The following is a 144,179-nucleotide window of genomic DNA, read 5'->3' as shown; positions in this document are numbered from 1 at the left end:
AGGGGTGAAATATAAGCTGGTTTAAGGTTGGGGGGGGAGGTGTGGTTGTAGGGACAAACAAGCAGTGATAGGAGCAGATAAGCAAAAGATGTCACAAACAAAAGAACACCGAGGCGTTGAAGGTGGTGATATCTAAACGAATGTGCTAATTAAGAATGGATGGTAGGCCACTCAAGGTACAGCTCTAGTGGGGGTGGGGTGGAAAGGTTAGCAGGGCATAAAAGATTTAAAAATAATGGAAATAGGTGGGAAAAGAAAAATCTATATAAATTAATGGAAAAAACAAAAGGAAGGGGGAAGAAACAGAAAGGGGATGGGGATGGAGGAGGGAGTTCAAGATCTATTGTTGTTGAATTCAATATTCAGTCTGGAAGGCTGTAAAGTGCCTAGTCGGTAGATGAGGTGCTGTTCCTCCAGTTTGCGTTGGGCTTCACTGGAACAATGCAGCAAGCCAAGGACAGACATGTGGGCAAGAGAGCAGGGTGGAGTGTTAAAATGGCAAGCGACAGGGAGGTTTGGGTCATTCTTGTGGACGGACTGCGGGTGTTCTGCAAAGCGGTCGCCAGTTTACGTTTGGTTCTCCAATGTAGAGGAGACTGCACACTGCTGAATAAATATCAAATCAAAACACTAAATATTGTTCACAGGAGCTTGAAACATGTAGATGTTACCACGTGCATTGGATTAAACATTGCATGTGAATCCTGACACAATGTAGCGTGCATTTACATGGTTCAGAAGAAAGGAAAAGCTGAACACCTGACATGACTGTATTTCAGTGAAATAAATCTGAATGTCACATTGGTTTACCCACTGGTGCAGTTGTAAATTTGCATGTTATTTGCAGGAGCAACTGTTGAATAAGTGCCTGTTGCACAATAGTCTTATACACTGATCAATGTGTTTTGGTGCCCAAGGGGTTTTGAAGGAAGGGGTGAGCACGCTGGATAGGAATGCACTGGGCCTACCCTTCCTTGCCTACAGACACCATTTGTGTATAGGAAGCAGAGGGCAGTATATTCTCAGGATATATATGAGCCTAAAAATAAACAGTCTTTAAAAACCTAATAGCTGAATTCTGAACAACAGTGCTGATAGTTATCCTGTGTATAACAAACAATAAGACTGATTCAGTTAAACTTCTTGGTTGCTTTATAGGCTGTGCTATTGTTATTTGTCTCCTTGAATCTTAGTGTTTATAAACTTGGCCTCAGAGTTGATTCTGCTAAAGCTTTTACCTGATGCAAAGTTTCTGTAAAATCTTGGATTGTTACAACACAGAAGGAGGCCATTTGACATGTCAAGTCCATGCAAGCTCTCCAAGAGCAACCGAGATAATCCCATACCCTCACCCTTGGTCCATAGCCCTGCAAGTACTCATCTAATTGCCTTTTGAAAACCATGGTTGAATATGGCTCCACTACCCTTTCAGACAGTGCATTCTAGATCCTAACCACGCACTGGATAACCTTAGTTTTTCATTGTGGCGCCTTAAATCTATGCCCCCTGGTTCTCAAGCCTTCCACCAGTGATACCAGTTTCTCTCTGTTATCGATCAAACACTGGAATTCATTAAGCAAGTGGTAACAAGTCGCTTGGAAAATCACATGGTTAGGTGGTGCCAGCATGTATTTTTTTTTTTGAAAGAGAAACCTTTTTAATTCTTTCGAGGGATGTGGGTGTTGCTGGCAAGGCCAGCATTTGTTGCCCATCCCAAATTGCCCTTGAACTCTGCCTTGCTAGGCCATTTCAGAGGGCAGTTAAAAGTTAGCCACATTGCTGTGGGGCTAGAGTCACAAGTAGGCCAAACCAGGCAAGGATGGCAGATTTCCTTCCCTAAAGGACATTAGTAAACCTGGTGCATTTTTAGAACAATCGATAGCTGTCATGGTCACCGTTACTAAGACCAACTTTATATTCCAGATTTATTAATTGATTTTAAATTCCACCAGCATCTGTGGTGGGATTTGAACCTGTTCCCAGAGAATTAGCCTGGGTCCCTAGATGACCAGTCCAGTTACATTACCACGCCATCGCCATTTCCTGGCAAGGGATCTACTAGAGTTTTTTGAGAATGTAACTAGTAGCTGAATAAAGTAGAACCAGTGAGTACTGGATTTGAATTTTCAGAAGCATTCAGTAAGGTACTGCACAAATTTTTTTCACAAGTTAAGGGGCTTATGGAGTTGGAGGTAAGCGTGGGTAGAGGATTGGTTAAAGGACTGAAAGCAGATCAAAAATAAATGGGTCATTTTCAAGTTGTTAGGCTAATATTAGTTGGGTGCTGTAAGCATTAGTGGAAGGCCTCAGTTATTTACATTCTCTCCCAATGACTTAAATGAAAGCAACAAGTGTTAATATACCCAAGTTTGCTGACAATACCAAGCTAGGTGGGAACGTAAGCTTTGTGGAGGACACTAAGTCTGCAAAGGGATGTGGATAGGTTAAATTAGTGGGAAATAAGGTAGAAGATGAAGTGTATTGTATAATAATATTTTGGTAGGAAGAGTAGAAAATCAATATTTTAAACGGTGAGAAACTATTAAATGCTGGTGGTCAGAGGGATTTGGGTATCCTTGTACAAGAAGCATAGTTAACATGCAGAAGAGGAAGCAATAAGGAAGGCAAGTGGTACGTTGGCCTTTATTGCAGGGAGGCTGAGGTACAAGAGTAAACAAGTCTTGGCTGCAATTGTACAGGACTTTTGTGAGACCACACCTAGAATATTGTGTATGCTTTTGGTCTCCATACCCAAGGAAATTTTGTTGTCTTGGAGGCAGTCCAACAAATTTTCACTGGAAATTGTTCCTGGGATGAGGATTGTCCTGTGTGACGAGATTGTGTAGAATGAGCCTGCACTCTCCAGTTGAGAAGAATGAGAGGGGATCTTATTGAATCATATGATTGAGGGTTTGACAGGGTAAATGCTGGGAGGCTATCTTTCCTGGCTAGCAAATCTAGAACTCTGGTATCTTCTAAGGATCAGGTGTCTGCCATTTCAAACTGAGATGAGAAATGTCTTTACTTGGAGGGTTGTAAATCTTTGGAATTCTCTACCCAGAGGTCTGGTTCAAGGGAAATTGTGTTTGACAAATTTATTAGAGTTATTTGAGGGTGTAACAAGCAGGATGTAACAAGGGGATCCAGTAGATGGAGTGTATTTGGATTACCAAAAGACTTTCAATAAGGTGTCACTAAAGGTTACTACACTATGTTGTGGGTAGTATATTAGCATGAAAAGAGGATTGGCTGACTAACAGGAAGCAGAGTCTGGAAAAATAGATCATTTTCAGATTATAACTAGTGGAGTGTGATGGGGATTCAGGCTGAGGCTTCAACTATTTAGATCTATATTAATGACTTGGATAAAGGGACTGTCAAATTTCCTGACAATACAGAGATAGGAAAGCAAGTTGTGAGGAGGGCAAAGGGTCTGCAAAGGGAGATAGATACATTGAGTGGGCAGAAATTTGGCAGATGGAATATAATGGGGAAAATGTGGGAAGTTGTCCACTGTGGCAGGCAGAATAGAAAAGCAGAGTATCTAAATGGTGCAAGACTGCAGAATGCTGCTTTACAGAGGAACCTGGGTGTTCTTGTACCTGCATGCAAGCTTTTTATGATTCATGTACAAGTGATTAGTAAGGCAAATGGAATGTTGGCCTTTATTGCAAGGGGAGTGAAGTATAAAAGTAGGGAAGTGTTGCCTCACCTGTACAGGGCATTGGCGAGACTGCATCTAGAGTTTTTTGTATAGCTTTGGTCTCCTTACCTAAAGAGGGATATAGTTGCATTGGAAAGCAGTTCAGAAAAGGTTCACTAGGCTGATTCCTGGGATGAGGGCATTGTGTTATGATGAAAGATAGGGCCTATACACTTAGAGTTTGAGAGGTGATCTTATCAAAACATAAAGTTCCAAGGGAGCGTGACAGGATAAATGCTGAGAGAATTTCCCCTCCTTGGGAAATCTAGAACTAGGGGGAAAAGTTTAAAAATAAGTTGTTTCCCATTTAAGATGGAAATGAGGAGGAATTTCTTCTCAAAGTCATTAATCTTTGCTCTCTGGGAAGAAATTTCCACTGGAGGCTGGATCATTGAATATATTCAAGGCTGAGTTAGACAGATTTTTGATCAACAAGGGATCAATAGGGTTATGAGGGCCAGCAGGAAAGTTAAGGCCATGATCAGATCAGCCATGATCTCATTGAATTGGAGAGCAGACTTGAGGAGCTGAATGGCTTACACCTATTCCTTATGATTTTTGACTGGGTGCTCAGTTGTTGTATATATTCAAGGTTAAGATCAATAGATGCTTGGAATGTAAAATAATCAAAGGATATGAGGAATAAGCAGAAAGTGGAGTTGAGATTGGCGATTGCCTGTGATCTTATTAAATGGTGGAACAGGCTTGAAAGGTGTGGCCTATTTCTCACATTCCTTATGTTATGAATTTATTCCAATTTTATCTTTTAGGTATTACATGAATCTCTGTCAAGGAGTTCGTGAAGGACCCACAGGTTGCCCTGCATATGCCAGCATGTGCAGAAAGAATACAAATGGTAAAACCCAGGTATTAGGACTTGTTCACACCCAAAAAATGGACATTCAAGGTATGTTGTCTCTTACCTTTAATACACTGTCGTGCAATTAACTGTTCACATATAACTAAATAATTATATTTTCTCCAATCTTGGGGTGGATCAATTACTTCATCATCTCCTGAAGCAGAAAATGGAACCCATTTACTAAATTGTACTGCCTCGGTTTAATAAGAAAATGGATATGCACTGGTAGCATTTATATGCATTGCCTTTCACTATGGTCACAAGATACATTTTTATTGCCCCCCTGACCTCCCAAGTATGGTCTGCTTTAGGCGAAGTCTCTCTAAGATCTGCGCCTGTTGAACAGGTGATGATGCAGGCTATTTGGCAGCTTATACAAGGGGGATAAGCGTGATATTCATTTTCTCTCATGCATTCTCTGTTGTGTTGTCTCTCAGATCTTGCTCACTGGCTCTTTGTGCAAATATCAATTTCTTCCATTGAAGTGCCTCAGAGCCCCACATAAGTCAAATCCTGAAACCTATACTCTATGCAGACGGAAGATTTCACAATTCCTTGACTCAGCCAATTCTAACCTACAGCCATAATGTTGCAGTACATTCTCTTGTATCAATTATGTTGTTTGACTTTGCAGTATAAATATATCTCAAATGGTGGGCAAGAAATGCATTTTTTACTTTGTCATTTACATTCTAAACAGAAAGAAGGGAGATGTGATGTATACTACATGATTGCAGTTTAGCAAATTAATGTTTTACCTGTTTTTTAGATGTTCTTGCATCACACTAAGCTCAGCCCTTCAGTTTAAAAGGTCACATTAGAGGCTATTGTTATGTTCCATTTAAGTGTCTGTTGAAAAAGTATATTATGTTAAAATTTCATAGTGTCTGCACTGTTTTTTGGAATTGCATATTTTGAGAACATGTCTAAGTGGTGCTATCACTTTCATGAGTATTAGGATGCAGAATAGAGATTGTTGGCCTGTAATTTGAGTTCGAGGACAGTGTATCTGTGCGGGGATGGGGCTTACCCCAAAGGTGCACTAGGGAACCCTGCTCCAGAAGTTCCCCGGTAAGCATTGCGCTGCAGTTGCTTGCTAATTGCAAACTTCCAAAGGGTAATTGCCCTGCACTGCAACCATCCAAAATTGCAATTTTTTTTTTTCTTCCGCCCCACCCCCACACTGGGTCTCCCAGACTTCACTTCTCTCCACCCCACCCCCCCTTCAACTTTCTTCCCCCCGCCTCTCAAATTCTACCCACTTAGCTTAAAAACCTACCTTCTCCCTGACTTTAAAGTGGCTGGACATTTTAAACTGGATTTACAGCAGCCAGTGTTGTAAAAAAGGGAGCGTGGCCTCCTTGCATCCGACTCTAAAGCCCTCGACAAGAAGGCCCCGGGAGCACGCTGCCAGGCCTGAGTCGGTAGGCCAGGCGAGAGAGGATCAAAAGGATTTCACAGTAAGAAAATAAGAGCGGAGTGGAAATCCAACTCTGCCAACCCAGGAAATTTCAGGCCCATTGTCTGTCTTCTATTATAAACTCAGTAAGCGCTAATGTGCAGCAGTTCTTGGTTTAATCTATGTTTTAAAAAAAACAACAGATCATTGATTACTCTGGTTATCATGTAAACATGTCAGTCAGCTGGGTTCTGTTCAATTCTCCAAACAAGGGTGATATTTGGTATCATTATAATGGGATCTAGGTTTGTTCTGGACAGTATCTAACAGTTTCATGATATAATTGACAAATATGAACAAATGAACACTGCTTAATGTGACGCATGCTGTAAAGAGTACTTTACATGCTAATTTATCGCAATCATTTGTTTCCAGACACACACCTTTTTGTGGCCTATTCAAATGGCCATTTTGCATGTAGTACAGGCAAACATGCAAAGACTACAATACAAATGCAATGCTCATCAACAAGTGGAGCACCAGAGTTGAAAAGGTGAGGAGACCCTTACTTCAATTATTTAAAATAATAATAAAAATCTGGTATCCAAATTGGATCTCCTTGATTGCATAGATCACTGATGTGGTCTGAAAGATTGGAAGGTCAGACCAAGACAGGAGAAAATGAAGGGTAGGATATTTGAAATGTAAATTAATCTAGACTGCTCATGTACACCTCATAGAAAATGATGGGCATTGGCTGCCCCCCCCCACCCTGAAAAAAATAGCAGTGCCACCCCTACTCAGAATGGCGAAGACTTCCCATCAAAATAATATTTCAAATAAATTTTGTGGAAATGCATTTGAATTGTGAATTCCAGCTCAACATAAATTATCTTGTGTTGTACGATCCATACTCCCTAAAGTTAATGCCCACTCAAGGTGAATAAAGCACTTGAGGTTAGATTTAGCACCCCAGAAACGAAGTCCCAAGTATTGTTTGTCAGTGGTTATGTCTCTAACTGTGATTTTTGGAAGAAATTTGAAGCGAAAACATTTGGGGTGAAGAACAAAAATTTCTAAATATTTCACTTTGCGCATTTTAAATTTTGAGTTGAAAATTGTCCAATTGTATCAAAATTTATTTTGCATGTTTACATTCTTCTGAATTGGACATTTTGTAACTGCTTGACCTTTGCTTCGAATGGTGTGCTTGCAAGTTCCCAGTCAATACAATACTCGAATTTTTCTTCTTTCCAGCTTTGATGAAAAGGAGTGCGAGTTTTTAATCATATGGGAGACTCGTGCAGCTTGTGCCGTAAAACCGCAAGAGGTTTATGTGGTAGATGCAACCATTAAAAGCCCAACAACTGGCCAGAAAGTCAATTTGTCAGCTATTTATTCTAAGTAAGTGTTGGTGCATTTTGACTTTCATATTTTTAATTCAGCTTGCAATTGTTTGCGCACTTGAATAAAGTTCAGAGTCATGTTGCTTTAGTCAGCTGTTGCCCTGAAGAGCTGTTTTGTCATGTCTTGTCACAGAGCCTACTTTCAAAATAAATTAAATCTCTACATCATGAGAGATTTTTTTTTAAAGTTTTCTATCCAGGTAAGTTTCTAAAAACATTCAAATGTTGGAACAAAACTGAGCTCTGAACGTTACGATTATTCTTCATGCGATTGACCTTTTTTACTTGTTTTTAGAGCTCTGTATTTTACAGATTGTTTTTGCTAATCGGGTTTCATACTGAAGGCTACACATTGCACTAATTCAACATATTTCTGCAAATTCTTGCTTTGTGTTGCAGGTTGTACAAAGCTTCAGGTGATATTAGATCAAATGGAGACTCATATATCTACGATATCCAGCTTTCTGGGATCACGGATCCAGATCATGCTTGGTGCCAAGGATCTAATATCTGTCAGGTCAAAACTAGCCAGTCTTACTTCAGACGCATAGGTGTAGCGTCTAAAGCAAAATACTACCTTGAAGGTAAATACTTCATATTCAGTAATTTATTTGTTTTTCTTAATAGTCTGTTTCCTAAAAGATCAGTTTCTGCCATTAACATTAGAAAGGATCTTGATATCATAAAGCAGGGTTGAAATAAACCTGCTGTAATCTTTCTAGAATATTTTCAATCTGTAAAATATCCAGACTTCAGCACAGAATCTATGCTGACACTTGAGTGCAGGATAGGAGGTGCTATCTTTTCAGTTGCCATGCTAAAACCAAGGAACAGTCGCCGTGCTCACCTAGATGTAAAATACCCAAAGCACTATTTTGCAAAAGAGCAGGGGAATTCTCCCTGGTGTCATGGCCAGCATTTCTCCCTCAACTGACAACACTAAAAGAGATTATCCAGCCTTTATCACTGCTGTTTGTGGGGCCTTGCTTGCTGTGTGCAAATTGGCTGCTGCATTTCCTACATTACAACAGTGATTTTACTTCAGAATTACTTAATTGGCTGCAAAATACTTTGGGGTGCCTGAGCTCATGAATAGAAATAAATATATAATGTAAGTCTTTTTCTGTAACTATTACCATTTAATTAAAAGCCTCACCTTGCCTTTGGCGTGTTTGCAACAAGTTTAGCATCAATTTGGGACTAACTGAAAACTCTGCCTATTTTCCAAATATCATTAATTTTTCTGAATACTTCCCTGCAGAAATTGATGGTCTATACATTAATTCATTTCATGCTGCCATTGAGTTTATTTCTCCATTGGTAGTCTCTCCTAGGTAGTGGTTTCACATTTCAAATTGATTGAGATCTTGGGGAAAAAAATGTTTTTTACTCGGCCCTTTTAGTAACTTGAGTCCAGATCTTTGGAACTTGTTTCCACCTCAGCAAGAAGATTGCTGCAGGTGGACAAAACAAAAATAGGAACAAACTGATTTGTTTTTACTTTAGAGAAGGAAAAATATGGGGGAAATAGATTCTATTATACGGAGGGATAGAAGGTAAAAATCAAACTGAAGGACACAACAGAAAATTCTTAAGGTGAAGCAGCATAAAGTTGTGGGCTATTCAGAAAAGATTTGATCCTGGGACAGTAATAATAATGTGATAGAGAATTGAAAAGTACAATCAGAGAAGCAGAAGATATAGATGATGAAACTAAAAAGGGCACCTATGGGGCAGAGCAGGATTGAAGGACATTCCACATGGAAAAGGAAATTCTAAAATATTCATGCAGTGGACACAAGTGGCTTTGTGTAACATGTAGAAATTGACATTGATATTACTGCACAAGTTCACTTTTATTCATTTGTGGGATGTGGGCGTCACTGGCTAGGCCAGTGTTGCCCATCCCTAATTGCCCTTGAGAAGGTGGTAGTGAGCTGCCTCCTTGAATGGCTGCAGTTTATGTGATGTAGGTAAACGTACAATGCTATTAAGGAGGGATTCCAAGATCTTGATCCTGCGGCAGTGAAGGAACAGTGATATATTTGGATGGTGAGTGGCATGGGGGAGAACATCCAGGTGCTGGTGTTCGCATGTGTCTGCTGCCCTTGTCCTTTGAGACTGTAGTGGTGATGTGTTTCGAAGGTGCCATCTAAGGAACCCTGATGAGTTCCTGCAGCTCATCTTGTAGATGCTGCAAACTTCTGCCACTGTGCGTTGGTGGCGAAGGGAGTGAATGTTTGTGAATGGGGTACCAATCAAGTGGGTTGCTTTGTCCTGGGTGATGTCCAGCTTGAGTGTTGTGGGAACTGCACTCACCCATGCCATCACATTCCTGACTTGTGCCTTGTAAATGGTGGATAGCCTTTGGGGAGTCACGACGTGATTTATGCGCTGCAGGATTCCTGGCCCCTGACTTGCTCTTGTAGCCACAGTACTTATATAGCTAGTCCAGTTTGGTTTCTGGTCAATGGTAAGCCCCCCACAGGATGTTGATAGCAGGGGCTGGGGTTAAGTGGTGGTAATACCATTGAATGTCATGGGGCGACGGTTAGATTCTCTCTTGTTGGAGAAGATGATCATCGCCTGGCACTTGTATGGCGCAAATGTTACTTGCAACTTGTCAGCCCAAGCCTGGATGTTGTCCAGGTCTTACTGCATTTGGACATGGACTGCTTCAGCATCTGAGGAGTCGCGAATGGTGCTGAACATTGCAATCATCAGAGATGATGAAGCAACTGAAGATGGTTGGGCCTAGGACACTACCCTGAGGAACTCCTGCAGTGATGTCCTGGAATTGAGATGATTGACTTCCAACAACCGTAACCATCTTCCTTTGTGCTAGGTATGACCACAACCAGTGGAGAGTTTTCCCTTGATTCCAGTTTTGCAAGGGCTCCTTGATGCCACACTTAGTCAAATGCTGCCTTGATGTCAAGGGCAGTCACTCTCACCTCACCTCAAGTTCATCTCTTTTGTTCATGTTTGAATTAAGGCTGTAATGAGGTCAGGATCTGAGTAATAGCACTGTTGATGACCCCTTCCATCACTTTACTGATGATCGAGAATACACTGATAATTGGGTGATAATTGGCAGTGTTGAATTTGTCCTGCTTTTTGTGTACAGGACATACATGGTCAGTTTTCCACATAGCCGGGTGGATGCCAGTGTTGCAGCAGTACTGGAACAGATTAGCTAGAGGCACAACAAGTTCTGGAGCACAAGCCTTCAGTATTATTGCTGGAATATTGTCAGGATGCGTAGCCTTTTCAGTACCCAGTGCCTTCAGCTGTTTCTTGATATCAGCTGGAATGAATTGAATTGGCTGAAGACTGGTATTTGGGGACCTCCAGAGCTGGCTGAGATGGGTCATCAACTCGACATTTTCGGCTGAAGACTTTTGCGAATGTTTTAGCTTTATCTTTTGCACTGATGTGCTGGGGTCCCCCATCATTGAAGATGGGGACGTTTGTGGAGCCGCCTCCTCCAGTGAGTTAGTTGTTCAATTGTCCACTAGTGAATTGAATTGGCTGAAGACTGACACCTGTGACAGTGGGAACCTCCAGTGGAGGCTGAGACGGATCATCCACTCAGCACTTCTAGCTGAAGATTGTTGCAAACACTTCAGCCTTATCTTGTGCACTGATGTGCTGGGCTCCCCATCATTGAGGTTGGGGATAGTTGTGGAGACAACTCCCACAATGAGTTGTTTAATTGTCCCCCACCATTGATAACTGGATGCAGCAGGGCTGCAAAGCTTAGATCTGACCTGTTGGTTGTGGAATAGCTTAGCTCTGTCTATCACTTACTGCTTATGCTGTTTGGCACAAAAGTAGTCCTGCATTGTCACTTCACCCAGGTTGACACCTCATTTTTAGGTATGCCTGGTGCTGCTCCTGGCATGCCTTCCTGCATTCTTCATTGAACCAGGGTTGACCCCCTGGCTTGATGACAATGGCAGAGTGGGAGATATACCGTTCCATGAAGTTACAGATTGTGGTCGAGTACAAATTATTACTGCTGCTGATGACCCATAGCGCCTCATGGATGCCCTTCTTGAGTTGCTAGACCTGTTCGAAATCTATCCCACTTAGCACAGTGGTAGTGCCACACAACACAATTGAGGGTATCCTCAATGTGCAGGTGGGACTTGGCCTCCACAAGGACTGTGCAATGGTCACTCTAACTGATACTGTGATGGACAGATGCATCTGTGGCGGGCAGGTTGGTGAGGATGAGGCCAAGTATGTTTTTTCCTTTTGTTGGTTCCCTCACCACAGACCCTGTCCAGTAGCTATGTCATTTAGGACTTGGCTAGCTTGGTCCATGGTGGTGCTACCAAGCCACTCTTGGTGATGGACATTGAAGTCTCCCACCCAGAGTATATTATGCGCCCTTGCCACCCTCAGTGCTTCCTCAAAGTGGTGTTCAGCATGGTGGATTACTGATTCATCAGCTGAGGGAGGGCAGTACGTGATAATCAGGAGGCTTTCGTCTTGCACCCATCAGGACAATTCTCAAGAAAAAAACCAGTGTCAAGGGAAATGACGCAGACTGTATTAGAAGAGAGTGCTGATTGATTGGCAAGTGGACTGTGAATGATAGAGGACCGCACCAGCTAATGGTGACTGGCAGTTAATTGCCAAGCATTATTTGAAATTTAAACCAGACAGCTTAACTCTGATCAAGACATTGCCCTGAGAAATGACCCAGCAAATGGCTGTCATTTATTTTGTTTAGCTGAAACTGGTACAATGTATGTACATGTTCTTTTTGTCTGCAAAGAACAGGGCCCAGTGTTTTAATATATGTAGCTTCTAGTGCATGAAATGCACCACACTGCGAACCTGACTATCTTAAATTGGTTGCCAGCATAAACACGAAGGATTATTTAGCAAATGTTGTCCATCTGCGGATTCGTATCTCATGTTGGACACTGTTTTGAGTTTTGCAAGCATGGCTGGTTGGGTATAGTCTGTACCTTGCTTGTTGCAAGGAGCTGAAGGGGCATGATGTTTGATATGATCCACCAGTGTTTGGGACGTACGACCTACATACCTGGCGTCACACTGGCACTGAAAGTCATACACCATATTACCTGTTTGTGTGATAGAAGACTTTTTGGCTTGATGGCAGCATCCTGCTAATGGCGAATACCACTTGTATTGCTACTGCATAGTAACAATGTAAAGCAATTAGCCTCACCTGTTGCTCAAAGTTTTGAGACACCTTGCCCTTCCAGGGTTACCTGAGGTAGACTGGGGACTTTTCAGGACTGAAAGTGATAGCTTTGGGCCTGTTCATGAGTTTGCATGATATACTGCGTGAAATGTTCTCATCATGGTAGCCATTATGCCCCAGGATGTCTTTGCACCCTATCTCAGCATCAAGTATGTGAAAAGAAAAAGATTAGTGAAGACAAATGTAGGTCCCTTACAGCCTGAAGTGGGGGAATTTATAATAGAAAACAAAGAAATGGCAGAGCAATTAAACAATTACTTTATTTCTGCCTTCATGGAGGGAAACATAACTTCCCAGAAATACTTGAGAACCAAGGGCCTAAAGAGGAGAAATTGAAAGAAATTAGTGTTACTAAAACAATAGTGCTGGAGAAATTAATGGGACTGAAAGCTGATAAATCCCCAGAGCCTGATAATCTATACCCTCGAGTATTAAAGGAGGTGGCCTTGGAAATAGTGGATGGGTTGGTTGTCATCTTCCAAAATTCTGTAGATTCTGGAACAGCCCTGGTAGATTGGAGAGTGGCAAATGTAACCCCACTGTTTAAAAAAGGAAGGAGGAAGAAAACGGTGAATTACAGACCGGTTAGCCTAACCTCAGTGGTAGGGAAAATGCTAGAATCTGCTATAAAGTATATGATAACAGGGCTCTTAAAAAATATCAGCGGATTAGACAAAATCAATATGGATTTATGAAAGGGAAATCTTGTTTGACAAACCCACTTGAGTTCTTTGAGGACGTCACTAGCAGAATAGAGAAGGGAGAACCAGTGGATGTGGTGTATTTGTATTTTCAGAGCTTTTGATGAGGTTAGTGTGTAAAATTAAAGCACATGGAATTGAGGGTGATATATTGGCATGAATTGAGGATTGGTTAGATAGGAAACACGGTAGGAATATATGGGTGTTTTTCAGAGTGACTAGTAGGGTACTGCAGGGATCAGTGCTTGGGCCCCAGCTATTCACCAATTTCAGTGATTTGGATGAGGGAACTAAATGCAATATTTCCAAGTTTGCTGACGAGCATGAAACTTAAGAATGTGAGCAATGAGGAGGATGTTAAGAGGCTTCAAGCGGTTTAGACGAGTTTGAGTGGGAAAATACATGGCAGATGCAATATAACATGGGTAAGTGTGAAGTTATCCACTTTGATAGAAAACACAGAATGGCAGAGTATTATTTAAATGGTGATCGATTGGGAAATGTTGATGTCCAAAGGGACCTGGCTGTCCTTGTACTTCAATCACTGAAAGAAAGCATGCAGGTGCAGCAAGCAGTTAAGAAGGCAAATGATATTTTGGCCTTCATTGTGAGAGGACTTGAGTACAGGAGCAAGGATATCTTAGTGCAACTGCGCAGGGCCTGGAGTATTGGGTGCAGCTTTGGTCTCATTACCTAAGAAAGAATATGCTTGCCATAGAGGAAGTGCAGTGAAGGTTCACCAGACTGATTCCTGGGATAGCAGGATTGTTGCTTGAGGAGAGATTGAGCCAACTAGGCCTGTATTCACTGGAGTTCAGAAGAACAAAAGATCTCATTGAAACATAAAATTCTGAAAGGGGTGGACAGACTGGATGCAGGGATGATGTTTCCTCTGACTTGGGGGGGTGGTAAAGAACAAGGGTTCACAGTCTTAGAATCTGGGGTAGACCATTTCGGACTGAGATGTGGAGAAACTTCTTCACTCAAAGGGTGGTGAACCTATGGAATTCTCGACCACAAAGTTATGGAGGCCAAGTCACTGAATTGATTTCTGGGCTCGTCATCAAGTGGAATGGGGAGAGCATGGGAGTATGGCACTGAAGTAGAGGATCAACCATGATCATGTTGAATGGTGGAGTAGGCTCAAAGGGCCAAATGACCACCACCTGCTCCTATTTTCTATGTTTCAAGCTTGCATGGTGAATAAATGGCTCGGGCCTTTTTTACAATGTTTCTGATAAAGCCAATCTTAGTGCACGGACCTGTAAGAGTCCCAACGCGTGCATTGACCAGTGAAGTTAGGCTTGCAATAGACTGTGGTAGAGAACCCCCTGGCAGATTTCTCACGAGTATGTCAAGGAAAGGGATTTCATTTGACTGCCCCATTTCATAGATGAATTTGGGTGAAGATTGGCACCCATTAAGACATGCAGAGAAATTATTACATGCTGCTATGAGGTTAAATATAGCAAAAGTATCATCCACCTATCGGAAATATGTCGGGTCCATCAAAGACACGTTTCTCATGGAACCCAATAAACATGTTTGTGAGAGCTGGGCCCAGAGGGGATCCCATGGCAGCACCATCTGTTTGGTTATGCATGGTGTCATTAAAGCTGAACTCAACTGCATGAGCTGCTCAGTGAATACACGCAACGGTGATGGGTCTAGATCGTCACAATATAATGCTGCAGCACAAATATCTGTGGCTTCCTTAAGTGGAACATTGGTGAATAAGCTAGCAGTGTCAAATGAGCACATGGACACAGCACTACTATAGATATACAAGTACTGTATGGTCTTCGCAAATGTGAAAAAATACTTCATGTATCTGGAAAACTTGCTCAAAACTAGTTGTAACAATTTGCCCAACCATTTGGCCAATTCATGCTGTGCCAAACCGGCCATAAATAAGATAGGGTGTGGAGGCATCACTTGTGTGTGCCTTGGGCAGCCCATACATATGTGGATGCAGCAAGCCATGAGGACAACTCCTGTCATATATATCACATGGCAGCTCATTACTCTTACACAAGTCCAGCAAGCATTTTTTAAGCTTAGTTTTAGACTCTCTTACTCCCAACTATCCCCCCCATAAGCCAATGTCCACTGAAGATGCTGAATCCTTTAAAGCACACCTAGCTGATCTAGCACATGAATGTTGCAAGATTACAAACGACCAGTCTGATTTTCACATGCAATGTGAATGTCAACAGCGTTGTGAGGCCTTAAGACCTACCTAGACATACACATCAGTAAACCTGACAAAGGGACGGGGATAATCATCCTTAACAAGTGTGGTTGTATCAACAAAATGCATACCATTCTTAATGACAGGTTCAAATTTGTATCCATTAGACCTGCCACTCAATGTGACCGGGACACCCTTGCTCAAAAGTAAGTTTTAAAAAAAAAATCACTTGCAAAACGTGTTTGAATAATGAGCTGCTGCATGATATATATGACAGGGTGCGTCCTCACGGCTCGCTACATCTGTGGATGTGTGGGCTGCCCTAAACACACAAAAATGTGATGTCTCTTTATGCCCTATCTTATGGTTAGGCAAATTGTTAAATTAGTTTTGAACAAGTTTTCCAGATATACAACGAAGGATTCCTTCATATTTGCAAAGACCATACTGGACTTGCATATCGGTCGCAATGCTGTGTCCATGTGCTCATTTGACATTGCTAGCCTATTCACTAATGTTCCACTTAAGGAAGCCATAAATATTTGTGCTGTAGCGCTATATTATGATGATCTAGACTCATGAATTGGTATTCATTGAGCTTATGAACTGGGCAACTGTTACGATTGAGTTCAGCTTTAATGACCACATATTTGCCCAAATAGATGGTGTTGCCTGAGATCCCCTCTAGGCCCAGCTCTCGCAAACAGCTTTGTTGGATTCCATGAGAAACGTGTCTTCGATGGAATGGCACCCAACTTCCTGCCCCTTGTATATTTCCAATATGTGGATGATACATTTGCTATATTTAAATCCGCAGCTGCATGTAATAATTTCCTTGCATGTCTTAATGGGCTCCATCTTGCACTCAAATTCACCTTTGAAATGGGGCAGTCAAATGAACTCCCTTTGCTTGACATACTAGTTGAGAAATCTGCTGGGGGTTCTCTGCCATGGTCTACTGCAAGCCTACCTTCACTGGTCAATTTACGCGTTGAGATTCTTACAAGTCCACGTGATATAAGATTGGCTTTATTGGCAACCTCAAATAGGGCCCGAGCCATTTGCTCACCATGCAAGCTGGATGCTGAGATAGGGCGCATCAAAGACATCCTGCAGGATAATGTCTACCCTGATCAGATCATTTCACGCTGTATATTGTGCAAACTCATGAACAGGTCCAAAGTCGTCATTCTTGGCCCTGAAAAGTGCCCAGTCTACCTCAGATTACCTTGAGCAAGAGGTGAAGCTATCTATTTCATGCTGTTACTATGCAGTAGCAAAGCGAGTGGTATTCACCACTAACAGGATGCTGCCATCAAGCCAAAAAGATGTTCTGTTTGTCACACAAATGAGTAGTGTGATGCATGAACTTGTGCCAGTGAGATTCTAGGTATGAAGACTATGTCCCAAAGGCTGGCAGAACATATCAAACAGCATGCCCCTGCTGTTTGTAACGGACAAGGTATGGACTGTAGCCGACCAGCCGTGCCTGCAAAACTCAAAACAGTGTTCAATATTAGATTGATTCTACGATTGCACAACATTTGGTAAATAATCCTCATTGTGCTAAGAATTACACTGTCAACCAATTTAAGATTCAGCCGGGCCTGTGGTGTGGTGTGCTAGAAGCTACATATTAATACGCAGGGCCCTGTTCTTTGCAGACAGGCAGACAACATGTTTCAGCTAAACAAAATAAGTGACAGCTATTTGCTGGTTCATTCCCCAGGGCAATGTCTTGACCAGTCAAGCTGCCTGGTTTGAATTTCAAACAATACTTGGCAGTTAACTGTCAGTCACCATCAACTGGTGCATTCTCTATGGCAATGCCTCTCGCAATCAGAGTCCACTTGCCAACCAATCAGCGCATTCTTCTAATACGGTCTACATCATTTCCTCTGACATTGGTGTTTTCTTGCAAATTGTCCTGATCGGTGCAAGACAAAAGGTTTTGACAAATCTTTTTCAGCAATACTCAAGTTCTGTTCTACCAAATGACTAATTATGGGTTACTGCAGCCTCCTCCACCTTTGCTTTCCTTGGGAGTCCAGGAAATATAGAAAATCTCAACGTCAGAAAAGAAAACTGATCTCTCTACTCTGTTCTGTTTATAACTCATGTGTTTCCTATGGTACTTGTTTGCTCTGACATCTGAGATCTCAACTACTTGCCGTTGCAATCTTCCTTGACTATTCCTTCACTGTCACTGGATCAAATTCCTGGGTCACCCTTCCAAATAGCACTGTGGGTGTACCTCCACCACATCGACTACAGCGGTTCAGAAATGTAGCTCAGCACCACTTTCTCAAGGACAGTCAGAAATGGGCAATAAATGCTGGCCTAGCCAGAGGCACCCATATCACATGAACAGCAATTTTTTTTTAAAAAAACTGTTCCAAAGGCTGACCATCAGCTGTGAGGAAATGCTTTCTTATTCCTGACAGAAACTACTCTTATCAACTTGTCAGAGGCACATTAGAAGGGAGGGCAACTACTTGAGGGTGGCAGTCAAATGTAGAGCTGAAACAAAAACAGAAAATGCTGGAAAAACTCAGGTCTAACAGCATCTGTGGAGAGAAAAAAAAAGGTTAATGTTTTGAGTCCATATGACTTCTTCAGACCTCTTTAAAATGAGGGCAAATTAATTGTAAATAGCCATTCATCATGATAAAAGCCCAGAATCTCAAATGAGCTCCAGAATTGATCTCAATTTAGATCTCAAAATAGAAACCATGCCTGTGCCAGTGAATTCTAAACTAGACTTTTAGGCTTATTTGTCTAAAGCTTGTCAAATTTATAATTTGCTTGAGGTCTGGAAGCTGATGACCAGTGCACTCTACAGTTTCCTGTCTTTATATAACTGTCCTGCCCCTCACACCACCAGCAATGTTCTTTGCCTGCCCCTTGCTCTGCTAGCAGTTTTTCCAGGCAATAACAGCCCTAGTAATTTCCCCTGCGATTACTGGGAAATTACACTCATGGTGCATCATTGTTCTCATCATAATGATCCTGTTTAGTTGTCACCTGCTAGCTCAAGGACTTGTTAATCAGCCTTTCTATCCAACTAATTTTCTGCGAGGTCTGTAGCATCAGAACTGCAACATTTTCCAAGGTATGGTTTTTGTACACTCCATATCATTGATCACATATCTTAAACATCCTACATCTCACCCAGCTTGACTTTATTGTTGCATAGAAACTCTTTAGAAATCTGTGTTACAATTGGTTTCCTCTTTTTTAACTTCATTACTTCGGGTCATCTAATGTGTGTCCTGAGTAAATGACTTGACTTCTGTTTCCATGTTTGTTGTTTAGTCATTTTTATTTTGCAAGATCCTCTTGGCTAGTGATTCTCAATTACTCTCTTTGCAATTGATTTGAATCCATACTTCTTGACTTGCCTTCCAAGTATATATTCAGAATGTTTTAATTATCTTAGAAGTTGGGTTCAAAATCAATGGAAAATTGATATGCAATTTAAGTCATCCAGGCCATGTGTCTCAATTAATTCAATGGGCTGGATTTTCAGGGGTGGGGGCCAGGTGCAGTTGCGTGAGGGATGGTTGACAAGTTTGTTGACCTTAACTGTCAATCCCCCTCTGAAACTGATTGTAATTTAGGATGTCAGGCATGTGTAGATTAGTACAGAAATCCTGAAAGTATGCTGTCTGTCACTTAGTACTCTGATATAAGCTGTAGTATGGCTCTTCTCAGAGCCAGGAATTGTAGAAATTAGTGAGAATTTCAACCGTCCCATCCCCGCATTGCCATTTCAAATCATTTAAAAAGTTACAACTTGGTCAGTCAGGTGTAACTGTGTTTTTAACACCAATATGATTAATAAAATTTCATGAACAGAATGCCCAATAAAGAATGATCAGTTGCATTACAGCACCAACCACTGCACGCCACTGAAGGTAAAACTCCACTGTGGCAAAGTAAACCCTGTGCTCGCTTCATCGATGCTTGCAAAATTCAGCCCAATGTATTGATAAGATTGATGATATAATGCACCTTCATCCTATTGCACTTCTGGCCTTTGTCTGTTTCATTGTCCTAATGCAACATCTTTGCAGTGAAAAATCTATTGAATATCATGTTTTCCAATCAATTCCAGCTCTTCCCAGGTGTTTGATAGGGTGAAGCACAAAATTGACAAACAGCTCCAGCTTGAAGCTTGCTCTTAATCATTCCTATACCCCTCCTGTTATGAATCCAAATTGTTCTCACTTAAATCCTCATGCTAACATCTACCTTTGTAGCATGATTGTTAACAGAACTCCCAATGCAGATAATTGTGTATAATATGGAGACCATATTTGTCTTGTATGATTTTAATGTTTGTGTTCATTTTGTTTTTGTTTCCAGATGATGACCTGGATGTAGTTTTCTCTTCAAACTCTGTGTGCGGCCGTGATAAATCCAAGAATGTTTCCTCCACCATATTACTACACTGCAGTGAATCAGCAGGGGAAGGGAAACCAGACTTCCTTCATGAGACTTCAGACTGTCAGTACCTGTTTACCTGGTACACATCAACAGTCTGTGCACTTACGTGAGTTTCTCCAGCTATTTATAGATTTGAGCTGTAAAAGACTGATTTTCAATATTTCTCCTTTTGCATTTTTATATAGTTGCTGAATTTTTAATTGTGCTGGGCAAACAGCCAACTTCATATATTAAGAATGTTCTGTAAGCTTTCAAAAGTTTGAAGCCTCTTCTCACTCAGCATGTATTCACTGGAGTGTTTTTGTAAATAACATACAATTATTACCCTAAAATCAAATTCAAACCTCTGAGCTTCAAGAGGGCCCGATGTCAATTGCATTATTTAAAACATTCGATATAATTGGGAAAATACTTAAAAGAAAATGTCTGCAGGACAAAATTCTGGCTGATCTGTAGAATAACCAAGGTGGAAAGATGAAAGGCATTAACAATTCAGGTGTCTAGATCATGTGGTGAAAATGGAAGATTCCTGCTTGCAAAAAAATCCTTTGAGCAAACTAACATTTCCAAATTTAACAACTCAAAGTAAAACTTTGACCCTTGGAATGGCTGAACGCTTTAAGATTATCTGTGATATATTATCTGAGAGAAGAAACATAGTAAAGCTCTTGCACAAGTGATGAAGTAGATGGGTAGAGTCCATTGTGAGAGAAATGGGGGTAATGGCCTTCCATATTCCATGCTTTGGCCCTAAGGAAAGCTAATTCTGTACAATGAAAGCATCATAACCACATTGTCCGATTTGATAAAAACAAAAAAACTGCGGATGCTGGAAATCCAAAACAAAAACAGAATTACCTGGAAAAACTCAGCAGGTCTGGCAGCATCGGCGGAGAAGAAAAGAGTTGACGTTTCGAGTCCTCATGACCCTTCGACAGAACTTGAGTTCGAGTCCAGGAAAGAGCTGAAATAATATTTCAGCTCTTTCCTGGACTCGAACTCAAGTTCTGTCGAAGGGTCATGAGGACTCGAAACGTCAACTCTTTTCTTCTCCGCCGATGCTGCCAGACCTGCTGAGTTTTTCCAGGTAATTCTGTTTTTGTTTTGTCCGATTTGATGTTGTGTTGGACCACAAAGGTATGATACCACAATGTCTACATGGTAAGTAATGGAATAATACAAACGCAAAACAGAAAGCAAAAGTGTAAGAACGAAAAGTTTTGCTTTCCAGAGGAAATTGTCAACTTGATTATGATCTTCCCAGTCAACACCCTAAATGTGGTTATGAGTGGAGTACTCTCACTCGAGGCAGAAGCTGTGGGCTCATTTTCTATTCCAGAGACTTCACCTCGTATATCTAGGCTGTCATTCTAATGCAGTGCTGAGGGAGTGAGTGCTCTATTTTAAAGGTGCCATCTTTTAGATGAGATATTAAAGCATCCTAAAGTGAACTCAGAATATCTTATACCACTATTTGAAACCAGCAGGGCAGTTCTCCCTGGAGGCTTGGCCAATTTCTCCCTCAACTAACATCATAAAGACGGTTATCCGGTCAGTTGCATTTGCTGTTTGTGGAACAAAAACAGAAATACGTGGAAAAGCTCAGCAGGTCTGGCAACATCGGTGGAGAAGAGCAAAGTTGACATTTCGAGTCCTCATGACTCTTCAACAGAACTAAGTAAAAATAGGGAAGGGGGGTGAAATATAAGCTGGTTTAAGTGGTGGATGGGGGGGGGGGATTGTTGGGACAAGCAAGCAGTGATAGGAGGAGATAACCAAAAGATGTCACAGACAAAAGAACAAAGAGGTGTTGAAGGTGGTGATATTATCTAAGAGAATGTGCTAATTAAGAGTGGAGAGCAGGACAAGCAAGATAGCTCTAGTGGGGGTACGGTGAAATAATCGATGGGTGGAATACATTTAAAAATAATGAAAATAGGTGGGAAGAGAAAAATCTATATAAATTATTGGAAAAAACAAAAAGGAGGGGGAAGAAACGGAAAAGGGGTGGGGATGGAGGAGGGAGTTCAAGATCTAAAGTTGTTGAACTCAATATTCAGTCCGGAAGGCTGTAAAGTGCCTAGTCGGAAGATGAGGTGCTGTTCCTCCAGTTTGCATTGAGCTTCACTGGAACAATGCAGCAAGCCAAGGACAGACATGTGGGCAAGAGAGCAGGGTTGAGTGTTAAAATGGTAAGCGACAGGGAGGTCTGGGTAATGCTTGCGGACAGACCGAAGGTGTTCTGCAAAGCGGTCACCCAGTCTGCGTTTGGTCTCTCCATTGTAGAGGAGACCGCATTGGGAGCAGCGAATGCAGTAGTTGGGGGAAATGCAAGTGAAATGCTACTTCACTTGAAAGAAATGTTTGGGCCCTTGGACGGTGAGGAGGGCCCAAACACTACTTTCAAGTGAAGCAGCATTCACTTGCATTTCCCCCAACTTAGTCTACTGCATTCGTTGCTCCCAATGCGGTTTCCTCTACAATGGAGACCAAACGCAGACTGGGTGACCGCTTTGCAGGATACCTTCGGTCTGTCCGCAAGCATTACCCAGACCTCCCTGTCGCTTGCCATTTTAACATTCCACCCTGCTCTCTTGCCCACATGTCTATCCTTGACTTGCTGCATTGTTCCAGTGAAGCTCAACGCAAACTGGCGGAACAAAACCTCATCTAACGACTAGGCACTTTACAGCCTTCCGGACTGAATATTGAGTTCAACAATTTTAGATCTTGAACTCCATCCCCACCCCCTTTCCATTTCTTCCCCCTCCTTTTTGTTTTTTTCCAATAATTTATATAGATTTTTCTTTTCCCACCTATTTCCATTATTTTTAAATGTATTCCATCCATCGATTATTTCACCGTACCCCCACTAGAGCTATCTTGTTTGTCCTGCTCTCCACTCTTAATTAGCACATTCTTTTAGATAACATCATCACCTTCAACACCTCTTTGTTCTTTTGTCTGTGACATCTTTTGGTTATCTCCTTCTATCACTGCTTGCTTGTCCCAACAACCACCACCCCCCCACCACTTAAACCAGCTTATATTTCACCCCCTTCCTTATTTTTACTTAGTTCTTTTGAAGGGTCATGAGGACTCGAAACGTCAACTTTGCTCTTCTCCACCGATGCTGCCAGACCTGCTGAGTTTTTCCATGTATTTCTGTTTTTGTTTTGGGTTTCCAGCATCCGCAGTTTTTTGTTTTATTGCTGTTTGTGGAAGCTTGCTATGTACAAATTGGCTGATGCACTTCCTATATTCGAACAGCGAGTACTGTTGAAAAATACTTTACTGAATGTAAAGTGCTGGGGGCATTTTGAGACCATGGAAGGTGCTGTATAAATGCAGGTGTGTTTTAGCATTTTAGAACCTACTGCTGAGGTACTCCAGCGTTGAAAAGGCTGAATTACATGCCAAAGTACTTGCACCCACATAAAGAAGATTAGCTTTGCAGTTTGCAAGAGTATTTTTTTATAAAAAGAACTTTATATTGCAGAAATAGGGAGAGTGCAGATAAGGAGCTCTAACAATCAGCAGATGCACTGCAGGACTTTTTTTTAAAAAAAGCACAAGTGTGAACTAACTACTTTTTCATGTTTATACAGGTCTGTCAATCCTGTGATTCCAGATGGTAAGCCACAGGGTGGAGACAATGCCATGGGTTTGTCTGGAAGAAGCAGAGCTGTGGGGGCAGTGCTCAGTGTGTTATTGGTGGTGCTGACTGCCTGTCTGCTCATTTTGTTACTTTACAAGCAGGAACGAAGGTATGAATAAAATAGTGAAAGTGTTGCTGGATTTTATTAAGAATTTTGTTTTAAATGGAACACTGCACATTCTCTCCCCTACTAGTCTGATGCACTTTAAGTTATAAATCGATTAGAAGGGAGAGAAAATAGTTTTCCTCATTAGTGCCAGCCAGGACCATGTAATCTGGAGCACCAGCTCTCAATCTCTCGTGGTGTTAACCCTTCAAGTAAAATAAGATGAGGGAGGGAGAAATGGCAAATTTCTGGAGGACTGGGGAAATTCCTGTCTGATTAGGTTGCACGTGACCATGATTATCCATGACTTATAATTTGACTAGACGATTTTATCAAATCTCCCACCCTGGCACCCTTCCCTTGATATGCTGCAAGGCTCCCCACTCAAACTTGCAAATAATCTTGCAGTAGACTAGGATATCCATGCATGCCAAAAGCTGGAGTGTGACAACACTCAGAAGAAATACTTTCTGGTATCCAACTTGATTCTCCGCTTTTGTATATTATCAGCAAGGTCTCTCGCCTGACTACAGCTATTCATTTGAATATTTATTCAAATCGACTATACTCAGCCCTCTTATAACTTAAACCTCAATCATTCTTTCTCTGAACCTACATTTCTCTGAAGTGACCAACCCCAACTCTTAGCATATCTTGCACACAAGATATGTTTAGGTAATTAACGTTCTCTGCACCTTCTCTTGAAATTGAATGCTCAGCAGATATGGGCATGAAAACTGGGGCAAATATTTCAAGTGGAGTCTTGCATAACAATGTACAATGCTTTTTGTTTTATACTTTTTTTACCCAATTGAGGCTATTAGGCCCCTACTTGATTCTTTGATAGCTTTTTTATGCTGTCTAGGAAGCATTAATTACTGACCTTTGACTAGATCAAAGTCCCTTTCCTCTTTTACTTTTAAAGGATGCCTATCTAGTCTAACCTTATGTGCATAATATGCCATTTCTCTATATTTAAGTGGTATCTGCTGTTTATAAACCCAATCACTTATCTAAATCTGCTTACAATCTACTGATCTCCTTACTGCTAACCCTTTCACATTTCTGTAACTTCAAATTTAATACCTTCCAAGATTTAATAAAAAGTATACAGTGAAGGACACAGCAGCCCCAACATGAGCCCTCATTAATAACTATACTTTTAACCTCATAAATTGGAATGTATTCCCTGTCAATAATGAAGCTAAGTTATTCCCTTGACCCAGTCTAATTCCTTTTTAAAATGTGACTAACATTTGAGCCATCACAGTTTGGAAAATTGAGCAGTAGCTCAGATGGGAATTTCCCATTTCTTCAATAAGTTGAATTGAATCTTGCAATGCTGTTCCTTAAGTCCATTTACATTAAGCTAATACCACCTCAATTACACTTGTTCTGTTTTACTGATTTATCTAAGTGCGCACAAACTGGGATCACCCCACTGCCTTCACAAATCGAAACATGCCAAATACTTGTTTAGTGCTTGTTTATAACCTATTCCAGTGTTTTAAAAGAGTCAGTCTGATTCTTTGTTTCCATTGATTAACTTTGCCACTCATCCTTCTCCATTTTTCCAATGTCTGCTGTTACTCTGTCTAGTTCTTCTAGCTGATTACATGTTTTCTCTTTGCTGACAGTTTGACTTGTACATTTGTATTTTAAGATTAGAATTGAACCATTTCTGCCTGCCTTGTTTTTAGGAAACTTAATAGGAAATAAGTAACATAGAAGTAATGTATTTGGTTACTTTAACGGTTTTGGGTATTGAGACATGCCAAAAGATTCTGTAAGAATAATCAGCATGCAGTCTGGACAACTGCTAGCTGGTGAAGATTATGGAGCCATAATGGCTAGTTCTGGATGACTGTCAAGTGATTTTTTAAATATGTTGGTGTGTTCTGCACTTGTCACCAAATGCACATTTAATGTGAAAAGTCATAACCAGAAATGAATCCAGATTAAGGGGAGCATTAAAATGAAATGTTACAGCTATTAGAACATGAAATGCTTTGCTGCAGACAAAATTTGAAATGGAAACTATTATAAAAGGTTACAAAAAAAATGATATGGTGTAGGTTTTTACCATATTTCTTAGAGTTTCCACTTCATTTTTACTGTCAATAAAGTGCAAAGTAGAGGGTGAATACTTAAACATCAGGGTTAGTCTGTACCCACCTGGACTTAGTTGTAGACTTAAGTGGCACTAGTTAAAACTCAGAAGGAGATTTGTTCTGTCGTGCAAGAAAATCTGAAGAAAATTTCTTATCACTTGCACATAGTTGCCTCAAGTCCCTATGAGGATCTATCCTTGGTTCTCTCCTATTTCTCAGCTCGCCCATTCTTGAAATCTCATCCATGCTTTTACCTGCAGACTCAACTATTTTGATGCTGTTCTGACTGGCCTCCCATTTTGATAATCTTGAGTTCACCCAAAACTTGCCTCCTTGTATCCTAACTTGCACCAAGCCCTTTCACCTATCACCCCTGTGCTTGCTGATCTGCATTGGTTCCTTGTCCAGTATTTCCCTTGATTTTTAAATTCCTCCATTGCTTTGCCTCTTCCTATCTCTGTATCCTCCTTAAGCCTTACAACCCTCATTTCTCTACTGTCTTCCACTTCTGGCCTCTTGCACATCCCTGATCATCATCATGCCATCATTGATGGCTATGTCTTCTGTTGCCTAATCCCTAACCTCGAAATTTCCTCCCTGTGTTTCTCTGCCACTCCAGATAATCCTTAAAACCTTCCTCTTTGACCATGCCTGGCCAAATATCTCATTATGTATGATGTCGAATTTTCTTTGGTAACACTCCTTTGATACACCTTGGTATTTTTTGTTAAAGGTGCTGTAAAATGCAAACTGTAATAATTCTGAAACTACGTTCTTATAGTTATAGTAAAGATCTGATGTGAACGTAACACATTGTTTTTCCCCCTTCAACTTATGATTCATCTTTTTGAATTCTGTTCATTTTTCCAGGGAAATTATTCTACAGAAAGTGACAGGTTGTTGCAGGAGAGGAACTGGAGTTGCATACAAATACACAAAGGTAAAACTTTATAAGAAACAGTGTGTTTGAGGTAAATACAGAATACGGCCTTAGCTATAACATCGAAACCAGGATATTTAAAGGGATATATTTAAAATATATTGAGGTACCAATTAGTAAGTGGAAGTGCAAAGCCATCGAGTAACAGGGTGGGAGGAAAAAAGCTACAATAAGTTGTTTTGAAAGTGAGAAGCTAGTTTACCTCTAGTAGACTGTGACAGAATTTGGCTCGTGTATCCCAGATATTCTAAATGGTTCCACAGGTAATAGATTCATTTTGAAGTTTGTTACTGTTATGCAGGCCAGTGAAGCAGCCGATTTATGCAATGCCAGGTCCAACAGGAAAAAGAAATTGACTGATTTAGTTTGGATTTATTGGTTGAGAGAGAGAAATGATTGGGGCATTGCTGTTCAAAAAGTGCCACTGCTCACCTTTACTGCTCACTGAAACAAATAGATGTTAGTGTAGAGACTCATGCCTTATCCAAAAGGTGGTACTTCTGACATTGCCGCATTCCTTCAGTACTGCACTAAAGTGGCCTAGATTGCATGTTCAAGTTTCCGAAGTGTGGCTTGAATTCATGATGTACTAACCCCTGCTCCTGATCTCCCCCTGCCAGCCTCGATCCAGCTCCTGATTGGCCCCACCATTTATATGATCTCAGTTGCTATAGTACCCAAATACTCAATTGGACTTTTTTTGTTCAGCTGGCCTAGTAAGGTAGATTCAGGCCCAATATATTTTAGTGTTTAACCCCCCTTATTTTCTAAGCATAAACTATTATATTGCTGAAAAAAGACATCTTGTCGAGGCTTTTCATCATGCACTCATCAGGACGATTCACAAGAACATCAGATGTAAAGGGGACAACAACTTATACTGCATCTTGTCGAGGCTTTTCATCATGCACTCGTCAGGACGATTCACAAGAACACCAAATGTAAAGGGGACAACAACTTATACTGCATGAGAAGACAGTGCTGATTGGTTGGCAAAAGAATCAATCAGCACAGTCTTCTCGTGCATTAAAAATTGTTGCTCCCTTTACACTTGGTATTCTTGCAAATTTCCTGATGAGTGCAAGACAAAAAGCTTTGACAACATGTCTTTTCTTCAGCAATACTCAAGTTCTGTGCCATCAGAGGACTATTCATAAACTCATTGTTACCTTTTGACTTTGTTGCCTTTTGTGTCAGCCTTGTCTACGAAGGCAGACTTACCTAAGTCGGTGCATCATGAATTCAAGCTTCACTTTAGAAACTAGAAAAAGGAGAGGTTCAGGGAAAAGAGGTAAGCTGTTGAAACAGGATATGAATAAACTTCATGTAAACCAGGTTGGCACCAGGATTCTCATGGGGCAGATCAATATGGTAATGAGTAGGGGGTAGAAAATCAAAATAAACCAAAAAGAAATTAAATTACTAAGAGAAATATGAAATAATGTAATTAATCTGTCAAGGTGCATATATTGAATCTTGGTAACATTTAAGGAAGGATGACTGAACTCAAGGTTGTTGTGTCAGTAAGAAACTATAATAAAGAAATCTTAGGAACATGATTAATGTCAAAAGATGGAGATAAATATAACATACAATAAATGGTTTGGAGTGTGGGAGGGATGGGAAAGGAGGTGCAGTAGCTGTATGGTAAAGACACCTATGAGACAAAGGAAATCACCCAATTGGTGCAGGCTAAACTTTCCAACTGCAGTCTGTCTGGGGATATACACTAATAAGGGAGCCAAGAGTTCTAAGTTCAAATTGAAAAGCAGAACACTGCAAATCTGAAATATAAATGAAATACTCATTAGTTCAGACAGTGTCTGTGGAGAGAGAAACAGAGCTAACATTTTAGGTCAATGACATTTCACCAGAACTGAGAAAAGTTAGAGATGAAATAGGATTGAAGAAATGGGTGGATGGGACAAGGACAAAGGAAGGTCTATGATAGGGTGAAAGATGGGGGAGAATGAATGAAGAAGAGTTGGTCCTAAAGGGTCATGGTGATTGGGCAAGAAAAACAGAAGTTGTGCGTAGAGCTGGTGTGGTGCTGTCTGAAATCAAAAATAAGAGGAAAACCAAATCAAACTCCAGTTAGCAAAATGTGACCAGTGGTGCCCTGCAAGGATCTGTGTTTGGGCATCAACTATTCACCATATTTATTAATGTAGAATATATGGCTTTCTATCCCATCATCTAAATTTACAAGGCTACGCAGTATTGCAAACAGTGGAGGTGGAAGCATAACATTACAAAGAAACATTGATAGATTAAGTCAATAGGCAAAACGATGGCAAATTCATTTCAATGTAGGCAAATGTTAGGCCATCCATTGGACCTAAAAAGGATAGAACAAGATGCTTTTTAAATTGTGAAAAGTTAGAAATAGCAGGGATCCAAAGAGTCTTGGGAGTCCAGTACAAAGGTCATTAGAATGTCATGAAAATATTCTCAATGGCTAATGGAATGCAGGCATGTACAGAAAGAGATAGAAGTCATCTGTCAGATATACAAAGCATGGTTAGACCACATCTGGAATGCTATGTGCCATTTGGCTACTACACCTTGGGAAGGATATATTGGCTGTGGAGGGAGTCAGCATAGATTTACCAGAATGATACCTGGACTCCAAGGGTTAAGCTTGAGGAACAGTTAAACAAACTTGGGCTGTATTTCATGGAACTTAGGCAGTTGAGGAATAATTTGGCCACAGTTTAAGATATTAAGGGAACAGATAGAAACAATTTCTGTTGATCAGACCAGTCTCGGAGTAGGGGAGCATAGTGTGTAAATTAGAGCTAAATCGTTCAGGAGTGAAATTAAGAAACACTTCTACACACAGCAGTAATAGTTTGCAACTCCTCTGCAATGGCAATTGAGGCTAGATCAATTGTTAACTTTAAAACTGAGACTGTTAGATATTTGTTAGCCCAAGGTACTAAGAGATATTGGACTAGGTCATTGATCCGCCATGATCACATTGAAAGGTGGAACAGGCTTGAAGGGCTAAATGACGGTTCCCTATTCCAATGTTCTCCTGAACAATGCCTTATTTCAAGCTAAGCCACAACTGTTGGGCAAGCAGATATAGATACCAACTGATAAAGGCAATTTCAAGACCAGTCTTAGGCAGCATTTCTTCATATGGTGATCTATATTTAGAATGGTCTTCTAGTGGAATCAAATTCTGAAGTCATTTAAGAGCGTAGATGTGCTATAATTTTGGGGTGTTGGTGGCTGGGTACCCTTTTGTAATTACTGGGCATTGACCTGCTTGGTGCACTGCCTATGATTACACACCAGATGCATATTGAGAGAGTGGAATCTCTCTTGGTTTCGGTACATGGCAGCATTAATATGTGGAGCACACAAAGCAATGTGCGTCCAGTCAGTGGCAGTCTGCCCAATGGGGAAGCCTGCCATCTGAGAAAATAATTGATTAATCCACCTGCTTGTCTCAGGCAAGAAAGAATGAAATGTTAGCTGCCTTTGAATAGAGAGCCTCAATGGCCCCTCTAGTGCAACAGTGGATGGCAAATTGAGTTGTTGCCAATGCCCCCAACACCAGCCTGGAAGGAGCCAGGCGCGCACACGTTCATCACCATGGTCACTTTCATAGCGACTGGCAATGTGGCCCTCGCCCTGCTGTTCAGTTAGAGTTGTGGCTGCAGCAGATGACAGATTTCAGTGAGGGCTTCCATCTGAAGTACAGATATCTGAGGCTTTTCTCTCCGCAAGATTCAGGTAGGGAAATGGTTCTCTGAATACCCTGGGCAGTTATGCCTCTCCTGACAGCTTTAATCTTTCTTCCACCCTCCCACCCCTGGCCAACCAGCCTCATCCCCTACCCTTCTAGCACTGTTCTGTGTAGCCTCTGTTCATTCTCCCAGTCATGCTTAATTCCTGGAGGAAGACCTACTAGTACACTAATGTCCAGGGTCTGGGAGCAACTGGTTTGTGCAGAAACCACAGAAGTCTGCAGAAACCTTCTATAGATCTTTGAAACGTGAAATGACTATAATGAGCTTAAACCGTAGCAACAACCTAAAGTAATCATCCTTCAATTAACATGTAGGCAGTTGATGACCTATTTAACTAGTGCTGGTGGGGGATTCTTCTTGCAGCTAAAAGTATATTCATCTGGACTATTGAGCTACAAAATGGCAGTGTTCGCATCAAATCAGTATTGCATACTGTGTGAACAATTAGTAGAATCCATTCACTTGTTCCCACTGGCTGGATATCTGTCTTTTGCTATTTGACCACGGGTGTCCAGCAGCTGAATGACCTTTAAAATGAGACTAGTTGAGGCTGTTGTATTTGTGTACACACTGTAAGGCAGGGCTGGAACAGTGCAACAAAATACACTGGCTAATATCTCAGTAAAATAAGGAAAGAAAAGTAATTTTATTTTTTTCTCTCTCAGATTAATGGGGAAGAGGAAGGTGATGAAAATGAGACTGAATGGTTGATGGAAGAAATCACAACGTCTGAGAGTGGACTGAAACCAGCAAAAGAGTGCCAGCAAAATGGCTTGAACCATGTTGTCACAAAAGCTGTAAATGATGATGTTTTTGGTTCATTCCCATTGGATGATCAGGACAGTGAAGATGAAGTTTTGACCATGCCACAAGTGAAAGTCAACTCAACTAGAACAGGAGAGTCCAAGACCATGGGCAAACCAAAGCAGTGGCATCCAGAGAACAAGCACTTTCATGATGAAAGTGATGAAGATTTGCTTGGTTTACATAATGAAAGAAAGGAGAGAAAGTCTAAATTAAAACCTCAAATGAAGCAAAACAGGCCAACAAATAATGCCACAAATGTAACATTTCATGATGACAGTGATGAGGACATGCTGAAGGTTTAACCATTGTGCCTATCTATTGACAGCCTGATGGGACACCCAACCCAGCAGACCTGGATGGGAGGAGCCTGCCTGTCATTTACTCTGCTGAATGTTTGAATAACCCTGCTGATTTTTGCAAATTAAACGCAAGAAGGGAACTGCATAAACACTCCTGATTGTTTACAATGACATGTAAAGAGACAAATCTTTGCTGATTGCCTAGCAATTGCCTAAAGGGTATTTATATATTAAATAATAAAGCTTGTGCACATGGCCATTTCTTTGGGGCAATAATTATTGCATCCATGAATTGCAAAGAGCTCTGTGATGCTTTCTTTAACTTTTGACTTGACACTTTTGAAAACATGAAGGAGAACAGAGCAAAAGAATATCTGTTACTTTGCAGCTCAGTATCTTTTGATTAGCTTCCATGAAGCACTGCCCTTTTGCATTCATATTTATTGGAAGTTAAAAAGAAGTAGCAATGGTTAGTGAATACTGGTACTTTGTTCATCCTCCCAACCAGGAAAAGGTACTACAGGTGATGTAGGGAAATGCAGAGGGTTTGGATATAACCATTTGGAAAATGATTTCTGACCCATATGCAGAAAGGAAACATTTGACAAAAGACCGTATAATATTGTGAAAACTGTGCTACATGCAGGTATAAAAGTTGATAGGATATGTTAAAGATGTATCAGCTCTAGTCCTTTTGCACGGCCCTTCTATGAAGTATATTCTACAATAGTATTGTCCATATTTGGTTGGTACCAAAGTGCAGCAATGTGTTGGGCAGGTGTTTTTTTTGTATCTATTTCTGGTTTGGGTTCAAAGATTTTTTAAATTATTTTCAAATCAAAGGTATGTGATTTTTCTTTCTACAAAAGGTTTGATAATTTTGTTGTAATATGAAGCACAACACCCATTTCAATAAAAGATGAAAATATTCCCATTCTAGTTATGCTCCATGTAACATTTTGTCTTGTCATTTCATCACATTAAATGCTCCATCCTTTCAAGCCCTAAGAAAATGTTAATGTAAAATTTAGAGCAAAAATCAAATTGCAGCATTTGAAACCTAAATTTATGCATTTGCTTTCTTTAATAAAATAGTTGTAGGCACATTCAGTTTTGCAGACCCTGACTTAATTTAATTCAGTTTTTGGTGATATTTTGAAGGGAGGGAAAAACCCAGCAACACTTGATAAGCAGTTTAGATGTAGTGTTCAGATAGTAGGATGTTATGCATTTGTTCATATTAGTAATATCATCCAGACTTTGGGAAGTGCAGCAAAAGAGTTTTGAATGTATCCATGTCCATTCTGCTTAAACAGCTTTTAACACTCATCCTTCAGCCCAAGCAATTGCACATTTTCAGCTGAACCTCACTCCCAGGCATTGGTATTTATGTTAAATATAGTTACATACCTATATTGCTTTATTTATTAAGTTCTGTTTTAATGCACCACAAATCAGTGGAACATCCTATTAATGCTCACTTCTGTTTGTAGGATTCTCTTTCGAATCTAGAGTACACTCCTTGTTGAATGTTATTTTTCAGTTGCCAGTTGCCTATTTCTCTTTCCTTCCTTTATATACACATGTTTCTCTTATAATTCAGACCTTTCGTCTGTTTGCAGCCAAAGCCTTTGTGTTTACCTGGTTCCTTTTTTTGTGTCTTCACTTCCTACAATCTTCTCCATCTTTGATTACATCATTCTAACAAAAATGAATTGTAAGGATAGCAAATGTCAGTCAGAGTTTTTTAAAAATTATGGTAATAAGCCAGACGGGTTTGTCAAGGCTGGCAGAATATGGAGTAAAATAAGAGAGTTGAATCAGGCCTCCTGACCAATTTGATGTTAAGTATACACTTAACATTGATGAAAGGAAGCAAAAGAAATTTATAAAAAGAAAAATAAACCAAAGGGGAAAAACCTGGTGATTTGTGCCCAATGAGCAGTTATAAATCAGTTACAAATGAAATACGTTAAAGCAAAGTCAGTCAATTATATTGTGAACTGTATAAAATCAAATAACATATAACTGAGGGCCAGGACAGTTAATGAGTCAGTTGCATACATGTAACTGAGCTGTCTCATGTTGACCTGTGTTTCAAAAATAGCACAGCCCATGCTGTAGATATTGTCTTCCAGTTATGGTGGAAAACATAACTCTGAGGACCCAGTAATGGCATAACTAAAATTTATTTCTTGGTAAATTAAAATAAGTTAATGAACCTTTTTCTTGACTGAAATAAACACAATTCACCATAGGGGTATTTGGTATGGATATTCATTACATAAACATACTCATCCTCATTTATTCAATCTCTGTACAAATGGATATACTGTTGCCATATTATTATTTTCTGAAACTAACCTTGTAATGGTATCTTGGCGGTGCATGTATTGACTGGTTGATCTGCAACCAATATTGCAGTTGCATTTTCTAGAAATCCTGCAAGATGAATTTAGGTGATTAGGAAGCGATCTTAGGAGCAAGCCTTCATGAGCGGGAATATCAGGATTACTTTTTTCTGTGATAAATACAGTTTTAACCTTAGGAAATCTTCCAATCTTAAGACCCAGGATAATGCTCTGGGGTTTGAATCCCACCACGGCAGCTGATGAAATTTGAATTCAATAAAAAGAACCTGGAATTTTATGGTATTTTGTCTGTAGTCTAATAAGTGTATTAAATGTGCTCTGTTTCTAAAGGCTTAATACTCAGTTCTGTGGTGAGCCGTTTTGCCATTGCAGCAACTGCGGGAGGCGGTGACGTAGTGGTATTGTTGCTGTACGGTGCTCCAGAGACCCAGGATAATGCTCTGGGGTTTAAATCCCACCACGGCAGCTGGTGAAATTTGAATTCAATAAAAAGAACCTGGAATTAAAAGTCTAATGATGACCGTGAAACTACTGTCAATTGGCATAAAAACCCATATAGTTCAATAATGTCCTTTAGGGAAGGAAATCTGTCCTTCTTTGGTCCAGCCTATATGTAGTTGACTCTTGGCCCCTTGAAATGGCCTAGCAAGCCACACAGTTCTCAAGGGTAATTAGGGATGGGCAATAAATGCTGGTCCAGCCAGCGATAGAAAAATTCGTTCAGGAACCAATTAGGAAACAGGCTCTTTTAGACGTGATAATGAGGTCAGATAAATTAATGATCAGGATGTTGCCTGGGATGAAACATTTAAGTTATGAAGGGAGGTTGGATAGACTTGGGTCGTTTTTGTTGGAGTAGAGAAGACTGAGGGGTGACCTGATCGAGGTGTACAAGATTATGAGGGGCATGGACAGGGTGGATAGGGAGCAGCTGTTCCCCTTAGTTGAAGGGTCAGTCACAAAGGGACACAAGTTTAAGGTGAGGGGCAGGAAGTTTAGGGAGGATGTGAGGAAAAACTTTTTTACCCAGAGGGTGGTGAAGAAGGTCTGGAATGCGATGCCTGGGAGGGTGGTGGAGGCAGGTTGCCTCACATTCTTTCAAAAGTACCTAGATGAGCACTTGGCACGTCGTAATATTCAAGGCTATGGGCCAAGTGCTGGTAAATGGGATTAGGTAGGTCAGGTGTTCCTCACATGTCAGTGCAGACTCAATGGGCCGAAGGGCCTCTTCTGCACTGAGATTCTGTGATCTCACAGTAAAGGATCCTGTAGCCAACAGTGACCATAACATGGTAAATTTTCACATTGAGAAACTTGGGTCTGAAACTAGTGTCTTAAACTTAAAGGCAATTAAAAGTAGGAAAACACAGTGGGCTGGGGAAATAGTTTAGAGGGTAAGATGATAGATGAGCAGTGGTAAACTGGTGTTTAAGCAGATGTTTCATAAGACAAAAATATATTCCATTTAGGAAGAAAGACACGACTATGGATGGTGCACCTTTCTCAAATGAAGGAAGTTAAGGATGGTATTCAAATTGAGGAAAAGGCAGACAATACTGTGAAAATTAGTAGGCCACATGGTTAGGGCAAAGCTTAGAAACTAACAAAAGATGACAAATTATAATGAGTAAACTAGCAAGAAATGTAAAAGCATAGTAAGAATTTCTACAAGTATTAAAAAAAGAGTAAAGTAAACAGTGGACCTTTTAGATGACAAGACTGGGGAATTAATAATAGCAAACAAGGGGAAATGGCAGAGTCTCTCTGAACCGGTATTTCATATGGTATTCCTCTTCAAGGTAGAGAACACAAAAAGCTTCCAGAGAATACTAGGGAAATCCAGGGGCAAAAGGGATAGAGAGATTAAAGCAATCACTATTACTAGAGAAAAAGTATTAGGAAGACCAATGGGACTAAAGGCCGTTAAGTCCCCTGAACCTGCATCAGAGGGCCTTGAAGGAAGTGGCTTCAGAGGGAGTGCATGCATGCATTGATTTTAATCTTCTAGGAGTTTTTCCCTAGATTCAGGAAATGTATCAGTGGATTGGACAACAGCAAATGTAACTTCTATATTTAAGAAAGGCGGAAGACAGAGAGCAGGAAACTATAGGCCAGTTAGTCTAACATCTGTATTGGGAAAAATGCTAAAATCAATTAAGGAATTAGAAGGACATTTAGAAAATCAAATCACTATCAAGCAGAGTCAACATAGTTTTATGAAAGGAAGATTGTGTTTGACAAATTTACTCGAGTTCTTTGAAGATGTAACAAGCAGTGTGGGAAAAGGGGAACCAGTAGATGTAGCTTCTCTGAATTTCCAAAAGGCATTTGATAGTGTGTCACATCAAAGGTTACACAGGGTGGAGAGTTCGTGGTGTTGGAGATAATATGAATGTGGATCAAGGGTTGGCAAACTAATGGTAAACAGTTGGGATAAATGGGTCATTTTCAGGTTGGCAAACCATGGCTAGAGGAGTGACCCAGGAATCTGTGCTTGAAGCCTCTACAATTTAGAATTCATGTTAATGACTTGAATGAGGGGACAGAGTGTATAGTAATTAAATTTGCTGATGCTGCAAAGATAAGTAGGAGAGCAAGTTGTGAGGTGGATGCATAGAGTCTGCAAAGAGATATAGGCTGAGTAGGGAAAAATTTGGCAGATGAAGTATAATGGGAAAATGTGAGGTTGGAAACTACAGAAAAGCAGAATATTATTTAAATGGATGAGAGACTACAGAATGCTGTGGTACAGAGGGATTGGAGTGTCCTCTTGAATCTCAAAGTTAGCATGCAGGTACAGCAAGTAATTAGTAAGGCAAATGGAGTGTTGGCTTTTCTGCAAGGGGGTTGGAATATAAAAGTAGGGAAGTCTTGCTTTGCAGGACATTTGGTGAGACCACAACTAGAGTATTGCTTACCGTTTTCATTTAAGGAAGAGTCTACATCCAATGGAGGCAGTTATGAGAAGGTTCAATAGGTTCCTGGGATGAAGGGGTTGTCTTATGAGGATTGGTTGAGCAGGTTGGGCCTATACAGTGCAGGAATTTAGAATGCTAGTTGATTTTATTGAAATGTATAAGATTCTGAGGGTGCTTGACAAGTTAGATGCTGAGAGGATCTTTCCCCTTGTGGGAGGGATCTAGACCTATAGGACACAGTTTCAAAATTAGGGGTCTCCCATTCAGGAGGAATTTCTCCTGTCAACAGCCCTGTCCTCTGGAGTAGTAAATTTCAGCGGAGACTCATTCAATATATTCAAAGCTGAGGTGCAGATTTTTGATCTACAAGGGACTCGAGGGTTATGGAGAGCAGGCAAAGTGGAGTTAAGGCCCCAATCAGATCTGCCATGATCTTACTGAATGGTGAAGCAGGCTCAATGGGGCTACTCCTCTTTATGTTCTTACGACCTTTTTGTCTGAAATGTCAATTGTGCTCCATACGTTTATATGGACAAGGACTGAGCTCTGACTAGAGATTAGAAAGTCATCCTGGGATCCTTCAGCCTTGTGATTGAAGGATTAAGACTGATATCCATGTATCACAGTTTGCAGCCCTTTGTTTGGTGAAGAGCACCGTGTAAAAAATGCAGGCAGGGCATAAGACTCCTTTAAAAGGAAACTTCTGCCTGTAATAGAAAAGTAGCTGACTACTCTCGTGGGACTTTCCCAGTAGATTTAAATTTTATAGTATACACAGATTACACTCGAGTGGAAGTTATACAGAATTGCTTTGTGCCTTGTACAGGTTTTTGCATTTGAATTTCTTCATAACTTCAAGCTGCCTTACTCTTTCCAATCTTCTGCTTGTTTCTAATTCTTGACTTCACTCCTGTTAACTTCCTCTACTGTTATTTCTGGACTTTACCCAGCTATATTCTCCATCTCTGCTGCAGTCTTCTCTGATCTGCCTTCCTTCCTAGGTACATGCCTCATGTTTCTCTGATCTTCCTCCTTTTCCATCTCTATGGATATTCAAATATCTGCTGTTTTTTGTGCTTAAAGCAAGAGTTGGGAAGCCCTACTCAGAAGAGGAACTAACTTGGCTTGCACTGTTGTGAAAGTTCTAGGTGAAGGTGGTCTTTGTCTGAAGTGGGTGGATCGATAGCTCCATTTCTTTCTCTCTCATGAGAGAACTAGATATTTTATGCAGGTTAACTTGGATGGCAGTGAGACAGGACCAACCAACTGATAAATCTTAGTTAAATTGGTCATCTATCTTTGGGTTCTGAATTGGATTTTATTCCATTTTTTTTAAAGAATAGGAATCCCTGGTTGACCTGCCCATAGTAATGTATAAGTTATTCATGGGAGCCTAGAATTCTCAATTATTAGCTCTGTGATACGTTAATCCAATTCATTTGGGGGGTAAACAAAATATCAGCTATATTCATTCTGTATAATTTATTTCATCTCCTATTGATTAGGTCTTTTCACATTAGTTGTATATTGATGATTTGTCCTACCTCATGTACTTGGAGCCCTCTTCAGGGGTTGAGAGGTGGGGGAGTTGAGGGTGGGGAGAGGGGGGGTGGGGGAGTGGTGGTGGTAGTCAGGGATTAATACAATTCTCCAAGTAGAGCATTCCGGAAGACACTCATGATTTCCTTTCAGTTGACTATTTTCAGGTGTATCAACAAGATGTTCTATGAAAAGAATGAGGAAGGCTTAAAGGTAAAGCATGTTTCTTCTTAATGTCCTACCATATAATGTGGCAAATTATTGTATAAAAACTTGCATTGAACTACCTTTGTGCATATCATGTAATTTACAGAAAAAGTGCCTTACTGTAGTTTCTAAATATCTTGGCTAATGACCTATATAATGACCTATCTATTCATGATGTTTTCACTTTTTAAAATATTACTAGTAGAACCTTAACCATGTTTTCATAAATTCAGGCCAAATATAATTGCTTTGAATTAAATTTTCTGTGATATCCTGTGCTGTAAATTCATACTGCTGTTTGTCGGTAGCCATATCCTGTACTTAATACTGCACTTTATTCAGCTTCAAGCTGGCTTCAGATCGTAAGAAATAGGAGCAGAAGTAGGCCATTTGGCCCATCAAGTTTGCTCCACAATTTGATAAGGTCATGATTAATCTGGTTGTGACCTTAACTCCACTTTCCTGCCTCTTCCTCTGGAACCCTTGATAACCTTGTAGATCCAAAATCTGTCTAACTCAGACTTGAATATGTTCAATGACCCAGCCACCAATGCTCTCTATGGAAGGGAACTCCAAAGACTAACGACCCTCTGAGAAGATAAATTTGTCCTCTTATCTTTAAACTGTGCCACATTGTTCCAGGTTCCCTCTTGAGGAGATCATCCATCAAATATTCATAACTTGAAAAGTGGGAAGGGAATACAGGTCTAGAGGTTAATTTGAAACTTTTGGAATGCAGACATTAGTGGAGAGCATTCTTTTGCAAAACAGAGTAGACTGCTTCAGTTTTAGATACAGAGACATATTTAGCTTGTTGACCTTTATTTTTAGTGCACAACTCCCATATCTTTTCCGATCCTAACTTGGCGGGGGAGGGGGCCAGGGCGGGCGGGAGGAGGGTGCAGGTGGGCGGGGGTAGTGTGGGGGAGGAAGGGCTTGAAATGTTAAATTCTCAGGAGTGGTAGGCAGATAAATGTTATCAAAAGGCGCAATTGGCAACTGGGCTTAGTACAGCGTGGACTGATTTAAGGGTCTTGATTATCTTAATACTACTTCAGTGTAACAATTCTGGCACCAGTGTTCTGGGTTAACAGCTCAAAGCACAAGTGTTAAAACTCAGTGGAAATAAGGAAATTGTAACCTGAAATTCCTAAGATTTGAAGTTTGGTATTCCGAATGGTTGTTTTTCTTAGAACGTGTTTGGATTGTTCCCATAGCCTTTACTAACCTTTGTTTCTGCATTATACTGCACTAAAGTTAAACATTATAAAGATTTTTTTGGCTCACGTCACAAATTATTTGACTAAGTGCCAAAAGCTAAATGAAATTATTGCTACAGGTCGCATCAGTCAGAGTGATTTCTTAGATTCTCTTCCTTGCTTCCATCGAAATCCAATTACCCAAGTTGGTACTTCAGATTTTTGATATGTTGTAGGGCAACTATAACTATCTCTAATCTTCATTGAGGGGCTTTAACTATTGTTCATCCATTATGACTAGCATCTTTACAGAAGTTCTGGCCAATGGCAGAACAACTTGATTACCAAATGTATCTATCTGGTATTTCATTGTAAAAGGCTGCCCCCTCCTTTCCTGATCAATAAGATTCATGTAACAGGCACAGGTCAGATTTCAGTTATGCTTTTCCTTTCCATTCATGGAGAAACCCTCTAACTGGGACTGAGCAAGGCTGACTTGCTCAAATTATCAGATTAATCTTCCTTGTGAGCTGGCTCTGAACATTTGAGGATATTGAACCAATGGATGTGAAAGTCCCTATCAGTTGAAATATAGAGATTTGTGAAGGGGTAAAATATTAAAATGTGTGTTGCTTTACCTTTTAGACTGGTTGCTGTAATGCATGTAGGTTCCTTGTAATTTGTACTCCTTGAGCTTCGGGTTCAAACGCTATTTTACTTTATTGGAATATTAGAAATAGGAGTTGGCCATTCAGCCCTCTAGCCTGTTCCACCATTCAATAAGCTCATTGCTGATCTTTATCCTAACTCTCTCCACCTGTCTTGACTCCATATCTCTTTATGCCCTTAAATAAAAGCAAAATACTGCAGATGCTGGAGATCTGACATAAAAACAGAAAATGCTGGAAAAACTCAGCAGGTCTGGCAGCGTCTGTGGAGAGAGAAACAGCATTAACGTTTCGAGTCCTATTTACTCTTCTTCAGAACCCCATATACCCTTGGCTAGCAAAAATCTATCCAGCATCTAAAATTGAGCTAGCATCCATTGCTTTTTGTGAGCATGTGTTCCACACTTTAACCAGCCTTGGTGTGAAGAACTGTTCTTTAACTTCTCTCCTGAATGACTTGGCTCTGATTTATTATGTTGGTGTCCTAGATTACCCTTCTAAGCAGGGAAAAAGTTTCTCTCTCTCTCTTTATTCTGTGAATTTTTTGTAAATCTCTAAAAACTCAATCAAATCACCCCTTAACCATCTATATTCCAGAGGATGCAAACCTAATTTATATGCTCTCTCCTCATGATCTAATCCTTGGAGCCCTGGTAACATTTTAGGTCAATATATTTCTAGAGTGGTGTACGCAGTACTCTAAATGTGGTCTAATCAGGACTGCAGCAAAACTCCCCCCACCCTCCTTTTATATTTTAGTCTTCAGGTTGGAAAGGCCAACAATTAACCTTTTTGATTTTTTTTGTACATTGTTACAAGGATGTACTTTTCGAAGATGCAATTTCCAAATTTTTCTGGGTTTAAAAAAAACTGTGAGCAAACAATAGATAAACTCTCCAGGTTGCTGCAATACACACAATTTTGCATTCCACCAAGTGAGACGAAGACAGACACTCAACCCCATCGCTCCCTCTCTCTAGGAATCACAGATTGTCTGTCTGTGTCTCTCTCTCTCTCTTATTCTCTCTCACTCAGAAGTGCTGTGCCCAGTTTGCAAAGTAACCATTCGGAGAAGAGAAATTGACTGTGAGTGGAGTCTAGATGAATATGTGTGACCTTATGAATGGTGGTTGCATTTTACCTAGCTTTTGTTTTTAGCTCTGGAAATAGTTTCAATAAACTTGTTCTTTGTTTAACCTAAGAAAACCTGTTTGAGTAATTCCTTACAACAAAGTGTAAATAGTGGGACTCTTATACGATTGACGAAGCATATCCTCTCTCAATTCTCAAAGAAAACACTGTTACTGTGAAACCTGAGAAGAGGATAAAAGCAAAAAAAAACTGCGGATGCTGGAAATCCAAAACAAAAACAGAATTACCTGGAAAAACTCAGCAGGTCTGGCAGCATCGGCGGAGAAGAAAAGAGTTGACGTTTCGAGTCCTCATGACCCTTCGACAGAACTTGAGTGAGTCCAAGAAAGAATTGAAATATAAGCTGGTTTAAGGTGTGTGTGTGTGTGGGGGGGAAGAGAGAGAGAGAGAGAAGTGGAGGGGTTTGGTGTGGTTGTAGGGACAAACAAGCAGTGATAGACGCAGATCATCAAAAGATGTCACAAACAACAGAACAAAAGAACACATTGGTGTTAAAGTTGGTGATATTATCTAAACGAATGTGCTAATTAAGAATGGATGGTAGGGCACTCAAGGTATAGCTCTAGTGGGGGTGGGGGGAGCATAAAAGATTTAAAAATATTTTAAAATAATGGAAATAGGTGGGAAAAGAAAAATCTATATAATTTATTGGAAAAAAAAACAAAAGGAAGGGGGAACTGACAGGGGGTGGGGATGGAGGAGGGAGCTCAAGACCTAAAGTTGTTGAATTCAATATTCAGTCCGGAAGGCTGTAAAGTGCCTAGTCGGAAGATGAGGTGCTGTTCCTCTAGTTTGCGTTGGGCTTCACTGGAACAATGCAGCAAGCCAAGGACAGATATGTGGGCAAGAGAGCAGGGTGGAGTGTTAAAATGGCAAGCGACAGGGAGGTTTGGGTCATTCTTGCGGACAGACCGCAGGTGTTCTGCAAAGCGGTCACCCAGTTTATGTTTGGTCTCTCCAATGTAGAGGAGACCACAATGGGAGCAACGAATGCAGTAGACTAAGTTGGGGGAAATGCAAGTGAAATGCTGCTTCACTTGAAAGGAGTGTTTGGGCCCTTGGACGGTGAGGAGAGAGGAAGTGAAGGGGCAGATGTTGCATCTTTTGCGTGGGCATGGGGTGGTGCCGTAGGAGGGGGTTGAGGAGTAGGGGGTGATGGAGGAGTGGACCAGGGTGTCCCGGAGGGAACGATCCCTACGGAATGCCGACAGGGGGGGTGAAGGGAAGATGTGTTTGGTGGTGGCATCATGCTGGAGTTGGCAGAAATGGCGGAGGATGATCCTTTGAATGCGGAGGCTGGTGGGGTGATAAGTGAGGACAAGGGGGACCCTATCATGTTTCTGGGAGGGAGGAGAAGGCGTGAGGGCGGATGCGCGGGAGATGGGCCGGACACAGTTGAGGGCCCTGTCAACTACCGTGGGTGGAAAACCTCGGATAAGGAAGAAGGAGGACATGTCAGAGGAACTGCTTTTGAAGGTAGCGTCTTCGGAACAGATGCGACGGAGGCGAAGGAACTGAGAGAATGGGATGGAGTCCTTACAGGAAGCGGGGTGTGAGGAGCTGTAGTCAAGGTAACTGTGGGAGTCGGTAGGCTTTTAATGGATATTGGTGGACAGTCTATCACCAGAGATTGAGACAGCGAGGTCAAGGAAGGGAAGGGAAGTGTCAGAGATGGACCACGTGAAAATGATGGAGGGGTGGAGATTGGAAGCAAAATTAATAAATTTTTCCAAGTCCCGACGAGAGCATGAAGCAGCACCGAAGTAATCATCGATGTACCGGAGAAAGAGTTGTGGAAGGGGGCCGGAGTAGGACTGGAATAAGGAATGTTCCACATACCCCATAAAGAGACAGGCATAGCTGGGGCCCATGTGGGTACCCATAGCCACATCTTTTATTTGGAGGAAGTGAGAGGAGTTGAAGGAGAAATTGTTCAGTGTGAGAACAAGTTCAGCCAGACGGAGGAGAGTGGTGGTGGATGGGGATTGTTCGGGCCTCTGTTCGAGGAAGACGCTAAGGGCCCTCAGACCGTCCTGGTGGGGGATGGAGGTGTAGAGGGATTGGATGTCCATGGTGAAGAGGAAGCGGTTGGGGCCAGGGAACTGGAAATTGTTGATGTGACGTAAGGTGTCAGAGGAATCACGGATGTAGGTGGGAAGGGACTGGACAAGGGGAGAGAGAAGGGAGTCAAGATAACGCGAAATAAGTTCTGTGGGGCAGGAGAAAGCTGACACGATCGGTCTACCGGGGCAGTTCTGTTTGTGGATTTTGGGTAGGAGATAGAAGCGGGCCGTCCGAGGTTGGAAGCTGTGGGAGGAAGATCCCCAGAGGAGATGAGGTCAGTGACAGTCCTGGAAACAATGGCTTGATGTTCAGTGGTGGGGTCATTGTCCAGGGAGAGGTAGGAGGAAGTGTCTGCGAGTTGACGCTCAGCCTCCCCGAGGTAGAGGTCAGTGCGCCAGACAACAACAGCACCACCCTTGTCAGCGGGTTTGATGACAATGTCAGGGTTGGACCTGAGAGAATGGAGTGCAGTAAGTTCAGAGAGAGAGAGGTTAGAATGGGTGGGAGGAGCAGAGAAATTGAGACGACTAATGTCGCGCTGACAGTTCTCAATGAAAAGGTCAAGAGAAGGTAAGAATCCAGAGGGAGGGGTCCAGGTGGAGGGAGAATATTGGAGGTGGGTAAAAGGATCCGTTGAACGGGGAGAGGACTCCTGCCTAAAGAAGTGAGCTCGGAGACGAAGACGGCGGAAGAAGAGTTCAGCATCGTGCCGAGCCCAAAATTCATTGAGGTGAGGGCATAAGGGTATGAAACTAAGTCCTTTGCTGAGCACTGAACGTTCAGCATTGGAGAGGGGAAGGTCAGGGGGTATAGTGAATACATGGCTGGGGCTGGGATTGGAAGATGGGGTGGGGATGGAGGGACAGGCAGGGGTGGAGGGTCCTAGATGGGTGTTGGTGTCGATGAGTTATTGGAGCTTGCGTTCCTTAGCACTTGAGAGAAAGAGAAAATGTTTCTTGTTGAGGCATCGGATGAGCCGAAGAATAAAATGAAACTGGGGGCACGCGCAGCTTTGAAAAAGGGTACGGCGGTGCTGCTGGAGGGAGAGGTAGAGTGTGTTCATAAGGCGGCGCATTGCACTGAGTGTGGATTTCCGCCAACTCCAGCATGATGCCACCACCAAACACGTCTTCCCTTCATCCCCCTGTCGGCATTCCGTAGGGATCATTCCCTCCGGGACACCCTGGTCCACTCCTCCATCACCACCTACTCCTCAACCCCCTCCTATGGCACCACCCCATGCCCACACAAAAGATGCAACATCTGCCCCTTCACTTCCTCTCTCCTCACCGTCCAAAGGCCCAAACACTCCTTTCAAGTGAAGCAGTATTTCACTTGCATTTCCCCCAACTTAGTCTACTGCATTCGTTGCTCCCAATGTGGTCTCCTCTACATTGGAGAGACCAAACGTAAACTGGGCGACCGCTTTGCAGAACACCTGTGGTCTATCTGCAAGAATGACCCAAACCTCCCTGTCGCTTGCCATTTTAACACTCCACCCTGCTTTCTTGCCCACATATCTGTCCTTGGCTTGCTGCATTGTTCCAGTGAAGCCCAACGCAAACTAGAGGAACAACACCTCATCTTCCGACTAGGCACTTTACAGCCTTCCGGACTGAATATTGAATTCAACAACTTTAGGTCTTGAGCTCCCTCCTCCATCCCCACCCCCTGTCTGTTTCCCCCTTCCTTTTGTTTTTTTTCCAATAAATTATATAGATTTTTCTTTTCCCACCTATTTCCATTATTTTAAAATATTTTTAAATCTTTTATGCTCCCCCCCACCCCCACTAGAGCTATACCTTGAGTGCCCTACCATCCATTTTTAATTAGCACGTACGTTTAGATAATATCACCAACTTTAACACCAATGTGTTCTTTTGTTCTGTTGTTTGTGACATCTTTTGATGATTTGCTTCTATCACTGCTTGCTTGTCCCTACAACCACACCAACCCCCTCTACTTCTCTCTCTCTTCCCCCCCCACCCCCCCCTCCCCCCCCCCCACACACACACACACACACACACACACACACACACACACACCTTAAACCAGCTTATATCTCAATTCTTTCTTGAGCTCATTCAAGTTCTGTCGAAGGGTCATGAGGACTCGAAACGTCAACTCTTTTCTTCTCCGCCGATGCTGCCAGACCTGCTGAGTTTTTCCAGGTAATTCTGTTTTTGTGCTGAGAATAGAGGAGTCATTTCACATGGTTGTAAGAAAAAGACTGCTACTTTTAAAGGATCTTTGTACATGAACCACAAAATAACTTTGATCTCAACTTTCCATTTAAAAAATACTCTATCCTTTTTTGGTTCAAATTGGATGACCTCACACTTCAACAGTTTTGCCCATTCACTTGATTTATTATACCTCTTGTAATTTTATACTCCTTACTCACTATGCCACCAATTTTTGTATCATTGGCAAAATTGTATATATGACCCTCTACTGTGATACCTAACTTACTAATACTTATAATCAACAGTTGAGATCCTGCCACAGATCTTTGTGGGGCACTTCCCTCCACTTCATATACATGCCCATTATCTCTTTGTTTTCTATCACCTAGCTAATCTCCTAACTAAGTCAATAATTTGCCTTCAATTGCATAAACTTTAATGTCAGTCAACAGTCACTTTAGTGGAACCTTATCAAATGCCTGCAGGAAATTTATATAAATTACATCCGTAGGCATTCCTCTACCACTACTCTAGGTACCTCCTCAAAAAGGTTCAATTAGGTTCATTAAACATGACCCAACATTATAACTCAATATGTCCTTATTATAGATTCTATTAAATTCCTCACCACAGATGATTTAATAGGTGTATAATTTCCCAGTTTTCTTTCTCCTCTTAAATAATGAAGTTACATTTAAAACTTCCCAATCTAAAAGGATTATTCCTGAATCAAGAGTGTTTTGGAAGATTAAGGCTGAAGCATCTGCAATTCCCTTTTAAAACCCTCAGGTGGAAGCTGCCAGGTCCTGAGGATTGTCAGCCTTTAATGCCATTACTTTTTCTAATACTGTTTTCTTACTTGTATTAACTTTAGTGTGTTCCAGTCCTTGATGTATTATTAATCTATCTGGAATGTCAGGCATGTTATCCTGTTCTGTGAAGGCTGACTTCAAATAATTTAAATCTGTAATTTCCTTATTTTCATTTGCATATTACTTGGTCCATGTTACTCTAGACTACCCTGATATCCTTCACAATTTCCTTTTCATGTTATTTTTGGAAGATCTGATATTTTTCTCCTTCCTTTGCTGTTAATCTACAATTTCTTTAATTTTGTTGCTTTGGGTGTGTTGTTGATGATGGTTGTTTCAATTTGGTAAGTGGCGCTATTCTCTCTTCGGGAAATAGGCTTGTTCTATATTCAGCTGTTTTTTTTTGTTTTTTGATGACTCTCACTGTTCATCTGTACTCTTACCCGAAAACTATTATGACCAGTGTGATGCTGTTAGACTCAGTCTTAACCTATTCAAGTTAGTCTTATCAAAATCTAGAATCTTAGCAACATGTTAAGTTTTTTCTTTTGCAGTCTAGTGTTGAGTTTAATCGTGTTATGATTGCTTAATTAACAAACTAATAGGAAGGGAACATTTATCTAATTTTGGCTTATTACTACATCAAATATGGTCTGATCTCTTGGCTCTTGAACACAATGCTCCAGAGCATAATTAAGAAATTTGCTACCTTTCTAACTTAGATGAAAAAAATTGCTCATATTTGTCGTGTCTTAAGCAACTTTTGTTATTGGATAATGGAACAGGAATTTTACCACCCATTATCTGTCATCTACTTTCATAATGATTCTGTACTCATTTCACTTGGGTCCCTTCCTACCAGCAGATAGGTAAACCTTGTATTCTTCAGAATATAACACAGGCTTGAGCATTAATGTGGGTGAACAGATGGGAGCGGTATATGTATCTAAACTGTACATAACAGCAACTACTGAAGATCAGATTAAAGACTTTGCAGTGGATCTTTACACACTGACCCCAGCACATTGACAAATATACCTGCAGCTCAGAAACCTCAAGTCTCCACCTAAAATTTAGTGGACACAGAGGAGAAGAGTGAATGTCCACCACACCCACTGTCCGGAATTCAAGTTATACGATTTCCTCATTAGATTCTGTGAAAGTGACCTGACAGTTTATATTTAGGAGGAGAAGGGATTTTACAATATAGGTCAACCAAAAATTGTGTGCGGATGATGGTGACCAGTTGCATGTTGCACAATCCCACCATTGGGAAGTGGCGTAATCTTAAAGTAAATTGGAAGTTTACTAGCAGCATTGCCATTAATATGGGTCCGACTGGCCCTTTCCCTTAAATTCACCACTACAACAGTGAGAAGTGTTCCTTACTAAGGGATTAAAGTTTCTCACTTTGCTAGTTTCTCATCATTGATAAGAGAAATACAAATCCATGCCTAGGAAGCTCTACCTGGACTTGTGCAGATGGATTGCTGGATGTCATCAATTACCTTTGTGGTGTTGCTGGCCTTGTTCCTAATAATTCAGCAACTGTTACCCAGGCATTCGATTTTCTATTGCCCCACAGGGTGACCATCTCTTATGAAATAAAATGTGGGTGTGCCCGGCGGAGGAAGGGGGCACTGTGCTTGTGAACATATGAGGCAGTAGGAGAGAAGGTGGGGCGGTTACTTGTGACCATAAGGGAGGAGGGGGTGCCGGTGTGACCAGGGTGGGGATGGTGGGTGGGTGGAGAGGACGAGGTTCTGAACATGTGCACAGGGGTGCACCAGCTGGTGCTGGTGAACATAGGAGATGGGATAGCTGCTGGTGCACACAGGAAGGGAGTGTGGTGCTAGGGACCATGGGAGCAGGGGTGGGGTGCTGGTGGCTCCAACTCCTCTCCCCACCACCCCCCTGCCCTCCATCAGTAGCTGTCAGCCACAGTGCACATTCTCACAAAATAAAGAAAGCAAAGGGGAGACTCCCAGGCTTAGTCTCCGATAGTCTGCCTTAGAAATAGGGAACAAAAGGTATCCCTTAAGGAATGCAGGTCAAACATTCAAAATAAGGGACAATCCCTTAAAATTAGTTGGTCACTCTGTCGCCCTATCTTGTCAGAAGGACACTTAATAGCACTTTTTATTCTTTCTTGGAATGTGGGTGTGGCTGACAAGGCCAGCATTTGTTGCTCATCCCTAAATGCCCTTGAACTGAGTGGCTTGCTGGGCCATTTCAGAGGGCATTTCAGAGTCAACCACATTCATGAACCAGATGGATTTTTATAACAATCGATGTTAGTTTCATGGTCATTGTTATTTGAGACTAGCTTTATATTCCAGATTTATAAATTGAGTTCCACCAGCTGCCATGGTGAGATTTGAACCCACGTCCCCAGAGCATTAGCTCAGGCCCCTTGATTACTAGTCCAGTGACATTATCACTACACCACCATCTCCCCTAATTAGATGACTATATTGGCTTTCCAAGACTATATATCCTGAATTGTAGGCCCTCTTGATACAGGAGTTCGTCAGATAAAGTAACAGTCATTGCATTCTAGATCTATGTCATTCTGCTGCTTACACTTTGAATTGATGAATCACTGCAACTTCTATGTCTGATGATCTTTCCATGCAGATCTGTAGTATAGTTGTTCATTCTTCTAACACCTCATTTATTTGTGTTTCCAATTTCTGAAATGGGCATCTCTCTCCTTCCCAGCCATATGGTACAGCTTGTCCAAAATCTTCTAAAAACTGTCCACCTGCCACTTCTACCTACCACTCCCTCTGCTTGGGCATTAAAGCTAGATTGCCTGTGTTGGTTGACCTTGACAATTTGTCCTTGGCTCTTACAAGTGTTATTTCCTCTGTGTCTAGTAAACTTTCTGTGGTGGTGTGAAAGTTTTGCAAATGCCACCACCTGCAAGATCCCCTCCAAGCTACATACCATCCTGACTTGGAAATATATTTCAGTTCATTGATGAAAAGATGGAGATGTTCTTAAGACTTTTTATCTTGCACTCATCAGGGCAAATGCAAGAATGCCAAGTTTCAAACAATTGCAACAATTTACACTACAGGAGAAAAGGGCGCTGATTGGTTGGTAAGTTGACCCTGGCTGAGGTGTTGCCACGCAGAAAGCAACGGGGAACTATAAGCTCCCCAAGCTCTCACGTCATTAAAAAAAGGTGCAAGGGTTGAACAAATTCCAGAGAATGGGTCCCTGCAAATGAATATATGTCACTTCTAGCAAGCATAAATGAACCACATTACAATCTTGACTGATTATCTTAAATTGGTTGCTTTGTAGCTATTTGCACACATAGGATTGTTCAGCAAGTGCTGCCCAATTGCAGAATCCCATCTAACAGAAGTCTGGGGTTTTGCAGACACAATCTATCTGAGTACAGCCTATATTCTACCTATTAAGAACAAGCAAAGGAAACATGCAGTTTGGTTCGATCAGTCAATCGCTGGGACACGCAGCCTACACACCGGCATTAAAATTCATATATGACATAGCTAAATTGCATGGTAGGTAGGAGTGTCTCATTCCTGATGGCAGCATCCTGTTAATGGAAAATACCACTCGCATAGCCCCTACATTATATCAGTGTGAAACAGCTTGCTGAATCAGTTGTCCAAAGTTTTGAGGTCTTAGCCGAAAAGCAAATTTGACCACTGATCTTGACCACCAGTGTGGTCATTGAACTTTTCCTGGCACTGTTACCAAGTCCTCAGGCTCGGACTCTAAGAATTGACCTCTATGGCCACTTACCACCATTCCTTTCAGTGCTTATATCTTGAGGGCTTCCTCACCCCAGTGGAATCATCACCAATCTCCATCATTGCATTGGAGGAGCTGGAAGCCTTTTTTGGCTTGTTGCACTATTTATAGTTGACTCCTCTTCCTTCAAACACTTTCTGGCACAGTTCCAGCAATTCCTTCATGACATGTGAGCATTTCTGGCAAGGCCAACATTTTTGTTGCCCATCCCAAATTCCCTTTAAGAAGGTGGTGAACTATCATCTTGAACGATCACAGTCCATGTGGTGTAGGCACACCCACAGTGCTGTCATGAAGAGAGTTCCAGGATTTTGACCAAATGTCAGTGAACGAAAGGCAATACTGTTCAAGTCAGGTTGTTGCATGGCCTGGAATGAACTTACAGGTGATTGTGTTCCCATGCATTTGCCACCCAGGAGCTGAGTGACCCTGACGAAGAGAAACTGAGCATCAGTGAGCAGGTTATTGCTGAGTAAGTGCTGTTTGAAAGCACTGTCGATGATACTTTCCATCACTTTGACAGTAGACTGGGGCAGTAATTATTTGGATTGGATCTGTCCTGCTTTTTTGTGGACTGGACATGTTTGGTAGATTGTCAGCGTTTAACTACACTGAAACAGCTGAGCTAGGGCTGTGGCTAGTTCTGAGGCACAAGTACCCAGCCAGGATGTTGTCAGGGCCCATAGCCTTTGCAGTATCCAGTGCCTTCTGCTGTTTCTTGATATCATGTGGAATGAATTGAATTGGCAGAAGACTGGCATCTGTGATGCTGAGGACCTCTGGAGGAGGCCGGGATGGATCATCCGCTTGGCGCTTCTGGCTGAAGATGTTTGCAAATGCTTCAGCCTTGTCTTTTGCCCTGCTGCGCTGGGCTCCTGTTTCATTGAGAATGGGGATGTTTGTGGAACATCATACTCCGGTTAGGCGTTTAATTCTCCACCACCATTTACTACTGGATGTGGCAGGACTGCAGTGTTTTGATCTAATCCGTTGGTTGTGGGATCACGTTATCCTAAATTGCATGCTGCTTCCAATGTTTAGTAACCATGTAGTCCTCTTTTATAGTTTCATCAGGTTGGCATCTAATTTTAGGGTGCCTGGTGCTGCTCCATGCTGTCCTTCACTCTTCATTGAACCAAGGTTAGTCGCCTGGCTTGATGATGGTAATGTGAGGGATATGTCAGGCCATGAGGTTACAAATAAAATTCTGCTGCTGCTGATGGCCCACAGAACCTCATGGATGCTCTGTTTTGAGCTGCTAGATCCTGTTCTAAGTCTATCCCATTTGGCGCAATGGCAGTACTACGCAACAGGATGGGAAGTGTCCTCAGTTCAATACTGGACTCTGTCTCCACAAGGACTGTGCAGTGGTCACTCCTGCCAATATTTCCATCGACTGATGCATCAATGACAGGTAGATTGGTGAAGGTGAGGCCAAGCATGTTTCTCCCATTTGTTGATACTCATGCCTTCTACTGCAGGCCCAGCCTGGCAGCTATGTCCTTCAGGACTCGGTCAGCTCCTGAGACTACCTAGCCTCTCTTGATGGGAAACATTAAAGACCCACACCCAGAGTACATTCTGTGCCCTTTGGTGCAGTCAATACTTCTTTCAAGTGGCATTCAACACAGGGCAACACTGATTCATCAGCTGAGGTAGGTGGTAATCAGTATGAGATTTTCTTGCCCATGTTTGACATGATGCCATGAGATTTTATGCTGTAGCCTGCATTGAGGACTCTCAGGAAAACTCTCACCTGACTATATACCACCGTAACACCACCTCTGGTGGGTCTGTCCTGCTGGTGAAACAGGACATACCCAGGGATGGTGATGGAGGAGTCTGGGACATTGGCTATGAGCATGATTCCCTGATTATGACAATATAAGGTTGTTGTTTGACTAGTCTGTTGAAGAGCTGGCCCAATTTTGACCCAGGTCTACACATGTTGCATGTAACTTTGAAGAAATGTTGATCAAAATTCATGCTCACATCTTCACCCTCAGTTACAGCTTGCATTTATTATTGCCTTAAATGTAGTAAAATGTCTTGAGATGCTTTACAGGGCATTGTCAAACAAACTATGACATTGAGCCACATAAGAAGGTATTGGGGAAGGTGACCAAAGCCTTGGTCAGAGGTTGGTATAAAGGGATGTTTTAAGGAGGAAAGTGAGATAGAGAGACAGAGGTGTGTATGGAGGTATTCCAGAGTTCAGGGCTTATACTGCTGAAGGCATGGCCACCAATGGTAAAGAAATTAAAATCATGGATCCTGAAGAAGCCAAAATTGGAAGAGCACAGATATCGGCAGGTTGTAGAGCTGGAAGAGGTTAGAGATGGGGATGGGGGTAAGTCATGGAGGAATTTGAAAACAAAGATGAGAATTTTAAAATCGAGGTATTGTTCAACTGGGAGTTGATATAAGTCAGAAGGCACAGAGGTAATGAGTGAATGCAGCTTGGTGCAAGTTGGAACACTGACAACAGAGTTTGGATGTGTTTAAGTTTACAGTGGAAGATGGGAGCCTGGACAGGCATGTGTTAGAATAGTCAAGTCTAGAAGTAAGAGGCATGAATATATGTTTCAGCAACAGTTAAGCTAAGGCAGGGACAGAGTCAAATGATTCCGAGCTGGAGGCAGTCAGTTTTATTGATGCTGTGATATGTACATAAGAACATAAGAAATAGAAGCAGGAGTAGACCATTCAGCCCCCTTGAGCCTGCTACGCCATTCAGTAAGATCACGGCTGATCATCATGTGTCTCACTTTCCACATTCCCATCTAACCCCAATAACCTTTGATTCCCTTGCCTAACAAGAATCTATTTACAATCAAAACAAAAATACCTGGAAAAACTCAGCAGGTCTCACAGCATCTGCGGAGAGGGATACAATTGACATTTCGAGTCCGTATGACCCTTCATCAGAACTAAAAAATATAGAAGCGAGATGAAATATAAGCTGGTAGAGGGGGGACTGGTAGAGCTCGATAGGGGGAGGCCAAGAAGAGACTGTCAAAGATGTCATAGACATAGACAAAAGGGTGTTGACGGTGGTGATATTATCTAAAGGATGTGCTAATGGGGACATTAAGGGTAGCAAGTAGGACAAGCTAGTGGCAGATGGCCTAGTGAGGGTGGGGTTGGGGGAAGGGTTTGAAATGGGCTTAAAGGTGGAGGTGAAACAATAGATCGAAATAAATTTAAAAATAGGTGGGAAAAGAAAAATATATTTGTAAAAAAATTATAAATTATTGGAAAAAGGGGGATCGGAAAGCAGGTGGGGATGGAGGAGAGAGTTCACGATCTGAAATTGTTGAACTCAATATTAAGTCCAGAAGGCTGTAAAGTGCCTAGTCAGAAGATGAGGTGCTGTTTCTCAAGTTTGCGCTGAGCTTCACTGGAACAATGCAGCAAGTCAAGGTGTCACAGAAATGGGAAACGTGCCTGCCATTTTGAAATAACCAATTAACAAGCTATAGAGCTTGTTAAAGAGCCAATTATATGCAATTTTTCATTGAGAGCAGGATGGTGTGTTGAAATGGCAAGCGACAGGGAGATCTGGGTCATGCTTGCGGACAGACCGAAGGTGCATCTATCTACCTCTGACTTAAAAATATTCAATGACCTCACCTCCACTGCCTTCTGGAGCAGAGAATTACAAAGTCGTACAGCCCTCAGAGAAAAAATTTTCCTCATCTCTGTTCTAAAAAGGCGACCCCTAATTTTAAAACAGCGCCCCCTAGTTCTGGACTAACCCACAAGAGGAAACATCCTTTTGATGTCCACCTTGTCAAGGCTGTTCAGGATCTTGTATACTTCAATCAAATCACCCCTCACTCTTCTAAACTCAAGTGGAAACAAGCCCAGTCTGTTCAACCTTTCCTCATAAGATGACCCACTCATTCCAGGTATGAATTTAGTAAATCTCCTTTGAACCACCTCCAATGCATTTACATCCTTCCTTAAATAAGGAGACCAAAACTGCACACAGTATTTGAGGTGTGGTCTCACCAATGCCTTGTACAACCGAAGCATAACATTCTTACTTTTATGTTCAATCCCTCTCGTAATAAAGGATAGCATTCCATTAGCTGCCTTAATTACTTGCTATACCTGCATACTAACTTTTTATGACTCGTACCAGAACACCTAGGTCCCTCTGTAACTCAGAATTGTGTAGCTGTTCTCCATTTAAGTAATACTCTGCTTTTTTGTTGTTCCTGCCAAAGTGAACAACTTCACACCTTCCCACCTTAAACTCCATTGCCAGATCTTTGCCCATTCACTCAACCTATCTATATCCATCTGCAACCTCCTCATGTCCTCTTCACAACATACTTTCTTACCTATCTTTGTGTCGTCTGCAAATTCAGCTCCAAATGTGCTCGAAAGCTCATCTTTGGGTCAAATATGACATCAAGAATACAAACAATCTGATTCAACCTTAAACTCTGTTGCCAGGGAGAGGAAAGAAGTCATACAGACTCGAAACGTTAACTCTGTCTTTCTCTCTGCTGGTGCTGTCAGACCTGCTGAGTTTTTTCAGCAATTTTTGTTTTTGTTGTGAGAGGAAAGAAGTCAATGGCTAGAATTTGTAGTGGTGACCAAAGACAATGGCTTTGGCCTTCCCAATATTTTGTAGGAGGAAACTTCTGCTCATCCAGTACTTAATGTCAGACAAGCAGTTAAGACAATTTAGAGATAGTGGAAAGGCCGACAGCGGTGGTGATGAGGTCAAGCTGGGTGGTGTTAGTGTACATGTTTTCAGATGTTGCCAAGGAACAGCGTGTAGATGAGAAATAGGATATAGGGTCAAGGATAGATCCTTGGGGAGACTTCAGTGATAACTGTACTGGAGTGTGAAGAGAAGCCTTTGTAGATGAATCTCTGGTTCTGACTGGATAGATAAGAATGGAACTAAGGGAATGCAGTCCCACCCATCTGGATGACGGAGAAGAGGCATTGGAGGGGGAGGTTGTGGTCAACTGTGTCAAAGGTTGTAGACAAGTAGAGAAAGAGAAAGTTGATCACAATCACGTCATTAACCCTTTGTTTTCTATCTACCAGTCGGATTTCTATCCATGCTGTTACATTTTCTCATGTGTTATCACTTAGTGTTCAGGAAGGTATCTGTTGTGCAAAAAGCTGACACAAGTACAACGGGTGAATGGCATCTATCTGTGCTGTTTGGTTCAATGATAAAATTAGACCCTTTTTCTTGACTGCCTATGCTGGTTCAGGTTCCCCATTGGACTGCAGAGGATCCTTTCCACCATTCATTGCAGCTGTGGAGGAGGCTCTAACTGTACATGAGTGGATATGGAGACCCAAGTAGAATAAGACACATTTTACTTGAAATGGATGTTCCTAAAGGAAAGTAGCAAAAATAAATTGTGTGTATTTTTCACTAATTCTAATACATATTGAAATTAGTTACGATATCTGTACAAGTTGCTTTGAATCACATTAACTGAGAATGTGTGGAAAACTCAGAAATCAGAACGTAACATTTTTGAAATCACTGAAGCATAGGGATTTCTGAGTTGTGTATTAACGCTGAAGTTTTGGTAAGCGGCCACTGATGTTAGTTTGTTACCACACTGAATAATTTAGTGTCACGTTTCATTTGTTCACTCATTTATTAACTTGATTTTACACAGTTGATTGGTGGATCTATCTTCACATTGATTTGCTGGAATATACTCAGATATTGCAGGTGGACAAGCAAGACATTCAGTCAGTACCAACTTGCTCCTTCAACTTAGCTGTTGAACAGGCACATTGCAATGCTGAACTTTGATGATGTTTTAGAGGAAGTAGGAGGATTTGGGTTGTATCAGAAATTCATTTTCTTTCTCGTGTGCCTGCCTTCGGCGATGTTCTCCTACCTGTATGTTGGGTTTGTCTTTTTAGCGGTTACTCCTGACCATTGGTGCAGGAGTCCTGGGGTGACTGAGCTAAGAGATAAGTGCAACTGGTCTCTGGAACAGGAGAAGAATTATACATTGTTTCTGGGACGATCCGGCAGCTCCTTACAAAGTCAGTGTGAGAGATACGATGTCGAATGGAATTCCTCTTTGGGCAGCTGTGAAAATCCACTGCTGTTTGTCCAGAACGGTTCCCAAGATTTACCACTTACAACTTGTCAGGATGGATGGGCTTTTGAAAATGGCTCATCCTCCAGTATTGTGACTGAGGTATGTTTGAATTTTGGTCAAAAATCAAATACTGATTAGTTGGAAGGTTAGCAGTGAACAATAGAAGCATATCAAATCTTAACAGTGGGACAGAAATGTCACAGTTGGTACATCTGTATCCCTTGATTGCAATCATGCCTTCAGCTGTCTTGGTTCTCTGGAATTCTCTCCCCAAACCTCTTTGCCTCTTTTCCCTCTCATTCTTTATGGCAGTGCTCGAAATCTACATCTTTTTGTCCTGATGTCACCTTATGTGGCTGGATGTAATGGCACTACATAAATTGTCCAAGATGTGAGGAGGTTAATGAGTGCTGTGGGGCAGTGGGGTAGCGGGGGGTTGTGGGCGGGGGGGGGGGGGGGGGGTGTCTTAAACTAATTTAACAGGGTTTGGACATCAGGATGAAACATTAGGAGAAACAAAGGTGTACAGAGGACTAGGAGAGACAACTAACACTAAAGAATAGCTCAAACAGGGATTAGATAAGGGGAAAGTGTAAAGCGTTTTAAGATGGTTTGGCTGCATGTAAGTAAATGGTGTGATGCAAATTGTTTAATGTCGGTAATTGTAGTTGCACGCCACTGAGTCCTGTAGTGAAATGGGGCTTCAACTTACTACCTGCTGACTTGTGAGATGAGTGCAGTCACTCAGCCAAGGCTGACACTTACGACACCTAAAATTACTTGAAGTGTATGTACATGTAGCTATTTCAAACATGGGCAAATCTCTGGCACTGTGCAATTAGTCATGTTAGTACCAAACAGTATGCAACCTCACTAAGTGCGAATGAATTTGAATCTTCTTCACATCCTCACAATACTGTGGAATTTGTTTTACAGCTTGTAAACATGCATTTTTTTTACTGCACTTATCTGCAATAAGCAGAGATGGTATTTAGTGTCCAAATTAATCCAACTGAGAAATTCAGACAAACTTGATATATAGAAACCGTATTCAGTATATCATGCAGTTTACTCTTTACATAGGATGTTGAGGTTTAGTCAGTGAACTCTCAGAATTAACCAATCCATTAACCCTCTTGATCTCTGGTTCATTTTGACCAAATGTTGTAGAAACTGTGCCAAGTACCCTGATGAGTGTTAGGGTCACCTTTAGGGACATGATAGTCTTTCTAAGCCATGCTTGGGGCAGGATTTGTTTTTTTGGTGTACTTGGCACCTCAACATCTGCTTAATCTGTTCTCCAAATAAGCTGCTTCCTGTGAGGAGGAGGTATAGTGATAGAAATCTGGAGTCAGGCATGCCAACAGTACAGGATTTCTTTAGTAGAAGATCTTGTACCTGTCTTGGGATCAAATGAATCCACTGAATATTGCTGTTATAGCCACGTTGTCCATAGATTGTCTACCAATGGGATTATTGGGTCCTTGACAGTTATTTGGATGACCCTGCCTGCAGAGTTATTCAGTTATACTCAGGAATGAAGGAAGCTGATGGAACAATTCTCACATCCAGAAACACCCTTTGATGTATTCCATATGCCAGCAGCCCAGCTGTAAGAGTGAGAACTAGATGATAACGTTAAGTCTAGATGAGGAAGGTCATTCTATTCACACTGCGAGAAACCTGCAATCTCCTCATCACACCACCTTTCATGATTGTAGGATTTGTAACTCCACTATCCCACCTGAGGTTACTGCAGGCCTTAATCACTGTGTGAAGAAGCACTTCCTGATATTGAATCATGAGCATGGCTTTCAGCAGTTTCCCTTATAACCTTGTTATGAATTTAATTCTGGTACAGTTGCCTTTTTGAGCTAGGGATGTCAGTGACTCCAGTAAATGTCTTAATTTAATGGGAGTTGACTCGTATTGTCTTGTACTTACTTACACATAGTGAGAGTACTATATTTTGTACAATGATGAATATGCTATGATTTCACTTTGTGCTTAACTGTATTTCATGGTTCAACCCTCCAAAGGTGCAGAATGACCTTTTACTGTGCCTATCTTTGCATTTTGAATCTACCAATAGGGTGCAGGAGGGAGCATGTCAGGTTGCTGGGGAATTTGGAACTAGTTTTGGGGCAGGAGCAAGCTGTTCAAAATTTGGGGATGTTAATGAGGTGGTCTTAAACTAATTTAACAGGTGTTTGAATGCCAGGCTGAAACATTAGGTAGAAGACTGGGAAAGACAATAAACACTAAAGAATAGCTCAGAAATCGGGATTAGATAGGGGGAAAGTCCAAGGCAGGAGTTGATGTTTTGGATGCATGTATGTAAATGAAAATGGTGTGGTTATATGAGAGTAGGTGAGCTGAAGCAAAAACAGAATCTATTTGGTTAGAATTGAGAAATAACAGATGGGTTTATCATGCTGCTGGGTGTTTACTCTAGGTCACCAAATAGTGAGAAAGAGATAAAGGGGAAAATATACAGCAAGTTACAGAAAAGATGCAAGAATAATAGAAAAGTGATAATGAGGCGAATTCAATTATCTCATTATAGGATTAGGATAAGCAAAAAAGAGGGATGTATTCCTGAAATGTATGCAGGAGAACTTTCTTGATCAACATTTTTCCAGCCCAAGGAGAAAGGAAGCAGGTGGATTGAGTTTTGGGGAATGAAATGGGGCAAGTGGAGCATGATTCAGATGGGGCGTATTTGAGAAACAGTGATCATAATCACAGTTAGAATTGATACCGAAAAGGACAAGAAAATCAAACAAGGAATACTTAACTGGAGATTTCAATATGTTGAAAAGGTACCAGGCCCAGATGGATTAGAATCAAAAATTGGCCAGCCAAACAATAATTAAACAACAGGAGACCTTCAAAGAGGAGACGGTTTGGGTAGAGAATGAACATATTCCTTTAAGGGGGAAGGAGAAGGGCATCCTAAACTAGAACTCCCTTGATGACTAAAAATTATAGAGATTAAAATGCTCTCCTGGATGTTCCCCACCAAACTGGAGGCAAAGTCTGTCAATCAAGTTGACTACAGGATGGGACCATCTGCGTACAATAAAATTGTACAGCACAGTTGGCAACATTGACTTTCAGCTGTCCCTACAGAAACTCTGGCCCCCATTTAGAAAAACCACCTCTGTCAATATTGGGTAATTTTCTCATTCTGGGCAGCAACTCTTTCGGTAGGTCACCAAGGCATAGGAGTGAGTGAAGAAGAGAATTGTGTCAGGGATGAGGGTCTTCAACTATATGGAGAATTTGGACAATCTGGGGTTCCTCTCTTTAGAGCAGAGAATGTTTAAAAGAAATTTAATAGAAGTGTTGAAAATCATGAATGGTTTTGACAGAGTAGGTGGAGAAAAACTGTTCTCAGTGACAGAAGGTTGGTATCTAGAAGATCCATATTTCAGGCTGGTAAAAGAACCAGAAGTGACAGGAGGAAACAATTTTTTAATTCAGCAAATTGTTCTGATCTGGAATGCACTGCCTTAAAGGGTGATGGCAGCACATTCAATTTTTAAAAAGAAATTGGATGAATATTTTAAGAGAGGGGTTTTCAGGGCCATGGAGAAAAAGCAGGGGTTTTCAGGCTAATCTACCAAAGGACAGGCACAATCAGGATGAACTGAATGGCTGCCTTCTGTGCTATATAATTCTGAGTTGATGAATATAAGATGCAATGAGCAGTCTATGTCTCTCAATATCTCTCAAACATGAAATGACTCAAGAATACCATTTTTTGTCTGACTCCACAGTTTGAACTGGTGTGTGCTGATGCCTGGAAACTGGATCTGACTCAAGCTTGTCTAAACATGGGATTTATGCTTGGGACAATAATCATGGGCTACGCAGCGGACATGTATGTATAATGTCATCTACCAATCAAAGGTTTGGAACATAATGGTAATATTTTTCTTGCTATTTAATCCTAAAATTATTTTCTTTCTAGGTTTGGCAGAAAATTGAGCTTCTTGTTTGCAACATTTGTGACTTCAGTGCTGGGACTTGTCGTATCATTCTTACCAAACTACATTTGGTTTCTGATTTTCCGAACTTTACAAGGCTTATTCAGCAAAGGAAGTTGGTTATGTGCGTACATCTTCGGTAAAATTTATACCCTTACCTACGTATTATAACATGTTTTAGGTGCTCTGTAGTGACACTAATATTTATTGCAATAACAGCTATTGCAGTGCTATGCTTCGTTCTAGTATATAATCTGCAAGTTTCATAAGCTAACATTATGTTTTGATAACTTCTGAGATATGAAATATACCTTAGTGAATGTTCATATTTTATGCATTAATGCACTGTTAAGTATTTGTAATTAGTAAAAACTATTATCTTTAGCCAATAAATGTTCCTTGTGTGGTGGTACTTGTTGATATCAAATGCTTCTCTTACTAATATATTTCAATGTTAACTAATAATGCAAAATCCTCTCTAGTGAGTTGTTACACTTATATTATCATTTAATAAATTATAACGCTAGTAGGATTTGTTTAGCTGTAGACATGGCGCATCAGGTCTTAAAAAATAATGATAAAATCACATTCACATTAACCTAACATTCTGGAAATGTAGTGGCAGTTGGCAACATGAAAGGATCTCCTGATGAGTCCAGAGACAAATTCCCTCTAGCTAAACATCCGAAGACAAGTGTGCCTTAGGGAGAGCTGTAGAGTGCCTGTAAAGGACTCTTGGGTCAAATTTGTTTGGTAGGGCAGGTTAAATAGTGTCACAGACATCTTCAGATGTTCCAGGTGTGATCTTGTGGATACTATTGAGAGATGGTGTTTTCGGGCCTATGTTCCTGCCTATGCAGCTCCTCACTAAGAGCAGAGCTCCAAAAAGCTACACCTATGGCTGTAAAATCATTCGCAATGAGAGCTGGCTTGATCTAGGTCCCTGACCCAGTGGAGCTTTTATTTTGCAGTACCTTGTTTAGGTTGGCCCTCCAGTGTAGTTAATAGAATATTGTGCCATTGATGGCGTGTTCTCTTGTAGTGCAAAGTACTGACAAATCATTGATTTACTACGTTATGTATTTGTTTCAGTTACAGAACTTGTTGGACCAGAGTACAGAAGGACAGTGGGAATTTTATACCAAGTGTGCTACAGTATTGGGATGATGCTACTTTCAGCTGTTGCTTATTTTATACCAGACTGGAGAAATCTGCAACTGGCGACTACCATTCCAAGCTTCCTCTTCCTGACTTACTATTGGTAATGCCTGTAAAGATGACCATTATCTGCATCAGTAGCCAAAGCACTTCAGACTTAGCAGTAACCTGAATGTGTTCCATTTACAGGTTGATCCCAGAGTCTCCCAGGTGGATGCTGTCTCAGAAGAAGAACACAGAAGCCATGGATGTTATACAAAAAATGGCCAAAGGGAATGGGAAATCTTTTTCAAAAAAATTTGAGGTGATTAACCTGAATATTTTGCCATATCTGGTCAAAAACATATTATTCTTTTCAAAGGTTTTGTTTTGATTAGCTGGGCACGGATTTAAGGTGATTGGTAGAGGGATTAGAGGGGCTACTAGGAAAAATGTTTTCACCTAGAGGGTGGTAGGTGTCTGGAATTCATGCCCAGCTTGGTGGTTGAGGCAAAAACCCGCAACTCATTTCAGTACCTGGATTGCCACCTGAAGTGCTGTAACCTACAAAGCCATGGACCAGATGCTGGAAGGTGGGATTAGAATGGGCAGCTAGTTTTTTTTCAGCTAACACAGACACAATGAGCCAAATGGCCAATTCCTGTGCCAGCTCTTTCCTATGGTTCTATGGGTGTTTGATGTGCGTGGAAACCTATCTCCACCCAGCAAATGGAAAATCCATTGGGTGGAGAATGTCAGATATAGAATCCACACACTCCTTTCCATAGGGATACCCATTTCTATCAGTTCATTGAGTTTAGATGTGTGTTGGCAAGAGCCAATCCTTAAGGATTTCCAAGGGTGCATTGAGATGCTGATGGAGTTTAAACCAACTAAAGCAGTTCTGCTTACTGAGGAACTGGTAGGCTTTCCAGTCTATGTCCAGCCAGCGCCATCCTTCCTGTTAGGACTTTGGCTTGGAGCCAAATAGGAAGTGTCCCAGCCTGCAAATTTTGTAATTGACCTGCCAGTGTGACTGTTTAATCAGCAGTGTCCTGAAGACCTGTGCACTTGCCTGGCTCGGCATCTAGGTTACAAAGTATGTTACAAAATGTTTCACATAGTTTGGAACATCCACCACCAGGCATCTTATTGTTGAGATATCTCAAACTCAATAAAACGCATTTTGCCCCTTGGTCCCAAAAATTGAACAGTCACTCACTGATAATTAGACAATTGACAAGGGAAAGTTTGAGCCTTTATCAGTTACACAGCAGGTAACAGAAGCTCCCCATGAGATGCCTAGTGAACAGCCTAACTCACGACAAAATGTATGAGTGGATTGTTACCAATATAAAGACCACAGTGTTGACACCCACCATATCCTGGCTAAGAATGACTCCTTGACTTAGAGGCTATAAATGCCCATATCTCTATCTGCCTGGTAAATGAACTCATTTCTGATTTTCTTTGTTTTATTTGATCAGTTGTTTCACGGTGTAAAAAAGGTGTTATCTTGAAAGCTTTAATTTTGTATGGAATGTAGTTATCCAATTTACTACATTGCTTCTGTTTTTTTAAAGGAGTATTTATTTTATGATTGAAAATTCCATAGATAATTGGAATGAGAAACTACTGCAGCTGTAGATCATTATAGAGAGACATTATTAGCCATCAGGTAAACATAGAAAATTTATGGCACAGAAGGAGGCCATTTGGCCCATTGTTTGTCCTGGCTGAATATTGAGCCCAATCCCACTTTCCAGCCCTTGGTCCATTGCCTTATAGGATATGTCACTTCAATGTGATTCTGCCTCTATCACCCTTTCAGGCAGTGAATTCGAGACCCCCAATGCCCTCTAGGTTAAAACATTTTTCCTCAACTCCCCTCTAAGCCTTCTACCAATTACTTTAAATCTACAGCTCTGGTTATTGACCTCTCTGCTAAGGGAGAGATGTCCTTCATATCCAATCTACCTAGACCTCTCATAATTTTATACACCCCAATTAAATCTCCACTCGTTCTCTTCTGTTCCAAAGAAAACAACTCCAACCTAACCAATCCTCCTTCATGACTAAAATTCTCCATTCTTGGAAATATCCCCGTAAATCTCCTCAATATGCTGCGATCACATTCTTGTTAAGTAGGATGTTGGAATCTAGATTTCTTCAGAGTGCAATACAATGTTTTCTGAACACTTGGCAGACAAATGTATTTGTAAACATTAAAGTTAAAAGAAAGATAATGTTTGTTTGATTCTCCCTAGGGATAACTTCAACTCTTTTTAGAATATGAGCTTTGTTGACCAGCCAATAACACATTGTCCTCTTGGGTTATAACTGATAGTCAGTGTTGCAGACTGGTAACAGCCAGCTGAACACCAGGCACATTGTTTTATATTGGTTGGTGCTTTATATAATGGGACATTTGTAAATTGTGGCATGACATTTTTTATTCCTCTAGATAATTGAAGAAAGCAGTGAGAACTTGGACCGTCCTTCCTTTGTAGACCTATTACGGACACCTCAGATAAGGAAGTACACCCTTATCTTGATGTTTAACTGGTAAGATCTTATTTCTGTAAATATTTAATCTTAGAAGGCTCACTGGGAAAAATAATCTGCTCCATTAAAAATAATTCAGATGCACATTAATTAGAAAAAAGGATAAAGGACCAATAATAAGGACATAAGAGCACTGAATGAAAGAGAAAAAATGTGCTTATTAAGCCTGTTCCCTTTGTGTCTAAGTACAGTATGCTCATCATTGAAGCTTCACAACCTATTTAAGGTATTAACTCCTCCACATTCCTCAAATTTCTTTGTAGCCACCAAAGCTAATGAATGAAATGCTAAGATATCAAAGCAATATTTTTTTAAAATAACAAGGAGTTTTGTTACCGAAGATAGGGACAAATTGTTTCCACCATCAGATCTGTCAGTAACTGGAGGACAGATTTAAAACAGTTGACAAAAAAGCCAGGGTGGTGGTGTTTGGGGTGGGTGGGGGGTGGGCGTGGGGCAGGGTGGGGGGGGCGGTGGTGGTGGTGGGAGGGTGGAAATGAGGAATTTCTTTACTCAGTGAGTTATGATGATCTGGAATGTACTGCCTGAAAGTAACTTACAAAAGGGATAAATCTAGTTAAATAAGAAAATCTTACAGGGCTATGGGCAAAAAGCAGGGAGCTGGGACCATATGGTAGCTCTTTCAGAGATTTAGCATAGGCATGATAGACTGAAAGGCCTCCTTTGTGCTGTAAGATTTTATGTTTCTAGCAGTATTCAGCCCTGATCATATAACTTGTGTTATAATATGTCTTTATGGGATATCAGCATGACATCACTCAAAGGGAAATGTGTTATGTGATCTGGAACTGGTTTTATTTTTGTTTTGAACAGAGTACACATATCTCTCTTGCCTTTGAAGCTTTATACCTATGTATAACTGTTCTCATGTGTCTAGTTTTAATAAATGAACCCACAATGTGTTTACCCAATCCCTTACGAGCAATTCGTACCTTGTGTCTTGTACAATAAATAAGCCCAAGGTATTATATCGTTATAATAACACGACATGGTGATCAGTAGGGGTAAGACAGGTGGCAGCAGGATTAAGAACATGGTGAGCAGCCTTATAATGTGTTGCATGTCATGAGAAGATCCTTGACGTTTTGGTTAGGCCACCACTAAGTTGCAGTGTCAGAGAGCGTTGAAATGTTGCAGAATGGTTGCGAGAAAAAGCTTTAAAAACACAGCATTGAGCTAGTGCTCAAGTAAATTGCTGGTAAGCAGATGGATCCCTCATGGTGAGATTGCAGCGTATAGCCTGCCAGTTCTGCGAGTGGGACAGCGCATCGCGAAAGCCAGCACTGGGTTAGCTCAAGTAAAAACAGAAAACGCTGGGTAAACTCAGCAGGCCTGGCAGCATCTGTGGAAAGAGAAACAAAGTTAGCTCAGTCAGGAAAGGTGTGTGACCAGGGTGTGGGCTGGAACAATAGGAACAAGGGAGAGTTGAACAAAAAAAACCAAACAAAAGCGGTCATAAAAATTGAGCCAGAGAAGGTTGCGATTATAATAGGTGGCTTCAGAAGTTTCTGAACAGTAAATTGAATAAAAACCAAAGACGCCATTACTTCATGGTGCATTCCCACCATAACTTGTCCTCTTGGGCTCAGCTTCAGCAAAGTACACAAAAGCGGCTAAAGCCAAACTCATCCCAGGTATTACAGATGAAGGAAGGTCAAAGGGATATTATCAATGTCTGCAAAAATTCCCCAGTTTGAATTAGGATGCAGTGAACCTACTATCTGAATTCAAAATGTTTAAACAGCGTACAGAGCCAAGGTTTCTTGATTCAGGTGTGTCTGAACCAGACAAGGAAGCCATAAAAATTTGCTTAGCAATTGGGATTGAAAGTGTACACAGGCTGAACATGTCAGGATTAACAGAAGAAGAATTAAAGGATCCCCAAAAGTTATGGGCTACATTGGAAGACCAGTTCAGAACGAGGTTAAACTTTCAATATTCATCGACTAGAGTTCATGACATTTCAACATCAGCCTACAGAATCCATAGACCACTTAGTCAGCAGATGCAGAGAAAAGGGTATGTACTGTGATTTTTCAAAAGCAGAACTAACAGACGGAATTGCTGAGTTGATGATCATGTCCACTCCCATGGAAACGTTCTAGAAAGATCTGCTAGATAAACCCAAAACGTAAAGCATCGAAGAGCTACTCGAGGATGGACATAAGTATGAAGCAATCCTCGAAGGTCGACAAAGCTTATTTCTTAAGTACAACCCCAAATGTTGATGCACTCTCTCGAACACCTAAACCTAATAAGACATGTGGAAGGTGTGGCCTTCTGCATGGGCCAAGGAAATGCTCAACTTTTTATCAATTTTGCTAGGCTCATGGCAGAAAGGGCCATTGGCAGCAGCAGTGCAATTGAGCAAAGGCTCTAACAACTACAAAGAGCTGTGCATTGACCCAAACAGACTGTATTCAACTGGTGCTTTCAAACAATAAGACTGACCATTGATATTCCATCAGAAACATATACCTAAGGTGATTGACAAGCCAGAAAATGACAATGATGTGCATGATGAGCTGAAGACCAGTGAGCACATATTTAACACAATCAATCTTACAGAAAACATCACACCATCTAAAGCCTTTGCCAAGATCAAAATAATCTGCCCTAAGAAAGTTGGTAACTATTTGATATTGGCAAAGATTGACATGGGCAAGTGCCAACATATTTTCTCTGCGAATTCTAAAAGACGTACCCACAGATGTAGAAGGCCATGGCGGAACCTACTGTTGTGAAACTTTGTGTTCAATGGTTCACTAATTCCAGGTGTAGGATCCATAGTCCTGGTGTACAAGTACTATCAATCCTCCTAGGAATCTCAGATGTTCTACGTTGTAGAAACTGACAGCCCAGTGATTGCAAGTCTATCTGCATGTCATGACCTGATACTAGTAACAATCCATGGAATCCGTCAGACATCATAAGGCAGATCAACCTTAGAAACTACTCTTATCACCTCAGTTCATGACCTAACATCGAAATATGTAGAATGTTTCAACAAAATTGGCAGTTTCAAGGGAGCTGTAGCATTACACTTGCATGAGGATGCAAGTCCATCGATTAATCCACCACTAAGTGCAGCATCCACATACAAAACATTGAAGATTGCAATTAACAAAATGGTGAATGATGGAATCATTATAAGAGTACAAGAGAGCACAGATTGGTGCAGTTCAATCACATGTCATAAAGAAGGACAGATCATTGAGATTATGTCTTGATCTACGATGTTTAAATACAGCTTTGAAATGTCCTTACAAAATACCCATCTCTATTTATTCTTAAAGCCTTCAATCCTATTCTTCTTGTTTCCACCTCTAATTCCCCAATGGAGACCTGACCTTCACCAGATGAGTGTTGTTCTTCTGTGTCTATTGATGGCAAGGCCTCCCCCCTCCTCTGTGCGAGGTTGTGCAGCATGCAGCACACAACTATAATCCTCAACACACTTTGAGGTGCATGTTGAAATACTCCTCTCAATTGCATTTGACCTCCCCTCAGTGACCCTCAACCTTCCCTTAATGACCTTTGACCTCTTCTCAATTGCACTTGGCTTTCCCTTTGCTTCTCAGCCTTCTCTCCTCTCCTTCAAAAAAATCTGAGTGATGATATGAGCTCCAACTCACTCATCACCCACTCCGAGGACTGACACATCTGCTCACTACCAGCTTTAACCGGTCAGGAAAGCAAAGGCCCGTGAATCCTCCGTGCCACCAATTTAATTGTTCAGGTAGCGTTTAATTGCTAAAAGTTGTGGTTTAATGTGGTATTCATTGCAAAGCCATTACAATTAGCTTTCTGCCATGCATTACTGGTATTGCCGGCCTGCTTCCTTCCCTCTGCTGAAATAATTTGATGCTTACATCCCGATGTTGGGGGCTTGACACTGTGCTTCTGCACTGCTTCATGGCCCTGTCCAGCTTTCTTGTTTCCTCGGCCAGGATTAAATTCCACCCTGTCTCTGGTTTTGTCCCATCACACATTGGAGCAGATCGATGCTCTAGAGGAAGACCATGAGGATAGGCTTCAACAAACTTAATATCCAATCTTTAGGCCTTTAATAATCTGGACTGGCTCAAGGGTTCACAGTAATCCCAGTGTCCTGAGCCTCAAGCAACATTATCTAGTCATTGAACACATTGTTGTTTGTGAGAGCATGCTGTGCTTAAATAGGCTACATTTCCTACATTACATCAGTGAGTACATTTTGAAAGTCTTTATTGGCTGTAAAGTGGTTTGGGACATCCTAAGGTCAAGAAAAATGCTATAAAAATGCAAAACTTTCTTTCACTTAATTGAGGTTTTTTGTTGCACTGAAAGAGTTCAAGGTGATGTGATAGGGTTTTTTAAAACTGATGAAGGGAATGGATTCTTTTTGTGCAGAAGCTGACTTGAACTAGATTGGGATGAATGAACTAGGAGGCATTGATGTCAAGTACAAAAACAAATTGAAGTTAGCTGCCTGAAGATATGCCCTTTCACTGACCTCGCATGAACCTGAGACAAGTTTGCTTTCACTGCAGCCCTTCAAAAGGGAACTGGATGTTTTCCTGAGACTCAAGAATATCTCCATATAGTAGGGAGTTAAGAGGTTGCAGTACATTGTGGGGTGTAGGGTGGGGAGGGTTGTCTTTTTTCAGAGATTGCGTTAGTGGAGAGGTGAATGGATGGTGTAATGTAGACTGTATACATGACGTCTGAATGGCTCAGACGAGATGAACCAGGTGGGATTTTTCTGCTTTCTCTCATGCTCATACTTAAAGACACTTCTTACCAAACTGTGACTACTTCACAGATCATGTTGGAGTCCATCTTTAAGATATCAATGTGAAGGAATTGCTAGACCTTCAGTCAGCCTTATTAGTTAGATCTGCGACATTGGGCATCTTCAATGGTGTGAGCAGGCAATATGGCGCGATCAGTTTTACAACGGCGGGAAAGCAGTTTGCGATCATCCACTCAGTCCGCCGATAGCAAGCTGCATTTCCTGCCATCAAACATTGGGAACCTCATTGTAATACATCAGCATATCACTATCAGGCCAGCCCGCCAGAGTCATCAACACTCCCCACCACCCCCTGCTGGATTGTCCACCCACGTCAGCGTGCTTTCCCGCTGACATATTTCACAACAAAGGTGTGCAATTGGTGGCCGGCACTGTGAGTACACAGCAGCGCTCGTCAGGGTCGCCCATTGGACTTCAAGCTTCAGGAGCGTCAGGGGGTCGGGGTTAAGGGCAGCCCTGCCATTGAGGCGAATAGTGGCGGGGGTGGCAAGGGCAGTCCTGCCATTGAATATAGCGTACAAGCATTCAGGATGGGCGTAGGGTGAGCGAGGGAAGTGGCCGTGCATCAGGGGCACTTTGTATAAAGTGACCATCCCTCTCCAGGTAAGACAGTTCAGGTTCAGCCACATTGACATACATGGAGTCGGGCTTCTAACTTATCTGCCCACTCAAGCAACGCAGAGGCATCAAAGTGTCACCAAGTACCACAGATCTCCTCTGGCCCCATCACCCGCCCACCCCCCTCCCAATCCTGGCACAGACTGCAAATTCATGAACATTTTAGTGAATTGCAGCACAGTTGGACGACTGCACACATTATACAATCTCCTCTGTAAAGCTGGCCATGGAGCAGTCATTGCTGGAGGTGCTCACAGCCCCTTGCTATGTCAGCATCCCGGTTTGGACCAGTCTTCCCCCATGGTTCAAGCTAACAGGGCAGCCATGCAACGCACTAATCTCTGGCCATCCAAGTGGTGGCCAGCACTCTCCAGGATGCATTAAGGGGCCTTCACGCTTAACCAGGACAGGTTCTTAGTACACCCATGCTAACCACGTGTCTCTCTCTTTCATTCTTCAGGAGGAACACATCAGGATCATGGAGTCTGGTGAACTAGCTGTAAGCCTGACGGCCTACAGAGAATGAAGATAACGGAAGAGAGAACGACTGAGGCTCCTGGCTGCACAGAGGCAGGAGCAGCAACCTCAGGAAGAAGGGGTGGCTGGGGCTCCTGCACACTCCACCCAAGATCCAGAGCAAGCCCTCATAGGCTGGTGCCTAGTAACACCCAGGGTCTATAGACTTAGCCTTTCATTCCTGCAGATGACAGTGTCCATGAAAGTGATCGCAATGCTCAACTTTTACGCCAGTGGCTTCTTTCAGGGCTCTACAGGTGACCTCTGTGGGATATCACAAACCTCCACGCAAAAATATATCTTTGAAGATGCCATCTTTGAGAGGGCACACGACTTTGTGCGTTTTGCCCGGGACCAGGACAGCCAGAATGCAAGACTGATTGGATTCGCCCAGATCTCGGGTTTCCCACAGGCACAGGGTGTGATTGGCTGCACTCAGGTGGTACTCAGGTCTCCGTCACAACACACGGTGGTCTACATCAATCGCAAGGAGTTCCATTCACTGAATGTGCAGCTGGTGCGAGATCACCAGAAACATATCCTGCAGGTCTGTGCACGGTTTCCAGGGAATGTGCACGATGCCTGCATCCTCAGCTGGTCACAGATCCCTGGGTCTTCCAGGGTCCACAGAAGCTGCAGAGATGGCTCCTCGGGGACAAGGGTTACCTGCAGAGGCCGTGGCTGTTGACACCCCTGCGGCGGCCTCAGACTGCAGCAGAGCGACGGTATAATGAAGCTCGTGCTGCAGCTCACAACTTGGTGAAGCAGACCATCGGGATGCTGTAGATAAGGTTCCGATACCCTTTACAACATGGCTTTGTCAGGAGAGGTCATGTGGAACAAACTTGATTTAATTTTTCGAGGAGGTGACTAGTTGTGTAGGTGAGGGTAGTGCAGTTGATGTAGTCTACATGGACTTCAGTAAGGCTTTTGACAAGGTCCCAAATAGGAGAATGGCCAAGAAGGAAGTGGCTATGGGATCCACAGAAATTTGGCAAATTGGATCCAAAACTGGCTTAGTGGCAGGAGGCAGAGGGTGATGGTCGAAGGTTGTTTTGCAATTCAAAGCCTATGACGAGTGGTGTACCATAGGGATTGGTGCTGGGACCCTTGCTGTTTGAAGTGTATATTATTAATTTAGACGTGAATATAGGGGGTATGATCTGTAAGTTCGCAGATGACACAAAAATTGGTGGTGTCGTAAATAATGAAGAGGAAAAAGTTAAATTACAGGATGATATAAATGGGCAGAGTGGTGGCAAATGGAATTTAATCCTGAGAAGTGTTGAGGTGATGCATTTTGGGAGGACTAACATGGCAAGGGAATACACAATGAATGGTAGGACTCTAGAAGTACAGAGGATCAGAGGGACCTTGGTGTACATGTCCATAGATCCCTGAAGGCAGCAGCACAGGAGGTTAAGAAGACATATGGGATACTTGCCTTTATTAGCCGAGGCATAGAATATAAGAGCAGGGAGGTTATTTTGGAGCTGTATAAAATGCTAATTAGGCCACAGCTGGAGTACTGTGTGCAGTTCTGGTCACCACACTATAGGAAGGATGTGACTGTACCAGGGGGCATAGATTTAAGCCAAGGGGCAGGAGGTTTAGAGGGGATTTGAGGAAATTTTTTTTTACCCAGAGGGTGGTTGGAATCTGGAACACACTGCCTGAGGGGTTGGTAGAGGCAGGAACCCTCACAACATTTAAGAAGTATTTAGATGATCACTTGAAACACCGTAGCATACAGGGCTGCTGGCCAAGTGCTGCAAAATGAGATTAGAATAGACAGGTGTTTGGTGGCCGGCATGTTCACGATGGGCCAAAGGGCCTGTTTCTGTGCTGTATAACTCTGACTCTATGACGTAGAGGCCCTGGCCCGCTTTCAGGATCCTGCTATGTGGCAGTGGCAGCTACCTCAGCCTGTGGAGCTGGAGCTGTTAAAGTCACAGGAATAGGGGAGTTGGATGGGCCAGGCACTCTAGGAGTCATCTGGATGGACAGGCCCGGAGTGTGTACCTGCTGATGATCCTCCCTATGGGTGCCCGGAGTGACTCCTTGAGGCGCAGGGGTAGCTGGAGTGAGACTGAGCTGCGCGGCGCCCCTCTTGTGTACACATTGTTGGAGGCCAACTATGGCATCAGCGATGGAATTGAGCTTGTGCAGCAGTGCAGGAGTGAAGTGGTGGCCGCCATCCTACCATTGTTGATCTCGGTGCATTGGTATGCTAGCGCTATCACCTCAGACTGAAGGTGGATGGACTCCTCCATTGTGCCTTGCAATCTGAGGAGTGCAGGGGATATCACTTCCTGATGTTCCCCAGCTTGCCTTTGCAGCTCCAGCTACTGTGATATGACCGAGTCCAGAGGTTTGTCATCTGTCTTGGACTCAGCAAATTTCTGGCCTCCAGCAGTCCTCCGAGTGCTGGACATCTGGGAAGCAGGTGCCTCCACCTGCTGTGGATCGGACGGTGCGATGTGCTTACCAGATTGTGATCCCAAGGCCAATCCAAAGCTAAGTCCCATCATGGTGTGTGTCTCTGTGCTGATGGAGGGTGTGGGTGAGCGCTGTGTTGGGACTTCAGGGAGGGTGCCTTCAGATTCCTCTTCAGAGGTTTCTTCGGGGCTTGATTGGAGGCCCTGGTCTGTGGTCTCCATCGACTGTTTCCCAGGTGTGTCTGCGAAAGCAAGGGGAGATAATTAGTGCATGGCAGTGGCCTGTGAAAAAGGACACATCACTTACATGGTGGTTGTCTGATGGATGTTGCACTGCTGGACCCTCATTTGGTAGAGCACTGCTGACCTCACCGTCAGCACAGGATGGATCCAGATCCTTGCTGGCCAGCTGGTTGGCTCTGTTTTCAAAGTCTGCGAGGACCTTCATTTTGGGCATTCCACCACCAGTCTGCGATCTCTCCCTCTTATTGTGTGGCAGCTTGCCCTGCATGAATAGAGATGGACAGAGTGTAAGCAGAATGCCTGCCAGACAGTTAATAAGTATGCCTGGCATGTGCAAGTGGTGAATTGTCCCATGGATGGGATGAGGACAATGACAGTGAGTGGTGATCTGGAAGCATTGATGAGATGTGTGCTTGTGGCTGAATTTTAAATATGGTGCCTAGCATGATGAAGCAGTGGGGTGATGGCCAGCAGGCAAATGAGAGCCCGCCCCCCCTCCCGCCATGGACACGGTGTGTTTCCCGGGAGTGCATAAATAATGTGGTGGGTGTGGAATGATACGGTGTGAAAACCCACCATTGCGGCTAGTGGGTAAGACGCCGTTTTACCTGCCCGCTACTGCACTTAGTGCAAATCTGAGATGATTGCACCCCTATTCTGAGAAGATATTGTACCCTGTAAACCTGCAGCTAAGAAAGGCTTAAAAAAGAATTGCCCACTCCCATTTTGTTCTCCTACTGCAATATTATACAGTGATTTCAGGTAAACAAATGAAGAAAAGATGTTAAATGGCCTACCTTCTGGTTTTGTATATCCTAGTTGAAATTTGACTTCTAGCCATCTTAGTGAGGTTTCATCCTGACTTACAGTGCTTAAAATGCAAATGTTCTGTTAAATTATTTCTCACTATGTTGTCCTCCCCTATTTCAGTGTAATTTGGCATTCATAAAAATGCTGCCTATTTGTAAGAATTGCAGGCATACACACCATAACCTTATAAATGGGCTAATTCTTGTGTGAAAGTCCTCTATCTGCTGATGGAAATGTTTCCTCCTATCTGGTAGACAAATTCTAGCTGAAATGTGGATAATTGCACTGGGATTAGGTCCAAGCTGATCCTCCAAACATACTTTGTGCAGTAGCAAGGGCAATCTCAAAGCTGAATGCTTAACAATATCAAAATTAATTATGTAATGTGACATGGTGATCTTAACAATGGCTCACAGCCCATTAGAATGAACTTGATTCTGCAAATTCATTCCCACTGGACTAACTCATGTGATTTTATTACAGGTTTGCTGGCGCTTTGGTGTACCAAGGGCTTGTCATGCGTTTGGGAACTTTGGGAGGAAATATTTACCTTGACTTCTTCATCTCGGGAGTTGTAGAAATCCCGGCAGCAATCCTCATCCTTTTAAGCATTGAACGGATTGGACGGCGCCTTCCCTTTGCAGCAGGTGGTCTGCTGTCAGGGGGCTCCTGTATAATAGCAGCGTTCATTCCTGAGAGTAAGTATTATGGTTTGCATTGGGATTTTAATCTAGTTCCAGACTAATGAACCTAATTAAATGCCTGCCATGGGAATAGAATAGAATCATTCAGCATAGATCATGAGTAATTGGACCCATCATCTCTGTGGCAGATCTCTAAAAATGCAATCCAATTAATTCCACTTCTCTGCCCTTTCTTCATAGCATTCCAAACTTTTCCTTTGCAAGTATTTATCCAATTCCTTTCTACAAGTTACTATTGAATCTGCTTCCACCCAACTTTCTGGCAGTGCATTCCACTGAACATATTCTAGGCACATACATGTTCATTGTTATGATTATAAAAATTTGCTATGTAAATAAAAACTCCTCATCTCTTCCCTGTTCTGTTGCTAATTATCTTAAATCCTCTCACTACCGACTTTCCTGCCAGTGGAAACAATTTTTCCCTATCTACTATATCAAAAGCCCTCAGAATTTTGAACACCTCTATTAAACCTCCCTTTAATCTTCTCTGAGGAGAATAATCCTACCTTCTCCAATTTCTCCACATAATTGAAGTCACTCATTCCTGATATCATTCTGGTGAAATATTGATATAAACATGATGTGTACTTGGTTCTAGTAATGTGATAAGATGCTACAATACACAGCTATGGAACATCAGGATGGAAGGTCACAAGCTATATATTCTCAGTGACCAGCTCTCAAAGTGCAGCTGCAGTTTTGGACTGTTTCAAATTGCTCAGACATTCCTCTGTTTGGAGAATTCAAATCCTTTTTGAACTTAGTAACTAATTGTTTTAGTGTCCTAAGAGAATTGACACCTGTCCACTCATTAAAAGCCTGTTGAGTGTGCTCTACATCAAGTGTCTGTCCAAGCTGACTTGAGGATGATTCTTCTATCACTCAGATTAGTGACTGCACCAAATTGTATTTGCTGCACACCTCACAGTGCACATTACCAGTCTGCGACCAGTATCTGTGGGTTTCAATGATCCAAACAGTAATTGCAAGTTTGCAAAACAATGATTAGTTCATTGAAAAACTCTGTACAAATGTAGCTAGTTAGAAATGATTACTTTGTAATTGAAAATGTGAATATTTCAATTTTGTTCCTGCAAATATAGTCTTGCAAATTGCACTTCAATTTATATTTCCATTTCAGATATCGGTTGGTTGGCAACAGTAATAGCCTTTCTGGGTAAACTAGGGATCACTATGAGCTTTGAAATGGTGGTATTTGTAAATGCTGAACTATACCCAACGTTTATGAGGTGCGTATTGAATAGATATTCTCTACACTATCAGAAGTTCTTTACATAATCTGAATAAAATTACAGTTCTGATTATTGATTATACTGTGTATCTGTATAAGGGATCCATTCTCTTGAACTATATCATAATGGTGGAACCTGATTTGCTGATGAATTTAATGCCTGTGAAATGGAAAAAGAATACTTTGTGTGGTAGTAAAGATGCATTTTATTTTCACAGGAACCTTGGTGTTTCAGTGTGCTCATCACTGTGTGATATTGGAGGGATTGTAGCTCCATTCATTGTGTACAGACTGGCAGGAACCTGGATGGGGCTGCCTCTGGTGGTCTTAGGTGAGAATCTTGTATTTAGCACCATGCGTTTAACAGGTCACACAGCTATTTCTCTGCATTATTATTGTAATTCTGAAAAGTTCCAATATGTCTGAAATGGCCAAAATGAGTCCAAATTTTAAAACACTAAAACAAACACTTATGTCACTTTCTGTAAGCATTCCCATTCTCAAGAAAAGGAGCAATCACATCCCTCTGTTCCCTCTGCAAGTCCTTCCAGTGACCATGGTGATTCCTCCTCCACCACATGAAGGACAACATCTGTCTTACACACACAAACTTCAATTTTGGAGGGAAAATTGACAAGCTTATTGTTACAACCGGGATGGGACGAGTACATGAATTATCAAGACCCATTACTCCTCAGGTCATATCATTATTTAAAAGTTTAATTTTCTCACCAAAACGGCCAATTGTGTACCTACCTACACCTCTAGTACCCAGAAGAAAAGAGACTCTGTCAGGCTTCCTTCAAAAACTCAATTTATTTTAAAACAAAACTCCTTTTAACAAGTTGCAAGTACTGATTAATTGTAATTAGGAAGTATAACTATCTATATCGTCCTAAAGAATTTCCCCAGCACACGTACAGACACACAGACACAGCCAAACAAAGGATAAACAGATAGTCTCTCTCTGCAGAGATGGGCTTTGGAGGATTGGCATTATAAAATGAAGGATAAAGTCTGCAGGATCTTGACCTGGATTTCTTTCATGTGAAGACGGGCCACTGGTCCTGGGAGTTCTCACCACTGGTCTCAGCTTTGCAAGCCCAAATGCAGACTGGTTACACACAGATGAGGGTTCTCTGGCTACAGGTTGTTAGCCACACAGTTTTAGGCAAGATAGAGAGAGGAAGCCAGTCAAGGTAGCCTTCCTTTCTCAGCTTGCTTTCCAACAAAACTGCCTTCGAAACAAGCAGATTCACAAATTCCGTTTTTTCCTCTCTTCCAGGCTTTTTTGTCTCCCAGCTTTTCATTTATTAAAGCCTTTGCAGTTCAAAACAAACAAACAACTCCTTCTAAAGTACCATATAGGTCATGTGATTTCTTGGAAGAGGCCTTCTTGTTTACAGTTCAAAGGGGACCTTATGACCTTTTTAAAAAAACCCAATTTGCATCCACATGTCCAGATCATGTCAAATCCTTCCATTTTGTAAAAGAAAACTTCAGCCTTTTGAGATATGATTCTAACACTTATACACAAACATACCCTTGCCATCCTTCAATATCTGAGAAAGTTTGGTTGCACAAACCTGTCCCCTGCCAGAGTCCCAAGGTTCTATCCCATACATCACGTAGTCAAATCTTTTGAGGAGATAACTAGCATGGTGTACAGGGGAGTGTCGCTGGATGTTGTCCATGTGGCCTTCTAGAAGGCATTTCCTAAAGTTGTTGAGATTATTAACAAATATAAGCATGCATAGAATTAGAGGCAGCATTGCTACACATGTTAATAATTGGTTGGGAGGTAGGAGACAGTGTAGGGATGCGAGGCACATACTTGGATTGGCTGCCTGTGACAAAGTGTTCCCCAGGGATGTGTACTGGGGCCTTGGCTTTTTGCCATACATAATGGAATGATTTTGACGAAAGAATAGTGTTGTTAATCCAAGTTTGCAGATGAACTTGGAAGGCTTAGTAAGTTTTCCATTGGGAAGAAGAAGTTTGAAAGGGACATAACCAAGTGAGTGAGAATAACTACGGAGTGAGCATAACCACGGCAGACAAAGTTCAATGTTGGTGAAGTGTGAAGTCATCCACTTCGCATCAATAAAAGATGAGCTGACATTTTTTTTAATGGTGAAAGATTAGAAACTGTGGAGGAACGAAGGGATTTAGGCATCCACATTCACATTCTTAAAGTGCTGAGGTACAAAAACTATCAAAACACTTTTGGAATGTTTACTTTTATTTCAGGGCATTAGAATTCATAAGTGAGGAAGTTATGCTTCAGTTATACAGAGCCTCAGTCAAACCCCGTCTGAAGTATTGTGTTCAGTTCTGGCTGCCAAATCTCAGGAAGGATATTTTGGCCTTGGAGGGAATTCATTGCAAATTCATCAGAATTATACCTGTTTAAAGGGTTAAATTATGAAAGCCGGTTGCATAAACTTGGGTTGTATTTCCTTGAGTTTAGAAGAGTGATCTCAGTGAAGTGTTTAAAATGATAAAGGGAGTTGCTATGGTAGATAGATAGAAACTGTTTCCTATGGTGGGGAATCCAGAACAAGGCTGCATAATCTCAAAATGAGAGCACTAGGCCATTCAAAAATGAAACCAGGGATGATTTCTTCACAAAGACAGTAGTGTATATCTGGAACTCTCTACCCCAAAAGGTCGTGGATGGTAGGTCAAGTAAAATATTCAAGATAAGGATATCAAAGGACATGGAACAAAAGTGGATAGATGGTATTGAGGTACAGGTCAGCCATGATCTAACAGAATGGGAGAGCAGACTTGGGTGGGATTGGGTGCTGAATGGCTTATTCCTAATCCTTACATCCTGGGGGCTTGCACTATAACTTGAGTCCTGATATTCTTTGGATTTCCGAACTTCAATAGCTTTAGTGCTTATGGAATAGATCACTGCAAAATTACTAGAATTTATTTGGTAAAAAATGGAACTCCACAGTCTAAATAAATAAAAATAATTGGAGATTTACAAATGCTGAGTTATGTAGTCCATGACTTTATGCTGCCAGAATAGAGGTGGGTTTCACAAAACCCTAACTTTTGAGGCCCAGGTAATAGGATGAGACCAGAAAAGTGAGGTTAGACACCCATCAGGTAAGGATGTACAGGCTTGGGTCCCTGTTCCCTTTAAAAGAGATCATAAGATTGTAAGAAATAGAAGCAGGAGTAGGCCATTCAGTCCATCGATCCTGCCATTCAATAAGAGCATGGCTGATCTGATTGTTGCCTTAACTTTACTTTCCTGCCTGTCTCCCCTTAACCCTAGACTCCCTTGTCAATCAAAAGGCTCAGGACCAAACAGAGATCTTTAACATTATGAAAGGTTTTGTTCGAGTAGACACAGAGGTTCCCCTAGTGGGGAAGACCAAAACTAGAAGCTATTAATATGAGCATGTCACCAAGAAATCAAAGAGAACTTACTTTCCCCAGAGTGGCCAGAGAGTGGTGAGAATGTGGAACTTGCTATCACAGGGAGTGACTGAGGCTAACAGTATAGATACATTGAAGCGAAGGCTAAGTAAGCATGAAGGAAGGAAAAGGAGGGTTATGCTGATAGATAAGGGAGCTTAAATGCCTGCATGGACTGGTTGGGCCGAATGGCCTGTTTCTGTGCTGTATATTCTATGTAACATAACATTTAGACCAGGGATGAGAAAGGCATAGAGTCACGGCTAGTGTGAATAGACTCTTAGATTTTTTTGCCATTCGACCCATCGAATTCATGCCGACTCTCTGTAGTGCAATCCAGGCAGCCCCATTTCCCCATTCTATCACCATAACTCTGAATGCTTATTTCCGTCCAAGACCCATCAGTTTACTTTTGAAATCATTCGTTGTCTCTACTTCCAGCAGCATTGTAGGCAGCGAGTTCTAGATCACGAGCAGTCGCGCTTCCTGGGTGACTGCAAACATCACCAACCTCAACCTGGTAAGTGACCGAGTGAAGTCCCAGATCCCAACCTTCTGCGGAAAACCTGGATAACCCTCGACTGCTTGAGGACAGGCCAGGCAAGCTGTGGCCATTTGCTCCACAAATAGAATATGAAAAACACCTCCAATTGTGACTCTGGCCATCCAAGTCAGACCATCGCCCACATACTGAACTTCTGCCCTGACAGATCCATTCCTGGTGCATTGCAACCATTCACACTGCATCAGCTGAAGCTGTTAAATGGACTGTTAACCTCAACATTAAATTATAACTGCTTCCACAATCATACAAATTTATTTATTACCACTCACTGTGTAAAAAATTCTTCCTCACATCCCTACTGCACCTCATGCCCAAACCTCTTTAATCTGTGTTCCCTAGTCCTTGTATCATTGTCTTTAACTTTTTCCAGCTCTGACAAAAGACTATCAATCTGGACCTTTAATTGTTTCTCTCTTTATAGATGTGGCCTATTTTCAGCATTTTCTGTTTCATTCCTACCTATCTAGTTGTCACCAGGGAATCAACGTTCATAACTTCTCTTCCCACTCCCGCACTGTTACTTCTGCTGTCTCCCAAGGATCTATCCTGGATCTCACTCTACATTTCATCTACATGCTGCACCTCAGCGACATTAACAAAAAATTAATGTCAGGTTCCACATGTACACTGATGATGTCTACTGCTATCTCCTGCGATCTTTCCCCTACCTGAGATTTGTTATAAAGGCAAGATGCTGCAGATGCCGGAAATCTGAAACAAAAAATGCTGGAAAATCTCAGCAGGTCTAATAGCATCTGTGGAGAGCGAGAGACAGAGATAATGTTTCTCGAAAACTTAAGACTCTTCTTCAGATCAGGCCTTCTCAGATTTGTTATATTGCTTGTCTGACATTCAGTCCTGGATGAGTGGAAATTTCCTCCAATTAAACTTGGGCAGACAAAACCAATTGCCTGCAGTCTCAGCCACAAATCCCATTCTTTAACCACCAGGCACATCCCCCTCCCTGGCAACTGTCTGAGTCAGAGACTGATCAAAACCTTGGTGTCCTATTTGACCCTGAGTTGACCCTGAGCTGAACTTCTGATCCCATATCCTCTGCCTACGTCCACCTCCCTAACATTGCCCCTCTCTACCCCGTATCAGTCCATCTGTTGTCGAAAACCTCATCCATACATTTGCTGCCACTAGGCTTGACTATTCTAACCCAACCCTTGCTGGCCACCCAAGTGTCACCTTGCATAAACTTGAGATCATCCAAACTCTACCTATCCTAACCCTGACCATTGTCCCTGTACTTGCTGACCTATCTTATCTGGTAGCTCACCACCATCTTTTCAAGGGAAATTAGGGATGGACAATAAATGCTGGCCTGACCTGCGATGCCCACATCCCATGGTGAATGAATAAAAAATCTCCCGGACTGGCAATGCCTCTATTTTTAAAATCCTTGTTCTTGTTCTCAAATTGCTCCGAGGCCTCATCCCTCCCAATCTGTGTAGCCACCTCCAACCCCAAAGATCTCCCCAAAAATCCTGGCCTCTTGTGCGTCCCCAGTTTTGTTCATTCCACCTTTGGTGGCCATGCCTTCAGTGCCAAGGCCACAAGCACTGGAATCCCCTTGCTAAACTTCCTCACAACTCCACCTCTCTCTCCCCCTTTAAGATGCTCCTTTTAAGGCCATCTCTTTGACCAAGCTTTGGTCAGCTGTAATATCTCCTTATGAACTTTATGTAGTAGCTTGGTGTCAAATTTTGTTTCAATAATGCCTCTGTGAAGCACCTTGGGATGTTTCGCTATGTTAATGGTGCTGTACAAATGATAACAAGTTGTTGTTCTGTGAAACGGATTGGTTCAGAGTTTGTGGCAATGACTACTTAGCAAGTGACAAGTAGTTGGGCAAAACTAGAAAAGCCGAGAATGCCAATTTACAGTGGAGTGGCGCAGCATAAAGCAAGCTCAACTTTAAAGGACATATGCCTGGAATTAACACAAGTGAATTAAACATACCAACCTATCCTGTAGGTTGTGTTGAACTCAACAAGTCACAAATCTGGAAGGTGAGTGACATGTGTTATGTTAGCATCAAAAAAGGTTACTTAAGGTCAATGTAAAACCAGTTACAACTTATTTTTCCCATGTGTTGTATTATGTTAATCAATACCGGAACAACAGTTAAAGTATGTATAACAGATGGTACTTGAGTAACAGGTAAACCCAGCGACACTGGCTAAAATACAAATAACTCTGGTAATCCTCAGCAGGTCAGTTAGCATCCATAAGGAGGAGAACCGGGTTATGATCCTCTGTCGGAACTGAAGGCTGGATGGGGAACAGGCATTTTAGCAAAGTTGGGAAACATGGAGACAAAAGTTAAGGAGAGGAGGGGATGGAGAGGATGCCTTGCCAACTGCTTAATAGAAACAACCCAGGGATGATCAAGAAGATGCATAAATATAAAAGCGGACCAAATAATGTATAAATAATATGAGGTGAAAAGATCTAACAAAAGCATAAAATAAAAAGTAAAAGACTTGCATTGAGTTTCAGAATACAAATAACTGATCACGTCTATAATGTTTGAATAGTTTGTTATTCTTGTGATGTGAGTAACATTGGCAGGCAGAGCTGTCTCTATTGGTCATCCCTAGTTTCCCTAAAGATATTGAGTCAACCACACAATGAAGATACTGGATCTACAAGGCAGCCTGACCATGCAGTCCCTTCTCTGAAGTCTGTTTTTGCAGCAATTTGCGAAGATTTCATAGCCATTTTTCTGGTGTAGGTTCAATAAATAAACAGATTTATTGAATTATATTTCAATATATCATGTTAGGAATTGACTTTAGGACAATTGGGTTGCTAGATTGTTATATTCAGCCACTCATGTGCTGTTGAATGTTGTTTAGTCTGTAAATACATAACATTTTCTTCACTTTATTCAGCCAACTTTAAAGAAACTTAACATTTACTTAATCTTTGTGAGATCATAAACTGACAGAATGACTCCAAGAACTATACAATTCAGTATCAGTCATATACCATTTTTTCCTGCAGTCGTACATTCCTCACTTCTGTTTCAGAATTCAGCGTTGCTATAGAATAAAATATATAAAAATGTGTTTTCCTAATGTTCAATTCAACTGTGTGTCAGAAAGAAATTCAGTAATATTCTTGAGAGAATGTTCTTCAAATCTAATTTGAACTAATCCATTTGTCTAATTTGCACTATATCTTTTCTTTGTTCTGTCCATTCATTCCCAGGGGTGATTGGTTTGATTGCTGGCAGCCTAGTGTTGCTCTTGCCTGAAACAAAGGGATTGACTTTACCAGACACCATTGAGGATGTGGAGAACATCAGATGGTAAGAAAATAGGCAGTGTCAAAAGCACTCTGGCCCTGATGATTTCTTGCCATGAACCTTTCTCCCATTTTATTATCTCCGCAGCCATCCCCCACCACCACCACTGTTAAAGGTTTTCCCTTTTCAGCTTTAAATCCACCATCCCTGCCACCCATGCTCCGGGTTCCCAGTCTGTTCCACAGGTGTTCTTTGTAGAACTCTTACCATCTGGTAGGTGGCTTAGGAAGGTGGCCAATGGTGATGCTACTTTGCTCTGTGTGGGGAAGCAATTAGCATTCCTCAGTGCTGTTACCTAAGGACCCAGATAAAATCCTGAGTCCGAATGGGAAATTGGATCCACTCAGGCTCAGCTTGTATGTGTTACACTCAACAGTTGGAAAAGTGATCTTTACGAATGTGGTGTTAGGTACTGAGCATTGAATACAGGATGCCTGGATTCCAGCTGAGTGGTACCTCAAGAATTCTGTCTGACAGAGGTGGCTTCTGTTGAATGTTGCATGTTCAGTAGATGTCAGGAAGAGGTTCTGAGTCTTGTATGGTCTAACATTAAGTGTTTATTGAGAACAGATAACTATGTACATATATACGAGGTATAGACCAAGCTATGAGCTAACTCTATGCTTGCTTCTACACAGGTCTCTGTCCAGCCCTGGCTGGAGACCAACTGACTCTAGTCTCAGGTCATGTGTCTTTTTGCATCACATTGTGGGCGGTACTATTTTCCAGTCCCACATTAATCCTTGCTATGTCAGATACCCTTACACTACAGTTTTTGCAACCCCATATCTGCTATATCTTAACACAAAATGCTAACATTTTCAGAGGACTTTGCTGAATCACAAACTTCAACCATACTAACCTGAAGTCAATTCCTTTTCGTGTTTACAGCCTTAGGCACTCTGGAGTCAACAATAGCTTGTATTTATTTAGCTGCTTTAACATAGTAATATGCCCCAAGTCACTTCACAGGATCAAAATCAAACAAGAATTGAAAATGATTGGAAGGAGATATCAGGATGGGTGACTGAAAGCTTGGTCCAACAGGTAGATTCTAAGGAGGGTTTTTAAGAACATAATAATTAGGAGCTGGAGTAGGCCATCTGATCCTTCAAATCACCTCCAACATTCAATAAAATCATGGCTGACCTTTTATATTAAACTCCGACCTCCCACGCTATCCCTATATTCCTTAATTCCTTCGGATCCAAAAATCATTCAATCTCTGTCTTGAATATATTTAACAAGTGAACATCCACGACTCACTGGCATAGTGAACTCCAACATTACACAGCCCTTTGAGTGAAGAAATTTCTCCACTCCTCAGTCCTAAAAGGGGAGAGGCAGAGAGATTTAGGGAGGGAATTTAGCAGAAGGCATGGCCACCAATGTTAGGAATGCTCAAAGGCGCAGTATTAGAGGAACACAGAGTTCTTGGAGGCTTGTAGGGATGGAAGAAGTTAGAGATATCGAGGGGTGAAACTCGAAAGGGATTTGAACAAAAGGATGAGCATTTTAAATATGATGCATTGCTTGACCGAGTGGAAAGTATCAAATATCGAGACAATAGTGGTGCCTGTAACTGCATGGGCAAGTTTAATTTCTTTCTCAACTTTTAACTAGAACTGAAATCCGTGACAGGATCTTTTGTATTTTGTTAATGTTACTTACAGGTTCAGACCGATTCCATTGATGCTGCCCCCTGTTGATTTCTAGTTAAAACTGCAGTGTCATCTGTTGGTTTCAGCTAAAGTAAAACTAACTGCAGTTTACGCGAAGCTTGGTGGGAATGTGAATGATGACGAGGGTGTTAAGAGTCTTCAAGGCAATTTAGGTTGAGTGAGTGAGCAAATACATGGCAGATGCAGTGTAACGTGGATAAGTGTGAAGTTATCACTTTGGTGGGCAAAACAGAATGGCAGAGTATTATTTAAATGGCGATAGATTAGGAAATGTTGATGTACAAAGGGATCGGGGTGTCCTTATACACCAATCACTGACAGCAAGCATGCAGGTACAGCAAGCAGTCAAGAAGGCAAAATGGTATGTTGGCCTTCATTGTGAGAGGGCTTGAGTACAGGAGCAAAGATGTCGTAGTGCTGTTGTACAGGCCTTGGTGAGACCACACCTGGAGTATTGTGTGCAGTTTTGGTCTCCTTACCTAAGAAAGGGTATATTTGCCATGGAAGGAGTGCAGCAAAGGTTCACCAGACTTATTCCTGGGATGGCAGGATTGTCGTATGAGGGGAGATTGGGCCAATTGGCCTGTATTTGCTAGAATTTAGAAGAATGAGAGGAGATCTCATTAAAACGTATAAAATTCTGGCAGGGATGGACAGACTGGATGCAGGGATGATGTTTCCTCTGGCTGGGGGGTCTAGGACAAGGGGTGGGGGGTGGGGGGAGGGGGGGGGTCACATTCTCAGGATATGGGGTAGACCATTTGGGATTGAGATGAGGAGAAACTTCTTCACTCAGAGGGTGGTGAATCTATGGATTCCTCTACCACAGAAGGCTCTGGAGGTCAAGCCACTGAATATATTTAAGAAGAAAGTAGATAGATTTCTGGACTCTAAAGATGTCAAGGGGCTTTGGGGAGAGTGCAGGAATATGGCCTTGAGATAAAGGATCAGCCATGATCATATTGAATGGCAGAGCAGGCTCGAAGGACCAAATGACCTACTACTTCTCCTCACACTTCACCTCATCCTCACCAACCTGCCTGCTGAGCATGACAGAATCGGTGGGAGTGACCACCGGACAGTCCTTGTGGAGACGAAGTCCCACCTTCACATTGAGGATACCCTCCATTGTGTTGTGTGGCACTACCGCCGTGATAAATGGGATAGATTTTGAAAAGATCTAGCAACTTGAGACTGGGCACCCATGAGGTGCTGTGGGCCATCAGTAGCAGCAGAATTGTACTTGAACACAAACTGTAACCTCATGACTTGCCATATCCCCCGCTCTAACATTACCATCAAGCCAGGGGATCAACCCTGGTTAAGTGAAGAGTGCCAGGAGCAGCAACAGGTATACCTAAAAATGAGGTGTCAACCTGGTGAAGCTATAACACAGGACTACTTGCGTGCCAAACAGCATAAGCAGCAAGTGATAGACAGAGCTAAGTGAACCCACAACCAACGGACCAGATCTAAGTTCTGCAACCCTACCACATCCAGTGAATGGTGGTCGGCAATTAAACAACTCACTGGAGGAGGAGGCTCCACAAATACCCCCATCCTTTATGATGGAGGAGTCCAGCACATCAATGCAAAAGATAAGGCTGAAGCATTTGCTACAATTTTAAGCCAGAAGTGCCGAGTGGATGATCCTCCAGAGGTCCCCAGCATCACAGATGCCAGTCTTCAACCAATTTGATTCACTCCACGTGATATCAAGAAATGACTGAAGGCACTGGATACTGCAAAGGCTATGGGCCCTGATAATATTTTGGCAATAGTACTGAAGACTTGTCCTCCAGAATTTGCCACGCCCCCTAGCCAAGCTGCTCTAGTACAGCTACTGGCATTTACTTGGCTATGTGGAAAATTGTCCAGTACACTAAAAGCAGGACAAATCCAACCCGGCTAATCACCACCCCATCAGTCTACTCTCGATCATCAGTAAAGTAATGGAAGGGGTCATCAACAGTGCTGTCAAGCAGCATTTGCTTAGCAATAAACTGCTCACTGACACCCAGTTTGGGTTCTGCCAGGGCCACTCAGCTCCTGACCTCATTACAGCCTTGGTCCAAACATGGACAAAGGAGCTAATCTCCCAAGGTGAGGTGAGAGTGACTGCCCTTGACATCAAGGCTACATTTGACCAAGTGTGGCATCAAGGAACTCTAGCAAAACTGGAGTCAATGGGAATCAGGGGGTTAACTCTCCACTGGTTGGTGTCATAGCTAGCACAAAGGAAGATGGTTGTGGTTGTTGGAGGTCAGTCATCTCAGCTCCAGGACATCGCTGCAGGAGTTCCTCAGGATAGCGCACTCAGCCCAACCATCTTTAACTACTTCATCAATGACCTTCCTTCCATTATAATGTCAGAAGTGGGGATGTTTGCTGATGCTTGCACAATGTATAGCACCATTCACGACTCCTCAGATACTGAAGCAGTCCATGACCAAATGCAGCAAGACCTGGACAATATCCAGGCTTGGGCTGACAAGTGGCAAGTAACATTCACGCTACACAAGTGCCAGGCAATGACCATCTCCAACAAGAGAGAATCCGGCCATCGCCTCTTGTTTTTCAATGGTGTTATCATCACTGAATCCCCCACTATCAACATCCAGGGGGTTACCATTGACCAGAAACTGAACTGGACTAGCTGTATAAATACTGTGGCTATAAAAGCGGGTCAGAGGCTAGGAACTGTGCGTTGAGTAACTCACTACCTTACTCCCCAAAGCCTGCCACCATCTACAAGGCAAAAGTCAGGAGTGTGATGGAATATTCCCCACTTGCCTGGATGAGTGCAGCTGGACACCATCCAGGATAAAGCAGCCCGCTTGATTGGCATCACATCCACAAACATTCACTCCCTCTACCACTGATGCACAGTAGCAGCAGTGTGTACCATCTACAAGATGCACTTCAGGAATTCACCAAGGCTCTTTGACAGCACCTTCCAAATCCACGACCACTACCATCTAGAAGGACAAGGGCAGCAGATAATTGGGAACACCACCACCTAGAAGTTCCCTGCCAAGTCACTCACCTTGGAAATATATTGTTGTTCCTTCACTATCGCTGGGTGAAAATCCTGTAACTCCCTCCCTAACAGCACTGTGGGTGTACCTATACCACATGGACTGCAGCAGCTCAAGAAGGCAGCTCACCACCACCTCCTCAAGGGCAACCAGGGATGGGCAATAAATGCTGACCTAGCCAGCAAAGCCCACATCCCGTGAATTAATGCAAAAATTTTTTTTCTATGTTTCTATGATAAGCACTAGGGGATGGGGTGAGCCTTTGGCTCAATGGTAGCATGCCTACATCTGAGGCTGAACGTGCAGTGTTTAAACCTCAATCCACAGGTGTAGAGACCAGAACTCTGGTTCTGAATCTTGGGTTAATGTCTTCTTGCCCCACACCCTCCTGACCCACTAATGCATGGTTGGTGGGAGCCCAGAAAGCCATCCAACTGTATAGAATACCCCACTGAGTGGTTTAAAGACATTTATGGTCATGAAATGAGAATTCAGATGATCTATGAGCACTTGGCGCTACTGCAAAAACAATCAGAAGAACACAAATACAAAAACAAAATACTTTAGATGCTGGAAATCTGAAATAACAACCAAAAATACTGGAAATACTCAGGTCTGGCAGCATCTGTGGATAGAGACACAGATTTAACATTTTTTATAATTCATTCATGGGACCTGGGCGTCACTGGCTGGGCCAACATTTATTGTCCATACCTAATTGCCCTTGAGGAGGTGTTGGTGAGCTGCTGCCTTGAACAGCTGCAGTCCATGTGGTGTAGGTACACCCACAATGCTGTTAGGGAGGGAGTTCCAGAATTTTGACCCAGCGACAGTCAATGAATGGCGACATATTTCTAAGTCAGGATTGTGAGTGACTTAGAGGGGAACTTCCAGGTGGTGGTGTTTCCATGTGTCTACTGCCCTTGTCCTTCTAGATGGTAGTGTTTGTGGGATTGGAAGGTGCTGTCGAAGGAGCCTTGGTGAGTTCCTGCAGCGCATCTTGTAGATGGTACATACTGCTGCCACTGTGCGCTGGTGGTGGAGGGAGTGAATGTTTGTGGTTAACCTTTCATCAGAACAGGGGCAAGTTAGAAACATGATGGATTTTGAGCAATTGAGATAGGGTGGAGGGCAGAAAAGATTAAATAACAAAAGGTTTCATGGTGCAAGGCTAAAGGGAGTGGTAATGGGCCAAGTAAAGAAACAAAAGATGTGTCTAGAGCAGGTGTAATTGGCAGGATGATGAACAACTGTCATCCAAAAGCAAAGAGGAAATGAGAGAAACAAAGGAAAAAAAAATCAAACCAGCAAAGAAAAATGAAACAAACTGGGGCAGAGGTTATGATGCAAAATTGTTGAATACAATGTTGAGTCTGAGAGGTGAAAAGTGCCGAATTGAACAATAAAGTTTCTGTTTAGCTTTGCTGGAACACTACAGGAGGCTGAGAGCAGAAAGGTCAGAGTGGGAGAAAGTTGGAGAATTAAAATAGAAGACAACTGGGAACTTGGAGTCATGCTTACAGACTGAATGGTGGTGTTCTACTCATCAGTCTGCATTTGGTTTCTGCAATGTAGAGGAGACCACACCATGAGCAGTGAATCCAATATACCAAATTCGAAGAAGTATAAATAAAAATCACTGTTTCACCTGGAAGAAGTGTTTTGAGCCTTGGATGGTGAGATGGGAGGAAAAAAGAGGTTGTTGTATCTCCTGTGCTTGCATGGAAAGATGCCAAAGGAAAAGGAGAGGATGTTGGAGATGACTGAAAGGTGGACCAAGCTTATGCACAGGGAATGGTCCTTTCAGAATGGGGAAGAAAGGTTCGGTGATGATATCAGGCTGGAGGTGTGGGAAATGATGGAGGATGATCTGATAGGGAGGCTAGTGGGGCAGAAAGTGAGGACAAGGGAAACCGGTTCATACATGAAATAGAACAGACATGGTCGAGGGCCCTCTCAACCACAGTGAGGGGAAGCCTCGGCTCAGGAAAAAGAAATACATATCAGAAGTGCTGGCAAGGAGAATTACATCATCCAAACAGATGTGACAGAGAAACTGAGAATGGAACAGAGTCCTTACAGAAAGCAGAGTGTGAGCAAGTGTAGTCAAGGTAGCTGTCAGAGTCAGTGAGATTATAGTGAATATTTGTCAGTAGCCTATCCACAGAAATGGAGTTAAAGGCATTAAGGAAAGGAAGGTAAATGTCAGGAATGACCATGTGAAGGCGACAGAAAGGTGGAAATTAGAAGCAAAGCCAGTGAAATTTTCCAGTTCAGTTCCTAGTACAGTGCCGACGGCATTGGTCTTACAGTGCGTTTCCCGCAGGAATTGGAAATACAGTCATTAATGTACCAGGAAAAGAAGTGAGGGAGGGGCCTCATTTGAACAAGGAATGTTCCACACATCCCACAAAAAGACAGGTAAAGATAGGACCACATGGGTACCCAAAGCAATAGAAGCACCTTTCATTTGGAGTAAATAAGTGGAGTTGAAAGAGAAGTTGTTCAATGTGAGCACAAGTTCAGCCAGGTGGAGGAGAGTGATGGGGGCTGGGAACTGGTTGGGCCTCCATTCAAGGAAAACATGGAGAGACCTCAGGCCATCCCGGTGGGGGATGGAAATATAGGGAGATTGGTGAAAACCAGAACAGCAACTGATATTTAGAAAGCACCCTTAATGTAGTAAATCATCCCAAAGTTTTGCAGAAGAGATTAAATAAAATTTGACACCAATGCACATAATGGTATCTAGATCAGTCATGATCTCATTGAATGGTGGAATAGGTTCAAGGGACTGAATGTCCTCTTCTGTTCCTATATCCTTATAAGGAGATGTTAACATGGGTGTCAAAAAGTAGGTTTTAAGGAAAATCTTGAAGGAGGAGAGAGAGGTACCGAAGCGGAGATGTTTAGGGAGGAAACCCCAGAGGTTGGATCCAAAGCAGCTAAAGGAAATGGTGAAGTTATGAAAATCGGAGTTGTGCAAGAGTCCAGAACTGGAAAATATGCAGAGATTTCTGAGGGTTGTGGGGCTGTAAGTTTGCTGCAGGAGTGAGGTCATTTAGAGATTTGAAAACAAGGATGGGAATTTTAAAATTGATGCATGTATGGACTGTGGGATAATGTAGGTCAGTATGAACAGGCTTGGGGAGAGTTATCATACGGGCTGCAGATTTCAGGAGGAGCTCAAGTTAATGGAGGGTGCAAGGTGAAAGACTAGCCAGAAAAGCATTTAAGTAGTTGAGTTTGGAGGGAACAAAGGCATGAATGAGGGGTTCTGCAGCAGATAAGCTGAGGCAGGGGCAAAGAAGTGCAATGTTACAGAAATGGAAGGAGCTGTGTTTGGTGACGGAAAGAATTTGGGGTCAGAACTCAGTTCGGTCAAATTTGACAAGGCTGCAAATAGTCTGATTCAATCTCTCAGTTGCCAGAGAGGGGAATGGAGCCAGTGATTAGGAAGCAGAGGTTTTGACGGGGACTGAAGATGATGGCTTTGGTCTCGCCATTACTCATTTGGAGGAAATTACTGCTCATCTTTCGCTGGGTGTTGGCCCAACAGTGGAGCAATGGCAGATGAAAGATTGAGAATCTTGGTGATGAGGTTGAGCTGTGTTGCCATGGTACAAATGGGAACCTGATGTGTTCCTGGATGATGTTGCTGAGGTGCAGGATGTAGATGAGAAAGAGGACGGGGGCTGAGGATAGATCCCTGGGGGACAGCAGAGGTAACTGTGGGAGTGGGAAGAGAACCCAGTGCAGGTGATTCTCTGGATATAATTGGATAGATAAGAATGAAACCAGGGGAGTGCAATCCCAAGGAACAAGACAATGGAAGAGAGGCAGTGGTGGAAGATGGTGTTGAAGACTGTAAGATAGGTCATTAAGAATGAGGAGGGATAGTTCACCACAGCCACATGGGATATCATCTATGCCTTTGTTTTTGGTACTGTGGCAAGGGCAGAAACTTGGTTACAGAACTTTAATTGTGGAGTTGTGAGAAAATGGATTTGTGAGGTAATAACACATTGAAGGACTGAGGAGAGGAAAGGGAAGTTGGAAATAGGCCGTGTAGTTTGCAAGGACAGAGGGATCATGGGTGGGTTTTTTGAGTGGTTGGATGATGGCGGTTGAGTTGAAGGTGAGGGGCCATTATATGGGGAGAGAGAGAGAGTCATTAAGAATATCAGCGAACAAGAAGGCCAGAAAGGAAAATGGGATGGTCAACAGTTGTAGGTGACTTGTGGAAGAGTTTTTCCAGGGTGGACATAGAAAGAAGTAGTAGTTGGAGCAGGAGGAGTATGAGAGTGGAAAGGATTCAAGGAAGCGATCGGAGATGGCCACCTCTGTGATTAACACAATGCTAAGAGAGATGCCATGTGAGATGGCAAGGCTGAGACTGTGTCTGTGAATGTGGATTGGCAACTTTATATGGAAGGAGAGATTAAAGGATAGGAGGGCAGTGAACTCAGAGGTGAGAGAGTATGATGAGTTGAAATGGAGGTTAAAATTACTGAAGATGAGAAGTGGCATTTAAGGAGCATTGCAGAGCAAGGTGAGAAGGTGCCAGAGGCTGAATATCCAAACCCTGGGCCTGAAGGATTTGTGTGTCCTATATTGAGAGAGTGTATCATTAACACACTGTTTCTTTAGGCTAAAGGAAAAGATATTGAAGACACACTACCAGCAGATGCTTCTGCATTCAATGGATATCGAGGATCCAGCAACAGTGAAGATGGTCATTGAAACATGAGTTAGCTTCCACCATGAGACAGCTATCAGTTGCAGTTGCTCAGGTTCATATTTCACATTTGCTTTCACTTGTTCAAAATTTATTCCAATAACATTCATTCATTCGAGTGATTCACCAATGCTGAGGATTAATTTTATGTTTATATTTTTTAATACGTATGTATGCCTTTCAAAATGAAACCAATAAGCTAGTGATTATATAACAAAAGTTCTGCATCTGTTATTTGTACTGTTAAATGCTAAATATTAAATATTAATGAGTCCTCAAACAATGCTTGATATGAAAGAAAACCAATTAGAGAAAATACAGTTTTGAATGTTAAACTTGCGATTTGAGTTTCTATTGGACAGTCTCGTCACCAATGATATGACTGGATGAGCTGGGTCCTGTTATTAAACTTGAATTTAATCACACGCAGAACATGAAGGTTCAAGAGGACTGTACAGAAGGTGATAAAAGGAACACCAATTTATGAAGTGACATCAATAATCATCATGTCCCTCAGCCCTTACTTCATGCAGTTTTGTTACAGTCTGATTGCTAAGTGTGATTCGGCAACAGAATAAAGACCTCAGCAGGTATCAACCTTTGCATATATACCAAGAAATAACTTGAGGCTGAACTGTCTCTCCCAAACAAAGAACTACAGTATAGGAAAAGCAAGGAAAAAACCCCATTGTCAGACATCTCATCCTTGGTTTCCATATTTCAATTCTGTTTCTTGTCTACACTACACAAATACTTGAAGGTGGTACAACAAATGGGGAAGGCCATTAAAAAAGCACATAGTATCTTGGACTTTATGAATAGTGGCATGGAGGACCAAAAGTAAGGAAATTATACCAACATTATGAAACAGTGGTTGGGCACCAGTTTTAGGGAGGATGTCAAGACTTTACAGCAGTGTGCAGAGATTTATTAAAATGATAATGAACATTCACTTGGTTGGATACTTCAATGTCCATCATCAGGAGGGGCTTGCTAGCACTAGTATCAAGTACTGAAGGATATATCTGCCAGCCTTTGTCTGTGGCAGGTGGTAGGAGAACCAACAAGAAGGAAAACTTACTTGACCTCAATCTACCTTGTGCAGATACATCTGTCCATGACAGTATTTATTGGTAGGAGTGACCATTGACTGCACAGTCCCTGTGGAAACAAAGTCCTGTCTTCACAGCAGGGACATGCTCCATCATATTTCATGGCACTGTCCATTTGTTAAATGGGATAGATTCAGATCAAATGTAGCAACTCAAAACTAGGCATCCATGAGGAACAGTGGACCATCATCATCAGCAGCAGAACTGTATTCAATAGCAATCTGTAAAATTATGGCCCATATATACCTCACCCTCATTAACATCAAGCCAGAAGAATCAGCCCTGGTTCAGTGATGCATGCAGGAGAACATGCCATGCATAACTGAAAATATGGTGGCAACCTGGTGAATCTACTGTACAGAAGGCAGTCACACCCTTTAGGGTAGGTACTCCTGATTTGGTGCATGGCCAGGGACAGGAGGGTGTGACTGTGAGTGAGGCAGGCATAGCTATCCAGCAGGTAGTACTGGAGGGGCCTCAGCCCTTGCAATTGTCCAACAGGTTCGAGGTTCCCGCAGCTTGGTGGATGAGAGGAAGGACTGCAGGGAAGATAAGCAAACTGACCACCGCACCATGGTGCAGGAAGCCATTCAAATGAAAGGGAAAATGATTGCAGCTATAATAGGGGACAGTGTGGTTAAGGGGTTGGATACAGTTCTCTATAGTCCCAAAGTCTGTGTTGCCTGCCCAGTGGCAGGTTTAAAGACACCTCGGAGATGGAGAGGGACTTTGGAGGGAAAGGATCCAGCTGTCATGGTCCACGTGCGTACTGCCCCCCTTCCACCACCCCCCCAATATTCTCTTTACAGTCCTAGCTCTACAAATTGCCAGGACACTGGTTGCTGCGTGGTTCCAGTCATGACCAAGATAAAGGCTTGCTAAGGGAATAATAGCAGCTAAGGGCTAAATTAGAAAGAAGAACTGCAAAGGTGGTGATCTCTGGATTACTACCTGAGTCACAAGCAAATTGGCATAGAGTGAATAAGATCAGAGCTGAATGCATGGCTCAGAGTCTGTATGGGATATACGGGATTCAATTTATGGGGCACTGGCATCAGTACTGGGGAAAGAGGGAACTATATTGTAGGGACTGCCTTCACTTGAACCACACAGCAACCAGTGTCCCGGTAATTTGTAGAACTAGGACTGTAAAGAGAATTTTGGGAGGGGGTTCGGTGGTGGAGGAGGATACACATGAGGGGAGATTTGGAAAGTTAAAGAGAAAGGACATGCCAATAGCCCAGGGTAGTGATACAGGTAATGATAACAAGGCTATGTCAGGAAGGGACAGAGCATAAGTGTGTACCAGCAAATAAGGTCAGAGTAAACAAAAATGGTAAAAAACAGAATTAAAGTTTCTTTACCTGAATGCTCACAGCATTTGTAACAAGACAGATGAATTGTTAACACATATAGAGATATATGAATATGATATATTAGCTATTACAGAAATGTGATTGCATTATGGCCAATGCTAGGACCTAAATACTCAAAGATTTTTGACATTTTGGAAAGGTCAGGAGGAAAGGAAAAGGAGGTGGGGTAGCCCCATTAATAAAGGATGAGATCAGTACAATAGTGAGAAATGATCTTGGTTCAGAAGATTAAGATGTAGAATCAGTTTGCATGGAGGTAAGAAATAGCAAAGGAAAGAAGTCACTGTGGGAGTTGTTTATAGGCCACCTAAAAATAGGACAGAGTATACAACAATAAATACTCAGGGCTCTCAAGAAAACAATAATTATGGGTGACTTTAATCTTCACATCGATTGAGCAATTTAAAGTTGCAATGGTAGGCTAGAGGATGAGTTCAAAGAGTGTATTCAGGACAGTTTCTTTGAACCTAGGCTATTCTGGTAATGTGTATTGAGACAGGATTACTTAAGGACCTCATAGTAAAGGATCCTCTAGGCATGAGCGATTGTAATATGATAGAATTTCACATTCAGTTTGAGAGTGAGAAATGTAGGTCTTAAAATTAAATAAAGGCAATGACAAAGGTGTGAAGACAGAGATGGCTAAAGTGTACTGGGAAAAATGGTTAAAAGATAAGATGATGGAGATGCAGTGGCAGACATTTAAGGAGGCTATTTCATATCCCTCAACAAAGATATATGCCATTGAGGAAGAAAGACTCTACCAGAAGGATGCACCATCTGTGGCTAACTAACGGGGTTAAGGGCAGTATCAAAGTGAAAGAAAAGGTGTACACTGCTGTGAAGATTAGTGATAGGGCAGAAGATTGGGAAAGTTTCAGAAACCAGCAAAGGATGACTAAAAAGGATAATGCAGGGAGAAATTGGAGTACAACAAAAAGAACTAGCAAGAATCTTCTACAACTATATTAAAAGGAAAAGAGTAGCTAAAGTGAACATTGATCCCATAGAGGGTGAGGCTGAGGAATTAATAATGAGAAGTGAGGGAATAGCGGAGACTTTGAACCAATATTAAATGTCTGTCTTCATAGTAAAAGACACAAAAAGCATCCCAAGAATAGTTGAAAATTGAGGCGGGAGGGAGGGAAGAACTTAGAGCAATTGCTATCGCTGTAGAATTATAATCACTACAGAAAAAAGCAATGAGAATACCAATTGGACTTAAAGCTGATGAGTCTCCAGGACCTGAAGGCCTGCACCCTGGTGTCTCAGAAGTGGCTGCAGAGATAGTGGATGTATTGGTTGTAATCTTCCAAAATTCTCCTGATTCTGAAAATGTCCCAGCGGATTAGAAAACTGCAAATATAACACCTCTGTTCAAGAAAGGAGGGAGACAGAAAGCAGGTAACAGGTAATCTAACATCTGTCATTGGGAAAATGCTAGAATCCATTATTATAGAGGCAATAGCAGGATATTTAGAAAATCATGATACAATCAGGCAGAGTCAACATGCTTTTGTGAAAGGGAAATTGTGTTTGGCAAGTTTATTAGAGTTCTTTGAGGATATAATAAACAGGGTGGAAAAAGGGGAACCAGTAGCTGTAGTGTTTTGTAGTACAGAATTTGAGTATTGTTGAAAAAATACATTTTGTTGAAGCTTTTCATCTTGCACTCATCAGGACAATCGCAAGAATACCAATGTCAGGGTATGCAACAACTTTATACCATATGAGACGAGAGTGCTGATTGGTTTGCAAGTGGACTCTGGTAGAGGTGGTGCCATGGAGAATGCACCAGTTAATAATGACTGACAGTTAACTGTCAAGCATTATTTGAAATTTAAAGCAGACAGGTTGACTGATTGGTCGAGACATTGCCCTAAAGAAATGAACTAGTGAATGGCTATCACACTGTAAGCCCGACTGACATTTTTAAATTGTTTGTCAGCGTAATGAAGGTAGGCCTGCGGTAGACCGTAGCAGAGAACCCCCTGGCAGATTTCTCAACTAGCATGTCAAGGAAGGGGAGTTCATTTGACTGCTCTATTTCAAAGATGAATTTGAGTGAAGGAGCCCATTAAGACATGCAAGGAAATTATTACATGCTGCTACGCGTTTAAGTATAGCAAACGTATCATCCACATATTGGAAATATGCAAGGGGTGAGGGGGTTGGATGTCATTCCATCAAAGACACATTTCTTATTGAACCCAACAAAGGTATTTGTGAGAGTAGGGCCAAGTACTTCAACAAAATATCTTTTTTCAGCAATATTCAAGATGTGGTGTATTTGGAATTCCAAAAGGCATTCGATAAGGCGCCACATGAAAGGTTACTACATAAGATAAGACCATGTGCCGGTGGAGGTGAAATATTAGCATGGATAGAGGATTGGCTAACAAGAAACAGAGTGTTGAGATAAATGGGTAATTTTCAGGTTGGCAAATTGTAATGTGGTGTGCTGCAGGGATCAGTGCTGGGGCCTCAACTATTTATGATCAATATTAATGATTTGGATGAAGGGACCAAATGTATTGTAGTCAAATCTGCTGACAATATGAAGATAGGTAGGAAAGCAATTTGTGAGGAGGATGCAGAAAGTCTGCAAAGGGATAGAAATAGGTTAAGTGAGTGGCAAAAATTGGTAGATAGAGCATAATGTGGGAAAATGTGAGATTATTCACTTTGGCAGGAAGAATAGAAATGCAGACTATTATCTAAATGGCGAGAGATTGCAGGATGCTGCAGTACAGAGGGATCTGGGTGTCTTTGTAAATGAATCACATAAAAGTTAGGATGCAGGTACATCAAGTAATTAAGGCAAACAAAATGTTGGCCCTTATTGCAAGGGTGATGGAGTATAAAAAATTAGGGAAGCCTTGCTACAACTGTATAGGACATTGATGAGATCACTGTGTGCAGTTTTGGTCATCCTTACTTTAGAAGGGACATAATTATGTTGAAGGCAGTTCAAAGAAGATTCACTAAACTGATTCCTGGGATGAAGGTGTTGTCATATGAGGAAATGTTGAATGGGTTGGTCCTATACTGCTTGGAGCTTAGAAGAATGAGAGGTGATCTTATTGAAACATAGATTCTGAGCCAGTTTGACAGAGTAGGTGCTGAGAGGATGTTTCCCCTTGTGGGAGAATCTAGAACTAGGGGCACAGTTTCAAAATAAGTCATCTCCAATTTAAGATGGGGATGAGGAGGAATTTCTTCTCTGAGGGTCTTTCATATTTGGAAATGTCTCCCCCAGAGAGTAGTGGAGGCTGGGTCATTGAATATGTTCAGGACTGATTTCGACAGATTTTTGATTAACAAGGGAATCAAGAGGGATGAGCAAAAAAGTGGGATAAAGGCCACATCAGATCATTCACGATCTTATTGACTAGCAGGGAAGGCTCACAGGGCCAAATGACCTACTCCTGCTCCTGTTTCTTAGGTTCTTAAAGAGTGGAAGCAGAATGCAATAAAAAGAACAAAGTTCTGCAGTCCTGCCACGTCCGTTTGTGAATGGTGGTTGACAATGAAACAATTAACCAAAGTGGGAAGGATCCACAAATATCCCCATCCTTAATAATGGGGGAACCCAGCACATCAGTGCAAAAGACAAGGCTGAAGCATTCGCAGCCATCTTCAGCCAGAAGTGCCAAGTGGATGATCTAACTCGGCTCCTTCTGATTTACCCTGCATCACAGATATCAGCCTTCAGCCAATTCAGTTCACTTCACGTAATATCAAGGAATGGATAAAGGCACTGGATATTGCAAAGGCAACATTCTGGCAATAGTACTGAAGGCTTGTGTTCCACAACTAGCCACACCCCTAATCAAACTGTTCCAAGACAACCACAAAACTGGCATCTACCCCGTAATGAAAATTACCAGGTACTTCTTGGCCATAAAAAGCAGGACAAATCCAACCTGGCCAATTACCACTTCATCAGTCTTCTCTCCATCTGTTGGCAAAGTGATGGAAGGTGGTGTTGGCACTTCCATCTTAAGGTCAAAAGTGGGAATGTTGGTTGATGATTGCACAGTGTTCAGTACCATTTGTGATTCCTCAGATATTTCTCAAGCCATATAAGCACTGTAATGTTCAATCAGTTTGGTCTCTGCCAGAGCCACTCAGGTCCTGACTTCATTACAGCCTTGGTCCAAACATGGCCAAAAGAAATGAACTCAAGAGGTGAGGTGAGTCTTAACATCAAGGCAGCATTTGAGTGTGGCATCAAGGAGACCTAGCAAAACTGGACTCGATGGGAATCAGGGGGAAAACTCACTGCTGGTTAGAGTCATACCTAGCACAAAGGAAGATACTTGTGGTTTTTGGAGGTCAAACATCTCAGTCTCAGGACATTACTATAGGGGTTTCTCAAGGTAGTGTCCTAGGCTCAACCATCTTCAGCTGCTTCATCAGTGACCTTTCTTCCATCTTAAGGTCAAAAGTGGGAATGTTGGTTGATGATTGCACAGTGCTCAGTACCATTTGCGATTCCTCAGATATTTCTCAAGCCATATAAGCACTGTAGCTCCAAGGGGAGGTTAGAGGCTGGGAATTTGCAGCTAGTATCTCACCTTCTGACTCCTCATAGCCTTACCACCATCTACAAGATGCAAATCAGGAGTGTGGAATATCTTCTACTTGCCTGGATGAGGGCAATTCCAATGACACTTAAGAACACCTTTCAGGTCAAAGCAGCCTGCTTGAATGGCACCCTGTCCACCACTTTAAACATTTATTTCCTCCAACACTGCCGCACAGTGTCGGAAGAGTGTACCATATATGTAGCCATATATATAAATCCTGGAACTTCCTTCCTCACAGCACTGTGGGTGTATCTACACCAGATGGACTGCAGCAATTCAAGAAGTCAGGAGCGAGATGGAATAATCTCCATTTGCCTAGATGAGTGCAGTTCCGATAACACTCAAGAAGCTTGACACCATCTGGGACAAAGCAGCCTGTTTAATTGGCACCACATCCACCACTTTAAACATTCCCTCGCTCCACCAGCGATGCACAATGGCAGCAGTGAGTATCATCTACAAGATGCACTGCACAACTCACCATGGCTCCTTAGACAGCACCTTCCAAATCCGTGACCTCTACCACCTAGAAGTTCAAGGGCAGCAGATACATGAGAACACAACCCCTGCAAGTTCCCCTCCAAGCCACTCACCATCATGACTTGGAAATATATTGCGGTTCCTTTACTGTCGTTTTACTCAAAAAAACATTCACTTACACAACCAAAAGTTAACTATTCAACCTTGTGAATTGCCTTAATTCATACTCTGCCCTTGCCTGTCCTAGTGCTCCGAGGTAAGTGCTGCCCCAGTCACTGCAGCAAGTCTGGTGGAAAGCTGCTGACTTTTGCTGAGGTAGATTGCAGAATGACTTTAAGTCGAGGCCCAGCATTGGATGGCACCGTCTGAGATGGGGTTTAGCGGTGCGCGCTGGCTGGCTAAGAGGCAACAGACGGGGCACTGGCAAAGTGCCAGTGGTGGGAGCACTAATGCTGTCACCCTGAGAGACAATGGCAGAATCATGCTTGATGCCACCCTTGCCAGTCCCATGGGGAGGCACTTTGCTAATCCTAGTAACCTGCTGGTGCATCAATTGCTCAACTGCTGAAAGAGTTTGCAGAGAACCTTTGAACACTGTGCCACAGCAGCAGCCTGCCTCTGCATGACAACAAGTTTGGATCTCATGATCTCCGCTTGAGCTTCCAATGCAACACTGAGACATTGGGTGGCTCCTGTCTGTGCTGCGAAGGGGACTGAAGACATCAGTTACCAGATGTTGCTTCAGAGCTGTTCATAGAGATGGTCATCACTTCCAAGGTGGAACAGATGGACTTTAAGCACTGTTCAAAGCCCTGTGACATTTTTGAGCTGGACTCCTCCATGCTCCTTGACAGTGACAGGACGCTGTTTGACAACCCAGCCAATGCACCTAACATCTTAATGTGCATGCTCATCAACGTTCTCCTCTAGGCTGTCCCATCAAATTCCTCTGCAGCAGAACTTGTCTGTGACCTCATCCTCCAAGGAGCTTACACACAAACTACCCTTCCCCCTAACCTAGCTGCAACCACTAGTGCCTGGTAACTCACCAGGCACAGACCCTGGTGCTGTGTTAGCCTCTCATGTTCATGCAGCACCAGTACCTGAACTCATGGTTGCAAGTGTCTGATCAACTGATGGTGCTTCTTCATTAGCTATGTGCTGTTGCTTGCTGTCTTCCTCCTGAGGCTGCAGTAGCTGCACATTGGCAGTTCTTGGGTATCTGAAAACAGAAAATCAGGAGAGAAGGGATGGGGTGAGGAAGAGGGGAGGGTGGAAAGCAATAGGCCTATGGTCATGCCATCTGTAGCTTGTTCTTCATGTCAGATAGAAGGATGAGGCTGAGGTGGGAGGTAAGTTGGGGAAGAAGGCAGGAAGATAAAGTCATCCTTAATGTTCTTAGTGATGTCAGATGTAATAAGCTCTGTCGTGATTGGATCCATTATGCACAGCATAATGTAGGACTTAGGGTGCAGATGTCCTCCTGCGTTCTGCTCTACTCTCTTCTATTGTGTCCGTCCATATCCTGCAAGAGAGAGAGAAGAATGTCAGTGATTGTGCTGCACTGTGTTTGTGTCTGCCATAGCTGAATAGCTGAAGATGTGTGGAGCCATTGAAATGTGGGTTTGAGGCTGGCAGCATTAGATGTATGAGGGGGAGGTATAATATCTGAATGTGAAATGGAATCCTGACTAATGATTGAGTGGGCATGTGGTTCATTGAGCAGTATAAGAGCTTGGTGGTGTGGTGATAGGAGATGTCCCGTGAAGGCACATTCTCTGACCTTGTGAGGTCATTAAACTTTATTCTAGCATTGCTCCCAGGTCCTTGTCTCCAGATTCCTTGCTTTGACCTCATTGCCACCTGATCCTGTTCCCTTTGTTTAATATTCCTTAATGGCCTTCTAGACCTCCGTGGAAACATGACCTCTCTCCTTCTGTTGCCCTCCATGACTAAGGCCTCAAAACCGAGGCCTGCTCTCTGCCCTGGTGCTCCATTTGCTTTGTTTCAAGTTGCATACGCATGCAGTATTGATGGTCAACAGCAGCTTCTTTGTCCCTTTAAGAGGGACAGACTGCCTTTAAGAGCTGGAGGATAGCTGGAACGTGTGCTACCCCTGCATACTGCCAGATGCCATATTTAGCATGGCACCAGCCAGTAGCATGGCTCGCAATCGGCTGCATGCCACAATCAGACAAATGAAAAGACAACTCAAAATATGCGTGCTGCCTGCTTTAATTGGGACTGGAAGAATTGTGATCTCCACACCTTAAAATGGTGCAGACCAATTTTAAAACCTATATTTCATTCCCTCTGGCAAGTTAATTTGTGCACATAAAAAAAAACAGGATACTGTGGATCAGTTTTACTGCTAGGTGGAAAGAAATATGGGCTAGGAGTTTCCAGAGGTGGCAGGTGTCCCGCTAATGGGGCCAAAAGTGGGCAACACTCCTTTGGTGGGCGGCAGGACCTAGTTGGGTCACGTTTTACAGCCAGCAGCCAATTAAGTGATAGCTGCTGGGCCTGCCTTCCTATTCAGGATGACCGCTGGCCCAATTAAATGGACAGCAGACCAGTAGCCTCAGCAACACCTCCGAGAGCAGTGGCCACTGCTGGGGCTGCCTACCTGGAGGATGAGGGCGCATCAATAGATGTGCGCGCTCACAATCAGAGGTCTGGGGGCACAGGGGCCAATCAGACTGACCTCAGAGGGGTGGGGAGGCTGGGCTGGGGTTTGCTGCGTACAGGTGGTGGAGATGCTGTGTGGTCAGCCATAATCGAAGAGTGCCCAGCTCTAAACAAGAGTCACACGGACCCAAAACGTTAACCCTGTTTCTGTCTCCACAGATGCTTCCAGACCGGCTGAGGTCCAGCATTTTCTGTTTTTACCCAAAAAGGGTCATCTTTCCCTGGAGGTGGCTATGTTTTGTCAGCAGAGGTGGAGAGAGGCCCTTAATTAGCCACAAGTGGCTCAATTACGGATTCTAGGTGGGTGGGCTGTCCTCCACCTTCCTTGTTGCTGGTAAAATGGCATGGCGGTGGCAAGCTGTCGGGCACCTCCACAGACCCTGTAAAATTCAGGCCATGGTTTCAACATTTGAAAAGGGGCACTTTGTGCTCACAGACAATCTGACCTATTTTCTGTGTCTGTTGTGTGTGATTCAGCTTATTTCATTGCTTCTCAACAATGGTGGCAATGCCTGACTTTCTTTTTAGTTGCTTCAATCATAAAACCACAGCGTTTGCAAGAGGAGGAGGCCATTTGGGCTATCGTGTCTGTGTTGTGGTTAAAATTTACAAATTTAATTGGTAATTCTGGATAACGTCCTATCTGAATGGAAAAAAGAAAAAACACCAACTCCTGTACAAACTGCTGAGAATGCTGCAGACTTGTATCTAAAGCGCAGCTCCCTCACCACATGATTGTCAGGTACAGAGCAATCTCTGGTACTTTTGCACTTTGAGTCCTGATGTCATCATGCAGCAGTCAATGAGGAGAGCAGAGGCTAATGGTATTTCGCTGGGTTTAAGCATTGATCTAGACTCTCTTCACTGTCTGTTGCTAAGTTCGATTATTTTTTAGGACTTGCACCTTTGTATTTTATATTCAGTGTAACTGAGGCCAGTCAGGAAGATGAAATCTGCTCAACGCAGTGGAAATGAAATAACTTTCCATTCATTTTGCACCTTTCATTTGAACATGCAAAAATAAGGTGCAGGGAAAGACCAGCTGGTTTAAGCCTCCCCCACAATCCTAATGGCTGGAGCATGTTAAGTAAACACTTCCTACCCCCTCTTCTGAGCCCTGTCGGGACATCCCCATGCACTTCATTGCCAGTGAATTACTATTTAATTATATTTCTGTTTTTATTTCAAACAACCTAGTTTTGGTAGTGTTGGCCAATGGTCAGGAAATTGGAGAATTCTTTGCTCATTTCAAGTAAATAGTTGCTACTGGACCCAGCTGATCAGGCAGACAGGGTTTGGATCGCAGCCAAGGTAATACTTTCTCACTACTGCACTGAGCTGTCAGCCTCGTTTATGTAGTTAAGTCATGGAGTGAAGTCATCTCATTCAGGCAAGAATATGACCACCCACTGAGTCAATCTGAAACTTATCAGCTCTGCAGAGAACAAAAGCCACAGAGATCTTTCTATTTAATTTCACTGCTTGGAGGTGGCAAAACTCCAGAGAAGTATTTCATCCTGTGCAAATTGCTGCCTTCTATGGTATAGCTGAACTAGAATACAGATGAATGGCTGAAGGACAAAGGCTTTTGGTTCAGTAGTGGCATTCCTGGCTCCGAGTCCGGGTTAAAGGGTTTGAACCCTATTCCAGGCAGTTGCGGTGATTGGAGACCCGAGATCTGACTCTACGATCCTCATGTCTGTTTGTGTATAGATAGCATCCCCCAACATTTAGGCTATAGGACCTCCATAAAATCCACTGTATAGGACTAACCACCCTTTTAGCTGGCATGAAGATGGTTACACCATGGAATCTTCATGTTGCATTGTAGTGAATCCCATTGTGGTGTCACACCAGGGCTTGAACACAAACATTTAGGCTGACACACCAGTGCAGTACTAAGTGAGTGCTGCATGGTTGGAGGTGCAGCCTTTTGGGTGAAACACTAAACTGAGGATATGAAAAAATTCACAGTACTTTTCAAAGTCAATATTTATCCTAACTTCAACCAACACTTAAAACACATGGTCTAGCCATATTGCAAGTGTGTGGACCTCCCACGTTTCCTACATTACAACAGTGATTGTACTTTAATAAAAGTGATTACAGTTACCATAAAGCTCTGAGATATCCTGAGGTTATGAAAAGTATTGTAGGAAGAAAAATTCTTTTTGTTTCACTACTTCACACTATTCTTCAGGGCAAGAGTGTGAAGATATGAGAAACAGCAAGAATTTTCAAAAATTCATTCATGGGATGTGGGTGTCGCTGGCTAGGCCAGCATTTATTGCTCATCCCTAATTGCCCTGTTCAGAGGGCATTTCAGAGTCAACCACATTGCTGTGGACCTGGAGTCACATGTAGGCCAGACCAGGTAGGGGCAGCAGATCTCCTTCCCTATAGGACATTAGTGAACCAGATGGGTTTTTACAACAATCAGCAATGGTTTCATGGTCATCGTCAGACTTTTAATTCCAGATTTTTATTGAATTCAAATTTCACCATCTGCCATGGCAGGATCCGAACCTGGGTTCCCAGAGCATTGCCCTGGGTCTTCTGGAATGCTAGTCCAGTGACAATACCACTATGCCACCACCTCTCCCTAATGAATTAATGATTGAGGCTGTTTGAAAGAGCAGTTAAAAAGGGGCAATCTTACAGCTAAGTGATATATTTGCAGACTTTCAAAAAGCATAAGTTTTGTAATTATTTCATTCAAGGAATGTAATATTATGGTGTATTAAAGTATGAGAGGTGAAAAATGTAACCCTAACCCTGCCAACCCAAAGTTCTTGCAATACTGAAGATTTTTGTTGCCAATTTGAAGGGTAGAGCTGCTGTGGGAGAGCAGCAGCTAAACAGCAACATTTAACATTAAGGCTGCTGCTCATCCAATCACCAGCCTCTCCATCCTGTGACTCTGCTGTCAAATACTTCCTGAAAACAGATGGAAAACAACACCAGTGAAACCAAATCATTCTCCAGCTGAAGACACCAATTTGTGCTGGGAATGCTTTCACTATGACTAGTTTCTGTCTGCCACCTTCTGGCACACTGGTACCTTGAAACATTTTCCCACGTCAAAGCTGCTAAGTTGTCCCAGGAACAGTTAAGGGTTGGAAGGATGGGGCTGTGGAAGATGGGTTCTGGGAGTGCTGTATCTCCATGTTATTTGCAGTTCAGGTTTCAGCACTGAGCCCAAATCCCTTACCCAAAACCTACAAGGTGTTACATAACTCTATTTATCATATTATTCATCAACATCAGCATCCTGGGAGTTAGCATTGACCAGAAGCTTAACTGGATCAGCCATATAAATACTATGGCTACAAGCACAAGTGAGAGGCTGGCAATTCTGTGGTGGATAACTTACTTCTTGATTCCCAAATCTTTCCACCATCTACAAGGCGCAAGTCAGGAGTATGACGGAATACCTTCCACTTGTCAGGATGAGTGCAACTCCAACAACGTTCAAGAAGCTCGACACCATTGAGGACAAGTCAGCCCACTTTATTGGCACCCCATCCAACACCTTAAACATTCATTTCCTTCACCACCAGTGCACAGTGGCACAAGTGTGTATCATTTACTGTACAAGAAACACTACAGAAACTTGCCAAGGTTCCTTTAACAGCACCTTTCAAACCCGTGACAGCTAGAAGAACAAAGGCAGCGGGCACATGGGAACACCACAACCTGGAAGTTCCCCTCAAAGTCACGTGCCATCCTGACTTAGAACTATATCAACATTCCTTCAATGTCGCTGGGCCAAAATTGTAGAACACCGCCTCTAACAACATTGTGCAAATTCCTTCACCACACAGACTTCAATGGTTCAAGGTAGCTCACCACCTGCTTCTCAAGGGAATTAAAGATGGACAATGAATGCTGGTTTTACCAGCAATGTTCAGATCACGTGAATGAATAAAAACACATATGAGCAAACAGACTATCAACAAGATAGATTTCACCCCCTATATTATTACACATTGCCAGGGAATTTCATACTGAGATTGAGAAAAGTAATTTTAACAGGTCACTGAGGTAAAATAATTAACTTCGTTACCCATCCAAATGCCTTGTGACCTGTGAGCCAAAACATCTGACCATATAATGTCTAATTTTCAAAATGTGGCATTTACATTATGACGGTGGAAATCTCGATCTTTCACCCCTAAAAAGCTTTTGAGGTGGGGTTAATTGGAAAGTTTAAAACTAAGCCTGATAGATTTTTGTTAAGGATTTAAAGGGATTGTGAACAAGATAGTCAAACAAAGTTAAGATATAGATAAGCAATGTACTAATTGAATGGCACAGCAGTCTCAAGAGGCTAAATGGCCTAATCCTGTTCCTATGTTATCATAGTGTGGTGACATGTTGTCTCAAGCCAGTGATGAAAGGGACCTCTTGCTGCAGTCCAAACAGATCCCTTGAGAAGAACAAGCCCTCAGTACTGCACAATGACTCCCAGATCTATCTTCCCTGTGTTAAGCAATGTTATGGTGTGTCCAATGCCCATTGGCAGCTTTGGTCACTGAAGTCAAATGTGATTAATAGTTTAGTTCTAATTTTCTTTCTTTCTGTGGCATGATTACATCAAATGAAAGAGCTGGATGAGTTATCTGCATGCTATCTTCCTCCTCCTTTGTGTCCTAAGTTTTATCACTGCTGATGAAGAATTACAAAGGGACATTTGAAACTTGTAGAGCGGAGGAGGTGTGGGCTGGTGCTTGATTGAGAATCCTCTATTGGTGTTCAGCCAGTTGGTGGCCACATCCCTAGGGTCTGCCTGCCATATTTCTGGGTCGTGGGAATCTACTACTCTTTGCCAGATTTCCCATGCTTCCTTCCACCCTGTTGTAACCATTCATACCTCATCTGCACCCATCTTTTATTATCCCATCACCACCTGATTTTGTTTTGAACCATCAGCCCTTTTGTCATTTAATATCTTCCTCTCTCCATCAAACATTTCGCTTATGATATTTTCCTACCTTCAGCAACCCTCCTTTTCCCTGTGTCTTTATTTGTTTAAAAGCTGTTCATTCCTTAATGCATTCTGATGAAAAGTCATCAATATCTTTATAAAAATGTATTCGTTCATAGGACGTAGGCATTGCTAGCTAGTTCATCATTTATTGCCCATAGCTAATTGCTATTGAGAAGGTGGTGGTGAGCTGCCTTCTTGAACCGCTGCAGCCCATGTGATGTAGGTATACCCACAGTGCTGTTAAGGAGGAAGTTCCAGGATTTTGGCCCAGTGACAGTGAAGAAATGGAAATATGGTTCCAAGTCAGGAGGAGAGTAGCTAGGGGAACTTACAGGTTGTGGTGCAGATGGTGGACAGGCTTTGGAAAGTCAGGAGGTGAGATCACAACAGAATTCCCAACCTCTGGCCTGACCTTGTAGCCACAATATTTATATAGCTTGACCAGTTCAGTTTCTGTTCAATGGTAACCCCCAGGAAGGTGATAGTGGGGGATTCAACAATGGTAATGCCATTAAATGTAAATGAGAGATGGCTGGATTCTCTCTTATTGGAGATGGTCATTGCTTGGCACTTGTGTAGCACGAATGTTATTTGCCACTTATCAGCCCAAGTCTGGATATTGTCCAGGTCTTGCTGAATTTGGACATGGACTGCCTTAGTATCTGAGGCATCACAAATGGTGCTGAACATTGTACAACCATTGGATAAAAAAAAACTGGGGATGCTGGAAATCCAAAACAAAAACAGAACTAACAGCAGGTCTGGCAACATCGGTGGAGAAGAAAAGAGTTGACGTTTCGAGTCCTCATGACCCTTCCACAGAACTGAGTGAATATAAGGAGAGGGGTGAAATATAAGCTGATTTAAGGTAGTGGGGGGTGGGGGTGGGAAGAGAAGTTGGGGGGGCGGGGTGGGGGGGGGTGGTGTGGTCCCTGCTCCTATCACTGCTTGCTTGTCCCTACAACTCTTTTCTTCTCCGCTGATGCTGCCAGACCTGCTGAGTTTTTCCAGGTAATTCTGTTTTTGTATTGTACAACCATTAATGAATTTCTCCACTTCTGACTTTATAATGGAAGGAAGGTCATTGATGAAGCAACTGAAGATGGCTGGTCCTACGCCACTACCCTGAGGAGCTCCTGCCGTGCTGTCCCAGGACTGAGATGATTGACCTCCAACAATCACAATCATGCCACACTCGGTCAAATTGTCCATGTTTGAACCAAGGCTGTAATGAGGTCAGGAGCTGAGTGTCCCTGGCAGAATCCAAACTGTGTCAGTGAGCAGGTTATTGCTGAGTAAGTGTCTCTTGGTAGCACTGTTGATGACTCCTTCTATTACTTTACTGATGATCAAGAGTAGACTGATAAGGCTGTAATTGGCCGTGTTTAATTTGTCCTGCTTTTTGTGTACAGGACATACCTGGGCAATTTTCCACATTGCCGGGTAGATGCCGGTGTTGTAGCTGTACTGGAACAGCTTGGCTAAGGGCACAGCAAGTTCTGGAGCACAGGCCTTTTATACTATCACCAGAATATTGTCAGGGCCCACAGCCTTTTCAGTATCCAATGCCTTCAGCCATTTCTTGACATCACCTGGAGTGAATCAAATTGGCTGAAGACCAATCTGTGATGCTGGGGACCTCAGGAGGCAGCCAAGATGGATCATTTACTCGGCACTTCTGGCTGAAGATTGTTGCGAATGCTTCAGCCTTACCTTTTGCACTGATGTGCCGGGCTTTCTCATCATTGACAATGGGGATATTTTTGGAGCCTCCTCCTCCAGTGAGTTGTTTAATTGTCCACCACCTTTCATGACTGATTGTGGCAGGACTGCAGAGTTTTGACCTGATCCATTGGCTGTGGGTTCGCTTAGCTCTGTTTATCACTTGCTGCTTATGCTGTTTGGCAGGCAAGTAGTCCTGTGTTATAACTTTATCAGGTTGACACCTCATCTTTAGGGATGCCTAGTGCTGCTCCTGGCATGTCCTACTACACTCTTCGTTGAACCGTGGTTGATTCCCCCGTCTTGACGGTAATGCTAGAGTGGGGGATATGCTGGGCCATGAGGTTACAGATAGTGTTTGAGTACAATTGTGTTGCTACTGATTAACCACAGCGCCTCATGGATACCCAGATTTGAGTTGTTAGATCTGTTTGAAATCTATCCCATTTAGCACGATGGTAGTGGCGGGGTATCCTCAATGTGAAGGTGGGACTTCATCTCCACTAGAGCTGCGTGGTGGTCACTTGTACGAATACTTTCATGGACAGATGCACAGTGACAGGTAGATTGGTGAGGATGAAGCCAGGTAGGTTTCTGTCACTTCTTGGTTTCCTCATGACCTGCCGCAAACCATCCTGATTCAACCAGCTTGCTCAGTACTGGTGTTGCTGAGCAAGTCTTTGTGGTGGACAGCGAATGCCCCCACCCAGAGTACATTCTGTGCCTTTGTCACCTTCAGTTTGTGTTCAACATGGCTGGGAGGGGTTGCGGTGGTAGATGGTAATTGTCAGGAAGCTTCCTTGCCCATGTTTGACCTCCTGCCATGATACTTTATGGGGCCCAGTGTCAATGTTGAGGACTCCCTGGGCAACTTCCTCCCCACCGTGTACAATTCTGGTGGGTCTGCCTTGTCGGTGGGACAGCACACACCCAGGGATGGTGATGGTGGAGTCTGGGACATTATCTGTAAGGTATGATTTCGTGAGCATGACTATGTCAGGCTGTTGCTTGACTTGCCTGTGAGACAGCTATCCCAATTTTGGCACAAGATGTTAGTAAGGAGGACTTTTCAGGGTCAACAGGACTGGGTTTGCCGTTGTCATTTGCGGTGCCTAGATTGATGCCTGGTGGCCTGTCTGGTTTTGTTTTTTTAGATTTCATAGTGGTTTGATACAACTGAGTGGCTTGCTAGGGCATTTCAGAGGGCATTTAAGAGTCAACCAAGTTGCTGTGGGTCTGGAGTCACATGTAGATCAGGTAAGGATGGTAGATTTCATTCCCTGAAGGACTTCAGTGAATCAGATGGGTTTTTATGACAATTGATGATGTTTTCATGATCACCTCAAATATTTTAACTTTGTTTCTCTTTCCAAAATGTTGTCAGACCCGCTGCATATTTCAAGTTTCCAGTATCTGCAGTTTTCTGCTTTTGTTAAAACTCATTCATTGATGTTAAAATAAGTATAAGGGACTGTGACTTCAGTGTAAAGTCTTTGCAAGTTAGACCCTTTGCATGGAAATTCTTAACTAAAGTTCAGCTGGAAAATTGACCTTTGATTTTTTATCATTTAATCATCCAATCTAATCTCAATGTTGCAATGTACCTGCCCAGGATCAGTGAACTGAATCCCAACTATCTCCACAGCCTTTGTTTAAAGGCGCACATTGGAAATCGGAGACGTATTTAAGATAAACCAACAAAAGGTATTGAATAACAAACTGGCCACAACATAACAGGATTATTTCCAGTATCTCACTGGCCTCCAGCACAATAATCTATTTATACAACAGGTTTACATTTCCAAAAGTATTTTCAGGGTTGTTTCAGCTTATTTTTTAACATTTGTTATTATGATGCTGAGTTAGTCTGGATGTACTGGCAGTGCCATGTCAAATCATTACACAGGTGGAGATGTCACTTTTTAACCACATTTTAAATGGGAAAAGGCAGGTACCCTATAGGTTGGGTCATGGCTCCAATTCTGAGACTTGCTTTACTGATGAAGAAATTCATCTCATAAAAGAAGACTTATATAGTGCCTTTCACAACTACAGACCATCTCAAACTGTGGTTATGTAGGAAGAAGTGACAGCCAATTTAAGCACAGCAAGGTCCCACAAACAGCAATGAGATAATGTTTAAATAATTTGTTTTCGGTGTTTGGTTGAAAGATAGTTAATATCCAGGACACTGGGGAGAACTCCCTTGCATTTCTTTGAGTGGTGCTGTGGAATCTTTTACATCCACTTGAGAGGGTAGATGGACCTTTGGATGAATGTCTAATCAGAAAGGCAACACCTATGACAGTACAGCACTCACTCAGCACTGCACTAAAGACTGAGAAATTAGGACATTAGAGCTACAATCAAATAATTCATTCATCAAAGCACTCTGGATTTATTTTTCTTTTTTACCAAGTTATGATGTTGCAGAAATACTGAAGTGTTTGACTGTTTGTTTACGAGTCTGAGTCTGCCTCCATCCTAGACGCAACAAGTAGCTTGTCTATTCACTTATTAACAGGATAAACCACTGATTTATACAATTAATTTGCAGACCTTTGCTCCCTAAGCGCTTGCTTGAATACAAGGCTGCTGATAGTCTGCAGGTAAACAGATCTGTGCATACATTCCCCCATCAGAAGCTTCTTCTACTGAGCTGTTGGTGGAGACTTGCTTTTGCAATGGCAACTTTTGATGATGTCTTAGTGAACATAGGAGGCTTTGGACAATATCAAAAGATGATTTTCTTTCTGATATACCTGACATCAGCGGTGTTCTCCTACCTGTACATTGGGTTTGTCTTTTTAGCGGTTACTCCTGACCATTGGTGCAGGAGTCCTGGGGTGACTGAGCTAAGAGATAAGTGCAACTGGTCTCTGGAACAGGAAAAGAATTATACACTGCCTCTGGGACGATCCGGCAGCTCCTCATACAGTCAGTGTGAGAGATATGATGTCGAATGGAATTCCTCTTTGGGCAGCTGTGAAAATCCACTGCTGTTTGTCCAGAATGGTTCCCGAGATTTACCACTTACAACTTGCCAGGATGGATGGGCTTTTGAAAATGGCTCATCCTCCAGTATTGTGACTGAGGTACGTTTGAATTTTGGTCAGAGATCAGACTTATCTTGGAATTCTACTCTAAGACATGACAGTGAAAGAAAGACTTATATTTATACAATGCTTTTCACAGACAGAAAGTGCTTTACAGCCATTTTAAACTGGATTCACATTTGTAGTCTCAGAAACACAGCATGTACCTACAAACTGCAGTATGATAATAAACAGAAAATCTGTTTCTGTTGGTGTCATTGACTGAGGGATAAGTATTGCCTAGAACACTAGGAGAACAACCTTGCTGCTAAGTGTCATGAATCTTTTATATCCACTTGAAAGGGCAGACTTCTGACAGTACAGCTCTCTTGCAATGCTACACTGGGTGCATTAGCCCAGATTCTGTGCTCAAGTCTCTGGCATGAGGCTTCAGCCCACAATCTTCTAATTCTGAGGTGAGCTCATCGGGACTATCCACTGAGCTAATAGAGATCCAATGAATTGATTTTGGGGATGGGCAAATATTTTCCTTGGAAAATTAAATAGGCAGGTTAGATTAAGTCCATGATTGGATAGATTATACATGATCTATAGAAGTAACAACTTGTTGGGTCTAAATGACCTATTCTTGTTCTGTGCTTTCTCAAGTTTCTCTGTCAAATGCTAGCAGGTAAGCACCTCAAGATTTCATATTAGGTCAGAAATATCATAACTGGCACTAGGCATTGTCTTTGGGTTGTAGAATATTTAGTACTTAAAACTGAACTGCATTTGATACTCTGATGCAACATCTGAGAGCTTTTAAAAAATATTATTAAAGATAGTGTGTAACTTTCACCATCATAGTGTGTTGGTGATTGGGTTAAACTCTGTTTGTAAACTTCAGCTCATCCAAAACCCTGCTGCTTGTATCCTCATTCATGCCAAGGCCCGATTACCCATCACCCTTGTGTTTGGTGATCTTCGTTGTCTCATTGCCTGACAAAGCATCAATTTTAAAATTTTCAACCTTGTTTTACAAATTCCTCCATGGCCTCTCTGCTCCCAATCTCTCCCCCAGCCCTGCAACCCTGGTAATTCTCTGCACTCTTCCTATTCTGTTCTCTTGTGTATCCTCACTTTCCTTTCATCCTCTATTCGCAGCTGTGCCTTCAGCTGTCCAGGCCCCAAAGTCCTGGAAATCCCTCTCTAAACTTTGCTGTCCCTTAACGTCTCTCGACACTCCTTAGACCAAGATTCTGGTCACTTGCCCTAAAATCTGTTGATTCTTAAAGTAGTGCAGGCTAGCTTTAAGAGGTGCAGGCTAGCTTTGAGAGGCGCAAGCTGTCTTTAAGAGGTGCTAAGCCTCCCACAAACCTGGACCCCTGCTGAAGTGTGGAGCCACCCAGAAGGGCACTTAACACTGGGCTGCACCTTGCTATCATAGAAATCAGCATGAAGCTTCTTCCTTCTGTAAGGCTGAAGGTGGAAGAGATTGATCTAGTGTTAACATTGCATGTTGCACATTGGACGTTGGGCTAACGGCCTGAAGAACCGAGAAAGGATTGTGAAGACATGGGGAATATTTCCTTCTCTGTCTTAGGCACCAATATAACCCCCTGTTCAACTTCATTTCCCAATGTCCTATACAATCCCCTTCTGATCCTAGAGTAAGTAGATCAAAATTCTGTTTACATGGCTTGAGCTTGATTTAGCTTCCAATTTACTTGTGTGGAGAATGCTGTTTTTCAATAAGTAAAGTTCATTATTTTGCATGCTTTTTTAATATTGTGTCATTTTATTTAGGTATCTTGTTCATTCCTTCCTTGGAAGCTTAGGCTTAATGAAGATATCAAAGCCTTCTCAGCTCTTTCTTGAAACCCATCCCCAGACCTTTATAATCTTCCTTGGCTTCCTGAGGCCAATTATCTACAATATCATCCATCTCACATGCAGTACAGTCACGAATCATGCTCCTGTCCTTTTAATAGCTTATGAATACCAACAACATGCAATCATATAGCATCTTTAACATAGTAAAAACCAACCCAAGAAGCTTCACAGAAGCATTATCGGATGAAGTTCAACAGTGCTAGCCTGCACTACCAAAAGACAGCCTGCACCTCTTAAAGGGCAGACACATTCTGCTTGTAGCAAAACAAAAACAGAATTACCTGGAAAAACTCAGCATCAGCGGAGAAGAAAAGAGTTGACTTTTCGAGTCCTTCAACCAAACTGAGTAAATATTAGGAGAGGGGTGAAATATAAACTGGTTTAAGGTGGCGGGGGTCGGGGGGGGGAGAGAAGTGGGGGGGTGGGGTGGCGTGGTTGTAGGGACAAGCAAGTAGTGATAGGAGCAAATAAACAGATAACCAAAAGATGTCACAGACAAAAGAACAAAGAGGTGTTGAAGGTGGTGATATTATCTAAACGAATGTGCTAATTAAGAATGGATGGCAGGGCACTCGAGGTACAGCTCTAGTGGGGGTGGGGTGGAGAGACTAGCAGGGCATAAAAGAATCAAAAATCATGGAAATAGGTGGGAAAAGAAAAATCTATATAAATTATTGGAAAAAACAAAAGGAAGGGGGAACAAACGGAAATGGGGTGGGGATGGAGGAGGGAGTTCAAGATCTAAAGTTGGTGAATTCAATATTCAGTCCAGAAGGCTGTTAAGTGCCTAGTTGGAAGATGAGGTGCTGTTCCTCCAGTTTGCGCTGGGCTTCATTGGAACAATGCATGTGGGCAAGAGAGCAGGGTGGAGTGTTAAAATGGCAAGCGACAGGGAGGTTTGGGTCTTTCTTGCGGACAGACCGCAGGTGTTCTGCAAAGCACTCACCCAGTTTATGTTTGGTCTCTCCAATGTAGAGGAGACCTCAGGGAGCAATGAATGCAGTAGACTAAGTTGGGGGAAATGCAAGTGAAATGCTGCTTCACTTGAAAGGAGTGTTTGGGCCCTTGGATGGTGAGGAGAGAGGAAGTGAAGGGGCAGGTGTTGCATCTTTTGCGTGGGCATGGGAGGTGCCATAGGTGGTGGTTGAGGAGTAGGGGGTGATGGAGGAGTGGACCAGGGTGTCCCGGAGGGAACGATCCCAACGGAATGCCGCAAGTGGGGATGAAGGGAAGATGTGTTTGGTGGTGGCATCATGCTGGAGTTGGCAGAAATGGCGGAGGATGATCCTTTGAATGTGGAGGCTGGTGGGGTGATAAGTGAGGACAAGGGGGACCCTAATATGTTTCTGGGAGGGAGGAGAAGGCGTGAGGGCGGATGCGCGGGAGATGGGCCGGACATGGTTGAGGGCCCTGTCAACGACCGTGGGTGGAAAACCTCAGTTAAGGAAGAAGGAGGACATCTCAGAGTAATTGTTTTTGAAGCTAGCATCATCAGAACAGATGCGACGGAGGCGAAGGAACTGAGAGAATGGGATGGAGTCCTTACAGGAAGCAGGGTGTGAGGAGCTGTAGTTGAGGTAGCTGTGGGAGTCGGTAGGCTTGTAATGGATATTGAAGGACAGTCTATCACCAGAAATTGAGACAGAGAGGTCAAGGAAGTGAAGGGAAGTGTCAGAGATGGACCATGTGAAAATGATGGAGGGGTGGAGATTGGAAGCAAAATTAATAACTTTTTCCAGGTCCAGACGAGAGCATGAAGCAGCACCAAAGTAATCATCGATGTACCGGAGAAAGAGTTGTGGGAAGGGGCCGGAGTAGGACTGGAACAAGGAATGTTCCACATACCCCATAAAGAGACAGGCATAGCTGGGGCCCATGCGGGTATCCATAGCCACATCTTTTATTTGGAGGAAGTGAAAGGAGTTAAAGGAGAAATTGTTCAGTGTGAGAACAAGTTCAGCCAGACGGAGGAGAGTAGTGGTGGATGGGGGTTGTTCGGGCCTCTGTTCGAGAAAGAAGCTAAGGGCCCTCAGACCATCCTGGTGGAGGACGGAGGTGTAGAGGGATTGGACATCCATGATGAAGAGGAAGCGGTTGGGGCCAGGGAACAGGAAATTGTTGATGTGAGGTAAGGTGTCAGAGGAATCACGGATGTAGGTGGGAAGGGACTGGAAAAGGGGAGTGAGAAGGGAGTCAAGATAACGAGAAATGTATTCCGTGGGGCAGGAACAGGCTGACACGATCGATCTACTGGGACAGTTCTGTTTGTGGATTTTGTGTAGGAGGTAGAAGCGGGCCGTCCGAGGTTGGGCAACTATCAGGTTGGAAGCCTTGGGAGGAAGATCTCCAGAGGAGATGAGGTCAGTGTCAGTCCTGGAAACAATGGCTTGATGTTCAGTGGTGGGGTCATGTTCCAGGGAGAGGTAGGAGGAAGTGTCCGCGAGTTGATTGTAGCAAATACTGGAAGTACTGGGGAAGAGACTTTGACCCATAGAATCATGCAGCAAGGCAGAGAGTGGCTCTCAGATTTTCTGATGCAGACTCAAAGTCCTGGTGTAGGAGGTGGACAGGAGGAGACAGATCCTCTTCCCATAGCGGTCTAGGAGACACTTGAGACAAGTACTTAGAAGGGAATGGAGTAGATAGTCAGGCAGGTCAATGCAAAAAGTGTCGACCTGAGGACTAGGATCTAGTGCCATCCATTTCACCAGCCTGCCTATTCCCTCGTAAAGTTCATTACCATCATCCTCACAGTTCACTATATACTTCCAAGTTTTGTGGTTGTGCACAGTACACTCAAATCTGGATCATTAATATACATCAAGAAAAGCAGTGATCCTACTATTGAACCCAGGAACACTACTGTATACCTTTCCCCAGCCTGAAAACAACCACTATTCCCTGTTTCCTGTCACTCAGCCAACTTGGCGTCCATGCTGCGACTGTTCCTTTTATCCCTTGGACTCAATTTTGCTGACAAACTCATTATGTGACAGTTTATCAAATGCCTCTTGAAAGTCCATGTATACCCCATCAACACATCAAAACATCAACACACTCTCTCTCTTACCTCATCATAAAATTCAATGAAATTAGTTAAACACTACTTGCCTTTAACAAATACATATGTTTCCTCACACACACTTGTTCAGGTGACTGTTAATTTTGTACCAGAAGAACAAGGTAGTTCAACAGAGAACAAAATAATTGCCAGTAAAGCAGCTGCCAATGCAGCATTGCGCTGAGCACAGAATGCAAGATTCTAATTTTGTGTCCCATCATTCACTGACCTGCTAGGAAATGAGAAATGGGCAGGACAAGACGAGCCTGGCAAAGCAATCTAGAGAAGGACCTCCTCTGGTCTGGGCACTGCTCGAAATAAGGTGCAGCAGTTAGCCAAAAGGAAAACTCTGGTGTAGGTAACAATTGGAGGAGATGGTGGCATAATGGTATTGTCACTAGACTGGTAATTCAGAGACCCAGGGTCATACTCTGAAGACCAGGGTTCAAATCCCCATAGCAAATTTGAATACAATAAAACCTGGAATTAAAGGTCTAACAATAACCATGAAACCATTGAATTTAAAAAAAACAAGATGTACAGGCATTTATTTAAACAGCACAGCTACCAAAAACTACCATTGAGCATAGTTTTCAAAGCAGGCCACCTTCCTGTAACTGAAGTTTCCTCGCCTCTTGATATCTTTCACCACTTGCCTCACATGGACTGGTTACAGTGTGGCTCTTATACCCAAATCTCACCTTGGTTTGTTCTCTTATTCCTCTGGCGTTTTCTCCTCCTTTGATCATCTCACCCTATTCCGTTCTCTTTACCACTCATTTAAATTCCTGGTTCTCTAAGGCCCACCCAGGTCCATTCCACTTATCTCAATGAGCTATTTTTATAGCCTCAGCATTGAGTGGTTTCTCATCCTAGTCCATTTTAACCCCCATCTCAATTTATCATGTTCTCTTTCCTGCTATCCTCCCTTAATCTCATCCTCCATATTTACTTCCCAACCCATATTCATGGCTACAAGTTTGACATTGCTATCTCACAAAGCCTCGCTACTCCCATAGTATAAGGCCATCTCTTCCTTATATTGTTGTCCATCCACAGCCCACTTCCCCTCTAAACCCTACGTCCTCTATACCACCCTGGAAAAAGCTATTTGTATTCACCTGAAACTGCACTCTCAAATTCACAACTTTCTAAAATTTGGCCCTCTGTTCACTACAGCATCTCTGCAGCTACAGATCTGATTAACCACTTCCTCTCTCCTTCAAATATGCCCTCATCAGTCCTCTCCTTAAAAAAAACACAACTGTTGACCCCCCCTGTCCTTGCAACCACTGGCCCATCTCCAACCTCCCTTTCCTCTCCAAAGTCTTTTTTGGGTTGTTTTTATCTCTGTTGGGTTGTTGCCTCCCAAATCTGTGCCTATCTTTCCTGGAACTCATTGTTTGAATCACTCCAATCAGGTTTCAGCCCCTGCTACAGTACCAAAACAGCTCTTATCAAAGTCACAAATGACATCTTATGTGACTGTGACAAAGGTGAACTTCCCCTCCTCATCATCCTCCACCTGTCTGCAGTCTTTGATACTGTTTATCACACCATCCCCTTCCATTACCTTTCCACCCACATCCAACTGGTTGCGACTCCATTCGTCTGGTTCTATTCCTATCTTTCTAATCATAACCAGAGAATTGATATTGATGGTGTCTTTGTCCGTTCCTGCACAGTTACCTCTGGTAACCCCTAAGGATTTATCTTTGGTCCCCCTCCTATTTCTCAACCACATGCTGTCCCTCAGTGACATCACCCAAAGGCACATCAGTTTCCACGTGTATGCTCATGACACCCAGCTCCTCACCGCCACCTCTCTTGACCCCTCCACTGACTATTTCTGTGTTCCCTGTATCTCTACAATCCTCTGAGATACTTGTGCACTTCTAATTCTGCCCTCTTGAACATCCTGATTTTAATTTCTCCAAGCTCTGGCATTCCCTCCTACTTGGGTTTCCTCCTTCAAGACACTTTTTAAAACCTAACTCTTTGACCAAGCCTTTGGTCATCAGTCCTATCATCTCCTCCTCTGGTTTGGTATGAAAATTTATTTATAATGTCTTTGTGAAGTGACTTAGGTTATTGTATTATGTTAAAGGCGTTATATAAATACAAATTGAAAAACAGAAAGGGGAGGGGGGAAATGTAGGAAATCTGAAATAAAAACAGAAAATGCTGCAAGTACTGAGCAGGTCAGGCAGCATCTGTGGAGAGAGAATATGGCCGTAACTTCCGAACTCCCCAGCGCGGATGGTCAAGGGTGGGGGTGCCCCAAAGATGCGCTGGGGAATCCTTTTCGGAATTTGCATGGCAATTGCTCAGAAGTGCACACTTCCCCTGGGCAATTGCCCTGCACTGTGAACCATCTAAGAAACGTTATTTAAAACATAAAGCTTCGGATGGTTCCGACAGGGTTACAACAATAGTTGCTCAGAAAAAGTTGGAAGATTTAAAACCTATTCTAACTTCTGGGTAACTATTGTAAACACCCAGACCGATTCGCCCACAGGACTCCCCCAACACACCCCACCCGCCTGAATGTCCGACCCCCACCCCCAATCCCTCACAATGTCCGAATCCCCCAGCCCTGACTAACCACATCCCAATGGTATTCCCCAACCCCCTGAACCCCCATGGGATCCCCCCTCAACTCGCACGGGGCTCCTCTCCAACCCCACTTCACCCCGGCCCTTGCCCCGCCGGGCCTGACTCTCACCCAGCAGGCCCAATCCTCACTCCTGACTTCACCCAAACCTCCACCCTGCAGGCCCTGCCTGCACCCAGCATCCCCGCCACCCCCAGACACCCGCCCCCCATGTCTGACCTCCTCAGAATGTCTGACTCCTCCCAATGTCTGGTGCCATTCCCAGCCCCTCCCGGTGTCCGGCCCAGACCCCCCCACCACCCCCTCCCACAGCCCCTCCTGATGTCCCCACTGATGTCCCCTGCCCACCTCCACCCCAGCCCCTCCTGATGTAGGCTCATAGATGTTTACAGAACAGAAGAAGGCCATTTGTCCACTCCAGTCAACAAAAATCTGAATACATTGATCCCATTTTCCAGAGCTTGGCCCATAGCCCTGGAGGCTACGGTAATGCAAGTGAATATCTAAATACTTCTTAAATGTTACGAGAGTTTCTGACTCAACCACCCTTTCAGGCAGTGAGTTACAGATTCCCACCATCCTCTGGGTGAAAAAATTTCTCCTCAACTCCCCTCTTAGCCTTTTACCTCTTACCTTAAATCTATGCTCCTCATTATTGACCCCTCTACTAATGTAATAAGTCGTATCCACCATATCTATGCCCCTCATAATCTTATACACCTCTTTCAGGTCCCCTCTCAACTTTGGCAGCTCCAGGGAAAACAACCCCAGCCTATCCAATCTTTCATTATAGCTCAGACTCTCCAGCCCAGGGAGAATCCTGGTAAATCTCCTCTGCACCCTCTCCAGTGCAATCACATCCTCCTTATAATGTGGTGACCAGAACTGCACGCAGTACTCCAGTTGTGGCCTAATCAGTGTTTTACACAGTTCTAGCATAACCTCCCTGCTCCTGTATACTATGCCTTGGCTAATAAAGGCAAGTATCCCATGTGCTTTCTTAACCACCTTATCTACCTGCCCTACTATCTTTAGGGATCTGTGGATATGCACACCAGGTTCCTCTGATCTTCAGTACCTTCTAAGGTCCACCATTCATAGTGTAATCCCTTGTCTTGTTATCCCTCCCACAAGTGCATTACCTCATGCTTTTCTGGGTTGAATTCCATTTGCCACTACTCTGCCCACCTGACCAGTCCATTGATATCCTCCTGCAGTTTATGGCTATCCTCCTCACTATTTACCACCCCACCAATTTTTGTGTCATCCGCGAACTTCTTGATCATACCCCCTACATTTAAGTCCAAATCATTAACGTACACCACAAACAGCAAGGGCCCCAGCACCGAGCCCTGCGGAACCCCATTGGAAACAGACTTCCACTCACAGAAACAGTCCCCCACCATCACCCTCTGCTTCCTGCCTCTCAACCAATTTTGGATCCAACTTATCACTTTGCCTTGGATCCCATTGGCTCTTACTTTCTTAACCAGTCTGCCATGAGGGATCTTATCAAAAGCCTTGCTAAAGTCCCTGTAGACCACATCAAATGTTCACACCCGCCCCCTCCTGATGTCTGATCCCCTCTAGCTTCTCCTGATGACTGACCCCCTCCAGCCCAGAATGTCTGATCCAACCCCCCCAAGCCCCCGCATCCCAAGTGCCTGTGCCCTACCCACCCCCAGGAAGGTCTGACATCCATACCCCGGAACCTCTATCCCACCATCCCCTCTCAATGCCCAACCTTCCCTGAATACATGCTCAAAAAACTCGATTAAATTTGTCAAACACCACCTTGCCTTAACAAATCCATTCTGACTATCCCTGATTAATCCATGTGTCCCCAAGTGCAGATATATTCTGACCCTCAGAATTCTTTCTAATAACTTTTCTACCGCTGAGGTTAGATTGACAGGCCTGTAATTTCCTGGGTCTACCCCTTCCTCCCTTTTTTAATAATGGGACAACATTAGCAGTCCTCTGTCACCTCACCTGTAGCCAGAGAGGATTTGAAAATTACTGTCAGGGCCACTGATATCTCTTCCCTTGCTTCCCTCAATAGCCTGGGATACATCTCATCCGAGCCTGCAGATTTATCCACTCTTAAGGCCACTAAACCCTCGAGTACAGCTTCTCTGTCTGTTAATTTCCCCTAATATTTCACAGTTCTCCACCCTGATGTCTATACATGCGTCGTCCTTTTCCATTGTGAAGACGACGCAAAGTATTCGTTGAGGATTGTCCCCATCTCTTCTGGGTCCCCACACAGATTATCTCTATGGTCCCTAACTGGCCCTACTCTTTCCCTAGTTATTCTCTTGCTCTTTATATATTTAGAAAACCCCTTTGGGTTTTCCGTTATTCTATCCACCAATGCTTTCTCATGCAGTCTCTTAGCTTTCCTAATTTGCTTTTTAAGTTCCCTTCTGCACTTTTTTTACTCCTCTAGGGACTCTGCTGTATTGAGCCCTCGGTATCTGCCATAAGCTTCTCTTTTTCCCTTAATCCTAACCTTTATGTTCCTTGACACCCGGACTTGGTGTCCCCCACTTTGTCTTTACGGGAATGTACTTGCCCTGTACTCTCGTTATTTCCTCCTTGAATGCCTCCCACTGCTCTGACACAGTTTTATTTGCAAGTAGCTGCTCCGTCGACTTGGGCCAAACCGTAACCCATCTTAGTAAAATTATCCTTTCCCCAGTTTAGAACTTTTATTCCTGGCCCAACGTTATCCTTTTCCATAACTATCCTAAGTCTAACTGAGTTATAGTCACTATCTCCAAAATGCTCCCCTACTGACACGCCTTCTACTTGCCCAGGCTCATTTCCGAATATTAGGTTCAGAACTGCCCCGTCCTTTGCTGGGCTTTCTACGTACTGGCTAAAAAACGTCTGACTCCTCCACCCCCCGTAGCCCTTCCTGATGTCCGACACCCCCCCACCCCTTTGTGCCACCGCCCCATCCTGATGTTCAACCCTCACCAGCTTCTCAGATGACTGACCCCTTCCAGCCCCCAAATGTCTGCACCCCCGTCCCTTCCCAACGTCTGACCCCCATCAGTCCCCCCGAGTGTCTGTGCCCCACCCCCTGAATGTCTGACCACCCCCCCCCATCCCCTCCCGACATCCGGCCCCCCAGCCCCGGAACCTCTGCCCTGCCACTCTCTCTCGATGTCCAACCCTCCTAGGCCCCCACCCTTCTGAATGTCCGACAACCCCAACCCCGCCGATGTTCAACTCTCCCCAGCTCTGCAGCCCTTGAATGTCTGCCCTCCACCCCCTCCTCGTGCCTGACAGCCCCCCAGCCAATATCCAATCCCTCTACTCCATCATGGCATATGAGCCCCTGGCCCCCCACCCCTGATATCTGACCTCCCAGTCCCCCCCAATTCCTCACAATGTCTAACACTCCCTCGAGCCCCCCACACCCAAAATGTCCAACCTGCTCCAACCCGTCCTGATGTCTGAATGCTCCCAAATGTCTGACCCTACCCCACCCATCCCCACCCCACCTCCCCAATGTCCAAACCCCCTCCCTCCACCTCCACCTGACCTCCGATCCCCCTCATCCCCTCAGATCCTCTCCACTTACCTTCTCCCTGGCCTGTTAATTTCAATGGGACCTATACCTTTACCTGGTTTATGGCAGCTGGTGCTGTAATATATAGGACCTGTCCTCCTTCAATTCATGGGTGATGGACATCGGAAACAGCTGCGCTGCCTGGATCTCGTCTGGCGTGAGCCGGAATAAGCTTGGCGTAGGTAAGTCCGCATGGAGTAGCAACCCGATGCTGAATGCCACCCCAAGGAAGGCCCAATATGGCCCAGATCATCCGGTCAGCATCAGAGAGCATGTGTCTGACAATGACTGTGATTTGAATACTTGCCGTTTTATGCTGGAGTCTTTTGTACCTTCCAATGCTGACTCCAGCAGAAATGCAGGGGCAGCCAACTGTTGAGCATAATTCTAGTGCAGCTAAGCGCCTTTTCCTCATCATGGACTGAACATAAGCCCCTTAAGGCCCATCTTCAATTCATCGACATACACTGGTTTTAAATTGTTGTCAACCTCAACACTGCACAACCTCCCTTCACCTTCGGCACCTCCCTCCCTCACTCCTGACAATGTCCACCACTCTCTCTCGCCTCTTAGCAATGTTCATCACCCTCCCCCCCATCACCCCTGAGTGTTCACCCGCCTCTCTCACCCCCGACAGTATCCATCCCCTCACCCCATGAAAATGCTTGAACCCCAGACTCTCCTGACATTGGCCAGACAGGAGCCAAGGATGTCGGAAGGTGAGCTGGAAGAGAGGGTGCAGGAGGGGTTGAGCACTATTAGGGGGGAGGGAGGGTGAATGTTGCCGGGACAGGGTTGGGGAAGTGGGGTTAACATTATTGTGAGGGGTGGGGTGTGGGGGGTGAACATTGCTGGGGCAGGGGCTGATGTTGCTGTGGGTGCTGGAGTGCTTTGACACTCCAGCTGAGGTTTGCTGTTTTTATGAAAAGCTCTAAGTTAGATCCTCGTAAGAACCAGGGAAAGAATAGTGCAAACAGCCCATGCCTCTATGGTTCTGAACATCTGATCCCATGGTCTTTGGAATCACGAACAGTCCTGGCAGGATAAAACCAGCAATCGAACTTTAGACTTTCTACCTAAGTACTGCAGCATGTGTAGGTTCAGACATTCTTGAGGTCCTGACACATCAGTGATGTAAGGTGAGTTGGAGACCTTTCCCCAGATTGGAAGGTTTGGGCCATTAACTCTGTTCTCTCCCCTCAGATGCTGCCTAACCTGGTGAGTATTTCCAATATTTTCTGGTTTTCTTCTATAAACAGAATCTGTTGTTCTTGTAATTTTATGAGATGGGCAGAATGGTCTTTTCCTGTTTTTTCTGATATAATGATATTTCTATTGAATCCCTTAGGTACTGTGCACAAGAAAGAAGTTAAATTCAAATGGCACTGTAAATGTGTTTTTTTAAATAATTTTGTTTGTCTGACTCCACAATTTGTACAGTTTGAACTGGTATGTGCTGATGCCTGGAAACTGGATCTGACTCAAGCTTGTCTAAACCTGGGATTTATGCTTGGAACAATAAGCATGGGCTACGCAGCGGACATGTATGTATCATCCTCACTTCCAGTATTCTCTGCTGATTTAAAAACTTGGATACTGAAGTAATTTTCTTTACATTTCCTGCAGATTTGGCAGGAAACTTTGCTTCTTGTTTGCGACCTTTGTGACCTCAGTGTCGGGTCTTCTACTGGCATTCTCCCCAAGCTACACCTGGTTTGTGATCTTCCGCATTCTGCAAGGCCTCTTCAGCAGGGGAGGTTGGCTATGTGCTAATGTCTTAAGTAAGAAACTTGCCTTTACCTGTGATGGAACTAGATAGTCACTACTAAATGACCCTGATGTTCAATAAGTGATCTAAATAATGAGACTTGTTAATGCTAGTGTAGGGTTATGCTATTAGACTATTCATGCAGCGGCGTAAGCCAATAATCCAGACAATATGAGCTCAATGCCCACCAGGGCAGTTTGAGAATTTAAATTGGAAAAGGTTGGTGGCTTATTACCATCTCCTCAAGGGCAGTTAGGGATGGGCAACAAATGCTGACCTGGCCAGCGATGCCCACATCCCATGAATGAATAAAACAAACTATCAAATGTCAGCTGGTTAATAATGGCCTTTAGGGAAGAACGGAAATTTCTGTCTTAAATAGTCTGATCTGTATGTGAGATCAGTCCAACATCAATGTGACTGACTTTTAATTACCCTCTGAAGTGGCCAATCTAACTGCTCTGGAGCAGTAAAAGGAGGAGTCCCAAAAACCTGAAATGTAAATCTGGCCTTGCCTGTGGTGTCCAAATCTGAGAATGAAGGAAAAGATTATGATTTCATATTGCTATATGGCTTATTAGTGTTCTTATAGCACTATGCCTGAGTCACTAGCTCTTAATCTGTTCCTCATATAGTCTGTTCCTCATATAGTCATGTGATCGGTGATTAATTGCCTGATTTTGCAGGGCACATGTAAATTGTGGACACAGAAATAGGCTATAGGAGCTTAAAATTGTTTGGACTTTCTGGTCTGACCCTGCTGCAAGTCTTGCAGAGAATCTAGAACTTGGCAGGAACTCAGGTATGTCAGGTTTTGGAGATTGCCAATTCTATAGATTCCTGTCACAATATATCACAAAGATTTCAAATATGTCCATATATTTCTAAGTGTAAAGGGCAGGAGAGTTGGGTAATTGATTAATTCTTTCAATATATTCCCTCCATGAACGAATAATTCTTCAGCGTTGTTCATGCCATTTGAATAAATGTGTTACTGATAGGTACATCATATAAAAAGAGCCGAAATCGAAAGAAAGGGGTGTGAGATATTAAAATATGTGATAACAGATAAAATTGCATAATAATTAAGTTTTGTAGCAGCCAATCTATAATCCTGTGCAGACATGTAATTAAAATGGTGGCTCTACACACAGGAGATGGTGGCATAGGCATAATATCTAGTAATCCACAAGCCCAGGCTCATGCTCTGGGGTTCAAATTTAACCATGGCAACTAGTGGAAATTAAAATTCAATTAATAAATCTGAAATGTAAAGCCAGTCTCAGTAACGGTGACCATGAAACTATTATCAATTGTTGTGAAAACCCATCTGGTGCACTAATGTCCATTGGGGAAGGAAATCTGGTCTACATGTGCCTCCAGGTCCACAGTAATGTGGCTAACTCTAAACGTCCCTCTAAAATGGCGCAGCAAGACACTCAATTTAAGAACAATTAAGGATGGGCAACGAATGCTGCCCTTGCCAGAGATGCCCACATCCCATGAAAGAATAAATAAACTCCTGAAACCTTGCTCGATATAATTTCACATTTAAAACCACCTAGTGTGACTTTGTCTCTCTGAGGAGGTTAAATGGCTGCAGTGGGCGGAGCAGGGAGAGGGAGGGGTTGGTCATTGTGTCTAGTCACAATGCTCCAATCATCATCCGTGTGGAGCAGACTTGTGTTTTCCTGCTTGTCATTCTTGCCTGTTCACATGTATTAACCAATTACTTGCCATAGCTCAATTATTCTCAATTATTATGGATTGGTTTTCAGTGTCTTCTCTTGATGCCTTCATTGAAACATGTTTTTCTCTTCTAGTCACTGAACTTGTTGTGTCAGAGTACAGAAGAACAGCAGGGATTCTAAACCAATTGTCCTTCAGTTTTGGGGTCATGCTTCTTCCAGCCATTGCATATTTTTTACCAGCTTGGAGAAACTTGCAACTGGCGATTACCATCCCAAACTTCCTGTTCTTGACCTATTACTGGTAATGTCTGATCATGCAGCATTAACATTTACTGCCAGTGTGAGTACATGAAGTGGTGTTGGCCCAATGATAACCTTCCCAGATGTGTTCCATTTGCAGGTTGATTCCGGAGTCTCCCAGGTGGCTGCTCTCTCAGAGGAAAGTCGCAGAAGCCTTGAAAGTTCTGCAGCAGGTGGCAAAAAGGAACGGCAACATCCTCTCGATGAAGCTCGAGGTGACTAACTGTAACCAGGATGGAATTGAGACTGTGATTCTATGCATGTGGTCATCCTGCAGGTGGAAATTGTCAGCCACTTCACTAGGCCCGGTACAATGCCGAGATAATTCTGGTCACTCCTGTCCAGCTCAGAAGCTGCATGGGTGATCAGGAGCAGTTCATATCTTGAGAAAATGAAAGGAAGGTTTTTTTCACTGGCAATCACCCAGCATTCCCAATACTTTAACAACAGTGAAGAGTCTGACAGTAGAAGTGGATGAGGGCACACACTGATATGCATACTGACCTTTCATCTCCAGCACTTGATTTCGTGTCTCACAGCCCTGACTCAGCATTATTTTATAAATGATTATTGGAATGTGGTAGGCACTAACCTAACCATGCAGTATCAATTGACCAACCACGAGGGCATTAAGAGCCACACATACAGTGGGACTGGAGTCACATGTAAGCTACGCCATATAGGGTGTCAGGATTATGTTCAGATTAGTGAATCAGTTGGATTTTACAGCAATTTGAACACATGAACATAAGAAATAGGAGCTGGAGTAGGTGATATGGTCCTCTGAGCCTTCAATAAGATCATGGTTGATCTTCATTCTCAACTCCACCTTCCTGCATTATCCCCATATCCCTGAATTCCATTAGTACCATACATCTATCAACCTTTGTCTTAAATATACTCAATGACCGAGGAACCATGGCTCTCTAGAGTTGAGTTCCAAAGATTCACAACCCTTAGAATGAAGAAATTTCTCCTCCTCTCAGTCCTAAATGGCTGAACCCTTATTCTGAAGCTATGACCCTGTTTTCTAGATTTCCCTAGCCTGGAGGAACATTTTCTCAGTATCTACTCTACCAAGCCCCCTAAGAATTTTATGGCCTAAATCTTCTGGTCAGTGGCAATGCTGGGTGTATTGTTGTTACCCCCAAAGATTCTTCTGACCCAACACTACTACCCATTTCTCCCAGGATCTTCCGATCCCAGCTGACACAGTAATGGGCAGTGCAGCATTTCCTGTCTAACTCCAGCGTGAGGAGTGGAGTCGGGGGAGGGAGAGGACATGCTCCCATTTTTACAACACTAGCTGTGGTATTCTGTTAAGTATTTAAAGGTCCAATCTTTAGTGAATGAGTGTAGGTTAGCAAATGGATGTGTGAAAGGGTGAGTGAGTGAATGGATAGCTGGGTAGGTGGGTGAAGTGAGTAGATGGGTGAGTGGGCAGTTGAGTAGGTAGATGAGTGGGTGATATAGTATTGAGTGGATAGGTGGGTGGGTGGGTGAGTGGCTAGTTGGGTAGGTGGATGAGGTGGCTAGGTGGATGAGGTGAGTAGGTGGCCGAATGGGTAATTGGGTAGGTAGGTGAGTGGATAGGTGGTTGAATGGGTAGTTGGTTGAGTGGGTAGGTTGGCAAGGGGAGGTCAGGTATGTAGCTGAGTGAGTAGGTGGGCAAGTAGGTGAGTGGGTAAGTGGGTGAGCTGGGGGGTAAGTTAGGTGGGAGGGGTGGTCGGGTTGGGGACGGGTAGTTGGGTGGTCGCGGGGTGATTGGGGAGTTGATTGTGGAGTTACCCAGCTGTTGACCAGGTTTTCAACTGCCTAACATTTCTTGGGTGACTATCAAGGTAAGTTGCATGTATCTAGCCCAAGTCTCCACTCTAAACTCAGGGTGAGAGATTTTCGCACAGGATCCTGGTAGGAAGGAATTAGCCCATCAGAAGTTTAAACTTCCCGGGAAATTCCTACATATATTAGTGCATCAGGACTTCCGGAGCAACATGGCACACATCTTCCATCACGTGTCTGGTTTCCGATGATCTGGAGACAGAAGATTGAATCTATATGTTTCAATTATATCAGTTCTCATTCTTCAGAACTCAAATTTCATGATCATTTTTCAGATGTTAGCCCACAAATGACCAGATTCATAGAATTCCACAAGTTTACATTGGGATTTGAACTTGTGATTGCCAGGGACAGAATCTTCTGTTCAGCGTGCGGGGGCAGGCCTCGCAAGCCGATGCGTAAAATGACGCGCAGTGACATCGGGCGTGCATCTTGACGTCACTGCACGTCACTCCAATCTTAGGTCGTCGGGCGTGCCCCAGAGTTGGCTGCGCACCCGCCGAACTGCCAAAGACCTGTTAAGGCCATTAATAAACTAATTGAAGGTTGGTGGGCAGACGAAGAGGCAGGCGGCCTTTGCGTTTATTATGAAACCTCATCCATGGGCAGGATGAGGTTTCATGAAAGATTTATTTATGAAATAAAATATTTTGTCAAAATACATAAACATGTCGCAGCTCATATGATCTGTCACATGAGGGGACATGTCTGCATAATTTTTTCTTTTTTTTCAATGTTTCATAATGAACTTAATTTCCCTGAGGCAGCTCTGTGCCTCAGGGAGATTTCTATGCTCTTTTGCGCACAGGCCCCGACTCTCCCTTCCCTCCCCTGGCCCACACAGGGAGCGCTGAACGCTTCCAGGTGCGTGTAATGCTGGGTGGGCCTTAATTGGCCTCCCACGTAAAATGGTGGCGCGCAGCCAATCACAGGTGGTGATCAGCTCCACGCCTGCCCCCGACCTGCCCACCCAACAGGGAGAAAATTCTCCCCTAGGTTCCTAATCCAGTACTGCAAGCAATACACTAGCGTGCCCTATGTTAATAAGGTTACAATAACATTTCAATCTAGCTCCCTGCAGGAATAGGTTCCCAGCTGAAACAACTCAGAATTTGGTAAAGGCAAACATGGCTGGGATGGAAAATGGATTTTAAAAAATCACAGCAGTGTAGCAAGAGATTTTTTTATGGCATCCCATCTCACAACCAGCAACTTGACTGAAAGGCTATAGTTCAGGTCCATTTTGGCTGAGGGTACAGTTGTGGCACAGCTGGGTGATCAGTCAGTCCTGTGGCCTTGGGACAGTTATTTAATTTTGAAGAAAAGCATTTTTTTTAATGACACCAAATTTGACAATAGTCTTATTGAATCCAGTGGACCTTGAATAGTGGGACGTGGTCTTTGAGATCACAGTCATCGACTTGTTGGAGTTTACTGATATTGGAACTGGCTCTGAGTAGATTCATGTTTTCAACAACTTGCTACTACCATCATTTTCAGTCCCATTTCTTTTTCCAGACAATTACTATTAAGAATGGCGAAAAGGCGAACTGTCCTTCTGTAATAGAGCTAGTCAGGACACCTCAGATGAGGAAACATACCCTCATTTTGATGGTGAACTGGTAAGACTTTTTCATTTTTGTGATTTATATTAGCTTAATATTTACTCCTCTTTAAAGACTATCACCCCAACTACCATCTTTACAGACTAACTGCTGTTTACAGCACCATAACCATATGGGTCACCCAGCTACCATCTGCAAACCCATACCCACCAACTGTACGGTGGTACAGAGGATAGTTAATGCATGGTGGATGGTAGCTGGGGTGTTACAGATGATTGTTGTGCTGAAGATGGTAGTTGAGGTGGTACAGTTTTTAGTTAGGGTGGTTCAGGCATTCCTTGAATTGTAATGGACACCAGATGGGATGCTTAGGGCAGTAGTTTTCTGTGGAACTGTATCCCAGAAAGTGCTAGAAGAAAGAACTATGGGGAAATTGATAACATTGACGGTAGCAGTGTTGTCTCACCTAAGTGAATGGTTGCATTGCTGGTTTGTGAGTGAGAAAATTTGAAATCAATACTTTGAACCCAATAATAGGTAGGTTTTCCATTCTAAAACATATCCATGACTAATGGTCAGCAAGGAATTTGAGAAGTTCTGTAAACAGTCTGAAATTCGGTAGAATGAATGAGAGAACAATAGATTGCAGCAATGATTGTGAGGTTGCAATGCAATAAGAGTTCCTGGCAATTAAAAAAAAGGCAAGTTCAAATTCTGCTTGACTATAAGCAAAAATGTTTGACACTGTTCATCTGAGCCCCTAGATTAGAATACATGCTTCAACGCATTTTCTGTTATCTATAATTATCATTTTGGTTAGTAATTATTTGTTATCTTTTCACTTTAGTTTAGTCCATTTCACTTGGTTTGTTAGCCTCAACTATTGAACCATGGCTCATTGTTTCCAAGCTGTGTGATCTGAGAAATCGATGGCAGTGACTCATGCTGTATGATGTGATTGTGATATTGGCAGATTAAAAGGATCCCCTCTCATTCCTACTTTCCTTCTCATTGTTAAAAGTGGTTGAAGGAGGTTTTTTATCCAGAAGCTGAGTTTTTTATATTAGGTTTTTGGGGGAAGGCACTAAACCAGTAGCTGACAGTAAGTCAGAGAGACCAGTCATTTTGACTTTGGGTAATAACATAAGAGGCCACATTGGATCAGCCATCTCTCCTGATTTTCATTTTCATTCAGTTCAAATAGTGACTGGTTTGGTATCAAGTATTTGACACTTTTGCCCGTAATTACCCCCAGACAGTCACCAACTTTAACGGTCTTTGAAGTGTCCACACTGAAGTTTATTGTGGGGAGTTCATCAGTCTCATGGTTCATCAGACATCAAGTGCAGTAATCTCATGATTACTCCTAGTATCACATACTAGCGGGTACAAGAATAGGATGATTAAGCAGTTCAGCACGTGGCTGCAGAAATGGAGTAGGAGGGAGGGCTTCAGATTTCTGAGGCATTGGGACTGGTTCTGGGGCAGGTGGGACCTGTACAAGAAGGATGGGTTACACTTTAATAGGACTGGGACTAATGTTTGCAGGTGCTGTTGGGGAGGCCTTAAATCAGATTGACAGGGGGATGGGAACCTGAGAGGAAATCCAGAATGGAGAGGAGTAAAACTAGCAGTGGGAAGTAGGGAAGTATAAACTGATAAGGAGGATATATCAGAGAATAGTATCAAGGTAAATAGATTACTTGGAGAGTTTGAAAGAATTAGAGAAAGCAATAGTAAATCATTAGATGGGATGAGAGTAAGTAGGAAAGCCTAAATCAGGGCTAATGTGCATGTATGTGAATACACAGAGTGTGGTTAATAAAATTGGTGAACTACAGATTGACAAATGGAATTATAATATTATTGCTATAACAGAGACTTGGCTCAAAGAAGGGCAGGACTGGGCATTAAATATCCCTGGGTACAAGGGGAGGCAGAAAAGGGTGGGGGAGGGGGGCAGTGGCAGTAGTGATTAACGATGGCATTACAGTACTGGAGAGAGAGGATGTTCCGGGGGCTGGGGGAGTGGGTGGTGGGGAGGGACGTGGTGGTCAAGGATAGAATCTCTCTGGCTAGAGGTAAGGAATGAAAAAGGCACAATAACATTGATTGGTGTAGTATATAGGCCACCAACTAGTGGAAGGGATGTAGAGAAACAAACTTGCAAGCAAATTAAAAGAGGTGTAAGAATTATAGAATAATTATAGTGGGGGACTTCAACTATTATCCAAATATAAACAGGGAAAAGAATAGTGCAATGGGACAAGGGGGTGAGAGTTCCTGGAATATGTTCAAGATAACTTTCTGCAGCTGTATGTTTCTGGTCCAACGAGAGGGAAGGCATTGTTGGACCTGGTTCTGGGGAATGAGTTGGCCCAAGTGGATCAAGTATCAGTGGAAGAGCATTTAGGGGACAGTGACCATTGTATCATAAAGTTTAGGTTGGTTATGAAAAAGGGCAAGGAGCAATCTAGAACAGGGATAATTCATTGGGGGAAAGCCAACTTCAATGGGATGAGAATGCATCTGAATCATATGAGTTGGAACTGAACGTTGGCAGAAAGGACAGTGGCCGAACAATGGGCCATCTTCAAAGAAAAAGTATGGTAGGCAATGTCAAGGTATATTCCCTTGAAGGGGAAAGATAGGACAAGTAAAACCAGAGTGCACTAGATGACAATAGAGATAGAGGAGAAGATAAAAAGGAAGAAGTGTGCGTATGACAGATGTCAGGTAGAAAATATAATGGAGAATCAGGCTGAATATAGAAGAACCAAAGGGGAAGTGAAAAAGCTAATAAGAAAAGCAAGGAGAGAGCATGAAAAGAGGCTGGCAGCTAACATAAAATGGAACCCTAAGGCTGCCTTTAAGCATATAAATAGTAAAAGGGTGGTAAAAGAAAGAGTAGGGCCAATTAGGGATGAAAAGGGGACTTGCACATGGAAGTAGGAGAAATGAATAGCAGCGGTATTAAACAAGTACTTTGCATCTGTCTTTACAAAGGAAGATGATGCTACCCAGTCCGAGGTGGGAGAGGAGGTAACTGGTACACTAGAAGAATTTGCAATTGAGAAGGAGGAGGTGTTAGAAAGGCTATCTTTTCTTTAACTAGGACCAGAGGAGATGCATCCAAGCGTACTGAGGGAAATGAGAGTGGAAATTGCAGAGGTAGTAGTGATCATCTTCCAGACTTCCTTAGACACAGGGGTGGTGCCAGAGCACTGGAGAATTGTGAATGTTACACAAATTGTGAATGTTCAAAAAGGGGTGCAAGAATAAAGCTGGCAACTACAGACCATTCAGTTTGACTTAAGTGATAGGGAAACTTCTGGAAACTATAGTTCGGGATAAAATCAATAGTTACTTAGACAAGTGCAGGATGATTAAGGAAAGCCAGCATGGATTCATTAAGGGAAAATCATGTTTAACTAACTTGCTGGAGTTTTTTAAGGAGGTTATAGTGAAGGTTGATAAGGAAACGCTGTTGATGTGATGCATATGGATTTTCAAAAGATATTTGATACAGTGCCACACAACAGACTTGCAAGCAAAATTCTAGCTCATGGAATAAAAGGGAGAGTAGACACTTGGATGAGAAATTGGCTGAGTGACAGGAAACAAAGAGTAGTGATAAATAATTGTTTTTCAGATTGGAGGAAAGTAGTGGAGTTCCCCAGGGGTCAGTGTTGGGACTATTGCTCTTCCTGATTATATTAATGATTTAGGCTGTGGTGTTCAGGGCATGATTTCAAAATTTGCAAATGATACAAATATTGAAAATGTTGTCAACTGTGATGAGGAAAGTCTTGAACTTCAGAAGGACATAGGTATGTTGGTGGATTGGGCAGACAAGTGGCAGATGAAAACAAAAACAAAAATACCTGGAAAAACTCAGCAGGTCTGGCAGCATTTGTGGAGAGGAACACAGTTAACGTTTTGAGTCCGAATGACCCTTCAACAGAACTAAGTAAAAATAGAAGAGAGGTGAAATATAAGCTGGTTTAAGTGGGGGTGGGGGGGGGTGGGGGTAGGTGGGACAAGTAGAGCTGGTTAGAGGGCCAGTGATAGGTGGAGATAACCAAAAGATGTCACAGACAAAAGGACAAAGAGGTGTTAAAGGTGCTGATATTATCTGAGGAATGTGCTAATTAAGGGTAGAAAGCAGGACAACATGTCTGTGACATCTTTTGGTTATCTCCACCTATCACTGGCCCTCTATCCAGCTCTGCTTGTCCCATCCTCCCTTAAACCAGCTTATATTTCACCTCTCTTCTATTTTTACCTAGTTCTGTTGAAGGGTCATTCGGACTCGAAATGTTAACTGTGCTCCTCTCCGCAGATGCTGCCGGACCTGCTGAGTTTTTCCAGGTATTTTTGTTTTTGTTTTGGATTTCCAGCATCTGCAGTTTTTTGCTTTTATCTATGTGGCAGATGAAGTTCGATGAGGAGGAGTGTGAAGTGATTCATTTTGGCAGGAAGAATATGGAGAGACAGTACAAAATAAAGGGAGAAAATCTAAAGGAGGTACAGGAACAGAGAGACCTTGGTGTATGTGTACATTAGTCATTGAAGATGGCAGGACATGCTGAGAGAGCAGTTAATAAAGGATATAGTACCTTGGGCTTTATTAATAGGTGCACTGTGTACAAGAATAAGGAGATCATGTTGAACTTGTATAAGACACTAAGTAAGTTTCATCTAGGGTACTGCAACTAGTTCTGGGCGCCATGAGGAAGTTTTTTTATTATTCGTTCATGAGATGGGGGCATCACTTGCTAGGCCAGCATTTATGCTCATCCCTAATTGCCACTGAAAACTGAGTGGATTGCCATGGTGGGATTTGAACCCAGCTCCCCAGAGCATCACCCTGGGTCTCTGGATTACTAGTTAGGAATGAAGAGCTGTAGCTATGAGGATAGCTTTGACAGGTTGGGACTCTTTTTCTTGGAGAAAAGAAGGCTGACAGGAGACTTGATAGAGGTAGTCAAGATCCTGAGGGGTATAGGCAGGGTAAATAGTGAGAAACTGTTTCTACCCAAGCAAACATCAAGAACTAGAGGGCATAGATTCAAAATAGTTGGCAAAAGGAGCAAAAGTGATGCAAGGAAAAAATTGTTCACCCAGAGGGTGGTTGTAGCCTGGACCGAACTTCCTAAAAGGGTGGTAGAGGCATGTTTGACTGAAGTATTCAAAAGGGAATTGGAGTGCTACCTGAAAAGAGAGAATCTGAAAGGTTACAGGGATAAAGCAGGGGAGTGGGGCTGGTTAGGATAACCTTTCAGAGAGCCAGTGCAGACTCGATGTGCTGAATGGCCTCTTCCTGCACTGTAATGATTCAGTGATTCTGTGATTTAGCTGATGGATTCTGGAAACCGCACCTCAGGAAATGTCGAGGGCTCGGAGAGGAGATTTACTAGAATGGCACCAAGAATGAGGAACTTCAGTTTGGTGGTGAAAGTAGAGAAGCTGGGATTGTTCTGCTTAGAGCAGAGAATGTTAAGAGGAGAATTGATTGTGCTGTTCAAAATGATGAAGTATTTTAATAGAGTAGAGAAGGAGAAAAAGTTTCAACTGAGATTGACTAACGTCAGATCATGTGGAGCCAGGGAACCAGTAGCAGAATGGATAGCAAACTGGTCACAAAATAGGAAACCGAGAGTATGAGTGAAAGGCACTTTCTCAGATTGACAAAAAGCGGGCAGTGGTGGTCCACAGAGATTGGTGTTGCGACCACTGTTGTTCACCATTTGCATTAATGATTCGGACTTGAGAATCAGAAGTACAAATTCAAAATTTGTAGATAACACCAAATTAGGAATTACAATTAACGCTGAGGAAGACTGCAAAAAAATACAGGAAAATATTATCAAATTTGCAGAATGTAAGTAAGACAATATAGATGAGTGAAGGCTGGTGTCTTTTGGTAACAGGAATAAGGAGGGCTCCTATTCCTTGGAAAATAGGAGTCTTAATGGAGTTGAGGTATAAAGAGATTCAAAAATCTTTAAAATTAACAATGCAGCCTAACAAACCCATACACGGTGCAAGCAAAGTGCTGGAATTCATTTCTACAGGAATAGAATTTCAATGGGGTGGCCAGTTATCTCAGTTGGCTGCTCAGCTGGAGTATAGTCAGATTAACGCCAAAAGCATAGGGTTTGACCTCCGTTTCCAGTTAGGTAGAGTCAGGGCCTGCCTGCCTCCTCATCCTACCCATAGTACCAAAAAAGCACAATGCTTTCCTGTGATTCGGTGAATAATTGCCAAGGATCTGCCTTCGCAGAGAGAGCTCAGGAAGAATTCAAAGGCGGAAAATTATGTGAAACTTGTAGAGTCTAGGTTAGACTATACTTTGACTATTATGTACAATTCTGGTCTCCATATTACAAAAAGACTATAGAAACACTGGAGAAAGTGTAAATAAGATGAATATTAATGATACCAGATCTAAGAGACGATAACTTTCAGGAAAGAATAAACAATTGAAGCTCTATTCTCTAGAAAAAAAAGAGGATTGAGAGGTAATATAATAGAGCTCTTTAAAATAATGAAGGCTTCAAAAGGATAAACAACGAAATAGGTTTCTAAATATAGGCAAAACAAAGCGCCACAAATATGAGATAGTCACCAATAAATCCAGTTGGAATCTCAGATGAACCTTCTTTACCCAGAGAGTGGGTGGAAGGTACAACTCACTACCATGTGGAGTGTTTGAAGTGAATTCCATAGATACATTTAAGGGGAAGATGGATTAGTACATATGGAAGAAAGGAATGGGAGGATGTGTTTTTAGGTGAAATAGGTGAGAGGAGGCTCATGTGGAACATAAACACCAACTTTGGCATGTTAGACTGAATGGCCTATTTCAGTAATGTAAAATTCTTTTTAATGCTATGGATATATACTTGAAAAGAAAAGATTTGGCAGAGAAGTGGGACTAATTGGCTAGCTCTTTCAAAGAAATCACTATGACATAATTGGTTGGCTAAACAGCCTCCCTCTGGGCTATACGGTTCTTTTATTTTAAATCGGCATAATTTTCTAAAAATGAGGCACGGTAATATTACTGGCTCACCAATCAGTGGAAAGGCATTAGGCTTGCTTATTAAATTGGTCTTTATTTCAGGTTTACAAGTGCATTGGTGTATCAAGGTCTTGTCATGCGTTTGGGAACCCTGGGAGGAAACATTTACCTTGATGTGTTTATCTCGGGAGCTGTGGAAATCCCAGCATCAGTCATTATCCTTTTAGTGATTGAACGGATTGGACGGCGTCTTCCCTTCGCAACAGGTGGCCTGCTGTTGGGGGGCTCCTGTTTAACAGCGGCGTTCATCCCTGACAGTAAGTACCATGGTTCGCAATGGAATACTTATCCAGCTGTAGGCTATTGTAGAGCTGGGCCTATTATGCAATATTGGAATTAATGGCCCTACAATATTGACTTGCCTTAAATTTAAGCCGCTAACAATCAGCAAGTATCATGATGTAACATGTTTGTTCCACAACAAAGCATACTGCAGAAGCTCAGGATACAAACTAACACTGGTCTGTAGGTATGTGGATACAGGTTCATACTGGTCTGTAGTGATGAGGATACAGGTTAACACTGATCTGTACAAATTCAGGATACAGGTTTACACTGGTCAGTAGTGTTGAGGATGTAGGATAACACTAGTCTCCACAGGTGAGGATACGTCTGTACAAGCTCAGGATACAGGTTTATACTGTCTGTAGTGGTGAGGATACAAGTTCCCACTGTCTGTAACAGTGAGGATGCAAGTTCAATCTGGCCTGCACAAACTCAGGGTACAGGTTAACACAGGTATGGAGTGGTAAGCATACAGGTCAATGGATATGAAGTGGTGATGATACAGACTATCTCCAGTCTGTAATGGTGAGTATACAGAATTATACACGATTGCACAGATTAACACTGATCTGTACAACCTCAAGATACAGGTTCACAATAGTCTGTAGGAGTGAGGATACAGTTTCACACTGGTCTGTATCAGCGAGGATACAGGTTCACACTGGTCTGTAGTGGTGAAGATATAGGTTCACAATGGTCGGAACAGTGAGGACATAGGTTCACATTGGTCTGTAGCAGTGAGGACACAGGTTCACATTGGTCTGTAGCAGTGAGGACACAGGTTCACACTGGTCTGTAGCAGTGAGGACACAGGTTCACACTGGTCTGTAGCAGTGAGGACACAGGTTCACACTGGTCTAGCAGTGAGGACACAGGTTCACACTGGTCTGTAGCTGTGAGGATACAGTTTCACATTGGTCTGTAGCAGTGAGGATACAAGTTCACACTGATCTGTAGTGGTGAAGATATAGGTTCACAATGGTCGGAACGGTGAGGACACAGGTTCACACTGGTCTGTAGCAGTGAGGACACAGGTTCACACTGGTCTGTAGCAGTGAGGACACAGGTTCACACTGGTCTGTAGCAGTGAGGACACAGGTTCACACTGGTCTGTAGCAGTGAGGACACAGGTTCACACTGGTCTGTAGCAGTGAGGACACAGGTTCACACTGGTCTGTAGCAGTGAGGACACAGGTTCACACTGGTCTGTAGCAGTGAGGACACAGGTTCACACTGGTCTGTAGCAGTGAGGACACAGGTTCACACTGGTCTGTAGCAGTGAGGACACAGGTTCACACTGGTCTGTAGCAGTGAGGACACAGGTTCACACTGGTCTGTAATGGTGAGGATGCGGGTTAACTCTGGTCTGTAGAATTTTGAGGGTACAGGTTTACATTGGTCTGTAGTGGTGATGATACAGGTTCACACTGGTCTCTACAAGCTTAGGATACAAGTTTGCACTGGTCTGTAGTGGTGGGGATACAAGTTCACATTGGTTTGTAATGATGAGGAAACGGATTTGTTACTGGTCTGTAGTGGCGAAGATACAGATTCACACTAGCTTTTAAAGGTGAGGACATAGTTTACGTTGGCCTATTGTGAGGATGCAGGTTCACCATGGTTTATAATGATGAGGATACAGGTTCATAACTGATCTGTATTGGCAACAATACAGGTTCCCATTGCCTGTGACAGTGAGGATATAAGTTCTATCTGGTCTGTACAAGCTCAGGATACAGGTTAACTGGTATGTGGAGGTGATGATACAGGTTAACACTGGTCTGTAGTAGTGAGGATACAGGTTCACACTAGTGACACTACAGACCTAAGTGAATCTGTATCCTGAGCTTGTACAGACCAGTGTGAACCTGTGTAAAAACTACTACAGGCCAGCATGAGCTGTATCCTGAGCTTGAACAGATCAGAGTTAATCTGTATCATCACCATTACAGACCAGTGTGAATCTGTATCCTCACCACTATAGATAGTCTAAACCTAAATCCTCACTACTACAGACCAGTGTGAAACTGAATCCGCTACAGACCAGTCATACTTAATGGTTAACTAGGCTCCCTATGTTTGTCATCTTCAAATTTTTCAGTGGTGCTTTATGTACCAAAATCTAGATCATTTATAACTTGAGAAGATCAATGGTCACAACATTTGCATAAGGAAGACACCACTGTTCATATCCTGTTTGAAGAATATCAATTAACCATTAAAATAAAAGCAAAATACTGCAGATGCTGGAAATCTGAAATAAAAACAGAAAATACTGGAATAACTCAGCAGGTCTGGCAGCATCTGTGGAGAAACAGAATGAGTCCATATTGGCTCCTCTTCAGAGCTCAGTTAACCACTATGTGGATACAGGTTTACTATCCATCAACTACCATTTCTACCGATACTGTCATGTTTTCTTGAATGCTGTGTGTCTTAAGCTGGTTAACAGATCTACTATGTAGTACGTTACACCTGTTGAAAATCCACTCATTTCTGGATTATTCACACATACCCAACATTCACTGCATTTCCTTTATCAATAAACTATTATTTCCGTAAATTTGCCAGGCACAACTTGCCTTTAACAGGTTTAATCAACTTACATCTTTGAGTGTTAATTTTGTTTAACAGGGCAATTAAATATATTAAACTAATAAAATATTTTAATGGTTATTCAGGGAGCATCATATTTCACAAATTGTAAATCTGTCTTCCAATTCAGGTATGTCCTGGCTGAAAACAGTAGCCATATGCTTGGGCAGACTGGGAATAACTGTGAGCTTGGAGATGGTTTGTTTTGTCAATATGGAGCTGTACCCTACATATTTAAGGTAAGTGTGAAATATTTAACACCAAGCAGTAGCAGCCTTTAACAATTTACAGAGAGGATCCAGTATGAATTGATCACTTTGACAGGAATTAAATTCAATTTTGACAATTAAGTTTAATGACCAGTATTACAAATATCAAATCTACAAGGTGTTTTTAAGTGTCTGTAAGTGATTGTAAAATCTGAAAAATAATTGTTTTAAAATTGATTAAATACTTATCTTTGCAAAGATTTCATTTTAACACGGAGGTATCAATGTCTCTGTCTACTCTACTTGTACAATCAATTATCTGTAACACATTAAATACTTCAAGACTTTGAATGTCAGCCATGGCACAGTGGCACAATGCCTGAGCTAGAAGGTTGTGAATTCACTCTGTTCTCCCCTTCTTCCCCTCTTACGTACTCAATCTCTTTCCCCCTTGTGTGATCACTTACCCCTCTCACAACCTGCTCCCTGTAATTCTATATTCTCCTGTTATCTCTTCTTCCATGCCACTGTGATCTGTGATCTCTTCCAGAATCCCCCCTCCTCACCCCACCCATAATTTATTCCATCTTCCTCTACACACAATCTACGCACCACCCCCCCTCACTCTCATCCCCTTCCCGGTGATCTCTCCTTCCCTCTTTCCTTGTTCTTTACTGTTGCTTCTTGCACCCTCACAAGCTGCCAGCCATGAAAATGAGAAAAACATTTCAGCTGAGGTCCTGGATTCGGCCAGACATCTACTTTCCCCATATTTTCATGTTTCAGGTGATATATAACCCCACCCTTGACCCTGCAACCTCTCCTTTCAACACCCACCGCCCCCACCCCCCACCCAGCTTCCTCCTAAATATCATGGTCAATTCAGAGATGAACCCCAATCAATTTGCTCAAAGTATTTTTTCACTTTTTTTGACTGTTCGTTTAGTCAGCCAATAACACGCTTCAAATTTGATGGTCAGTTTGGGGACTGAGTGGTTTCTTAGTTTGGTGTCTGTGACCACCGACTTGGGGACTGTGTTGAGGGTCAGTTGGAGGTCCACGTTGATGTTAGGCCTGGGGTCCGGGTTTCTTGGCCAGTCAGGCATCTGAGTTGATGGTCAGTGTTGGGTTTGATTTGATGATCACATTGTGCTCTGGTGTGATGCTTATCCTGTTGTCCGCATTGATGATCAGCCCGGGGCCTGAGTTGATGTTCTGTGTGGGGTCTGAGATGATTGTGTGAAGTCTGGATTGATGGTTAGCTTGGCTTCAAGTTTAATGGGTCACACTGGTGTTTGAGTTGATGGTTAGTCGAGGGTCTAAGTTAATGGTCAGCCTGGGGTTTGAGTTAATGGTCAGCCTGGGGTTCGGGTTGATAGTCGATGGCCAGCCTGGGGTCTGGGGCAATGGCCAGCCTGGAGTCTGGGGCGACGGTGAGTTTGGGTTCTGCGTTGATGGCCAGTTTGGGGTCTGGCTTGATATCCTACCCAGAACTATTTGTTAGACAGCAGAAGAGATTTAACAACTGGACTACTGTCTCAGTTCCCAACATGGAGAAGTCTGATGATTTACATTTTGAAGAATCTCATGGCAATTTGTGTTTATGCAATTACTAGGGCCATGGCTTTCATTTCATTACAGCCTGCTGCTACTTAGGCAGGTGTTGCTCAACTTCTCCTCCCTACCTGGGGAGGGCACCATGTCCACATCCTCTTCGGATTATTGACCTCCAGTTAGAGCCAAGGAAATTGCATCTTCTCGCACTGGGGAGGCCCTGCCTTGAGCATCAGCTTCAGTGGTCTTGTGTGGGCAAGGTGGAGACTCCCACCAGTGCCCAGTTTTCTTGACACCCACTGGAGCAGCCAAGTGAGTTCAGTCCAAAAAGGTCAGTTAACATTTTGGATAGGAAACCTTCTCTCAGTATAGACTCGCATATCATGATTACAGGAAAGTAGGTGCAATCAGCAAGTAACATAACTGTGTTTGTTTTATGATTTTTGAATTTTGAACAAGTGGGCCTCACAATGGTTGGGGATATAAACCATTCTATTCTCTGCCAGGAACTTTGCTGTCTCTGTGTGTGCAGTGCTGTCTGATATTGGAGGAATTATTTCCCCATTCGTCGTGTACAGGCTGGCTGCTTTCTGGATTGAAATGCCCCTTATAGTTTTTGGTGAGTATTTTGTGTTTAGTTTAAGCCTCCGTTTTACACAAAAGGTTCAAACTTATACAGTGGGTCTAGTTTCAAACTGATTCTTTTAAAGGTTATATTCTCAATGATTCTTTTATTCCTCTTTATTTTTCTTGTTTAATGAACTGAAAACAAACATGCTTTGTGCATCACGATACATACACTCCCTCCCCCACCAGAATTGTTGTGATTTCCTGGGATAGCATGATTCCTTGAAAACAAACATGATTGTTTTTGAGTTTTGGGCTGAGCACACAGGTCATTCTGAGGTTCCCTTTCTTCAGCTATCCCAGGAAATCGGGGAGGGAATGTATGTGTTGTGATGCACAAAGCATTGTACAAACTGGGTGGAACAAAGGGTCTTTCCCTCTCCGTCATTATTTGTACATTTGTATCTCTCTCTCTTAAACCCCTGAATTTTTAAACTTGACCACAACAAAGTTAATATCAACATACAAAGACTAGTTTGCATTGAAATTCTCCTTGTTCTGTCCATTCATTCCCAGGGGTGATTGGTTTGATTGCTGGCAGCCTAGTGTTGCTCTTGCCTGAAACGAAGGGATTGACTTTACCAGACACCATCGAGGATGTGGAGAACATCAGGTAAACAGACAGCGGCAGAAGCATTTTGATACTTGGCCCAGGGTTATTCCATTGCATATTTTATCAATCCAATGGGTTATTGGTACATGTTACAAGTAGATCTTCTGCACGTGCCACGTTTCCTTTCTGTTAAAGTGGATAGGCAGAGACATCCAGGCCTCCCCCTGTGTTGCTATTTTCTTCTTCTTAGCAGTCCCTTGGGATCCAGGATGACTTGCTTCCACTCCAGTTTGATGGGTTCTGAGATGTCTGGTGAACCCAATGTGCAATTTGCAGACTCTGCCACACATGGGCCAGGTGGTGCTTGAAGGGTTGGGTAGATGAGGCACTTGGAGGTTTGTGCACTCTCTCTGATGCCTTGACTTGGCCTCTGCATGTTCCCAATAA

At 42.7% G+C, this 144,179-nt stretch overlaps 3 protein-coding genes across 3 annotated transcripts in view; all 3 read left to right on the top strand.

Annotated features, from left to right (window-relative positions):
- The window catches only part of igf2r (insulin-like growth factor 2 receptor), a 227,071-nt gene extending 194,497 nt beyond the window's left edge, over window positions 1-32,574 (top strand). Inside the window, exons 41-48 of the mRNA XM_041211704.1 lie at window positions 4,474-4,610; window positions 6,400-6,517; window positions 7,222-7,368; window positions 7,770-7,954; window positions 19,873-20,059; window positions 23,562-23,720; window positions 26,699-26,768; window positions 31,195-32,574. Of these exons, the coding sequence (XP_041067638.1) occupies window positions 4,474-4,610; window positions 6,400-6,517; window positions 7,222-7,368; window positions 7,770-7,954; window positions 19,873-20,059; window positions 23,562-23,720; window positions 26,699-26,768; window positions 31,195-31,638 (1,447 nt within the window). The 3' untranslated portion in view covers window positions 31,639-32,574. The remainder of the gene's footprint in view (window positions 1-4,473; window positions 4,611-6,399; window positions 6,518-7,221; window positions 7,369-7,769; window positions 7,955-19,872; window positions 20,060-23,561; window positions 23,721-26,698; window positions 26,769-31,194) is intronic.
- A 23,756-nt stretch (window positions 32,575-56,330) lies between these two features.
- Window positions 56,331-83,062, top strand: LOC121271832 (solute carrier family 22 member 2-like). Its single transcript, XM_041178141.1, has 11 exons — window positions 56,331-56,741; window positions 60,425-60,528; window positions 60,619-60,773; window positions 61,727-61,895; window positions 61,982-62,079; window positions 62,563-62,586; window positions 64,246-64,336; window positions 74,261-74,475; window positions 75,626-75,734; window positions 75,955-76,067; window positions 82,959-83,062. The coding sequence occupies exons 1-11, from the start codon at window positions 56,331-56,333 to the stop codon at window positions 83,060-83,062; spliced, it is 1,593 nt and encodes a 530-aa protein (XP_041034075.1).
- A 29,095-nt stretch (window positions 83,063-112,157) lies between these two features.
- Window positions 112,158-143,796, top strand: LOC121271838 (solute carrier family 22 member 2-like). The gene is made up of 11 exons (XM_041178150.1): window positions 112,158-112,568; window positions 125,097-125,200; window positions 125,283-125,437; window positions 127,248-127,416; window positions 127,516-127,640; window positions 129,208-129,218; window positions 130,791-130,879; window positions 137,952-138,166; window positions 140,920-141,028; window positions 143,059-143,171; window positions 143,696-143,796. The coding sequence occupies exons 1-11, from the start codon at window positions 112,158-112,160 to the stop codon at window positions 143,794-143,796; spliced, it is 1,602 nt and encodes a 533-aa protein (XP_041034084.1).
- Window positions 143,797-144,179: the final 383 nt, after the last annotated feature.

The sequence above is a fragment of the Carcharodon carcharias genome, chromosome 2, assembly GCF_017639515.1.
Source record: "Carcharodon carcharias isolate sCarCar2 chromosome 2, sCarCar2.pri, whole genome shotgun sequence".
NCBI lineage: Eukaryota > Metazoa > Chordata > Chondrichthyes > Lamniformes > Lamnidae > Carcharodon > Carcharodon carcharias.
The sequence above is the reverse complement of the archived record's forward strand: the minus strand, read 5'-3'. Positions and strand labels throughout refer to the sequence as shown.

Bases quoted from the DNA above. Each gene is read 5' to 3' on its own strand.
- LOC121271832 (XM_041178141.1), top strand. From the start codon at position 56,331: ATGCTGAACTTTGATGATGTTTTAGAGGAAGTAGGAGGATTTGGGTTG. The intron at 60,529-60,618 runs GTATGTATAATG...TTTTCTTTCTAG, and splicing joins ATGGGCTACGCAGCGGACAT to GTTTGGCAGAAAATTGAGCT. The intron at 62,080-62,562 runs TTTCAAAAAAAT...TTTCCATAGGGA, and splicing joins CAAAGGGAATGGGAAATCTT to TACCCATTTCTATCAGTTCA.
- LOC121271838 (XM_041178150.1), top strand. From the start codon at position 112,158: ATGGCAACTTTTGATGATGTCTTAGTGAACATAGGAGGCTTTGGACAA. The intron at 125,438-127,247 runs GTAAGAAACTTG...TTTCTCTTCTAG, and splicing joins GCTATGTGCTAATGTCTTAA to TCACTGAACTTGTTGTGTCA. The intron at 143,172-143,695 runs GTGAGTATTTTG...ATTCATTCCCAG, and splicing joins AATGCCCCTTATAGTTTTTG to GGGTGATTGGTTTGATTGCT.